Source organism: Labeo rohita, chromosome 3, assembly GCF_022985175.1.
Source record: "Labeo rohita strain BAU-BD-2019 chromosome 3, IGBB_LRoh.1.0, whole genome shotgun sequence".
NCBI classification, from domain to species: Eukaryota; Metazoa; Chordata; class Actinopteri; order Cypriniformes; family Cyprinidae; genus Labeo; species Labeo rohita.
In genome coordinates this window covers 32,819,661-32,941,556 of record NC_066871.1, presented here as the reverse complement: position 1 = coordinate 32,941,556, position 121,896 = coordinate 32,819,661, and the positions used below count along the sequence as shown (strand labels likewise).

At 35.5% G+C, this 121,896-nt stretch overlaps 3 protein-coding genes across 3 annotated transcripts; 1 reads left to right on the top strand and 2 right to left on the bottom strand.

Annotated features, from left to right (window-relative positions):
* The first annotated feature begins 451 nt into the window (after nt 1-451).
* Nucleotides 452-7,817, top strand: bri3 (brain protein I3). The gene is made up of 3 exons (XM_051106185.1): nt 452-927; nt 2,507-2,642; nt 6,689-7,817. The coding sequence occupies exons 1-3, from the start codon at nt 792-794 to the stop codon at nt 6,819-6,821; spliced, it is 405 nt and encodes a 134-aa protein (XP_050962142.1). The 5' UTR covers nt 452-791; the 3' UTR covers nt 6,822-7,817.
* Nucleotides 7,818-13,716: 5,899 nt separating this feature from the next.
* On the bottom strand, nt 13,717-85,783 carry baiap2l1b (BAR/IMD domain containing adaptor protein 2 like 1b). Its single transcript, XM_051106087.1, has 14 exons — nt 85,473-85,783; nt 80,109-80,184; nt 76,205-76,291; nt 57,285-57,346; nt 52,634-52,705; nt 49,863-49,997; nt 40,939-41,091; nt 37,714-37,869; nt 37,515-37,620; nt 35,967-36,180; nt 29,454-29,513; nt 26,836-27,004; nt 17,762-17,802; nt 13,717-14,669 (listed from the first exon to the last, which is right to left on the bottom strand). Exons 1-14 carry the CDS (start codon nt 85,521-85,523, stop codon nt 14,597-14,599), a joined length of 1,455 nt encoding a protein of 484 aa, XP_050962044.1. The 5' UTR covers nt 85,524-85,783; the 3' UTR covers nt 13,717-14,596.
* A 4,334-nt stretch (nt 85,784-90,117) lies between these two features.
* On the bottom strand, nt 90,118-97,514 carry LOC127162726 (serine/threonine-protein kinase pim-3). Its single transcript, XM_051105591.1, has 11 exons — nt 97,433-97,514; nt 92,903-93,481; nt 92,688-92,782; nt 92,379-92,426; nt 91,869-92,247; nt 91,546-91,722; nt 91,289-91,377; nt 90,893-91,064; nt 90,643-90,789; nt 90,437-90,510; nt 90,118-90,319 (listed from the first exon to the last, which is right to left on the bottom strand). Exons 1-8 carry the CDS (start codon nt 97,512-97,514, stop codon nt 91,059-91,061), a joined length of 1,455 nt encoding a protein of 484 aa, XP_050961548.1. The 3' UTR covers nt 90,118-90,319; nt 90,437-90,510; nt 90,643-90,789; nt 90,893-91,058.
* Nucleotides 97,515-121,896: the final 24,382 nt, after the last annotated feature.

Sequence of the window (121,896 nt, the reverse complement as noted above, 5' to 3'; positions counted from 1 at the left end):
TGTACCATTTTTGTTTGTAAACAGCGTTTGACTTACTTGCACTTTCTTTGCGCGTTCGCTTTGTAAACACTGGGTCTGTGGTTCCGCGTGACATTTCGACATGATTCAATAGTTAGTGAACGCGCATCCCAGAGCCTGTGCTACACAATCTTTTATGCCTAAAAAGTATACAAATTTTTATTTTCCGAAAAAAATGGCCGATCGTTTCGCTAGATCCTTCTTACACCAATGAAGTCCATTATATGGAGAAAAATCCTAAGATGTTTTTCTCAAAAAACATAATTTCTTTAAGACTGAAGACAGAAAGACATGAACATCTTGGATGACAAGGGGGTGAATAAATTATTTGTGAATTGTTGTTCTGGAAGTGGACTTCTCCTTTAAAGAAAAAGTGAGTGTGTGTAGCTTTAAGACATCACCCAACCCGCCGCATCCCACTGTATCACGTGATTCGAGTCTTGTGACAGTGCAGCGAACAGGAAAAAACGTCGTTTGAGTTTGACCAGGAGTTTCCTTCGTTAAGTAATCCAGATTTCTCTCATAAACGAGAGAAATCAAGAAAAGTTCGCTATGGCGCATCTTTAGGACGTTTTGCCGTCTTATTAATCATTCCTGTCCCTCACACAGTCGCTTTAAGCGCGGGCTGAAGTCGCATGGGGAGAGTGGAGGAACTTTCATCTGAGCTTTGTTTTGGTTTTTGTTTGTGTTAGTCCGGTGATCATCCACGTTAAATTAGCTCGAGAAGATTTCATGTTAGTTTGCTGAAGTGGACAGGACGCCTCAGACCAGATATGGATACTAAACCTCTTCTCCAGGACAGACCTCCAGCGTACAACACAGTCCCGGCCGCGTACGACTACGGCGCGATCCCCGCGGCCACTGCACCCGCAGCGGGCTTCCACCCTCCAGCACCGCCGCCCTACCAAGGCAAGAGAAACACATACGTTACTGTATTCAACCTCTTCACAATCATTATTAACCAGTAATAACTCAATTACTGCAGGATTTTATCACGTATGTGTCATGTTGTTATTATTATTATTAGTGATGCCATTTAATATAACAATACTGGCTCAGATTCTGCTTCCTTTAATTACTTTTGAGGAAGAAACACTTAGATAAAGCAGTCAATTGACAGTTCATTAGTTTGACATTTTAAAACCTAAACTAACCTTGCCATGTCAAATTAAAAATCACATTTTTACTAAAGTAGGGATATTACAATCACAGTTAAATATATTACAATATACACTACCAGTCAGATTTTTAATGTTTGTTTTTTTTTTTGTTGTTGTTGTTGTTTTTTAATAGTCTCTTCTGCTCACTAAGCCTGCATTTATTTGATCCAAAGTATAGCAAAAGCACTAATAGTGTGAAATGTTTTCAACAAAATAATAAAATGTTTTTGAGCAGCAAATCAGCATATCAAAATGATTTCTGAAGGATCATGTGACACCGACGACTGGAGTAATGATGCTCAAAATGCACCTTTAATCACAGGAATAAATTACTTGTTAAAATATTTAAATTATTATATAAATTATTATATTATATACAATTATATAAAAAACAGTTATTTAAAATAGAACAAATATTTTAAAATGCCACTATTTTTGCTTTTTTTTTATTAAATCAAAAAAAATATCAAATACATGCAGGCTTGGTGAGCAATAGAGACTTCTTTAAAAAAAAAACATTAAAACTTTTGATGAATGGTGAAGTTAATAACTCAATGTTAATAAATTAACGAATTAATAAATCACAGTGCATAAATCAGATTCTTTCAGTTATCAATCTGACTGATTCATAAATCATGATTCATGAATCAGTCTGGTTTGTGATTCCCTAAAAAGAGCTGGTTCTACTCTGGATGATTCATTCCTTTTCATTCTCAAAATCTCAATTACAACTGATTTAGTGATGACCAGTCTTAAAAAAAAATCAGATGACTAACTTGTAAAACTAGTCTAAGCAGCTTGTGCAACAGGCTTCTGGTCACATTCTGTTCATTTAAAGGAACCGACTGATAAGATTGAATGTTTTGCTATACAATGTCAATGCAGTATCATTGTATATGAATACGGTAATCATTTAGTGCCATGGTATTTCTGTATGTTGTTTTATAATAGACCATAAACGCGCTGAAAGCAGTCACGTACTCAGCACAGTTTGGTCAGGCCAGTTAGTTATTAACTAATCACAGTTGACAGTTAACTGATTGTCTCAGTGTTTCATATCCTTGTGGGAAAAAAGAACACTTTAGAATACTTCAGCAGGTTATTTACAATTAAATGAAAATGTATTATAGTATAAATTTACAATAAGTATATTCTAAGTTTTGAAGTACACTATTAAGTGCAGTTCTTTTTCACAAGGGACTATAGTTTCATTTATAATGTTCAGCTGTAATAGCCCATAAAACATCACTTCTGCTCATCATAGTGTGTCACAGCGTCTGAGGTGATAAAGTGGGAAGTGTTAAATGGATGTGAACTCTGTCACGCAGGTTTCCCAGCTGCCACAACAGCTTATCCAGCGGCCCAGGCACCACCTGTCGCCGTAGCCACCCAGCCAGCCTACACCAACACTTACACTATCGTCCAGCCCTCTGTGGTGGTGGTTGGGGGATGTCCGGCCTGCAGGTGAGGGTCGCCGCACACCCAGTCATCCCACTGTGTATAAGCATAACATGGTGTTTTTCATAGAGAGAGAAAACACCATCTAAACATTGTTCCAGTAGTTATTACTATTTAGCAGTTGAACTTCAACGTGAAGGAAATAACAGAAATAAACCAGATGCAGTTCTAAAGAATTAAGTGGTTTCTGTATCCGCCCTGTCATCATCCCCTTCCCTTGTGACTGCATATCTGCTGCTAACTCATGCAACCTACGTCATGTGATGACTAGATGCCCCTCCCCCTCTAAAAATGAAATTGTGAATGTGATTTATAGAATTTGATGACTTTTCATGGTTCTTGTTTTATATTAAAACCACTGAGTAAAAGCACATATGTTTTAAACTCAGATTTGTGGTCTTGCATTGGACTCGACGCGGTTGAGGATGTTTTAATCCAGAAACATTTCCTGTTTGCTCATGTGACTCAGAGAGAGAGTCGTGTGGCATCATGAGAACTCCTGACATGCTGATTTCACACTGAACTTTGGTTCATGGACCAGATCAGTCTAGTTTAGTGTGCATGACCACAAAACAAACACTGGTTGTTGTTCCCTTTTCCGACTTTTATCTTACATAGCATAGCTATAGATTTAGATTTAGATTTTTTTTTTAGTAAATGAAACATTTTATAATTGTGAAGTGTTGGTACTTACTAAAGCTACTTATATCATAAACCACATTTTAACATTCTGGTAGTTTAAAGGCATAGTTCACCTAAAAATGAAAATGCTGTCATCCTGTCGTGTCGTTCCAACCTGTATGACTTTTTCATCTTGGAAACAAAAGTTAGGATATTTTTAATGAAACCTGAGAGATTTCTGTCTCTCTAATATTTATAACTTTTAGAAAGACATCGTTAAAAAGTAATCTATATGAATTGAGTGGTTTAATCAAAGTCTTCTGGAGAGACATGATCGCTTTACATGATGAACAGATTTAATATAGGCTTTTATTCACACATACATTACCAGTCAAAAGTTTTTGAACAGTAAGATTTTTAATGTTTCTTAAAGAAGTCACTTCTGCTCGCCAAGCCTGCATTTATTTGACAGCAAAAACAGTAAAAGTGAAATATTTTTACTATTTAAAATAACTGTTTTTTATGTTAAGATATTTTAAAAATGTATGTTAACAATGTATTTTTGAAAGCTAATTTTTTAGCATTACTCCAGTTGCATGATCCTTCAGAAATCATTCTAATATTCTGAAATAGAAATATTTTGTAACATTATAAATGTCTTAATCATCCATTGAAAACATTCTTGCTAAATAAAAGTATTAATTTCTGTAATTCCAATTTCAGATAAAGTCTGATCTTTCTATTCATCAAAGAATCCTGTAAAAATGTACTTAACTGTTTTAAATATTGATAACAATGATAATAAAAAATGTTTCTTGAACTGCAAATCAGCATATTAGAATGATTTCTGAAGGACTGGAGTAATGATGCTGATAATTTAGCTTTGCACCACAGAAATGAGCTACATTTTATAATATATTCAAAAAGAATTCAGTTATTTTAAATGGTAAAAATATTTCACAATATTACTGCTTTTGCTGTGTTTTGGATCAAATAAAAGCAGGCTTGGTGAGCAGAATAAACTTGTTTTAAAAAACAAACTTTTGACTGGTAGTGTACATACATACAGCACATCAGATATGGTAAACCACTAGACCACCAGAACCAATAAGGTTTGTCCTTGTGTGTTGAGCAAGCATGAGCAAAACTGCACTTTACCTTCTAGTTGCTCCAGGTTTGCCCCACTGCAACACTTGTGCCATGTTGTCAAATCATCTTGCGTAGCTTCGCAACTTGTCATTGTATCTGTTTTTTGGTTCGTGTTGCATTCATATTTCATTCGAACCGCACCAGAGTTAATTTGGAAGTGGACGAGTCTCATCTTTTTCGTCTGCTTGTTTGGTGCACACCAGGGTTCTGATGGCAGTGTTCACACCTGTCATGTTCGGTTCAATTGAACCTCTTGTTGCGGATCTTTTGGGCAGGTGTGAATACAGCAGTCGCACTCGGGTGTGGACCAAACAACGGTACCGAGACCCAGCTGAAGAAGTGGTCCGGTTTCAAATGAACTCTGGTATGGTGGAATGGATAAACCAATCAATGGATGATCTTAGCACACGTTTTTGTTTACAATTTCTGGTTCACTTGCAAGAAGGGCAGTTTGAAAGTGAAGCACACTAAACAAACAAAAAAAAATCAATATTGTATTTGGTCTGGACAAAGGCAAGTGAACTAGTGGACTTTCCTGGTGTGAATACACTCTTACTCAAATGAACCGAACAGAACAATCACACCAGAGTTGGTTTTAATCAAACCAAACATGACAAGTGTGAACACACAGTTTGAAAGTTTTGGTTGCATTTTCAATGGATGAACAGAAACTGAGACAGTATTAAAAATCTTCATTTGTGTTTTGAAGATAAATCAAAAGTCTTATGGGTTTGGAATGACATGAGGGTGAGTAAATGATGACAGACTTTTCATTTTTAAGTGAACTGTCCCTTTCACAGGCCACTGTTGACTTGATAATGATCGGAAAGCAGAAGCACAGGCTGATGCTATTTTCAGATTAATTTGGACGAGAAATGGTTACAGCAGAGAGTGAAAATAACTTTGGTCTTTATGAGAGTTGATTAAGGCATATTTTTAGCTTTTACTGTTTCAACATGCTGACGTGGTTTAACAACCCAAGAGGACTCTCTTACACCAGGGGGGTCAAACACATTTTAAGATGAGGGCTAGATTGGACAAAACATTCCATATGTGGGACTTTTTTTTTCTGTAGCTAAGAAAATTCAGAATCAAACATATGCTGTTTAATAAGCCAAACCAGGTGGAAACAAAAATAATAATTTAATTAAATAACTAGTCATAAGATATTGATGCAGTCACATCTGAAAGTGTTATGTTGAAGCTACACTACCAATCAAAAGTTTTGAATAATTGTGATTTTTTTTTTTTTTTTTTTTTTTTTTTTTTTAATGATTTTAATGTTTTTTTAATAGAATTTTCTTTATGTTCCCCAAGGATGATAAAAAAAAGAGAAAGAATAATAGAGTAAAATATTATTACAATTTCTAACAGTTAATTTCTATTTTAACACACTGCCATTCAAAAGGTTGGGATCAGTAAGAATTTTTTAAATGTTTTTTAAAGAAATTTCTTCTGCTCATCAAGGCAGAAGAAAATACAGAAAAACACAGTAAAATTGTGAAATATTATTGCCATTTAAAGTAACTGTTTTCTATTTTAATATACTTTAAAATATAATTTATTTCTGTGTTGCAGCATCAATTTTCAGCATCATTACTCCAGTCTTCAGTGTCACATGTTCCTTCAGAAATCATGACAATATGCTGAATTATCATCAATGTTGCTGCTTCATATTTTTTTGAAACCTGTGATACTTTAATGAATAAAAAGTTTTAAACAGAACATTTCTTTGAAATAGAAATCTTTTGTAACAATATACACTACCAATCAAACGTTTGGGGTCAGCAGATTTTTTTCTTTCTATTTTTGAAAGAAATTAACACTTTTATTCAGCAAGGATGTGTTAAATTGATAAAATAAGTGACAGTAAAGACTTACATTGTTACATAAAATTTCTATTTTGAATAAATGCTGTTCTTTTGAACTTTTTATTCGACAAAGAATCCTGAAAAAAGTGTCACATGTTCTAAAAATTGATACATGCATTAAATAAATCAGCATATTAGAATGATTTCTGAAGGATCATGTGACACTGAATTTTCAGATGCTGAAAATTGCTGGAATAAATTACATTTTAAAGTATATTAAAATAGAAAGCCATTATTTTAAATTGCAATATTATTTCACAATATTACTGTTCTTTCTGTATTTTTGATCAAATAAATGCAGTCCTGCTGAGCATAAGAGACTTCTGTCAAAAACATTTACAAGAAAACATGCTCTAGCATTATGTTTCAGTAATGACTGATGATCTGACTGTGGTATTGTTCACTGTTTAGGGTCGGCGTGCTGGAGGATGATTTCACCTGTCTGGGAATCATGTGTGCCATATTTTTCTTTCCTCTGGGAATTCTCTTCTGCCTGGCCCTGCGTCAGAGGAGATGTCCAAACTGTGGAGCCACTTTCGGCTAGAGGGACCAAAACCCCTGTCGTCGTCTTTTTAAATTCAGTTTTAAGCATCAGCATAGTTTATCTGTAATCAGCACACATCAATAATGCCAAACGTCGCTTACGTAACTACGATAAATGACAGATCACAATAGTAACCAGCCACAAACTCTATGATTACTTCAAAGATGGTGCATGTGACGGGCTGTCCATGTGTTTAGTTTTTACATGCCTCGCAAGCACTATTTGCTGTTTGTTTTTTTTTGTTCTTTATATAAAATCTTAAAGCCAGTCTCCAGTCATCTAATCACTAGTGCCTTTACGATGGCAGAGAAACCATAAACTGAAGGAGCCGGGACTCACTGAGGGTAAATCCCACACGACTCTGGACAAACGCCGACTCGCTTTGAGTAACATTGTGTTTGTGTTGTGTAAATGAAACATTTGATTTGCCTCCCTGATGTATTTTCAATTCCAGTTTGCTCTCATGTCTAGAAATGGACTATAATATGCTCCCTAATCAGTCACATCTTATTCAAGATCAAAAAACATCTTCTGTATTCATTTTTGTCTGTGTTATTTGTATATCTTGGATTTCTGAATCAGTTTTAGACCATGTTCTTTCTCAGTAGGGTCGTCTGTTATTTTGGGGGCCATGTTTTCGTCATACTGCACTGATGATCCATGTTATACGTGCTGGGTTTTCTGAAAGCGTCTTTTTAGAGGTTAAATATGCAGTAATGTTTCACTCGCTGGACCTCAGCCATCTCCAGGTTGAACTGAAACCCGCAATAAACAAGGGAAGTCGGCATCTACACAATGTAATCTGTCACCCAATGACACGCAGTTGCTCTTTGAGAAAGGAATTGTTTTTTTCTTCCAGTGACCGACAATCAGTCTCGGACGCGTCTGGTGTGATTTCAATTCATGATGTACTCGTATCATACACTAGACATGCTACTATGATCGGTTTAAACTTTTCTACATTAAGAGAGATTGTAAATAAATTCTACAAGTGTTGCTTTTGTGTTTGTTGTTGATTATATCAGATGTTTTCGAAATGCACAGAACAACATTTTGAACTTCCTCATCAGTCAAACTTATCTTGAACTTCCTCATCAAACTTATCTGAGCTTTTTTATGAAGAATTTCTTTTCATTTGATCAAAAGTAAACATTTATAATGTTATGAAAGATTTCTATTTCAAATAAACTGTTATTCATTTCTGTTACTGAACATGTTTGAAGTTATTAAAACAGATTATATATTTATTACACAAATTAGTTCCTTTTAGAAAAATCACAGTTCTACATAATTTCATATGCAGCTTATTTTAGTGACATTTTGTAAGCTTTAAAATCTGCTGTTGCATTAGTGTAGTCTACATGTTTCCAAAAACCACCACAAAACAATACTTCCTTAATTTCAAAGAGAAACATCTAAGTTACAGTCATGTGAAAAAGTTAGGACACCATATTGAATTACATGGTTTTCTTTATCATGGAAATAATAACAAAAATTATCTGGTCCTTGGCAGGTCTTAAAATTTGGAAAATAAATCCTCCGATAAACATCATCACATGACATATCACACAGTGCCATTTAAGAAAAATACAGCCAAGAGGGAAAGGCCATGTGTGACAAAATTAGGACACCCTATGAGTCAATTGCCTGTAGATGCACTTTTAGCAGCACTAACTTGAAGCATTCATTTCCTGTGTGACTTTATCAGTCTCTCACATCGTTCTGGAGGAATTTGGACCACCCTCTTTTTAATGTTGCTCCAGTTTATTGAGGTTTGTGGGCATTTGCTTATGCACAGCTCTCACCAGGATGAGTTCTGTACTTTGACTGGTCTATTGCAACACCTTGATTCTTTTCTCTTTTTTTAGCCATTCTGTTGTAGATTTGCTGGTGTGCTTGGGATCACTGTCCTGTTGCATGACACAATTTTGGCCCAACTTTAGATGTCAGACAGATGCTCTCACATTTGACTCTAGAATACTTCGATATACAGAGGAGTTCATGGCCAACTCAACGACTGTGAGGTGCCCAGGTCCTGTGGCTACAAAACAAGCCCAAAATCACCAGCCCTCCTCCAGCATGCTTGTCTTTTGGTATGAGGTGTTTGTGCTGATATGCTCTTTAGGTTTTCACCAAACTTGGCGCTGTGCATTATGGCCAAACATCTCCACGTCGGTCCCGTCTGTTCAAAGGACATTATTCTAGAAGACTTGTGTTTTGTTCAGATGCACCTTTGCAGACCTAAACTGTGCTGCAATGTTTTTTTTTTTTTTTTTAAATAGAAGAGGCTTTCTTCTGCCAAGCCTTCCAAACATGCCATTTTTGTCCCATATTTTTCTAATGGTATTGTCATGAACTTTATCATTTAACATGTTAACTGAGGCCTGTAGAGTCTGAGGTGTAGTTCTTGGGTTGTCTGCCATTTCTCTGAGCTTTACACGGTCTGATCTTGGGGTGAATTTTCTGGGACGTCCACTCCTGGAAGGAGAGGCCTCTGTTTTAAATGTCAAATGGCCGTATTACTCTTCTCAGATTGATGGCAGCAACAATTGCTTCTCTAAGATGATTGCTGATGTCTTACCTGCGTTAACACACACCTGAAGGCTCCAGACCAGCAAACTGCCAAAGCTTATGCTTTTATAGAGGTGCTCAGACTTGCTGATGATCAGTTAATCAAAGGTATTTGATTAGCAGTGCTTGACTGTTATTTACCCTCTTAATTCCAATGTTAACAGTAAGGGTGTACTAACTTTGTCACGCATGGCTTTTCCATTTTAGCTTTATTTTTGTTCAGTAAATAATGACACTGTGCAAATTGGCATGTGTTGTTGTTCATCTTCGAAATTTTAAGATCAGCCAAAGACCAGTTTTTTTAATGATGTCCTGATACGGAAAACCATGGAATTCAATAGGTTGTCCTAACTTTTTCACATGACTGTATATAGATTTTTTTCACAACACGTCATCAATCACCCATATTGGCGGCACTGCACCCAACAAAATGCATATTCTGATGATTATTATTATTATTGCTGCTGAAAATGGTCAATTATTGTCATGCTTTGGGCTGTACTAATCAGCCAGACATTTAGAGTACCACAGACTGCCAAAAGTTATAACAAATCAAGGAGAAGTGTGCAAAAAAACTTTGAGGAACAAAAGGCATTTGTGGTTGGCCAAACTGAACCAGGATTTCCAGGGCAAGAATCTTGCAGGGTTGCCAGGTTTTCACGACAAAACCTGCCCAATTGCTACTAAACACTAGACCAATCAAGTTTTGAGGGGGGTCCCCCGTTAAAGGCCGCCTTTGGCGGGGTAAACTACACGTTTTTTTGGTAGGGGTCCCCTGGTAAAATTTGCATTCCAGGGGATAATTATCATGTTTTTGGGGTCGTGGGCGTTTTTTCAACCTGCGGTGTTAAAGCATCCCAATTCTGTGGGAAAAACACAGACCTGGCAACACTAGAATCTTGACAACATTCGTATTTGTTCTTATCATTTCCGGTCAGGTAGGTGAAATATTGGGCAAATATCTCAATTAATACTGCTCATACATATTTTTTTACCACCTATTAACTGTAGTTTGTCAAGAGATTGTGCCCTCTCCTGCATACTAAGTCCTTCTCCATATGATTTTGCAGCTTCCACACATTTTTTCCATAGTTTAGACAGCATATATTAGCAGAACAATGTATTCAGTAGTACATTAACTGAACAATCCATGCTGCTGTTTACATGAGTATAGACCAGTTATCTGTTTGTAAACATTCAGGATATGCTCGCAGCATGGTTGCAGAAAACCCAGGAGAAATAGCCTTTACGGCTAGAGAATTACATGGATATGGTACAAAATACTTAGATTTAAAAAGAGTATAATATTGATTAGACGTCATTTTCAAAATGTTATTCACATAATACAAGAGCTTGTCACCCAGCGATAAGCACTGTTACTCAACGAAATTGACATTAGATAGTGAGATAGTCTTACAAATTCAAAACAGGTATGACGTTTTTTGTGGGCGGTTCAAATGACAGTCTGTAGAGCCATGGAATAAAACGGTTCACCAGACCCAGTCCTGGAGGGCCGGTGTCCCTGCAGAGTTTAGCTCCAACCCTAATCAAACACACCTGTACCAGCTAATCAAGGTCTTGCTAGGTATTTTTGAAACTTCCAGGCAGGTGTGTTGAGGAAAGTTGGAGGTAAACTCTGCAGGACACCGGCCCTCCAGGAACATGGTGACCCCTGGAATAAAAGAATATAAAAAGGTCAATTTGATTTTATATTTCAAAATTCTGACTTTATTTTCGCAATTCCGAGATTATATCCCACAACTCTAGAGGAAAAACAACTCGTCATTCTCTCTTTTCCCCTCAGCTCAGAGTTTACATCCCACACTTCTGGCTTTTTTTCCCCTCAGAATTAACAAAGTCACTAGTTTTGTTTTTGAATTGGAATTGGGCTACTTTAACACTGTTGCAGCGGGTTGTTTTTAATGTCCGCGGGTTTAAGCGTGGCAACCCTGCACTCAGTTTACTTTGTATTGCAGGAAGCTGCCTCCTTGTCATTTCTAACTTCTAACAAAAAACAGAACAATGTCTGTTCAATGTGACAAGGCGTACAGTAAACAAGCTAAAAAACCCAAAAAACTACGTTTTTATAAGCTGTCGATCCAAAAAAACGAGCGTTTAAGGAGATAAATAGTTGTAGATGTCAGGGTATTTCACGTTGAGCCATTCAGTTGAATCATTTCTCAAACAAAAATAAGGAAAAGAAGCACTGACATAGACCAATAAAATGTAGTTTCTCAATATATCTCCTCCTCTCAGGTTTACATGGGGTGGTGAAATAATCCTTTGACATGGTTAAATACGAATACGACACGCTGCGCTCTACTTTTGTGTTCTTAAACGCTTTTTGGATCGACAGCTTATAAAAATGTAGTTCATTCAGAAATGACGAGGAGGCAGCTTCCTGCAATACAAAGTCAATAGAGAGAGTTGGATTGTTTTCTATAGTTCTGGATTTTTCAGCTTGTTTACTGTACACCTTGTCACATAGCAGCTTTTAAACATTGTTCTGTTTTTTGTTACAAGTCAGAAATGACAAGGAGGCAGCACCAATGTCCCAAAACTGGACATTGGTGCAACCGGTCTATAATTCAGCATCTTCCACGTGTTTTTCTCCCATGCTTTAGACAGCATAAATTAGCACAAGAACAAATTCAGTAGTACATAATCACTGCAGTTGTTTACATCCCAATATCTCCAATATGGCTAACTGACCAAAATCATGATGCAAGTGCAAACCCTCCACACTTCAGTGTTTATTTTGAGGGTCAACTAGTGTTTGTCAGTTTGTCTTCACTAAGGGCTTTCAAAACTCATTTTCCACATGTTGATATGATTCATTAGGCTCTTAGCGAAATGTCTACAACACACTTGGGTTAAAATTCCTCAGTGGTTGTGTAAAACAACACCCTTCTTACCTTGTCAAAAAACAGCTACTGCTCACTCCACTCCTCTCTTTCCGTTTTTTTTTTTGCGGTGGCGCGTTACTATCAAAACTAATCCACTGCATCCTCAGTGACTCTGCTTTCGGGAGAAAATCAAAACTCATATGTTCACTTTTACATCCAACTACAAAAGACCTGCATTGTTTACGAGATATTGATGACGCCTTCTAACGGTCATCATCATTATAAATTCTTGAAAGTTTTTCATATTTTTGATTTTTTAAAAAATGTATGTACATTTATAACACTATTGTTTGTACTATATCACCTTTTCATCAAGTTAAAAAAAAAAAAAAAAAAGAAGCTTTTCCAGGGTGTTTCTAATGCCGCGTCTATGGGAGGGACAGTAAATTTGACATTGTTCTCTCTTCTGACTGCCTATATCAGTGTATCTAAAAAAAGTTTCCTTTGATTGAAAGTCGTGAAAACACTATCAGAGTTTTTCTTTTGCTATTTGAGCAAATAGGAATGCAAAAAAAATATATATTTGTGGTACTCTCCAATTCACTGTTCTTGGATTTTACCCAGCTATTTCCACTATGAGAAACCCGGAAATGTGAGAAAGGTCCATACCGGACAGTCTGTGAGCGGGTTTGAGCAGTATGGCATCATATTTCTCAGAAAATCAAAACGCATGGTAATTGAGACGGTTTAGGTTTTTTGAGAATTAAAAAGCGGAATGAATGTATATTTATCTTTGTAGGTTGGTTGTGTCCACACACTGCTAAGACATACATGCAAACACCATGTAAAAGTCAATTTTGCATCCAACGTCTCTCCGAAAAAGGAATAATTCACCCAAAAATGAAAATGTACTCTCCCTGAGGCCTTTCAAGGTGTAGATGAGTTTGTTTCTTCATCAGAACAGATTTGGAGAACTTTAGTATTACATCACCTGCTCACCAAAGGATCCTCTGCAGTGAATGGGTGCCGTCAGAATGAGAGGAAGCAATATTATGAATAGAAGACTGCGTTTTAGTCAGAAGCAGTGATTTGGGGCAATTTTGGAGTTTTGTTTCTTACAAAAATGCAGCTTTTCACTTCACAAGATGTTAATTGATGGACTGGAGTTGTGTGGATTACTTGTGGATTACGGTGATGGTCTTATCAGATGTTTGGACTCTCATTCTGACGGCACCCATTCACTACAGAGGATCCATTAGTGAGCAAGTGATACTACATTTCTCCAAATCTGTTTAAAAGATTACAAAGCTCTTGTAAACTTGGAAAACCACAGGTCTACATGTGGAGAAGTACATCTTACAAAGACCTTTTCTAAATGATTCTAGACTAAATTATTCATACTCATTTCACAATGTTTCTACTCGTTCTTTCTCCTGGAGTTGCAAAATGAGTGTCATATTAACAGACTTAGCACACACTTAGAAACAAAATATTTTATTTTCATACAGCAGTGATCTACAAGATCTCAGGCCAACATCAACAGAAAAGTGCATTGATACAATCAAAGCCAAATGAATAGTTTCCCCCAAGCAGAAGATAAATAAAATCACTATCCACTGACCGACAATGGATCATTATTCAGTGTCGACAATACGCCGATAAAAGCAAAGCTCCCTTCTAAAAGCATTGAGGATCTAAAAGACAAAATTAGCTAAAAGCACTTCTGTAGACGATGGTGTTGCCTGCACACTGGACGACTCGACTGTGTTCCTGAAGGCCAGCTGAGCGAGTTAGCCAGCTAACTCTGGTAAACATGCTTACATGGCTCTGCCTTCCAATCTTTGAACTTCACTGACACCATAACGCTTCGATCACTTCACGCTCAGCTCGTTCCACTAGTTACCAGGTCAAGTGTTTTAAGGGCTAGTGACCAGTTCAGACAGCATCTACAGTAAGTATTTTTCATCAGTGTTTCGGTTCACATCACTATCATCAGGACTCCTCTGCTAATGCAGGTTCCCATCTAGTGTACATGTTAGAAAATATCTTGACAATGATTTAAAAAAAACTTAAGATCACACTCATCTTCTCTCATGTATTTACAGAATGATACTCTGAAAATTAAAAATCTGACTGCTGATCCTTACGACTAAATGCACATACATGAATTCCCTCTCTCTCACTATATATATATATATATCTATATACACAAAACATACAGAGAGAGAGAGAGATGGAGGTATAAATGGGATAAAGGGGACTGACATGAATAGTGGTTGTACAGTATGTGGTGTCTGTGTGCATAAGAGTGTTCCTGTGAATAATCCCAGCATCCTTGGTGGTGGGTCTCTGTGGTGTTCAGATGATGGGGGCTGATCTGTCATTGGTGACTGTGGGCCGAAGTTTGACTGTAGCAAATGGATTCCCTCCCCTACAGACAACAACATACTGTTACTCCAACTGCTCATATGTACTGATATTTCAGACCAGTTTAAAAATAAATACATAAATAAGAAATAAACTTAAACATGGCCTTTTTTTTTTTAATAGTGCCCTATATGAAACACGAACGGAATCCAGTCATTACAATGGAATTTAATTTATAACACGGAATGTTGTGGAATTTGCCAAATTTTGGATGAATAAATTACAAGTAGGTCAGTGCACTTAAATCAAGGTGCAATACAGAGTACAGTCTGTGAATATTATGCCACAAAAATACTATTTAAATATGAATCCTGTGTGTTTCTGTGTGAATGAATGGTGCAGACATCTGGTTTTTACAGCAACCCGTTGAAACAAAAGTTCGGTTTAACTTGAACAAACTATGACAAAAATATATTACTTAAATGTAATAGTACTACTACTACTACTACTACTATAATTATTATTAACATTTTTTTAAGGAATACTTACCAGAAAAAAAGGAAATAAAATGTAACCCTGGACCACAAAACCAGTCTTAAGTAGCACGGGTATATTTGTAGAAACAGCCAAAAATACATTGTATGGGTCGGAATTATAGTTTTTTTTTTTTTTTTTAAAGCCAAAAATCATTAGGATAATAAGTAAAGATCATGTTCCATGAAGATATTTTGTAAATTTCCTACCATAAATATATCAGAACTGAATTTTTGGTTAGTAATATGCATTGCTAAGAACTTCATTTGGAAAACTTTAAAGGTGATTTTCTCAATATTGAGAAATACTGAATCCTGAAAAATTAAAATGAAAAAAAAAAAAAAAAAATGGAATTTGAAAAAAAAAAAAAAAAAAAAAAAAAAAAAAAAAAAAAACAATAAAATGGAATTTGGGGAAATAAAACTGAATTTGTAGGGCCCTACAATTATCGATTAAATAAGCATTACTTACATTATTGGAAGAAGAATTATTATTTTTTTTTTTTAATTAACAATGTAATTAATATTCCATTTATTAAAGCCAAGTATGAATCTCATCAAGTTAGCGTTTTTAAGCATTTTACATTTATTCCAAAGTAATAACTCAAGGCAGTAACAATTTAAACCATATATTTAATTTGTGAACTCATGTTCAGCTATTCTTTTTAATAGTAACTTTTAACTACGTTTACATTTTTCGGAACATCAGTCATTAAAGCTCAGACACAAAGATTTACTTTAAAGCTGATTACTCACTAAAAACTCCCATAGATCATGTTTTCAGACCATTTCAAGTCTTATTTTGACATAAAGTGGTTATACACCGACCAAAATTATAAACGCAACACTTTTGTTTTTGCCCCCATTTTTCATGAGCTGAACTCAAAGACCTAAGACTTTTTCTATGTACACAAAAGGCCTATTTCTCTCAAATATTGTTCACAAATCTGTCTAAATCTGTGTTAGTGAGTCACTTCTCCTTTGCAGAGATAATCCATCCACCTCACAGGTGTGGCATATCAAGATGCTGATTATAGACAGCATGATTATTGCACAGGTGTGCCTTAGGCTGGCCACAATAAAAGACCACTCTAAAATGTGCAGTTTTACTGTATTGGGGGGGTCTGAAAACTAGTCATTATCTGGTATGACCACCATTTGCCTCACGCAGTGCAACACATCTCCTTCACATAGAGTTGATCAGGTTGTTGATTGTGGCCCGTGGAATGTTGGTCCACGGTATTTCTGTGCATTCAAAATGCCATCAATAAAATGCACCTGTGTTCGTTGTCCATAACATACGCCTGCACATACCATAACCCCACCGCCACCATGGGCCACTCAATCCACAACGTTGACATCAGCAAACCGCTCACCCACACGACACCATACACGCTGTCTGCCATCTGCCCTGTACAGTGAAAACCGGGATTCATCTGTGAAGAGAACACATCTCCAAAGTGCCAGACGTCATTAAATGTGAGCATTTGCCCACTCAAGTTGGTTACGATGACGAACTGCAGTCAGGTCGAGACCCCGATGAGGACGACGAGCAGGCAGATGAGCTTCCCTGAGACAGTTTCTGACAGAAATTCTTTGGTTATGCAAACCGATTGTTGCAGCAGCTGTCCGGGTGGCTGGTCTCAGACGATCTTGGAGGTGAAGATGCTGGATGTGGAGGTCCTGGGCTGGTGTGGTTACATGTGGTCTGCGGTTGTGAGGCCGGTTGGATGTACTGCCAAATTCTTTGAAACGCCTTTGGAGACGGTTTATGGTAGAGAAATGAACATTCAATTCACGGGCAACAGTTCTGGTGGACATTCCTGCAGTCAACATGCCAATTGCACGCTCCCTCAAAACCTGCGACATCTGTGGCATTGTGCTGTGTGATAAAACTGCACATTTTAGAGTGGCCTTTTATTGTGGCCAGCCTAAGGCACACCTGTGCAATAATCATGCTGTCTAATCAGCTTCTTGATATGCCACACCTGTGAGGAGGACGGATTATCTCGGCAAAGGAGAAGTGCTCACTAACACAGATTTAGACAGATTTGTGAACAATATTTGAGAGAAATAGGCCTTTTGTGTACATAGAAAAAGTCTTAGATCTTGAAAAATGAGGGCAAAAACAAAAGTATTGTGTTATAATTTTGGTCAGTGTATCTAAGTGTGTGAGTTGTTTACTTACTTTTTAAAGTTAGTCTTCCCATTAACGCCATTATATTGTTCATTCAGACAGGTTTGCGAAGGCGGAACATGCACGAACACAAGAGGCGGGATTTATTGCATGAACCAATCACAGGCGATCATAAACAATCATATCGTGATGGAGGCACTGCCTCCTCTCATGTGATTTTTCTCCATTTATTCTCAACTGCCCCTCACTAAACTCACCGCACGCTTTAGGAGGGCTGTTAAAACTCAATGGTCTCAGGGGAGGCGAGAGATGTGGACTCCCGCTGTAACTTTACCTCGCTGTTGGACAGTGTTTCTTCAGAAAAACGAGTGATTTATATGCTTTTCTGTGTCATGTTTTGTAATATTTGTATTTTTTTCATCCAATTTGTTGAGGTGATACTGCCTCCCATGCCAGAGACAACAAACATGATTCATTAATACTCACCCTAGGATAGGATGCTTTGGCAGCCCGTTTGACTGAGGCATCTAGAGAAAAACAAAAAAACAGGATTTTTAATTAAATTTTGTCCACAAATGTCATAACATACACAACTAAAATCAAGCAGGAATCATTGATTCTCATTTCATGTAGGTATTTCATGCACATTCCTACATCCAGCAGTCACACAAGAAAGACAGTTGAGCACACGGAAGTGTCATTTCACTGACGGCCTGGAATCTAGTCCTGCTGGAAACGTGATTTAGAGATAACCTCATGTTAAGGATGCGTGACTGTTGTGATGAGTATAAAAGCAGACGTGATCTGATTAAGGTCATCGGGTATGAGTGTAGATAACTGGAACCGTCTGGTACAAACAGGGAGTCTTTCATATATGCTGTCTAGGATCTTGTGTGCAAATTCATAACTCAGCCACTGTCATATACATATGCAAACCACATGCATAAGAGCTAATAAGCAAAACAATCCTCAAAATATCATGCATGCAAATTTAAAAGGAGATATTAAAAGACACTGCTATGTGTGTCTGGGTGGTTGTTTACTGACTCACGTCAAGAGAGTCCACCCACAAGTCTTTATGATGTTCTGGTCTCTAGATACGACTTCAGTCTACGGGTGCATGATTAGTCATAGTAAAACTGAAATCGTGATATGGCTTTGTGGGATTACAAAATCAGAGGCTGCAATTTAAATATAAAAAATACATGTGCTGCAGGTTCCAGAAAGGAGGACGATGAAGGAGGAGGATGTTTTACATGTGAGCAGCTCATGATCCAGTGTTTTCAGTGTCTCTGCATGTTCTCTGATTTTGGGTCACATTTGGGAAAAGCAACATGTGCCAACCATCTTCCCAGACTTGCAGTAAGAAGTGCTTATAAACTTGCTTGTTGTCAACCAAAATATAAATAAATAAATTAATTAATACAAATAAAAGGATAAAATAAATAAAAAAATGATGAGATAAGTCCCTGAAGTTTTCAGCAATTATAAAAGCTTGATGGTAGAAATTAAGAGAGTCATAAACAATAGGGTTGTAATTTTATTTATACTATAAAATAATGTTTATTTTTAATAAATACTTGATTATTTATCTTACAGTGAAATATTAGGAAATATTATTCTTTATTTTGTTTAATAGTTTATTTAGTAGTAGTAGCAGCATTAATAATAATAATAATAATAATAATAATAATAACAACAACAACAACAAAATTATCAATACTAATAAATGTCTTATTTGTGTTATATATGTATTATAATAATACAAATCACAATTTTTGGCCAAATTGTGCAGCCCTTCAAGCAAGCACAGTACATCTGCTTAAAAATTGCTATTTTAGTCAAGAAAAAAAAAAAAAGTAGTTTTCTGAATGAAAATCGGTATAATATTGTAAACAGTGAAATGTTTTTTATATTTTACAGTTAAATATTACAATATTAATATTCCTTATTTTATATTTTATTTTGTAATAATAATAATAATAATAATAATAATTATTATTATTATTATTTTTATTATTAATATTATTATTATTAGTCATATTGATATAAATCTGAACATTTTGGGCCAGATTGTCCAGCCATATTAAACTAAGTTTTCAAAAATCACTTTAAAATGCAACTTTTTTTAATCAGAAAAACTTAAATTAGATCTTTTTTCCCCTGAAATCACGCAGCTCTACTTCAGTCTCTCCTTTGTTGTAAGTCTGTGAGATGTTTTTCTCTTTTTATTGTTGCCCAGTCTCTAACAAGCCACACATCTGAGATACCATCAATGTCTGTAGCACAAACAGAGCAATATAAAGTTTACAGGCTTGTTAAAATCATAACCTTAAGTATGAGTAACAGTAAAAGGAAGCAATGGTTGCTCAAAAGTGATAATAGTGAGCACAGAGCACTTAGCCGGTCTCTCCACTAGAGGGCACCTGTATACCGCAATCAATGTACACATAAAAGAGACGCCTCTCGATTCAGTTAATGGGCATCTGGCATCACAATGATCCACTGCTTTCATCCAGCTGTGCATATTCACTCCAGACACCAGCAAAATCCTCATCAAGACGCATGTCTAATGTTTTGTGTGGCCTGAAAGTCAATTTTCCCAACCTAAATGTTAATCTTATCCATCATGCATAACATAGAGTATGACCAGTCAGGGTGTTCAGATGTTTTACGAGGCTCTTTCATTCTTAGTGTCACTATTTGCATTCTTTAGAGATTTACATCTATTGTCAGTCTTGTATCAGATTCTGCTGTTTTCTCTTTCTCTCTCAAGCAAACAGAAAACCAGGTAGGGAGCATTTTTCACACAATGACTTCACCTGTGAGCATTCAAGACCCGTCCTCCCCCGCCTGACCGATAAAACATGTTTTTAGTGGAAAAACACAGCCTCTGCTTCTCTCAAACCAGACAATCTTCTAATACAAGGAGCTTTTACAGAAGTGTCCGCATTTACCCAGGCTTTCCAGGGCGGAGAGGCGAGCTTCGCTTGAGTAATTGCATGGCACGAGTCCCTCGTTCGCCACAGCGATGAGCCAACCCTCGGCAGGGAGGACAGGTGCCGAACAACGGGGCTTCACACCTACAGATCTGGCTCCCGTACTTCTATTGTGTGCACAATATCAGGAGGTGAGCGCAGGCACCGGTGTCGTCGGAGTAAATGAATGGGTGGATGCGCGAGCGCTTCGGAGCGGGTTTCAGGTTGAAGTCCGTGTGGAATTCCATCGGAAAGGTCGAGCCGTGGCCCGGATGTGCGTGTGTGACGGGAGGCGGGGGGTTTGGTGAGCGATGAATATTTCACCGCGTCCAGAGAGAGAGGAATATCCAGTTTCACAGGCTGGCCATTGACACCCGCAGCTCGCAAATATCACAAATCAGGGCCTCCCTCCAGACAAATAATGCTACTTATGCAGGTGGCTCTTTCAGAGGCATTAGACCTCATTAACTTAAAAGGAGCACCTGGAATGAGATCGTGTGTCTCATCAGACTAGCCCTACCACTGAAATTAGCATGAGTATAATACAGCAGACGTGGACCATGATGTTACGTCGTACTGGTGTTGCGTTGCCTGACTTGCGTAATGTGCTGCTCGGTGAAATTGGGTAAACAGTGCAGGATCTTTTGGGAATAAGCAAAATCTTGTCATTTACATGCATTGGTATGCATGTGTCACTGCCCGCAGTTCTGCCACATGTTTGCATGCATGCAAATAAAACGGGCTTCGATGTTTTTGGGTATCTTGTCATGTTAGAAATACCATACATTCACATCTGCTTGTCTCATTTCACCCCTAGTGGCTGTTACACAGAACTTTCAAATCGGTGATTACTCTCTGCTTATTCATCATAGAAAATTAATGAATTTATGAATACATGCACAAAAAAGACTGCCAATATATGGGTATACTAGGCTTTCTAAAGCTAATCAATATGAGGTAAAGGGATAGTTCGCCCAAAAATGAAAATCCTGTCATTAATTACTCACCCTCATGTCGTCACCTTCATTAATCATCAGAACACAAATGAAGATATTTTTGATGAAATCTAAGAGCTTTCTGACCCTGCATAGACAGCAATGCAACTGACACGTTCAAGGCCCAGAAAGGTAGTAAGGAGACTGTTAAAATAGTCCATGTGACATCAGTGGTTCGACCGTAATTTTATGAAGCTACAAGAATGCTTTTTGTGTGCAAAGAAAACACAAATAACAACTTGATTCAACAATATCTGTCTTCAACGCGCATTCATTAAAGTAGGGCTATTTAATAGAGAAGTCCACTTCCTGACTTTAATAATTTACTCACCCCCTTGTCATACAGATGTTCATGTCTTTCTTTCTTCAGTCGTAAATTTTTCTTTATATATGGTGCCCCGATTTTGAACTTCCAAAATGCAGTTTAAATGCGGCTTCAAACGATCCCAGCCGAGAAAGAAGGGTCTTATATAGCGTAACGATCGGTTATTTAAATATAAATAATACAATTTATATACTTTTTAATGCCAAACGCTCGTCTTGTCTTACTCTGCTTGGACTGTTTTTGTATCGGTTAGTGACAGTCAGGGTATGTCGTGTCTCATGTTCTCCCTCAACTTTGAAATCGTCCTATATCGCTGTTTTACCTTTTTTATTAAGGGTGGTTGATCTTCTTTGCATGTTCACTTTGCAAAGACTGGGTCGGTACTTCTGCAGCGATGTAGGATGATTTTGAAATGATTTTTTAAGTTAAGGGAGAAAATACGATTGGAGTTTTCCGACATACCCTAACTGTCTTGAGCCAGAATACACAGAGTTCAGGAAGAGATTAAAAGCATTTGAGATTAAAAAAGTATTTAAATCGTATTTTTTTAAAATGAAAATAACCAATCATTTCGCTAGATAAGACCCTTCTTCCTCGACTAGGATCGTTTACAACCGCATTTAAGATCATTTGAAGCCACATTTAAACTGCCTTTTGGAAGTTCAAACTCGGGGCACCATATCAGTCCATTATTTAGACAAAAATGCAGAAATGTTTTCCTCAAAAAACAATTCTTTTACGACTGAAGAAAGAAAGACATGAACATCTTGGATGGATGAGGGGGTGAGTACATTGTATGTGAATTTTTGTTTTGGAAGTGGACTTCTCCTTTAATTGCTGGCCCGCAGGCCCAATCCAGCCTTCCAATCATCTTCATCCAGCCACATATGCCTTGAATTGTTTTTGCACTAATTAGTTTGTCCACAAAGTGGCAACACAGGCCCAGGCCAGCCAGAAAAGGAAACGAAAGAGGCACAACAATCTACCGGAGACCGCAACAATAGTGTTTTCATGTTACATCATCAATCCGGAAGTTGGCCATTGTGGCGGCACTGAACGTAAACCATTGAACCAAATGGAACTCATGCATGGGCTTGGCGAAAAAACAAAGGAACAAAAGTAATTCACTTTGTTGGGATACGAAATAAAAAGTATAATTGTCGGGTTGCCAGTCCACGACAAAGGAGGCAGATCGAACGGATATTTACCACCTATTCCAGGGGCTCGACGATATGGACTGCCCTATGGCCCGGGGCATTCATGTTACTAAATGTCATTTGTGTGGAAATATTACGTTATTATTATATTTAGCCTGTAAAAGGCCATTAAAAACACAATATGCAAGTTTTGGCCGCTAGAGGGCGCATATTCAAAACAAACAAAGAACCAAAGGCGTAGTTTGATGATGCTGTAATTGAGTGTGGAATCATGGGATTTATTGTCTTCATCCTCACAACTGATTCAATCTGACGGACTCAGGCAAGAAATCATGCCCACTGATGAGCTAATGCATTAAAGACTTATTAAGGTCACTGTAGTATGAAGCAGGGTGTGGCCGAAAGTCATAGAAGCGAAATGAGGACGATGGAGTGATTGCTAATGCTTTTATCAAGCTTTTATTATGACAGCACTGTTTTATCATAATAGATACATTTGAATGTGTTGAAAGTTCTGTTGTAATGCTTCTCTGTGTGTTCGTCACCTGTCTAATAAAATGCATATTAAAGCATCTATGTTTTCTACAAAATAAAACTGGAAAACCGAGGGTGTATGATGTAATTGGCGGGGATGCAAGGACACGGTCCATCACACTATTTAAAATAACTTACTTCTCTGGATTTAAACATTCTTGAAAACATTTGGGCTAATGTAAGCACACAAGTCAACTAAATATATAACACTGTTACAGTGTTTTTTAGATATTTTAATAAAAAAAATCATACATATCGTGCCTTTAACAGAGGCCAGAAATGCTTAAGATGGACATAAAGAAGAGAAAATACTGTAGAAGGCAGATCAATCTCACTGTTCACGATGCACGAAATATTGGAAGAAACTCCTAAATAATGTATTGGGGTTGGAGTTTATTTGAATGTAGCTCTGAGGAAAACAGTCTGTTTTCAGAAAAGTGTACATGGTGTGTAATGCACTATAAAGCACTGTTAATAAGCGTAGCACAGCATTGTGTACAGCAGTAACCAAGAAAACACTATCACTGCTTAGCGTTGAGCCCTGTATTAACTTTAGTTTGTCAAAATATAACGCCCTTTCCTGCTTACCAAGTCCTTCTCTATATGATCCAGCAGCTTCCACACATTTTTCCATGGTTTAGACATCAGAAATTAGTAGAACAACATCTTCAATAGGACAATAGTAACTGCACAATCCATGCTGCTGTTTACATACGAGTTACCTCATAGACATAATCTTAAATGAGTATTCAAGTCCTAAAATGACTGTGAAGAGTTTGGCGAAAATCGGATGTGGCAGTGTTAAGTCGTTATTTTTGTTTTCTTTGCCCACAAAAAGTATTCTTGTAACTTCATAACATTACGGTTGAACCACTGATGTCACATGGACGATTTTAAAAATGTCCTTACTACCTTTCTAGGCCTTGAATGTGTCAGTTGTGTTGCTGTCTATGCAGGGTCAGAAAGCTCTCGAATTTCATCAAAAATATCTTCATTTGTGTTCTGAAGATGAATGAAGGTCTTGACACAAGGGTGAGTAATTAATGACAGAATTTTCATTTGGGTGAACTATCCCTTTAATTATTTAACGATCATAAAATAAACTAGAAAATAGAATAACATTAAAGTGGAAAAATTCTTCACTAATCTCAGTTTTGAAAAGAAAACATCACATCCTGTCAGGTGGTCATATGTGGTCTAGCTACAAGTATTTTTGGTGCACCTAAAACTTAAATCAGATCCATAAATTTTCCCATAAGCATATGGAACTCCATACAGTTTCCATAACACTATATATTGAAAATGAATGACTTGCAGTCGTTTGTTGGAGACGGTTGATCTGACAGTACTATATATACCATGCCCTGGTAGAAATGTTACTTCCAGAGCAGAGCTCTTCACTGATTAGAATGGGAGTGATTTAGTTTTGATGCATCATGTCATTATGTCCGGTGTAAGTACAGTGTAATTGTCGGATGTTTACAGCTGCTGAACAATAAAGCAAGATGGTGCATTAAAGGTGCAGTATGTAATTTTGACAGATAATGAGTGAAAGTGGTAATGCAGTCTAAAATCAAAATATTAGAGAGAACAGCTTCTCCCAACCTCTCCTCCTCAGACTCAACACTCACATGGGTTGCCAGATTGAGGACAAACAATTGGATGTGTTGAAATACTCTTGGTTAAACTGGGAGTAAGGCAGAACAAAAACACACACTGTAACACGGAACGCACATTTTAAAGCAGAATAACTGGCTGAAGACGCTTTTTCCGACACATTACTTTAGCTGGATCTTTGCAGCAAGCTTTATGCATGTGCTTGAGTGTGGAGTAGGCTATATATTAAAGCTTCATTATGGTAATAATGGTAACAGTATATGTGACCATGGACCACAAAACCAGTCATAGGGTCAATTTTTCTAAATTGAGATGCATATATCATCTGAAAGCTGAAAATCGGAATAAATATGCTTTCCATTGATGTATGGTTTGTTATGATAGGACAATATTTGGCCGAGATACAACAGTTTGAATATCTGGAATCTGAGAGTGCTAAAAAATCTAAATACTGAGAAAATCACCTTTAAAGTTGTCCAAATGAATTCTTAGCAATGCACAGAACTAATCAAAAATGAAGTTTTGATATATTTACGGTAGGAAATTTACAAAATATCTTCATGGAACATGATCTTTACATAATATCCTAATGATTTTTGACATAAAAGAAAAATCAATCATTTTTACCCATACAATGTATTTTTGGCTACTGCTACAAATATACCGCGCTATTTATGACTGGTAATTATGCTTTAGTACAGTCAAAAATATTACATACAGCACCTTTAATACGGAGTTCAGCTAATGTCTGTTTAGTCACAGATTAAACTTGTGTCCAGTCGTTTTATCATGCTGTTTTGAGCCTTGGGTTCTTAAGCATCAACACTTCAGGTGTTTCATAATGAAGCTGCTTTAGCTTGTATATCAGGACTTATCATTGACTTATTATGAATAACCTTATTTTTAGGTTTGCAGCTATTACATTAGAAAGTTATAAAGTCTTTTTCATTTATTAATTTATTTATTACTTGAATTATTGATGTATGCATACATTACATAACCAAGTAGATGTTACTACATTCTTACGTAATATATACATTTGGGAGTTTAATTTCAAGCAAAAATATGGGAATTACATTACTCATACCATTTTATCTCCCACTCCTATTGCAATTTATACAATGATCTGTAACCAAATCTTTCAAGTGAATAATTTTTAGCTTTTTTTAGGCAAAAAGCAAACACGCTAAAACAAACAGTGAGATGTGATGGGTTTGAAAGGGTAGCTTTTGTTTATTCTTTGCTGTCACTGAGGTGACACTCTTCTGAGAGAGCAGTTTGGATTTAGCATTTCTCCACCGGCAATCCTCTTTAAAGTGATCCTGATCCTCTGATCCACTCAGACACAAGGACTGCAACTGTTTACACGTCATGACACGGCCTAGACACTGACACACATACACATTTATACCCGAGCGGACGTCACATGAGCCTCAATTGTTCTTAAACTGAGCTAAATTCAATAAATACAGCCTAACCTATGCCTAACAGCATTTAGAGCTAAAACAAACTTTTACTTTTTCTGGCAAACATGTGTGTGATGCTTGCCAATGGAAAACTTACCTTTGTGATGTCAAGCTGTTACTTAGAGTTTGCTATTGTTTTTTTTAAAGCCTTTATTTCAATAGGACAGTAAGGAAATTGGGAGAAAGAGAAGGGGATGTGATCGGGAAAGGTCCGTGACATGACTCGAATTCGGGATGCCCGAAGCTGCCCACAAGGCTACTGGCACCGACAAGTGTTTGGTATTGTGCTCTGGAAGGCTATTTATACCACCATGATACAGTTCAATGTAAGTAAATGGGATTTTTTGGCTTATTTTATCACCTGTGAGGTGTCAAACTCAGATCAACCATAATATGACTCTTGGAACCCAGTGTGCAGAGAAGACAATGCAAGCAGCATTCAGGTTTGTTTATAGCGGTGAATGAAGAGGATAATGAAGAAGACTGACCGGGGTTTCATATGTAGAGGAGTACGTCTGTGACAAACTCTTGGTGGAGTTTCTCCTGACGGGCGAATCGTTGTAGTCTGCTGGAGGCAGAACCATCATGTCTTCCTCTGGGTCCTTCTGCATGAGGTTTGCCACGCTCTTACTGCGCATCGGAGGGTTTCCGGCAATACTACAACACATAATCACAACACCTTTCAGCAGAAGAAACCCTTATTTACACTGCATTTTAGCATGTTTACTAACAAACTACTATTCTGACAAATAATGTGTTGCAAACACATAATTCAATGTTGTAAGCTTTGGTTAGTATCAAGGAAAATCTCCTTAACCAGTGATTTCCAGGACATGGTTTAATTCTGCTTAACTAATTAATGCAAACTATACCGTTAAGGTCAAAAGTTTACACCCCCATTTCACATAAAAGATGTTTACATATAGTCCACAGGAGGGAGGAGGCTCTTTTCACTTAGTACTGCCCTTCACAGGCTACATATGATACTTATATGTTTCCCAGAAAAAACAAAAAAGTGAACCCTGATCTTCAAATTCAAAATTTTTTCACCCCCCGCCATTGTGTTAATGCATTGTGTTTCCTTCTGGAGCATCAGTGAGCGTTTGAACCTTCTGTGATAGTTGCATATGAGTCCCACAGTTGTCCCTTGTGTGAAAAGATGGATCTCAAAATCATACAGTCATTGTTGGAAATAGTTCAAATACACAAAAATGCTGGAAAACCAAAGAATCTGTGGGAGCTGAAGAACAGTGGGCAGTTTAACTGTTCAGGACAAACAAAGGACTCATGAACAACTATCACTAAACAAAAACCTCACACACACACAGCTGTGGATCATTCAGGTAACAACACAGTATTAAGAATCATGTAAACTTTTGAACAGGGTTATTTTTTATAAATTCAACTATTATTTTCTCTAGTGGACTATATGTAAACATCTTTTATGTGAAATATCTTGAATAATCAGGTCAGTACTAAATAAACAATAACATGCTTTTATATGATCCCTCTTATTTTGCTAAAATAATCAACATTTTGTAAATTCTGAAGGGGGGGTAAACTTGTGACCTCGACTGTACCAAAAAATTATGATCTAAATTATGATCTAAAGGACCCCTTTCCTCAAATATAAAAGCAGCTACAGATCAAAAGTTTGCCGAACAAAGGTTTGGGTCAATAGGATATAAAATAACTGTTTTCTATTAGAATATGTTAAAACATAATTTCTTCCTGTGATGCATAGCTGAATTTTTAGCATCATTACTCCAGTCTTCAGTGTCACATGATCTTTCAGAAATCATAATAATATGATGATTTGCTGCTCAAGAAACATTTGTTTGTTTGATTGTTTTTTTCAGGATAATTTAATAAATAGAAAGTTAAGTAGAAAGTAGAAATCCTTTAAAACATTACAAAAACTTTTTCACTGCCACTTTTGATCAATTTAATATCATTGCTGAAAAAAAAAAATCTTACTGACTGCAATTTTTTGTGGCAGAATTGTTTTTGCAGCGTCAAATTACACAACTAACGTTATAAACTGTCAAGCGAAACATTTCTCTTTGTTTTTGGTTAAGTAATGGTTAACAATAAGGTTCCCACACTTTCTTTGCTGTTTCCACAATCTTTCTAAGACTTTTCCAAACACTTTAGCTGTAAATGTGTGTTTTTTTTTTTTTTAAGTACAGATTGTATTGTTTTATGACTTTTTATTTTATTTCTATAATTTCTATTGTGTATTTTTTTTTTTTTTTAGTACTTTTCCATTTCATTCATTTTCCATGACTTATCCAGTTCTGGAAACTACATGCAATACAAAGTTAATCAATGAGCTAGCACGCCACGTTAGATAGCTTGCATAATCAGCAAACTGTATTTGGTGCTCTCACTGTTAGTTGCAACACAAAAGGCTTTTGATCAGGCATTACAGGAACCCCTCAGGGTCCAAGCGGATAGAATTTCATTTGACATCACAAAGCATTAAGTCTTGTGCTTTTCAAGTAAACATTACATTAGCAGGTAGGTGCATGATCTGACCTCACGCACTTTGAATGACATCAGTGGGAAAGAGCACAAGGGATTAAAAGTCATGTAGAGCAGGCCTGGGTCAGTCTGGGTAAAGTCTATTTTGAATGTTTTACTTTCTACTGCCTTTGTGTCAATCAGAGAGTGTGCAAAATCTGCAGCTCTCAATATGTTTGTCAAACCACATCTTCAATCAACCATTAAAGCTGAAGTGAGTCATTTATCAATGATGATTTTCCTAAAAAGCCTAACACTGTGCATCAACCAATCATGTGAGTTTGGGGCGGGGCTAACTACTTGTCCAACCAATTGCAGTCTTTGGGTGTGTTCAGGAAACACCTGAAAACAATTCCTTCTGGCAATTCTAAAATGACACACTGTCAAGTTTATTTCCTGCTCTGTTGATCCATGCAATACATAAAATCTAATGTTTTTTTCAGATAAAGGATATAATAGTCTTAAAATAGGGCTTGACTGCTGTGAAGCTTGTGTTTCCTTCTCTTCAGAGGCACAGTGATCAGTATCAGAGCTAATCAGGACAACAAAGAACTGTGTTAGTGTGTGCGTGGTATCTGATTACCTGTTATTTACCGGTAGCTCTGTGTATGCGCGACAGTAAGATGATGGAAACCAGCCCCGCCTGTAAAAACACACACAGACAGACAGCACAAGTCAGTTAGATGGAAGAAACAAAAAGAGAGAGCGGATGCTTTTATCTAGGCCTGTTTAGGTGTTTACTGAACACAGTCTCGAGGTGTGGGACATAAAACACTGCATTTAAAAGCAATCTGAACATGGAGAGTTGCATTGCGTTCTCAGAAAGGAAATCCAAGCAGTCATCTGAACATGCAGCGGTGTGAGGTGACGGATGACATCAAATGCACACAGGACGGCCTGTCATTACTTCAAGCACAATGGCTGTGTTTGTGTTGGTGTGGCCGTTTTTCTCAGTATTTTATATTCTTGTATAATCCAAGGGAATGTGAATATTGATGGGAGCTTCGGTTCCTACAACCACCTCCACCCTTGGAAGGCAGGGGGAAAGTCAAATAACATCTCGTGTGGAGTTTTATGAAGACTCTGAACATGGCGGCACTACTCAATAACCCTGAAGAGCCTGACATATAAAATATTAAGTAGTCTGCGTATGCAAGTTGTAAGTTGAATTGTTCATATAGTATGATACAAGAGAACATGGAGCTCAAACAACTTAAATTTAGAGGCTCAAACTGAGACAAAAAAAAATGCATTCTGGTGCAGTTGCTGATATTAATATGCCAAAAAGGCAAAATATCAGTATAAATAATATCTGATAAAAATAGCTTCCAATAATATGTCTTGGTAAGATGATATTTAAAAGCAAAACAAATATCTTTATTGGATAAGCATCAAAACAAATCCCTACCATACTGCAACGCACCAAAGCAGTCAATAGAGTGCAATCAAGAATAACTTAACTTTACCAAACTGTAGACAAGCTTTAAAGGGGTCATCTGATGCCCATTTTCCACAAGCTGATATGATTCTTTAGGGTCTTAATGAAAAGTCTATAATATACTTTGGTTAAAAATTCTCAGTGGTTGTGTACAATGGTTTTTACCTTGCCAAAATCAGCTCTGCAAAAATCATCCTATTCTGGTCGAGGTTGCTTTAAATGTTAATGAGCTCTGCTCACCCCGCCCCTCTCTTCTCTCTGTGAAGTGACGAGCCTGTTTACTTCAGCTGCGTTTAGCCGCGTAACTTGCTAACTAACACATTATTAGGAAAGGCGATCGCAAAGATTCATATAAAAAACCTTATACTCACTTCTGCTGTAAGTGAAGCTGGATCACGAATGATTCGCGCGAACATAGACGGATATATGTAGATCGGGAGGCGCATTCCCTTCACAAACAAACGTAATCCACTGCATCTTCAGCAGCTCAGATGTCGGGAGTAAATGATGACCACTATGTTCATTATTACATCCAGCAACACAACACCGCAATCCCTCAGTTCTTGTCTAACTTACATCCCTGCTCCGGCATCAAAACATGGAGGTTGGAATGTCAATCAACTACCGTGGGAGTGGCCTCTGTGGGTGTGACGCCACAACGACAGGCATCTGAGAATGGCTCGATTTGAAAAAGGGGATATTAAATAAAGTTTACACACGCTTTTGGTCCATGAACTACATCTTGCCCAGGACGCGCGTAAGTTTGGCAAGGACTGGTTCCGGAATTAAATCACAGGCTGCTCTCATATATATTTTTTGTCCCGTTCAGCTTTGGTTATCACTGTGTCAGTCACTGCTATTTCGAGAATTAATCTAGCATAAATATGCGGATGTCATTCCTGAAACATTGCAGCATGTATGTGTACGAAAAATGAAAGTTTCATACAAATTCTGAATGGATTATAACCTACATAGTGCGCAAAGCACACTTCCTTTATCACTACTACAAAGCGTCACTCATCTTTGTTCATCGCAATCTCACAAAGTTCCCTTATAATCAATGCAGCTCTCTAAACTACACATCGCATGAGATGATTCACAAGCATGCAAAACTACACGTAAAATCTGATCCAGCGCTTTCAGATGTGAGTGAATTCTGACAAACTAAAACGTTTCTGATTGGCCATTACGTTCAAGAAATCAACATATGTCTGTAATTGGCTACATTGTTCAACGCTGCAAAACACGTTGGATAGTTTGTCAGATCTTCAACCTGGGCTTGGCTAAATGTCGCCCATATAATCTTGTAAACACAATAATTTTGGTCTTAAGTGAAAGCAAACAGCTGAGAAAGAAAACACATGATGTGTAACAGTATGTTGGATCCGGGCAGCTCTTAAAGTGACAGCAGTCTAATATTCCTGCTGTCTGTCATTCATGTTAATCAAACAACAAAAGAGAGAAAATCTCCTACTGCTCTCAACTACTTTGTAACTTTAATAAGAAAAAAAAAAACTATACGAAAGACAAACTCGTTGTGAATGACAAAAACTATGACGAAAATCGACTGACATTTTCGTCAACGAATATAAAAACGAAATGAAAATGATAGGGAGGGACGATTTGGGAAGAGATTCATTCAGAACGAATCTGCTGTGTGGTTAGGCAGTTAGATGTGTACATTTGAACTAGCATTTGCTGCATGTCTCATAAAACATTAAAAAAAATGTTAATATTTGGGAGTAAAAGAAGAACAGACATATGGATAAATTTGACAATGCAAAAGAGAACTCGATTTGGTCCGGTTTTCTGAGCGCAGACAACGAAGTAGCGCCTCGCACACACTGCACGAGTGCATCGCATTAATGAAATACACACAAAATGATGTTGAATTGTCCGTTTTGATGAGTTTTCACGAAAACACACTCACGAAAATCAGACATGCATCAGTACATTGTATCCGTGTATGCGGTTTTAAAGGGACTGCTAAATAAAAAAATTAATCATATTGTGATGTAAGATTTGATCATATCGCTCACCCCGAGCCTGACAGATCATATTTGATACATTTTGATTGTTTATAAATTAGAGGCCTTATAAATGTGCATTTTAAGTATGATGCAGTAGGTTTTGTAGTGTTAATGTTTTAAGGTTTCCCCTTATACAACAACAACAACAACAACAAAAAGGTTTTATAGCATCTCATCAGCTTTTACAGCTTTATAAGTTATAAAAAGAACTTTGTATCCTTGAAGAACTATACAACCAACACTTAAAACCCTATGCAGCAAAAAAAAACAAAAACATTTTTTTCCTTCACTAGTCAGTGGAATGTCTAAAAATCTGTACAACTAGTATATTTAGGCTGTTTTAAGCTCCAACCAATGGATTTCATAGTTGTATAAGAAATTAAATGCCACCCTTTAATAGGACATCTGAAGTAACAGGCTAAATAACCTACAAATTATACAAGATCAGGGAAACATCATTCACAGTCAGTAACTGCTGTAAAGTTTATGGTTGAAAGTGGAATTTACTACAAAAGCAATGCGTCAGTAGCTGTAGTGGTGAGGCTTTTAAGTTCCCATGAAATCAAAACTGGAGTTTTGTGGCCTTTAGTCCACATCTGTTAGCTTTGAGGTTATATATTTACATTCTAGTATCTTCCTAAATGAAGACCATGTTGAAATCCTTCTCTTCCAGGACAGCAGAGCAAACCTTTCATATTGCTTTCAATGTAGACTCTGCAAATCTCATGCCAAATCCCTCCACTTCTGCCCTCATGCTCCATGCGAAGCAATGTTAATATTTGTCTATCCATGCTTGGGTGTGCGTAACAGCACACTTTAAATCAACAGAGCAGAGGAGCAGTGACAGTGATCTTGTGGACATGGGCTGGAAAGTTTTACCAGTGATTTTAAGCCCATTTCCTGCTTGGCATTCAAGAACACGAGAGGACATTTTAATTGACCTCGCAAATGTATTATTAATAACCCCCGTCAATCAGCCTGAAGTTTTCTTTAAATAGAAGCACTCAGTCTGTCTGAACAGGTCAGCGTAGAGTTTTAAAATGCCTCATGTAGCAAATGGCGCTTGCGTGTAATTTGGCACATATTAATGGGTTGCTAGGTGACAAGTCCGACTTCATGTATCGTTCCCTATAGGATTCAAGACAAGTTTGATGTTGTTTTTAAAGCAGAACACCACCAACACACATAAACAACTAAGTGAGTCACACTACGGAGCCAAAAATGCACAGAGTGAGAAAATGGGTTGATTATTCCTTTAAAGATAAACTCAATTACAAGCCGCAATCACCGGGGTTCAAGTGCTTTAAAGCATTTAAGCACACAGAAAAAAAAGACATTATTTAGCACTTATTTTTGACAAATCCAGGTTGTTTACCACAGAAATATTATGTTTTTTTTAACATTTTATGACTGTTATAGCACCAGCTATGGGCCCATCTCCTTTAAACTTTGCATTCCAGTTTATAATCACCTGTTGCACGTGTTCACCAGGTTTCATGAAATTTTGAGTTTGCCTTCCTTTTAAGGCCCCTTTTCTAAACGACCTTGTTATAGCTTCCCAAAGAGTAAATTTCAAATTTGATAATTATTGACCAGAGTCCAGAGAATTGTACTGCAGTGTTTTTTTCTAGATTGAATGAAAAACCTAGGACTAGTTCGCAAAAGTAGGGTTTTTTACATTTTCTCATTATTTAAAAAAAACGGTTTGATTGACAGCAGTGGTTCCAGAGGCAAAGTTGTCCGGAATGAGGAGTGCCATCATATGATATGAATATTGCGCATATGTGGGGAAAACTGCGAAGTACAATAGTTTAAGCCCTTGAAAAATGCATTTTTTTTCTTTCAGATTTCTTACAGACCTTTAGGGCTGTGAGTCAAACAGGCCCAACTTCCTGCACTGGCTCCAATCGGGCAAAAAACATAGGACTAGTTTGCAAAAGTAGGGTTTGTTACATCTCAATCATTTAACAAATGATCTGATTGACAGCAGTGGTTCTAGAGGTAAAGTTGTCTGAAGTTGTCCGAAGTTCTGTCATATGATACAAATATCACACGTATGTGTGGAAAACCATGCAATGTACAATCATTTACGACCGTGAAAAATGCGATATTGCCCCCCAGTGGCTGATTTATTTAAAATTTTCTCTTAGACCCTTGGGGCCGTGAGTCAAACAGGCCTATTGAATTACGTTCCCATTGGCCTCCGTTAACCTTGTCTAATAGGTGCTCAAACTTCATCAGCCAGTGGCGGCCATGTTTCTTTTAGATACGCAAATGTCCTTATAGACACTTGACACTTAGACACTTTGAACCATGAACAGGTATAGCCAATTTTACCTTTTTTTTCCCTCTTAAAGCACCACTAAGTGGCCAAGCTCTGCAATATTTCTCCTGTGACTTTAGATTGGGCTTTTGCATATGTGCTGAGAGTTTGGCGAAGATATCTCATTCTGTTCAGGAGTTACAGGCATTCTACTAAAAGTGACCCCACCCATTTCGAATGTTTTGCCGTTCTATTGCGATGGTGAGTTGGTTTGGTTCTGATCAGGCAAAAACCTAGTTTTTGGGGACTAGTTCGGAAAAGTACGTTTTTCAAAAAATCTGAAAAACCTGAAAATTTTGCCATTTTTGCATTTTATCCGGCGTGAGCCAAGGATTTCAATGACATAAGACACTTGAGCCTGCAACTGACAGTTTAGGAGTTATGAGCGATTTCGTACTTTTGATCGCTGTACCGCCCCCGTCAGGCCGATTGGGGCGAGCCTTTGTCACATTGTAGGTGGTGTGAGTACTACCATCCCTCCAAGTTTCAAGTCTCTACGACATATGGTTTTGTCTGCACGATCAGTTTTACGTGGAGATCGCTGATCCTTGGCCACTCTAACAATTACAAGACTTTCAGTGCTACGCGCTTGAACCCCTAATGAGCTAGGATTCACAGTTTGAATTGTAATTTTACTACTTGTCTTCATCCTTAAAACTCTATTCCAACTTCAACTTCTGACTTGACTTCTGTGACAAACTTATTGATGGCTCTGAATGCATTCAGAGCACACCCTGTCTGTTTATCCATCTGGTAGCATTCTCTCAAACCAACAACATCAGTTTTTGGCAGGAGCGACGGCATTTTCAGATCGTTTTCTCTGCCATAACTGTGTTATTCTGATTACGTCTCCTCCACCTGCTGAAAGTCCTCAGGTCCTTAGGGGGATTGTGTTTTGCATCTCAGATAAGCTGCGGCCCCGTCTGCTCTCTTGAAACAGGGCTTCATGTGGCTTTGACTGACACCGCAGTGAACTGGGTTTCTTCAGCACAGCTGGTTTGCAGACTGGCACCAGCAGCTGTGCACACATAAATGCTCTCCACATCCTGAGCCACTTCGGGACATCTGAGATGGACTGACTGGCTAATGTTCACTAGCCAAACAACTTCACCTGCACATCGTTCTTTAAGCTGGATGATTAATCATATTGTGTTTTTAATTACGATTTTGGCTTCCAACAATGATCACAGATAATTTGGTTGTAAAGCTAAATTATTATTATTAAACTCACTATCAAAGTCTTCATGAACCAGCTCTAGTGTAAAAAGCTCACATAAGTGAGGCATGCTAACAAGCTCCACTCACTGTCTGTTTTTCTGCAGCTCTCCGTACATCCAGCCGTCCCTCTCGTCAGGAATCAGCAGTGTGATAATGTCTCCTTCTTCAAAGCTCAGCAGCGTGCTGTTGTTTCCAGACTTGTGGGGGAAAATGGTGCGCACTTTGGGTCGTTTGTCTATGTGATTGAGGCCAGTGGCCATCGACACAGACCTAGACAATCCACTGTCTTCATTGCTGTATTCTGGAAGGGAAAAGACAGATAATATGTCTCTCAAGGTCCTCAGAGCTTCATTTTTAATTATATAAATGAGTATAAAAGTTGCAAATTTGACATATCGAACAACAGTTCTCTGAATTTTTTTTTTTTTTTTTTTTTTTTTTTTTTTTTGTTTAACACTTATGTGACATTTCAAAGTCAAACAGGATATTCAACAAGAACAAAATATTTTATTCACCAAGAACTGACTGGACTGTAAAACATTCAGCATATCAACACATCAAAAACAATGCTGTAATTTTTAACAAAAATTAAGCGATTATTAAAAATAAAGCTGAAATAAAAAATTAAATATTTAAAAATTGAAAATCAGAAATGATTTTTAAAATAAAACTATTAATAATAAAAACAAATACAATAAAATAATGCTAACAAAATGAAACAAAACTAAATTACAAATATTTTCAAACAATAACAAAATGACAAAAATCACATAAAATGACTTGAAAATAAAATAGAGTTAAAAATATTAATAAATACTATAATAGTGTATAAATAACAGTAAAAAAAATACCAATCCCAAAAGGTCTACTATTCTATATTTTATATTATTAGTCTATTATTCTATATATCTACATTACCAGTCAAAAGTTTTTGAACAGTAAGATTTTTAATGTTTTTTTAAAGTCTCTTTAAAAAAAAAAAAGTACAGTAACAACAGTACATTTTTAACCATTTTTACTACTTAAATTAACTGTTTTCTATCTGAACACATTTTAAAATATATATATTTTCAAAGCTGAATTTTCAGCATCATTACTCAGTGTCACATGATCCTTCAGAAATCATTCTAATATGCTGATTTGCTGATCAAGAAACATATACATTTTTTCAGAAATAAATTTTAGAAATTAATACTTTTATTTAGCAAGGATGCTTCAAATTGATCAAAAGTAATGATACAGACATGTATGTAATGTAATTTTTTAAAAGATTTCTATTTCAGATAAATGCTGTTCTTCTGAACTTTCTATTCATAAAAAAAAACTGAAAAAAAAAAAAAAAAATTCTACTCAGCTGTTTTCAACTTAATAATAATAAATGTTTCTTGAGCAGCAAATCAGAATATCAGAACGATTTCTGAAGGATCATGTGACTGATGCAAAAAATTTGGCTTTGAGATCAAAGGAATAAATTACATAAATAGTTATTTTAAATAATACAAATATTTCAAAATGTTACTGTTTTGTTGTATTTTGGATCAAATAAATGCAGGCTTTGTGAGCAGAAGAGACTTATTTAAAATCTTACTGTTCAAAAAAATAAATAAATAAAATACGTATATATAAAGGTAATACCAGGCTCTCTCTCCTCTCTCCTGGAGGGCTCTTGATTGAACATGTTGGCCAGGGGACTGGTCTGAGGTGGTGCTGGAGGTGCTGGAATCACTGCGTCTGAGTTGAACTGTACAAGTATAGAAAAAAGCCGGTAAGAAATCATAAACATGACAGGCTTTCTGTACACATCGTGTAGTGTAGGAGCTGGTGTCCTCCTCACCTTGTTGTGGCGCTGGAAGGCTGGAGATGCCTGTGGAGTGTTGGACACTGGAGTGCGTAGACCTTCAATCATGGACAACACACTATCGGGGACATTGGTAGCATCACCGCATTTGTCCTGCCAGGTGGTCAGGCTCTCCGTCACAAGCTCTCGAGCCTTCAAAAACATAAAAAGGTATTAGATGCAAGAGTTTAATTGCTGACAGAGCACAAGAACATGTGTAATCACGAAGGTCTCCCTCTCTCGTGATGAGGTTTGAAGCAGTGTGCATTTTTCCTCACCCATTTTTTCAGGGACACTGGTTCTGGAAGTATTTTTTCCATATTTTTTTTTTCATAGGGGTTTAAGAAAAGCCTTCATTAAAGTGTTATAGGCCATGAATCAAGCCAACCAGTTATGATGTGAACTGTGGCATTGCAAACTTTGAAGCAAAAATTTACTTGAAATTTGGACAAAAAGCCAAAGGTACAAAACTCTGTATTTACAGCTTTAATGAGGGAACCAACTACATCCCATGAAGCATTCACATTATTGACTAATTAAAATTGTGGAAAAAAATAAAACCATCACTTGTTGATTATACAGTGTTTATAGAAACAATACATTTAGTTTATTGCAAAGTAAGTTCATTTGCAAAATATACTACATCAATAGTTGCATTTGCGACTGAAAACTACTCGGTGCGACTGAAAAAATATTTAGGAGCAGCAGTGCGACTGACCCGATCAGCATATTTGTGTTTGCGCTGAGGGGAGCTTCAAAGGTTTCTACATGTTTTTGCAACGTTGAGTAATATATCACAGACATATCTCACCAATCCTTTCATAAACAAAGTGTAGAGAGAGTGTAAAGAGATTCATTGTGCAGTGTAGAGAGATTTGTTATTATAATGTAAAAACATTTTATTGACAGATCATGATCGAAGATGAGTGGCAGCTTTTAATGATTTTTAAGGGAGTTTGTAAATGAGATACTGATTTAATACAACAGTTAAACAAGATGTTAATATTAAGTGACTTACATTATCTGACTGTAACACTATTGCCTGATTTGATGATTTCGTCATCAAAAATGGTTAGAAACAAGTCACAACTGAGCCGCTGTCCATCTCTATTCAAACACAGTGGTGTTTCGTTTATGAATGAACATGTGTTTTCAAACAAATCTAGTGAGTCAATGATTTAATTTCCCATTCATAAAGCCAGTCACTTACTTTATTGCTGAATAAATCAGCCATTCAAACGAATCAAATGAATGAATGATTCAGTAATTAAATCAGCAATCTTGCCACCACTTACTGGCAGTTTTAGTTTCATTTTTAAAGTATCTTCTCAGTTATTTAAATCATTGAATATTTCTATATTCAAAATGTTATATTTAAAACATTAATCTCAACATGAATTTATGAATTTGACTGCACTCATGCCACCTCTGAGCCTCATTAAACAAATGAAAATACACCTACAAGCCACTTTTGTCTTCTTCTGTGCCACTTCTGTAGTACAAATTCATTTTGTTAATTAGTGATGGGTCGTTCTTGAACGATTCGTTTATTTTGAACAAATCTTTAATGTGACTCGGGACGAACGAGTCGTCTCAGGGAGTGATTCGTTCAGTCTTGCATGCGCAACATCCTATTGGGGTCTGTACCGGTATTAGTTCACCTGTTTCGAGTCCTCGGGTTTTTGGAGTCATTCGTTCACCTTATGGGGCTGTCACGTGATGAACGAACGACTCGAGAGATGAACTAATCAATTCTCAGACTGCACAGGTTAAGCTTATTAGGCTGTCACGTGATTAACGAACTACTCAAACCTGAAAACTTGTCAGATAAGAGGTGAGGTGAGCTAATCATAGACTAAAGACCCAGGTAAACAATGAATGAATCTTTTCTGTTTCTTATAGCATTATAGTTTTGTCTTGTTTGTAGTGTGATCAACGTTTGTGTAAGCAGTAGATGTGTTAGGGAGGTAACACGTAACATTTTAATTATATTTTTGACTCGAAAAAAAGATTTGTTCATTCTGCTGAACGAGACTCAAAGGTCTGAGTCAGTCACTATTGTTAATACTGATTTCATTTGATTAGTAACTTATTCTTATTCTACTTGTTCTTATTCTGTTGTTTTAATTAGAAATTGTAAAAATTTTACATTTTAAGTCACTTAGGAGTCAAATATCACCTTGTAATGGGAAGGCTAATTTTTTTATCTGATTTTTTGATTATTGATTGGAAGGTGCTCCTAAAATTTTGACAGTGCTCCTAATTTTTTTCAGAAAACTATTGAAGTCAAAGGCTACCAGCAACTGTTTTTCTTTGTGTTCAAAAGAAGAAAAAAAAAAATCATACAGGTTTGCAACAACTTGAGGGTAAGTAAAAGACACAATTTTAATTTTTGGGTGAGTGATGAGTGATTTCTTTTCTTTGACCATGTGCCATTAAAAATCCATCCAACTTTCAAGTGTGTACTGAAAATAACTGACAGACAGACTTAAACTTGCATGGACAGTATATTTTTGGTTGTTCTTGATAAGAATGGGCTTTAAAGGGCTCTACATGATCCCAGCCAAGGGACAAGGGTCTTATCTAGCGAAACTTAAATTTGTTTTCTTAAATTAATACAAATTTATATATTTTTTAACCACAAATGCTTGTCTTGCACTAGCTCTACGATGCGCAACTTCACGCATTACGTAATCACGTTGGAAATTAGTTCTTCGTCTCTGTACTCCAGTTAAAAAAGGTAGGGTAGGGCAAAAAACTCCATCTCATTTTCTACTCCAACTTCCAAATTGTCCCACATTGCGGTTTTACCTTTTTTGTAATGGGAGTTTGACTTTCTTTCCACGTTCGCTTTGTAAACACTGGGTTGGTACTTCCGCCTACATCACACATGACCTTTCCAATGTGATTACATAATGTGTGAAGTCGAGCTAGTGCAAGACTGATCTTTAAGCAAGGTAAGACCCTTATTCCTCAGCTGGGATCATATAGAGCCCTTTTGAGACCTTCAATCCATTGATCCCCATTGAAGTCCACTATATGGAGAAAAATCCTGGAATGTTTTCCTCAAAAAACGTTAATTTCTTTTTAACTGAAGAAAAGACTATTTACTCCTTTAATAGTAATTACACCATCTTTGTTTAAAGAAAACAAACATGAAAACGTATCAAACATGGCTGTAACACTCCGTGGGCGTAACATGCGTTAACTAAGGTAACAAACCTTTTCATGGAAAGCAGAGATCTGGAAGGAGAAGGTGCAGTGCTTGTCCACCAGGAAGCAGAAGCGCCTCTTTTCCTCCAGAAGAGCCTCCCGGCAGCCGTCAGCGATGAACTTCTGCATGTCCATCTGACGGTGAGTGAGAGTCTCAAGACACTGCAGTGAGCATAAGAAGAAGAATGTCACAGACTCTTATCAGCTGTCTGATAAGTAGCGCATTCGTGGTTTTGTGAAAATGACATCACTTTTTTGGTGTGAACTTATATAAAGGAACAAAGTAACCCATGAGATTAAATGTCAGACGGTGTGATAGAAGCAAACGTCAATGGAGCTGCATGTATATCTCCAGATAGTCAGACCTTTGTCTATCAGTTGGCAAGCTGTTCATCATGTACAATGAATGATAATGCTTCAAGATCACAGTACAGTCTCATCTGTCAGCTTTTATAATTATGACGTCAACGTGGAATTACAGAGGGAAAGGCCTGACAGCTACAGACTGAAATTTGAGTTGTTAACTCGACAAGTTTGAATGTTAAACTTGAGGCTACTGCTGATTTACACTGAATAAGGACTGGACTTTTGGTCCGTTCCTCACTTTGTGGTTTCGTTGCGCCTCGCATGTTAAGTATGTGGCTTGTGGAAGCGGTTGCATGCAGGTGTATTCAAATGGACACACCCTCACGTTGGCATAATGCAGGTGACGTAAGAGAGCATTCATCTCAGATCTCCGCTCCTCACAGATGACACTGTGATCTCACTGATGAATGAAAGCCAAAGAACGCACCACATCCCTACCTCCCTTCCCTCCTTCTCTCAGTGGTTGTGATGGAAAAGTGTACATTTTGCTTTTGCTGTTAGTTTGAGCTTTTGCTTTTGTTTTGTCTGTGCATCTCTTTTTAATCACTCTATCTACATACAGTAGACTGGTGAAACAGGATACTGAAGTGTGTTTCAGTGTTGCTATTGAGTGAAAATAATGTTTGGGTATCATACATAAAGCCTCTCCCAACGTAATAAAGATATCTGGAGCAAAGGTCAAAATTACAAAGGAATTTATAGTTGAATTTACAGATGACTTTCCACTGACTCATTCCACTGTAATGACAGCTATATAACACATAATAAATATTTTCTTGGTGACTGCATCCATTTAATAATTAATTTTACCTGCAAATTAAGGTTCTAAAAATATATACACATTTGTGTATAGAAAATGTCTTTTATATGTGGTCAGCAAATTACTGTTTGGTACAAGGCTGCCTTTATTTGATCAAAAACACACTAAAAACAATTATGTTGTGAAATATTTTAATTTATAACAACTGTTTTCTAAAATGTAATTTATTCCTGTGATGCAAAGCTGAATTTTCAGCATCATTACTCCAGTCTTCAGTGTCACATGATCCTTCAGAAATCAGTCTAATATGCTGATTTCCTGCTCAAAAAATATTATTATTATTAATGTTGTAAACAGTTGTGCTGCTTAATATTTTTGTGGAAACATTTATTTAATTTTTTGTAATATTGTAAATGTATTTACTGTCATTTTGATGCATTTAATATGTTTATGAACAACAACAAAAAATCTTCACATTAATTAAAAAAAAAAAAAAAAATCAAAAACTGTGCTGACCCCAAACATCTGAACGGTAGTGTATGTAAATATGTTTTTAAACTCACTTAACCTTTAAATGGCTTGACATTTGAGAGGCTGGGTAAATAAGCTGGCATAGATTCTGCGAAAAAAGGTATAACAAGTCACTGACCTCAATGTTAACAACCTATAGACTCTTTCCCGCTAGCATTTTTGAAAGAAAGTTGCCAGCTACAGTACCACCAGCATTTTTGAATGCTTTAAGAACAGAGCCTCTACTTTTAAACAAACAAAAAAATCTGTTATTTTAGTGTCAAGCATTCTTTGTTTAATCAACACTTGAATGTAGGCAAGTTTCATAAAGTAACATTCAGAGCAAAAAGCTAAGAAAACCAAGTTCTACTTCTGGATCATATTCAGTAAAATGATCAAAGCAAGATGCCGCAGATCGCTTCCATCAACACTCCCAAAGCTCCCAAGCCTTTACCACTACCTGGATTGACATTTCACTCCGTAACATTAGGCAGTTTTCATTTATAAGCCGGTTACAATTACCGCTTGTTTCTGCATCTTCCTCTTATGCGTTTTTGATCAGGAGATTCAGTAAAAGCATAATAGCACCCCCGAGTGTATAACAACACGGAAACCCGGGAAATTTGGTGTTTGGCGAGGAAACATCCCATAAATATCTGAAAATTCTGTGTTTGGTTGGGAGGTATTGTCTTATACATAATGGAAAATTCTGTGTTTGGTGGGAAAAGGTCTCATAAATAATGGAAAATTCAGTGTTTGGCAGGGAAGTGTTGTCTCATAAATTCGGGAAAATTCCAAGTTTGGCGGGGAAGCATGGTCTCAGAAATAATGGAAAATTCCGTGTTCGGTGTGGAAGCGTTGTATCATAAATAACAGAAAATTCAGTGTTTGGCAGGGAAGCGTTGTCTCATAAATAACGGAAAATTCCTTATTTGGTGGAAAAGCACTGTCTTATGAATAACAGAAAATTCAGTGTTTGGCAGGAAAGCGTTGTATAATAAATAACAGAAAATTCAGCGTTTGGCGGGGAAATGTCCCATAAATATAGGAAAATACTGTGTTTGGCAGGGAAGCGTTGTCTTACAAATAATGGAAAATTCCTTATTTGGTGGGAAAACATTGTCTTATGAATAACAGAAAATTCAGTGTTTGGCAGGGAAGTGTTGTCTCATAAATTCCAGAAAATTCCATGTTTGGCGGGGAAGCATGGTCTCAGAAATAATGGAAAATTCTGTGTTTGGCAGGAAAGTGCTGTATCATAAATCACAGAAAATTCCATGTTGGGTGGGGAAATGTCCCATAAATATCAGAAAATTCTGTGTTTGGCAGGGAAGCGTTGTCTCATAAATAACGGAAAATTCCTTATTTGGTGGGAAAGCATCGTCTCATAAATAACAGAAAATTCTGTCAAGCGTTATCTTGAAAACAATGAAAAATTCTGTGTTTGGCAGGAAAACATCTCATAAATAATGGAACATTCTGTGTTTGACAGGGAAGCGCTGTTTCATAAATAACAGAAAATTCTGTGTTTGGTGAGAAAACGTCTCACAAATAATGGAAAATTCCGTGTTCGGCAGGGAAAGAGTTAAGAAACAAAACATAACATGTAGTATATGGGCAAAATGTCACTTTTAGGACTTTCAAAGACATCAGACCAGCACTAAAGAAGTAGGATGTGGAAATATTACACAAATCTAATGTTTATACAATCCATATGTTGATGTTTTTTGAAAGTTTAGCAGGTAAGGCCCAAAGTATAGAAGAAAAATGATGTTTGATGATCATTTATGTATATGGCTCCCCTTCATTCTTTCATCAGGCGACTCAAGGTCAAAACGATCAAATATTCTACACAAAACAGTAAACATCACAGTCCCAGGCCACAGCTGGGGTCTGTAATCTACACGCTACACCTGGCATGACATTTCCTGTCTGCAGTAAACCTCTGGATCAATTGTTAATGAAGAGGAAGGGCCAGCCTGTTATTCTGTTGTTTTTCAAGCACAGGTACTGCTATAAACGGCAAATGAAAACAAAGGCTGGTGATGCAGGAAGGGGCAGGGTTGCGCTCACCCAGGGGCAACCCCTCGTCAATAGGACGAGGGAAATACCCAAGGTCCTTATGACAGATTTTAATCCACTTCCTCCTTTGTGTGCCAGCATATTCCAGTCAGTCTGAATCAATGTTTAAACAGACCAACACAATCCACAAATAAACCAACTACAGTCAGAATGGTGGACAACTTGTCTGACAATCAACTAATCTTGAGTTTTATAGCTTTTGAGGGTTTAATTAACAGAAGTGCTTTGAATCGAATTAGAAAAGCTCTTCTTTTAGTGGATGCGAGCGGCTGAATAAAGTGTTTTCTATAAAGACAGACTAGTCGGCTAGTTGATTTTGAAAAGATGTAGTTTTGCGTGTGAAGTGGGCAGATTAAAAACGAAACACGCACACAATGAGGACACATGAGGGGCTTTCTCTTACATACACTGTCTGTCTGGCTGGCACACAGACACACAGTCTGGCCAGCAGAGATAACAGCTGCATTTTCTGTAACATTACAGATGAACACACACAGAGTTAAAAGCACCAGCGTATCTGTCCAGGCGAACGCATCCCAGAGAGCTGTGATGGAACCGCGGGAGATGGACAGGGGCGTAAGAGTGCTATTTGTCCTGTTTATCATCACAGACCCGCGATAAAGTCTGTTGCTATGGACACCTTCATTCTCCCCCTGTGGAGAAAGGTAAAAGAAACAGAGGACATGCCGCACACGGTGGAGAAGACATGAAAAACACTCCATTCCTGCCTAAATGGGCAAATATCAAAAAGACAGATGCACATGGGATTCACTGTAGATCTGTTCTAAACCCTTCTGAGCGGCCATGCTGTCTTCATAACCATCACAACCTCATTCAAATGATTTTAGCAATAACACACCTCACAACTCATTCCAATACAGTCTGACACGAGCATGTTGCCAAATGAACAACATGATACTGTAATGTGCAATAAATACATAGTCAACATAAAAATACTGGGCAAACTAGTCTGTTCAAATGTTTGGGTCTATATGTTTTTTTAAATAAATGATGTTCTTTAGAACTACTGAACAGTGCATCATCATATTATTATGATTTCTGAAGGATCATGTGACACTGAAAACTGGAGTAATGATGCTGAAAATTCAGCTTTGCATCACAGGAATAAATTACATTTTAAAATATATTCAAATAGAGTTATTAAGCTGGCTTGAGAAAGCCAACAGCTGCTGCTTCTTCTGAGCCAAAACGTAGTATCTCCTCCTAAAGCTTTAAAGCTACAACCACAAACTCGGGTCAGACCTTCAGACTGGTCTCAAGTTAGTTGCTATATCTTATCTAACTGATCCGGCTTATGGTTTTCAAAAACCAGACTATCAAAACCACCTAAAATCCCATAGACTTTCATTGAGGGGGTGAAAACTTTTATACAAAGAGACCTGTGGTGCATTTAAGCTGTTTATTGCTAGAACAAAGCTTAACAACTCCCTACTTAAAAAACTGTGAAAACCAGCCTACAACTGCTCCCAGGCTGGTTTAAAAGTGGTTTTGGCTGGCCAAGCTGGGAGACCTGCTAAAAGACCATCCAAGGTTAAATAAGCTATTTTCAGCTTAAACCAGCTAAGACAAAACAACCAGCCTACACTGGTTTTAGGCTATATTTGCACTTGGCGTCTTTTTGACAAGAAAAATGTGACAAGGACGCTTTTTTAAAAAAAAAAACATCTGGCAGCGCTGCAGCCAAGGGCATCTTTTGTTGCTATAACAACAGCTGCAAGAGTATGAATGTTGAAAAAGGAAGCAGCTCGCTCTTGCGCTGGTGTTGTATTTTTTATTATTTTCCCTTTACTTGCTAAACATACTAGCAACATGCTAGAATCATCCCAATCGTGCTAGAAACATGCAACATAATAACTTGTTTATCATGCTAGCAACATGCTAGTAACTGGCTAATCATGCTGGCAACATGCTAATAACTTGTTAATCACGCTAACAACATGTTAATAACATGCGAATCATGCTAATTATGCTAGAAATATTCTAATTATGCTAGAAACAGGCTAGCAACATGCTAGTAACTTGCTAATTATGTCATTAACTTGCTAATTATGCTGACAACATGGTAACAACGTGCTAATATGGTAGGAACATGTTAATCATTCTAGAAACAGGCTAGCAACATGCTAATCATTCTATAAACATGCTAGCAACTTGCTAATCATGCTAACAACATGCTAGTAACTTGATAATTATGTTATTAACTTGCTAATTATGCTAACAACATGGTAGTAACGTGCTAACAACATGCTAGGAACATGTTAATCATTCTAGAAACAGGTTAGCAACATGCTAATCATGCTATAAACATGTTAGTAACTTGCTAATCATGTTAGAATCATGTTATTAACTTGATAATCATGCTAAGAACATTGTAATCAGCCTATAAAAATGCAAACAAGCTAATCATGCTAAATCTAGGTAACAACATGTTAAATCATGTAAGCAACATCAAACTTCTTCAAGCATTCAGGCTAGGCTTTCTCAAGCCAACTCAAGATTTGTTCTCAAACTTTACTCAAATTGCAATAATATTTCACAATTTTACTGTTTTTACAGTATTTTTAATCAAACAAATTGAGCCTTGCTGAGCATTTAATTCAAAACCTTACACTAAAAAAACTTTGAACAATTCAAATTTCAGTATTGTATAAAATAACATCTCTAATCGACAGTAAATGCTGTTCAACCTTTCTTAGATTAAACGAAGACTTTATCTAGTGGGAACTGACACCAAAAGCTTGTCGAGATCAGCGGAGACTGATTACGAAGAACACAGGAGCGTTAAAATGTCAGGATGTCAATGATGTGCTGTCTGGAACAAAGAGAAGAGGTACGTCTTTTATCGAGACACCGCCGTGACTGACACAACCATCCATCATCGGCGGGTGAGAGAGAGTAATCTGTCAGTAAATTCCATGGCGAGGTGAGACATTAACCATCAGGGTGCAAACACACAGAGAAAAGCAATTAATCTCCGCAGGCTACCCTGATGAACAGACTGTATGCAGAGAGTCATAACCACGAAATGGTTGTGATGAATATACACGCCTGTAGTTTTCAGATCAGAAGATTAGGGTCAGATTTCATGTACAGTTGTTTGCTAGCAGACTTTATTTATACAGAGATAGATCCACCACTACAGAACAAAGGTTATGGAGGTGCTTGTGTTTGTGTGGGGCACCCTCATACAGTACTACAATGACTCCTTATGAACATGTTGCATATGAACACAAGCCTGTTAATAAGGTCCAGTGACAGATATTTAACTATGTGGCAAAGTGGATTTGCAGACTTTCATTTATAAAACGAACAGCTCCTGCATCCTGATATTTAATATACATAGAAATATCAACTAATATTTTTTGTGATTTTAAACAATATGGCCATAAAATTATATACAGTCAAACCAAAAATTATTCAGACAGCAGATATAATTTTTGAGATTATTCAGCATCATTACATTTTTATTACCAATCTTGGAAACAGCTGTGCTGCTTAAATTTTTTTTGGAACCTGTGATACATTTTTAAAGATTTTTTGATGAATAAAAAGTTAAAAAGAACAGCATATATACATATACATATATATATATACATATACATATATATACACACATATACATATATATATATATATATATATATACACACACACACATATATATATATATATACATATACATATATATACATATATATATATATATATATATATATATATATATATATATATATATATATATATACATATATATATATATATATATATATATATATATATATATATATATATATATATATATATATATACACACACACACACATACACACAGACAATATAACAATATAAACAGTAAAACGTTTATTCTTTTACAGCCAGGATGTGTTAAATTAATAAAAAGTAATGGTAAAGGCTTGAATTGTTAAAAAAAATTAAAAAAAAATACTATTTTGAATAAACGCTGTTCTTTTTAACTTTTTGAAAAAAGAATAACAGGTTCCAAAAAATTATTAAGCAGCACAACTGTTTCAACAATTGATGATGATGATGATGATGATGATGATAATGATAATAATAATAAATCAGCATATTAAAATGACTCTGAAGGATCATGTGACAAAGACTAAAATATGACAAAGACTGAAAATTCAGCTTTGCATCACAGGAATAAATTCTATTTTAAACTATATTAAAATAGAAACCACTATTTTAAATTGTAAAAAAATTTCACAATATTGCTGTTTTTTCTGGATTTTTGACCATATAAACGCAGCCTTGATGAGCCTAAAAGACTTGTTTAAAAAAACATTAAAAACCCTACAGATCCCAAACCTTTGAATGGCAGTGTATAATACATAATAATAATAATAATAATAATATTATTATTATTATTATTAAATAAAATATAAAAATTACTTAATCAAAAGAAATATAACTACAGTAATTTCACTGTCATTTCTGTAATACACTGTAAAATAAAAATAAGTATGTAAGAAGAGAAAATATAATTATTTTGCTTTATATTAGAACTGGAAAATTACAACACTAATATTAATGGCTGTCTTAATTTCTTTATTTCAGAGGTTAAACCATTGAACTTTAGTTTGAAAAGAAAACAGCAGGCAGCCCTTAAAGCTTATCTTTTGTTGGTAAGTGCTTCTCATTATAAATATGGTAAGACGGTTGGCGAATATTGCACATTAAAGCAAGCCAAACTCAGAGCAGATGCAGAGATGAAGTTTGTGGAGCTGCTTTTACTGCAAATCAAGCCAGTCTGACACTGAAAACACAGATTAATCGTGCAGCCCTAATTGCACAGATTCCATTATTTTGACAAACCTTTTTGTTGCATCCGTTTACGCATAGTTTGACAAAGAAGTGTGTTTGATCACTCATGCACAACCACATTTTTGCAGGGTGTGAATGCTCTTCATGATGTGTGTGGATACAAGCCTACATGCGGGTGCCAAATTGAAACAGCAGAAATACTGCTATTGTTAAATAATTTTAGGCACATATGGCATCCTTGTTCCAGGCATAAAACAAATGCATATGTTTAAATTAAATTTAATTTAATTAAAAATACATTTAAAGGCATGCATTATTTCTGAACTGTAAATAAAAATGTGTAAAAAAAATAGAAAACAGGCATGTGTGTAGGTATATGCAGTATGTGTGGCACAACCCCACGTACCTCGTTCTCTTTACTCTCATACTTCGAAGCGTTCTTTCCTTGGCTTTTCCTTCTGAGTTTTTTCAGGTCTGACTGCGATCTCTCCAGTGAGTCCTGCTTCATCTTGTGTTCAGTCTGATACCTCTTAAACGTGGCCTGTGGATAGACAGCGTTCGATTAGCGTCACTTGAGGACATGGAGTCGTGTCCATACACGCATGGTGTGTCAGTTAGACTGACAGGAAACAAATAGTGTGACATGAGTCTGATTTTCACTCCCCATCTCTGAAGATGATGCAGTTTTCAGGCACATTTCCCACAGGCATATAAGATCAAAGAATCATACATGGACACCAGCACTGGGAACAAAGTAATGACATCACTAAATGTTTTAGTGGTGTGACAGCAGTCGTTTTTAAAATAATCAAGCTTTTCCTGTTAGTGGCTATGTTTTCCAACTAGCAGCACTGTAGCGTGACATGATCACGCTATATGTCACAGTTTTTTTTTTTAGGTCACACTGTAAGGCACACACAGCTTTATAACTGAGAACGCACTGGAAACAATCAAATGCAAATATCCTCTCTCCGTCTGTCTAGCACAGGGATTCATGATTCATTTTTGCAAATGAGGCCAGAACAAAAGAAACAATTCACATATTCGTTACCCACAAGTGTTCCTCAAAGACCCTGCAGGGCATTTCACATAATATTTGTAATAAAACAAATAAACAAACAAACAAACAAAGACAGTGAATACAGATACTGTAAAATAAAATTCCAGGAGTTTCAAGGACTTCAATCAGAGATCTCACTTCTTAAACAATGTCTTTTCGTAAGGCATTTATATGTACTGCCTTAATGGTTTGATGTTTTTTACTGTTCGAAAAAAAAAAAAAAAAAAAAAATGTGCAAAACCACTGCGAAATTCTGATTTGAAACGAATGATTCACGATACGAGCTCTGAAGTCCTAACCTGAATCAAATGATTTTCAAACTTGCACTAAAGTCTCGATCTGAATCAAATGATTCATGAATCTGCTCCAAAGTTCCAATATGATCTAAATGATTCATGAACGTGCTCTGAAGTTCTGATCTAAATCAAATGATTTGCGAACCTGCTCTAAAGTTCCGATCTGAATCAAATGATTCATGTATGTGCTCAAAAATTCAGATCTAAACCAAATGATTTGCAAACCTGCTCCGAAGCTCCATTCTGAATCGAATGATTCATGAACCTGCTCTGAAGTTCCGATTTGAATCAAATGATTCATGAACGTGCTAAAAAATTCAGATCTAAACCAAATGATTTGCAAACCTGCTCCGAAGTTCCGTTCTGAATCGAATGATTCATGAACCTGCTCTGAAGTTCCGATCTGAATCAAATGATTCGCATACCCACTCCGAAGTTCTGATCTGAACCAAATGATTTGTGAACCTGCTTCGAAGTTCCGATCTGAACCAAATGATTTGTGAACCTGCTTCGAAGTTCCGATCTGAATCAAATGATTTGCGAACCTACACCGAAGTTCCGATCTAAATCAAATGATTCGCATACCCACTCCGAAGTTCCGATCTGAACCAAATGATTTGTGAACCTGCTTCGAAGTTCCGATCTGAACTAAATGATTTGTGAACCTCCTTCGAAGTTCCGATCTGAACCAAATGATTTGTGAACCTGCTTCGAAGTTCCGATCTGAATCAAATGATTTGTGAACCTGCACCAAAGTTCCGACCTAAATCAAATGATTCGCATACCCACTCCGAAGTTCCGATCTGAACCGAATGATTTGTGAACCTGCTTCGAAGTTCCGATCTGAATCAAATGATTTGTGAACCCGCTCTGGAGTTCTGATCTGAATTAAATGATTTGCGAACCCGCTCCAAATTTCCAATCTGAGTCAAATGATTCGCAAACCTGCACCGAAGTCTTGATCTGAATCAAATGATTCATGAACCTGCACCAAAGTCTAAATCTGAATCAAATCATTCGCAAACTTGCACCAAGGTTTTATCTGAAGCAAATAATTCACGATACAAGCTCTGAAGTCCCGAACAGAATCAAATAATTTGCAAACCTGCACCGAAGTCTCAATCTGAATCAAATGATTCACGAACCTGCACCAAAGTCTCGATCGGAATCAAAAAATTTGCACTCCAAAGTTCCAATACGAAGCAAATGATTTGCGATATGCGAAGTTCAGATCTAAATCAAATGATTTGTGAACCCGCTCTGAAGTCCTAATCTAAATCAACTGATTCGTGATACGTGATCTGAAGTCCCAATTTGAATCAAATCATTTGTGATACGCGATCCAAATGTTTCAATGCTTTGAAACATTTAATCACTTTGTGACACAATGGTTTAACTGATTCAGTTTTGAAAAACTCTGTTGCACCCACCACCTTGTGCTTGTTAAAACAGTTACAAGCAAGGTGAAATTTAAAAATAATTGGCTCTTTTAATTTAATCTGTTTTTTAACTAGTGAATCGCTTGAAATTAATGATCGAAGTCACAAGTTTGAACCAATCAGAGCGGTTCCAGCCTAAATAACTCCAATTGATTTGGTTCATCTGTTAATCTTTTAGCATCTTCAGCCATGTTTACACGACATTCTCTGTACTACCATGGGCTTAGCTCGCTAGTTTTTTGTTTTATTATATATATATATATTTTTTTTAACTCGTTTTATTAACTTAAATAAGCAAAGCAGAAGTATTTTGTTTTTTGAATTGTGTGAAAAGATATTAAAGATTTATAAAATATTAAACACTTATTTTATTGCAGCTCACCGTCATGTATTTCACATCCATGTCTGTCTTCCTCTCCAACTCTGCAATAATGTCCCGGTGAAACCGTTTGAACTGTAGAGACAGAGAGAGAAAAAAATATAAGTTCCACAATTTAATAATAACGGTTGGGTGCGAAAATGTGCTGGTGAGAGGCCTATGTTGACTAAACGCACATTCGAAAACAGAAACAAGGCAACCGGGTGAGTCGGCAGGCTGTTTACAGTTGTTGTATAAGCTAAAGTGCTTATAGAGATGAGTCACAGACAAACAGAGGGATACCCACACACACACTAACTAACCCATCAACCTAATGAACGAGGGCGAGAGCGCTTACATCAACACCTCATCATCACAGCTACAAGTGCGCCCACCCCTCGCTCTCCCTCACTAATCTGTTTTGCCCCTTTTTAGATGAAATCCCACACTCCCAGTGTTTGCCTACACTTCCTGATGTGTCTTCATTAATGCATGTCTGCATTCAGAAAAACACTTCATTTGTCACAGGCATTTAATGAGGAACTACTGTTGTGTTTTAGATGTGTCTGCCCTATATTCAAGAAGACATTCTCGTTTCATCATTTCATAGATCTACAGGAGTATTTTTAGGCTCTGGGAACAATGTAGGCTAACACAGGAACCACACATCAGAAGCAGAAACGAACCTGTAAATGTCATAAGGTGTAGGATTTGATTAATCAAATAATCCATCGACGTGGCATTCCAGGCCTTATGGAGACTTTCAGGAAATCTGCACAACCATAAGTATTGGTTGGTAAAAGTAACTATATGTGCTGCTGGACACTAGTAAAGAAACAGCCAATGAGCAGAGCCGATTTGGGCCCACCAGTTAAAAATGGATTAAAAAAGGGTGTTTTAAAGTCTCAAGTAGGTAAGAAAATGTCTCTATCTTGGCTGAAAATGACAGCAGATGTGCTATTTGAAGCATGAAAAACAAAACATATTCAAATATTGAATAAACTATGCACAAAGCAGCAGTGCAACTATCAGAACACACCCATTCCATTATAATCACTGAAGCTGTCATTAAAAATGTTACTGTTAAAGGGTTCATGAACTTCCTTTGGACTGTATTTTGTACCATTCAGAGGTCCACTTATGTTATCAAGACTTTTACATAAAAAAAACATAATTTAGAAGTAATTATGTTTGAATAGGCGCACGGATTGTGGACTGTAAACGGCCACTGCTATAATTGGCTAACACTTATGTATGTTTGAGCCTACATACTTCACAGATGGATGCTGCTGTGAATAGGTTAAAAATGCAGAAACACTCGGTACGTATCAAACAATCTGTAATAAAAACAGTTACTCACATTTCTGTCAGATTCAATATAGCCAGCACAGCATCGTCTTTCAGTTTCAATCTTTCTAAAAACAAAAATCCAGGTCGAATTGTGCCTTATTTGTAAACAAATCCGCAGTTAAATGAAGTGAACAAAGGACCAAGTTCTTACTGATGTGGTCAGGCTCTTCATTAAAAATAAAATTCATCCACTCTTTCCTAACGTTGGGATCAGAAAGAATGCAATGCAAAGACTGTTTTTCCACAGCTTGGCACTGCACAACATCTTACTGTCTTTAGAGCCATCTTTATTGTTTGATTTCTGCATAGACCTGCGTTTGCCTCTCTCGTTATTACACTACATACACTGACTGGTGGGCGGGGCTAAAAAACAATGAAGAAAACAATGCAGAATCACTGAGACAGTGTTTAGCCACACTATTACATCATAGAGTGGCACATTACACAACCTGTCATTTTGACAGACTGGCTTCAATATAAAGTGCCTTGTGAAAGTATTCATACCCCTTCATTTTTGATTTGTTGTTGCTGCCTTATAATAAAACACTGAAATAAGTACATTGCATAAGTATTCATACCCTTAACTCAGTATTAGAAGCACCTTTACAGCCGCAAGTCTTTTAGGTATGATGTGACAAATGTTGCACATCTGCATTTGACAATTATCTGCCATTCTTTTCATCTCCTCACCTCTTCAAGCTCTGTCAGGTTGGATGGGGGCAGACGCACATTTTCAGGTTTCTCTAGAAATGTCTGATTGGGTTCAGGCTTTGGCTGGGCCACTCAAGGACATTCACAGAGTTGTCTATAAAGCCACTCTTGCTGTGTGCTTAGGGTCACTGTCCTGTTGGAAGGTGAACCTTCTGCCCAGTCTGAGGTTCTGAATGCTCTGGCTCTAGATTCTCATTAAGGCTGCCTCAATATTTTGGCGCATTGAGCTTTCCTTCTACTCTGACGAGTCCTTCAGTCCCTGCTGCTGAAAAACAGCCCCATGCTACCAGCACACTTTGCTGTTGGGATGCTGCTCTGCAGGTGATGAGCAGTCCCTAGTTTTCTCTAAACATGATGCTTGAAAGGTTTATCAGACCAGAGAATCTTGTTTCTCACAGTCTGAGGGTCCTTTAAATGTTTTTTTGCAAATTCCAAGTGTGTTTTCATGTGTCTTCACTGAGGAGAGAATAGAGTTTGGCCACACTGCCATAAAGCCCAGATTGGCTGAGTGTTGCAGTGATGTTTGTCCCTCTGTAAGTTTCTCTCATCTGCATATATGATCACGGAGCTCAGCTAGAGTGAACATCAGCTTCTTAGTCACCAGTCTAACCAAGCTCCTTCTCCATCAATTTCTCAGTTTGGCCAGGAGGTCAGCTCTAGGAAGAGTCCTATTTGTTCCCAGCATCTTCCATTATGGATAATGAAGGCTGCATGCTTATGTGAACCTTCAATGCAACAGAACTGTTTTTCTGATCTCTTCCCCAGGGCCTGTATTTATCAAGCTTCTCAAAGTGCCATTTTAGTCTTAAGTGCTGAGAATTCATCAAATTTACTCCTACTTTCAAACTTAAGTATAAAAGCAAGTTATCAAACTCTCACAGTTATTTAAGACAGCTCGAGAGGTCTCTCAAGTGGTTAGGAGTTGCCAGTAGGGTCTTGTGACGGTTCCGAGAAGACAGAGACATGCACAAATCTTTCAGGAGAGGAGGAATGTTTTTGAAATGTTTTACGACGAGCAGTTAATCAATCGGTTACATTTCCTCAGTAATTCAAAACGAGCATCATAACGAACTTCAGTCTAGTGCAAGTATTATGCTCTATAAAAACACTCCCGTTATAATCAGTGAAGCTATCTGCACTGTATGATGATTAAATGTCTTACCGTTTATTTACACTGCACATGTCTGCTCCGTGTCCGTTAGCTCCGACACAGCAACCGGAGCAGGTTGCGGCCACAGCAAAGTTTCCAAAGCGACTCTCTGTGCTGCATTAGTAAAGATAGGTGCCTAGGCTATATTTTTGATGGATAATAATAATAATAATAATAATAATAATAATAATAATAATAATAATAATAATAATAGTAATAGTAATAATGGTCTTGCTGTCAAAGGCATCAGCAAAAGGCAATTTCTCTGAATATCATTAATACACAATACTATCGGCACACAGTTGCTATTTACTATTTGCCACAGTTTAACTTCACTCGAAGTCCCAGAAAAGGGTATGAATACTTATGCAATGGAATCATTTCAGGTTTTTATTTCTAATAAATTTGCAAAGTTGTTACAATCCTGTTTTTTGCCTTGTCATTGTGGTATATTAGGTGTAGATTGATGTGGATGTCATATGGACTATTTCATTGATGTCCTTCCTACCTTTTTGAGCCTTGAATGTGTCAGTTGCATTGCTGTCTATGCAGAGTCAGAAAGCTCTCGGATTTCATTAATATATCTTAATTTTTGTTCTGAAGATGAACGAACGTCTTATGATCTTGGAACGACATGAGGGTGAGTAATTAATGACAGAATTTTCATTTTTGGGTGAACTATTCCTTTAAATGAAATCTGATTATAAAGTGATTGTATCTCTTCAGAAGGCTTGGATTAAACTTTTTAAAGCTTGTAAATTTTGTTGCATGGACAAAAATTATGAGAGAATATTAAAAATGTCTTAAATTGTGTTTTGAATTTGCACAAAAGTCCTATGGGTCGGAACAACATGTAGGTAAGTAAACGATGACAATTTTTGGAAAAAAGTCATACTATGTAGCTTAACTTCAAATTATGCTAGTGTAGTAAAACTGATGTATGTTAGTACGTTTTGACAACATTTGAACACTGTTGTCAAGCTAGTATAGACTCACAATACAACAAATGTTAGGAATGGAATCAGTCTCACAACCGTAACTCTTTGTCAGGTATTTTAGGAATGATCACAGGTTATCAGGTTTGTGAAAGTGATATCAGCTTTGACTGAAGGCCTGTTTTTCCATTCACAGGCTGCAGTCAGCAGCTGCACCAGCAGGAACGGCCGTGTCATCAAACGGCGCAGGGCTCAGGTGCATCAACAGGCATGTTCAAACCTGCTCTGAGAGAAAAACACTACAATCTAGGTGTGTCCGCTGTATTCCTCTACCCTTTCCTGTTGTTTACACTAATAAGACTGCCTGTACGTCATCGGGAGAGAGTCCATAAAGTTTATGGGAAATGGGAAGATTGATATGCGGTTAAATTGCAGATGGCGATCTCTTGTTTGGGTGTGTTTGATCATGCTTTCGGCCAGTCTAAGAATATGTTTACAGCAAGGAAACTGATAAAAAAGACACACTCACGTTCTCCTCCAGCTCTATGTTGACTTTCCGATGGACGTCTGAGATCTCCATCAAGACGACCCCTAAGGACAGAGAGAAACACTTCTTAGCCTCTCACACCAATACAAAGGCTAAGAATATTCGTCCATTGTTTTTAATATAATAATCCACAGAATTCCCCAGTCTAATAAACCCCCACGGCCCTGTTTTCCAAGAACAGTCCTCCCTCAGAGCGGCTACTGTAATTAAAGCACGCTGTGCCGGCACGGATATTTCTCCCAGCGTGCTCCTACCCGCCGTAATCAAATGGGGATTAAAATGCAAAACCAACGGCATAAATCAGAGCACTTTATATTGAGGATCCACCCACCACACACTTAGTCAACACTTATTTGAGAGGCATTTCTCAAACATCCTTAAGAACGGCATTTGACGCTTGGACAGAGAGAGACAGAGGGACAGACAGAGAGCTTTTGCTCGGCTCTAACACAAGCTAATTCTCTCAGACATCTGCGGAGAGATTTTATCCCTGCCCTAGGGACTGATGCGTGTAGATCAGGAAGAAGAAAATAATGTGTTTTCCATAGAAACAATAATATAATCTCTCTGACTTGCTCTGACTCTCTCTTCATGACTTCTTGGGTCAGTCTTCCTCTGTATTGAACACAACACGTTAACTATTGTCAGCAAATGGAGAGGCAAAAACAAAGTAACGTATCAGAGAATAAATTGAATCGGACATGACAAATTCACAACAAAATAGTCTGTCATGATAAATGGAGAACTATGGATTATACTGTACAGAACATAAGGGTTGGGATGCACCAATGTTAACATTTTGTCTGGTAAGCTGATAAATACATTCATATTATTCATACAACCAATATTAAAGGAACAGTTCCATCAAAAATGAAAATGGTCACTATTACTTAAATGTGTTCATCATATCAAGCAACCATGTCTGCTCGGAGGACTAGGATTAAACCGATTTGAATATTTATACAATTTTTTTCCGATTTTTGGACATTTTAATAAAGGGATAGAAAACACAAAAAATATCCTTATTTGTGTTTTGAAAATAAACAAACATGAGTTTGGATCAACATGAGGGTGAGTAAATGATTACCAAAATATATAAATAAATACAGTTCTGATTTTTGGTGTGATGGACTTTCAATAGAGGCACAGAAAACACAAAAAAATACTCGTTTGTGTTAGTACAGTATATTTTTATTTAATGCCATGTCAGCCCTTGTTTGTGTTTCGACAACATCTTATGAGTTTGTAACAACATGAGGGTAAATAAATGATTAAATAAAAAAAATAAAAAAATAGATAGATACATACATACATACATGCATACATGTTTAAATAAATAAATAAAAATAAAAAAGTCAAGTAACCAATATTTTACACTATTCTGATTACATAATGCATATATACTGTACATACACACATGCATACATGCATACGTACATACATACATAAATAATTTTTGATTGAATGGACTTTAGAGGCATAGAAAACAAAAAAAATCCTTATTTGTGTAATCTTATGAGTTTGTAACAATATGAGGGTGAGTAAATGATTATATAAATAAAAATAAAAATAAGTAAATGGAAGTGGAATGGACTTTCAATAGAGGCTTATAAAACAAACAAAAAAAATCCTTATTTGTGTTTCGAATATTAACAAACATCTTATAAATTTGGAATGACATGAAGGTAAGTACATACATAAATAAATAAACAAATAAATAAATGAATAAATATCAGATTTTTGGTGGAATGGACATTCAATAGAAGCTTAGAGAAAAACAACAAACAAAAAAAAAATCCTTATTTGGGTTTCAAAAATTAACAAACATCTTATGAGTTGGTAACAACATGACGGTGAGTAAATGATTACCAAAATAAATAAATAAATAAATATCAGATTTTGATATAGGCATAGAAACAAATACAAAAAAAATATTGAAAAAAACTTTTGGGTGATGTAACTAATATTGTACATTATTTTGATTACCAAAATAAATAAATAAATAAATAAATAAATAAATAGGTAGGTAGGTAGGTAAATAAATAAATAAATAAATGCATAAATATATATCTGATTTTTAGTGGAAGGGACTTTCAATAGAGGCATTGAAAACAAAACAAAAAAAAACATATCCTTAGTTGTGTTTTTAAAACAAACATTAACAAACATTTTAATGAGTTTGTAACAACATGAGGGTGAGTAAATGATCACAAACATAAATAATCAGATAAATAAATAAATGTGTAAATAAAAAAAAAATAACTTTTAGGTGATGTAACTAATATTGTACACGGTTTTTAAGACAAAATAAATAAATCTGATTTTTGATGGAATATACTTTCAAGAGAGGGACAGAAAACAAAAAAAAAAAAAATATTGTAATTTATGTTTCAAAAACGACATGAGGGGAAGTAAATGATTACCAAATTTAAATAAACAAATACATGATAAATAAATAAATATCTGATTTTTAGTGGAATGGACTTTCAGGAGAAATAGAAGACAAAAAAAATATGCTTATTTGTGTTTCGAAAGTGAACAAACATCTTATGAGTTTGTAACGACATGAGGGTGAGTAAATGATTACCAAAACAACAACAAAAAAAACCTCTTTATTATTTATATATATGTTTATTCATTTATTTATTTGTTTGTTTATTTATTTATTTTTAGGTGAACTAACTAATTTTCGACACCATCTTGTCTAAATAAATAACTTAAAATGCAATCATTTTAAATGCTGGAATAGTTTTTTTTTTTTTTTTTTTTTTAAGAAATCTAAATTCATAAACATCTTATGAGTTTGTAACAACATAAAGGAGAGTAAATGATCACGTAAACAAACTAAATAAACAGATAAATAAATGTGTAAATTAAAAAAAAATATTCTACTCTAAAATATTCTAAATAAATACTAAATTCTAAAAAAATAAATTTTTAAAGATTTATACATAGAATACAGATTTGCTAAAGATAACACTTAAATGCGAAAAAAGGGAAATGAGCATGTATAATTAAATATCTAATATCCACTAAAATAAAAAGTCTCTAATATGGGCCAATAACTTATGGTAATAATGGTATGGCAAGATATATTATGCAACCTTATTGCTCACTGTGGCCAGTTTTAACAGTTGAAATTTTATGGAGAGCTTTTTTTTTTTATTAATTTCTTTTTTTATTAATTTTTATTAATTTGCTGAGGGCAGCCAGCTGTGGTGCTTTTGGTGTTTTGTTGAAAGAAAGGGTATTGGAAAGGGTTTTAGCACATGAAGAGTCTAATCGTTACTAGACTGCAACATTAAATCACAGCATGTCATATTGCTAGAATTACTGATTTCAATGTGCGTTTCTAAACTCATCTCCTTTGATGTTTCTTTAAATGTATCTGCTAAAATATATCAAAACCTTTAAAAAACCTACTAGATTACCCAGTAGTCGACCTTACTGACTGATTAATCGACCATACTGACGTTAGGGGTCGCCACTGAAAGCTGTAGCTCCAGCCATTTGTAGGAACATGCGGTGCTAAACAGACTGTGTTGTGAAACTCAGCCTCTGAGAAAAATCAAAAGTCAAGGTGAGGCCATGTGAATGAGACGAGGGGCGGGGGCAGAGATCCTGAACATGAAGCCGGCCTCGGCCCCGAGTCACATGAGTCACAACGCCACCTGAGAGCAGCAGGTGTGGGTTCCCTCCTCTGCCTCAGCTGACCCACTTTAACTTTATCTGCTCTCTGACCCTGATTCAGCCCGGATGTCTTATCAGCTCCACTCGAGGCATGTGAGTTTGTTTATGTGTTCCTCAGGCAATGCCATAAAAGAAAGATTAGGCCAAAGCAAAGTGTAAACCATCCTATCCGGAGCCACGTCTCTGGACGTTTACTGGCCCAGTGTTCAGGAAGTACATGCAGCGGACCGCTGTAAACACTTCTCTGTGATTTTATTGCGCTCTCATAAATTCTGTTAGTATTGTCCTTTAATAAAGAACAAATGCAGTTTGAGCTTTGAGCCAAGGCCTGGCCTGGGCACACAAAAGGAAAGATAGGTTTGAATCTGGCCTACGTTTTCCCATGATGTAATCCTTTCTTCTTTATAAAGTGAACTGTAGAAAACTGTTTGAGTTAATACAGGTACATACATAAAACATACTGACAAAAGGATCCAATGCAGAGATGCCCAAACTGGGCCAAAGTTGACCTGTGATTATGTTTGATTTGGCCCGCTGTGTCATCATGATTAATATGCAATAAATCACCATGAATCACATCCAGAATAAACGTCTTTGTTTACATAATATATGCGTGTACTGTGTATATTATGTATACATAAATACACACACATACAGTATATATTTTAAAAACATTTACCTATATATTTTTATTGATATAGTTAAATTATATATAAATATATTTAATATATAAAAAAATTTTTTTTAAACTATGCATGCATGTGTGTCTATTTATATATACACATAATAAATATTCACAGTACAAATACATAATGTAAATCACACTACATAGTTATTATTAAAACAATTATTTAGGAAATATTTACCAGAAAAATTATTTACCAGCATTTTACCCAGAAAAATGTAAATACACAGTATTTCTGAAAAAAAGAAAATAAATAAAATAATAATGAATTATATTTTTTAACAATATCACTTAATTAGAGATGCTTTTTATTATTAAAAATTAATGAAATGAAATTAACAACAGAAAACACAGAATATAATGAAAATAGAACTGAATTTGAGAAAAAAAAAAAAAAAAAAAAAAAGAGTCTAAAAAAAAAACAAACTAAAAACATACAAAAAAAATTAAAATGGAATTAAAAAAAAAAAAAAAAAAAAAAAAAAAAAAAAAAGGTATTCACAGGGCCCTATAATTACGTCTTTTCCCCCCCTCGCAATTCTGATATTAACTTATAATATCAAAAAAATATATATAAAAAAAAAAAAAAAAAAAAAAAAAAAAATTGAGCACTTATATCTCAATTGTGAGATATAAACTTGCGTGCTACACGTTTTTTGATTAACATTTTTAATTAAACTTTTAATTAACCATTAAAACAGAGTCTAGAAAAATGAAATAAATAAATAAAAATAAAATAAAATAAAATAAAATAAAATTTGCAAAATAAATCAATAAATGAAATTTGGTAAAAAATAAATAAATAAATAAATAAAAAGTGTTCATAGGACCCTATAAAATCCGACATTTTTTCTGATATTTCTGACATTAACTCATAATTCTGGGGGGGGGAAAAGAATTGAGAGGTTATATCTCAATTGCGAGTCCAATCCTGAGGGGGAAAAAGACTTATATATATCTTATATATATCTTATATCTCACAATTCTGAGTTAAAATCTCTGCAACTACATATTAGAAAGTCAGAACTGCAAGATATAATCTCGCAATTGTGAAAACAAAAGGTCATGATTATGAGACAGCTTGAAACTGAGAAAAAAAAAATGTTGTTATATCTGACAATTCTGAGGGAAAAAAAAAACAAAAACAAAAAAAAAGTATAAACTGTGAGATGTAAATTTGCAATTGCAAGAAAAAAAGTCAGAATTGTGAGATAAAAAGTCGCAATTACCTTTTTTTTTTTGTAAGAAACTGTCTTCCATAACTTTTAGCCCCGATCAAGTTTAATTTTTGTCCCTTCAAAGTAAAAAGTTTGAGCACCTCTGATCTAAAGTATTAATGCAATCTTATGAAAAAATGAATCACTATTTACACCAAAGTATAACTGTCCTAAAAATGAAAAAATACTGTTTCCAGGTCCAAGCCTCTACTTTGTTTTATTTGATAATACTCCAGCCGTTTATGAGCGCTATTTATTCATATCTCACATTTAAGCTACGCTTTTAAAAATTCACAGTTGTACACAAGAGTCTCTGGGCTCACAGCATTCCAGACACCGATATTTTAACCATTAATAAAAGATGAAACAGCAATCTGAGATTTTGGTATTGGGTTTAGTCATGATTTTTCTGCAGTACTGCAGCGTGAGTGTATATTAGCACCATTTGTTGTTGTTTGTTTTGGCATCTGACAGAGCGCTTGGATCTGTAAACAGTGCCGCATGACGTTAGACTTAACAGGTGGATTCTATGACATGTCTCCGTTTACCATGATCGTGGGAATTCTCGAAAAGGTATACAAAATTAAATGGCACATCCTAAAACCTCTGATCAGTATTATATTATCTCATAAGAGCTAGTGCTTGTTGGTCAAGCCACTCGAATTTGAATGCGGTCGTAATTGAATATGGACGGCAGGTTGAGCGTTCCCACCCACAGACTTTCATCACAGCAGCTGTAGGTGCCGCCCAGTCAAACACAGAAACTTCCACCGCTATGAACAAAAGCTCCATGCAGACAATGACTGCAGAGACATAACAGCGACATGACCAGAGCTTTACAGTGGACAGTTACTCTGTGATACAATAGATCATAGATCATCCAACGCTTCGGTATTATCAAAGACAACAACAGCAAACATTCCAGCTACAACGAGCATGAAACAGAGAACCAGTGCGACAGCAGCGAATCAAAACTCACAGCTTTCAAGCACGCCGCTTCTGGATGGATTTACATGAATGAGAACTGCTCTTAGTAAACAGTGAACTCTGGGATAGCAGATCCCATTAGAGGAGAACTTGAGATTGATTTAACAAAGCTATAAGTCACAAGAGGCTGCGCCTTGCAGTGATTTTTCCATGGTTACAGGAAGCTTCTAGACTTGGTGTAAAAATAGCATCAGCAGCAATACTAAAAAACAATTTATTAATAGTAATGATCACAATAAACAATTCTTCTACCAACAGGGCTCCCACACCTTTTAAACAATGATTTTCAATGACTTTACTTTGACTTAACCAGTTATTTCTGATTACTGGATAAGATTTTGATAAGACATACGTATTATTTAGCAAAGCCTTTAACCACACAAATTAATGTTTTAAAAAAGGATTTTGGCAAATACAGATAATTTGCCATAAAAATATGATGTTTTTAATGTTTGTAATTACCTGTTGCATGTGCTCAGCGGGTTTTGTGAAGTTTTGAGTTTTCCTTTAGGCTTTATAGGATTTTGGGTAAATTTGGACAGGCCCCTTTTTTTATTTTTTTTTTTAAATCCCCATTAGAGCTTCCCAAAGGGTAAATTTTATAGATTTTTTTATTTATCGTTATCGTTAAAATTCATCGGCCAATAGCAACCATGTTTTTTTGAGATATGCGAATGTCCTTATAGACGCTTGTGGCACTTTGGACCAAGACCATTCACAGCGATTTTCATGTTGACAGGACAAATCCTTGCGTAATTACAGCCATTTTTACAGCCATGTTTTTTCCCCTCTTATAGCGCCACCAAGTGGCCAAGTGCCACAATTTTTTTACATGTGTATCTGAGTTTGGCGAAGATATCTCATTCCATCAGTTATATGCATTTTACTAAAAGTGGTCCCGCCCCTTTGGTGTCCCTTTGCGATGGTGAGTCGAAAGGTCCAATTTTTTTTTTTTTTTTTTTTTTTTTTTTTTTTATAATTATTGATATTCACTCTAAGGAGAATCTTTCTGCACTTGTTTGGTTCAGATTGGCTGAAAATCCTAGGACAAGTTTGCAAAAGTAGGTTTTTCAATAAATTTGAAATACCTGAAAATTTCAACAGGCTCACGATCAAATCTGAGAAATCCATTTTGTCGGGCGTGAGCCAAGGATTCCAACGACATAAGACACCCGAGCCTGTGACTGACGGTTTAGAAGTTTGTACTTTTGCGATTTTGTACTTTTGATGGCTGTAGCGCCCCTGTCAGGCCGACTGGGGCAAGCATTGGTTATGTTGTTGGTGGTGCAACTAGTACCATCCCTCCAAGTTTCAAGTCTCTACAACTTATGCTTAGGTCTGCACGATCAGTTTTACGTGGAGATCGCTGATTCTTGACCACTCTAACAATAGGGCTTTAGAGTTAAGACCTTGAACCCCTAAAAAAAAATAATTGGCCAACCAACAACCAAAAAACAACCAACTGCTTCTGTTTAAAAGTTTTCTAGCACCAAATATCAGCAATCAAATATCAGCAATCTGTGTCTGGGCCTTAAAGGTGTCATGCTCTGAGAAACCAAAATTCACTTGATCTTTTGACATATAAGAGGTCACTGCACTATCCACCTTTTTCTACAATGTGGAAGTAAGCTTGGGTGAGAATGGGTGAGACTTCTGTTTCATTATCTGCTATAGTAAAATAATGGGAAGAATAGCAACATGCAGTAAACTGTAAAACTGCACTAGAAGCCATTGAGCTCCTAATTAAGATAATACATTAATATAATATGGTAAGACACACCAATTTGCAATATCAAGCAGCAAATGAGCTGTTTTGTACAGCTAAAAATAGCTGGACGCAGATGAGACCAGAAGCCAAACCCATAAAATTTACAAATGGTAAATCCCGCTGTAACGAGAAAAAAAAAAGGTGGATAAAAACATCCTGTAAGTTTCTAAAAATTACAAACATTTCTCGTCTGCCTATTCTGTCTATGAACACACATATGCAATAATTCCCACACTCTTCAGCCTGAGGCTGATGTGACTGCTAATGCGGTGTATGTGTGCTGACTGCTGTCCTGTGGCCAGCCTTCCTAAGCACAGTTCAAACAACACATAAGACTAAAGGTCACCAGAATGTCCTGGTAAAAAGCTTTCTTTGTGGCACCAATGAGGGAGGGAGTGTGTGCATGTGTGTGTGTGTGTCAGGTACTGGCAGCCACTGCTGCTTTCACTGTTACACAAATCAAGCAAGAGGGGTGTGGACACCAGAGCAGGTGACATTGTGTACAAGATAAATCAACAATGAGTATAAAAATGTACATCTGTTCTATTATGAACACTATACGTTAATTAAAAAAGGAAATGGCTCAGTTCAGGTCTGTATTTATTCAGTTTAAAGACCCAAAAGGAATAGCCAAAAATTTAAATCTAGTCAATATTTGCTCCAAACCCAAATGCTAGGACTGAGTAATGAAATGAGATTTCAAGTCCCAAGAATTAACAGAACATCGTAGCGCACCTCCTATCCAAAAAAATAAATAAATAAAATAAAATAATAATAATAATTATTCGCAATAAGCTTTGTGCTTTTTTTACTTTTGATATGAAACAAAGTCTCAGATTTCAAATTTTGTCCATTGTATTAAAATATCCAAACAATAAATGGCATTTTGATTTCGAGTGATAGATTGCTGTAGAGCCTTAGTTCAAGAGAAGCGGCACGTGAATGGATCATCTCTGCTTTAATACCAGTTATAGCTCGAAATAAACATGAATAAACATCCAAAGGCATGTTAAAAGAAAAAGCACATCCTACCGAAATCCGTATCCTGTCAAGTGTTTTAACCGTGCAAAGACGTTAATATAACAATACCTCATATAACATCACATTTACCTCAGAAAAAACATATTCGGTGACCATAAACCCATTAGTCAGCTAGAAAAATGTTCTTCAGTGTTTAATTTATGTTTCAATAATACAAGTTTATTAACTTTATTATTATAAAAACTTCCTTGAATGTACAGTACCAGTCAAAAGTTTTTGAACAGTAAGATTTTTTTTATGTTTTTTTTAGCCTCTTCTTTTTGGGGGGTAAAAAAATGATTGAAATTAATAGTTTTATTTAACAAGGATGCTTTAAATTGATTAAAAGCGACAAAGGCATCTATAATGTTACAAAAGATTTCCATTTCAGACAAATGCTGTTCTTCTGAACTTTCTATTCATCAAAGAATCCTAAAAAAAAAACAAAAAAAAAAAACAAAAAAAAACATAATAATAGTTTTTTTTGAGCAGCAAATCAGAATATTAGAATGATTTCTGAAGGATCATGTGACTGGAGTAAAAAAATCTACTTTGAAATCACAGAAATAAATTCATTTAAAAATAATCAAATAGAAAGCAGTCATTTTAAATAGTAAAAATGTTTCAAAATGTTACTGTTTTTACTGTACTTTGGATCAAATAAATGCAGGCTTGGTGAGCAGAAGAGACTACTTTAAAAAAAAAAAAATCTTACTGTGCAGAAACTTTTGACTGGTAGTGAAATTTGAATTTTAACTTTTAATATTATAGTAATGTAGTACCAACTGACTCTCATGTAAATTTTACAGCATTAGTTGAGAGATTTTGCATGTACAGTACCTGATATACATCCAAAATAATATTGAATCAAAAGCTTGTGAATCAGAATTGAATCGTGAAATTTGTTTCAAAACCCAGTCCTACCAAAAGCAGTTATTTTCATGGCTTTAAAAATTTCTGAATAATCTTTCATGCAGCTCTTTAAAATACGCTCTTTAAAAGGAGCATAATGAAGTCTTGTTCTAAAGCCACACAAAAGACTTTTATGAGAAACAGACCAAAATTATAAGGGGGAGAGAAAAAATAAAAAAAAATAAAAACGCTCCTTCTGCTGCACCTCATCAATGTTATTGTCCATTACACATTTTGAAGGTGTTCCACATTAAGCCAAGACACATGAGAATTGGCATCAATGACGTCAAAGATCTCTGGTGGTGGCAAAGACAACATTAGAACTGCATATCCGTGCTTCTAGGTGCTTGAGAGCTGCATGAGGATTCTCCAGAAATTTTCCCATTGTGCTCCACTGAGAGGCAACACCATATGAGCTTAATAATGTGAAGGTATGAGCATGCATTGTGGCTGAACTAATCCTTTACCATAGAAGCTACATGTGTATTACACAAAAGGTGGAAATATCAGTGTACTCAATCAGAGAGAAAGCAAACACAAGTGGAGTGGATTAATAATGAAAGCAGGGAGTCTCAGAGCCAATTCATAACTTCCTGTCATTGTGCAGTCTGCTTAAAGCAAAAGCAGCCCAAATAAAATGTGTTAAGAGTGGCCTGATCTCCTGGTTTAGAGACTCATGCTCTGATGCACAATGATGATAAGCAGAGGATCGTGTCACTAGAAACACAGAGGCTGATTTGCATCTTCCCTGGCTGTGGTTCACTCCTGCTTTGTTTGTGTGTTCTCCCCCCCCCACCCAAAAAAAAGAAACAGCTCTAGGCAACAGGTGGGGTCAGCTGAACCTAAATACTCCTGACAAAGTGAAGAACTATTTGACCCACTATAAGCATTGCATAACAAAACAAACAGAGAAAACCACATCAAGCAGATACGTTACCCTTATTTTGTCTAGAGGCATTAACAAGCTATCTAATAATGAAAGTTAGGAATGAGATGAGTAATGTTTATTCTGTTTGATCTCTTAAAACATACTGCATTAAAAAAAAAAAAAAGCCAAAAGACTGAGTTTGACAAAATAAAAACAGCCTTAATGGTGCATTAAATCCTTTGTGTCTTTATATGTTTGTTTTTCCGACTGCACGAGCACTTAAATGGGTCTTAACAGTACGATATAAAAAAGGAGAAAGACTGTTTTGAATGAATGCACAGGGTAATATCACAATGCTCCAGGCAGTTATTATTTCTTTTTTTTTTTTTTTTTTTCCTTGAGTACAGAAGCAGCCATGGGGAATTCAGAGACCATAGCAAAAAAAAAAAAAAGAAGCATACAAATACACGTCTGTCAGTCAAGGAAGTGCAATCTTCCCACAAACATGGTTGGATCTTGTCAAAAGCCCAGATACAGGAAGAGATAGCGGCTGTAACTAACAATTACTTTGTTAATCAAATAATGTGGCAAAAAAAAAAAAGAGAGAGAAAGAGAAAAAAAAGAAATAGTAAATGCATTGATGCACCAAATTTTTTCTGCAGAAAAAAAAAAAAAAAAAATTACAATTAAAATAAATAAATAAAAATAATTATTAAAAATAATATATATATATATATATATATATATATATATATATTTTTTTTTTTGATAATAGTGCTGTCAAACGATTACTTGCGATTAATCGCATCCAAAAAAAGTTTGTTTACATAATGTGTGTACTGTATATATTTATTATGTATATATGAATACACACACATGCATGTACATATTTAAGAAAAATATGTTGTTTAAATATTAAAACTATTTATAACTGATATATAATATCAATTATATGAACATAAATATATACATGTAAATATTTTTAAAATTTATGCATGCATGTGTTTGTATTTATATATACATAAATACAGTACACAGACACATATATTATGTAAACAAAAACCTTTTTTGGATGCGATTAATCACGATTAATCACTTGCATGGCATTAACTGATAAATTATATTAATATATACTTTTTTTACAATTTTATCGTTAATTTTAATTCAAGTGTGGTTATTTTATTGGCTTGTATTTTTTAAATTCAGTATCATTAAAATTATTGAGTTTAATTAAAGAGTCTTGCAAAATTTTTAATTACTTAATAAAATAATAAATAATTATTAAAAAGCATTTTCGGTTTTGGTTTCAACGCAGAATTTTCATTTTAGTGCATCCCTAGTAAATGCATAATGCTATGCTGTATATTATGCAAAAAAGGTTTAAAAATGAAATGTTATAATAATAATAATAATAATAAAGAAAAATAACGAACTACTATTGTAAAGTTTTTTTTCTTTTTTAAGTAGTAAGTACCTTTATTGAGCAAGGAAGCATTAAACTGGTCAAAAATGCTTTAAATTAATTAAACTGTTACTTAAAACATTAAGTGCATAAAATCAGCATATATATTTATATTACCAGATATATTAATATTTCAAATAAATTTTGCTCTTTTGAGCTTTCTGTTTATTAAAGAACCCTGAAAAGTATCACGGTTTTCACAAAAATATTAAACAGCACATCTCATTGTAATATTGATAATAGTAAGAATGTTTCTTAAGCAAGAAATCATCATATCAGAATGATTTCTGAAGGATCACGTGGCACTGAAGAATGGAGTAATGATGCTGAAAATTCAGCTTTGCATCACAAAAATAAATTACATTTTAAAATATATTCAAATAGAAATTTGTTACTTTAAATTGTAATAATATTTCACAATTACTGTATTTTTTTTATCAAACAAATATAGCTAGGGTTGAGCATTAGGGACTTCTCTGTAAAAAAAAAAAAAAAAAGTAGTGTGAAGTTAAACTTGCAAGAGTCAGCTGCTTTAACTCCAAGAAACACGTGTCGGAGTAACTATTAATTTAAGAGTGCAGAGTCCACCTTTAACGCTGTTGTTCTGTAACCAGGTCAACACGGGCACAATGGCACTCACATATCCACTTAATCTGGATGACCCTGATCTGATCTCATGACCTGTGTAAAAGCAGGACTAAGGCGTGCAGCAGACGAGCAGGAATTTTAGCATGCTGCACATGTGCATTCATGCATTGCTCAGCATTTCCACAGTACCAGCACACCTCCATGAGAACACAAGCAGGTATTTGAATGATATTCCAGTGAACTCTACAAGCGTAATCTGATGCTCTGCTGTCAGCGAGGCGCTCTGCAGTCAAATGGCACGACAAAGCAAGGTGCCTCCTACAAACAGCCACAGTGGCGTCATTATTTGTGTCGAGCGGGACGTCACACCTGCTGGGCTACGGGAGACGCGAGAGTCTAACATCTAAACACAGAGGACGTGCTGTCTTCGTTGGAACTAGTTAAGAATGAAAGCATCTCCGTCTCTCTGATACCTGACCTCGTGGAGGGAAGGATGGAGGGAGGGTGTCAATCTGTCCGTGACTCTCAAGACTATCCGATGTCAGCTCATCTGCCTAAAGGCGGCTTCGGTTTCAGCTCAGCCGAGCACTCGGAGCTCAAGAGGCTCCTCTCGCTGAGGAGCACCGCTGACGTGGAACGCGAGGCCTGCGTTTGGATGTTATCTGGCCAAACAGAAGCAAGTTTCACCTCTTATCGTCTACGGATAGGGAGGGCATTGTGTTAACAACCACTAAGGAGATGTCCAAATGTTACAGCCCTTTAAAGAAAAGGTCAGTAAAAGGTCGTCCAGACTAAAACACAAAGGAAAGAAAATCCATCATTTTGAAGCACGAATGCCGATAAGTGCTCACACCCAGTTTACATGTTTTCCACCTGGTATTAACATGCATTTCAAATGTCTCCTGTGACTATTTGTAACCCTGGACCACAAGACCATAAGAGTCAATTTTTTTAAATTGAGATTTATGCATCATTTGAAAGCTGAATAAATAAGATTTCCATTGATGTATGGTTTGTTAGGACAAGACTTGCCTGAGAAAATCTGGAATCTGAGGGTTCAAAAAAAAAAAATCTAAATATGAAGAAGATCATCTTTAAAGTTGTCCACATGAAGTTCTTAGCAATGCAAGGCAAGGTAGTTTTATTTCTAAAGCACATTTAAAACAGCGACTGCTGACCAAAGTGCTGTACAATAAAAGCATAACTTCACAAAAACATATACAGACAGCATAAAATCGTCAAAGAATTAAACTAAATTAAAGAATAAAAAAAATTCCCAACAATTCAATAAAATAAAATAAAACAAACAGAAATAAAAAGGACTCAAGATAAGTCTTAAGATGAGATTTGAAACTTCCAATATCCGGAGACAGCCTAATATATGCTGGTAAGTCATTCCACAACCTAGGGGTGGCAATCGAAAAGGCACAATCTCCTTTTAATTTCAGACGAGATCGAGGCACAGAGAGCATCATGCTATTCAAAAACCATTACATTGGTGCTATCAGATGTTGTCATGACACCCCTCTTTTATTTCATCACACTCTACTTCAAAATTTGTATCCATGTTTTGAATGCACAATGACAATAAATAAATAAATACATAAATAAATGAATAAATAAACAAACAAATATTTTATTAATTTGAAAAGATTAATTAAATGTCAATTTAATTTAGGCCCCTATGAAATTAGCTTTTCACCATAATTTTTTTCTTTCATAATTTAAATTGTTCTACAATCCTTTTTTTCTAGATTTAATGGTTAAAATGACAAAATATTAAATCAAAAAGCATGCCTAATTAATTGAAATCATGAAACTTACACAATGTAACACCAATTTATAAAACTTTTAACAAAAATTACAGTTTTAAGGCCCTATGAAATGTTTTAATTTATTCTCAGATTCAGTTTTATTCTTACCAAATTGCGTTTTCCATTCATTTTCTGGATTCCATTTTTATTACATTTTAATAATCAAAAGCATTTGTAATTAATTAATTTATTTAAAAAAAAAATAATATTATTATTATTATTTTTTTTTTTTTTTTCAGAAATACTGTGTTGTGTATTTAGATTTTCCTGTTAAATAAATACTGGCAGATATTTCTTAAAAATATGTTTTAATAACTTTATTATTAGTAGTAGTAGTACCTTAAGTAATATATTCCAGTTTCCAGTTAAACCGAATTTTTATTTTGACGGGTTGCTGCAAAGACATTTATTTTCTGTTTGTGTCTGGTATGATGATATTTTTTTCTTAAAAGAAATGGTAAAATGTACTCATATACTGAGGCGGCAGAGGCTAAAAACATTTAGAGCATCATGTGTGCTTCGTGTGTAGTAAAAGAAACCGCGCAATTGCGCCATTCATTCACACAGACACACTTAGACTTTGCAGGATTCAAATTTAAATAGCACTTTTGCATCTTAATATTCACTAACTGTGTTTTGATTTAAGTGTACTGATACAATTGATTTATTCATCCATAAATTGGTCAATTCTATGAAATTACACGTTATACAGCAAATTACATTTTCATGACTGAAATCTGCGATTCCGTCCGTTTTCCACGTCAGGAATCAAAGGGCCTACACAGATTTTAAATAACAAATCATGTTATATACTCCTAAGAGTAAAAACGCCACTATAAACCTATATAAAGGCCCAGTCAGGCAAAGAAGAAAAAAAATAAAAAATAAAAGTCATTCTATTACATTTTTTGTAAAGCATTAAACACAATTTTACGTGTAAACGTATGTGCTAGCTTTATGAAGTCTATAAAAAAAACAGCATTGTGTATTACAACATATAATTTGAATGATACTATTTTTGTATATTAATTTTCCAGTGTAGTAGTATTAGCATTAGTAACGATAATAGTAATATCAAAACATATACACAGAACATAAATACAGATTACGGAAGATGATGTGACGTCAGTCAGGGACAAATGTGCTTTATGAGGGAGGTCACAGTCTCTGCTCAATCCAGCTGAGATTATGATTATTAACATTGCTCAAAAACTAACTGCTGTTATTTACAACAGTTTGATGCAATAGAAATGCACAGACCAACGCTGTCCGCCATATGCAAATCATCTGTATGCACGGAAAACAAACACTCGGTTGACTTCCTAGATTTGCCAAACTGTGCAGTAAAAAAGGGAGCTTAGTGTGTGCAAAACTGTATCCCACAATGCAATGCACTTGACCTAACCTTCCATTTCCAGCTTGACTAATGAACTGGAAATAATATCAGCTGTGATTTTTTTCATTCTCCGCATGAACTTATCAGACTGCCAAGAGAAAAATATAGTTGAATTAAAAAAAAAAAAAAAAAAAAAAAAAAAAAACACACATTAAAAGAGCAGTCTCAGCTGAAATGGTAATAGTCTATATTGGCACAGCAGATTTCACTTCCTTTATCCCTGGCAACATCCACTCAAAATCCCTGCTCTAGTAATCGTGCATGACCTTGCAAAATCAGTCTCTCATAATTTGCAGTTCCGAAATAGGAGCATTCGGCCACCACTCTTCAAAAACATGCATGGAGAATCTGGTGGAATGATTTCACTCAGTCCATTGCTTGCCGTTTACATTACATTTACATTCCTGCTCTGGAATAAAGCTGCCCATACTGGTGTAGGATCAGTTTCCCACAGCCTTAAACCTTTACTATTAGTAAAAAGCTGATTTTACACTGGCAGCAGCATTTGATTAATTATTTTGATCTTATTGTTTAAAGGAGAAGTCCACTTCTAGGACAAAATTTACAAATAATGTACTCACCCCCTTGTCATCCAAGATGTTCATGTCTTTCTTCATTCGTGAAGAAATTATGTTTTTTGAGGAAAACATTTTAGGATTTTCCTCCATATAATGGACTGATATGATGCCCCGAGTTTGAACCAAAATGCAGTTTAAATGCAGTTTCAAATTATCCCAAATGCGGCTGTAAACGAACCCAGCCGAGGAAGAAGGGTCTTATCTAGCGAAAGGATTGGTTATTTACATTAAAAAAATACAATTTAAATACTTTTTTATCTCAAACGCTCGTTGTGTCTTGCTCTGCCTAAACTCTGTGTATTCTGGCTCAAGATAGTTAGGTATGTCGAAAAACTCCAATCGTATTTTCTCCCTTAACTTCAAAAATTATTTCAAAATAATCCTACATCACTGCAGAAGTTCAGACCCAGTCTTTGCAAAGTGAACATGCAAAGATCAAACACCCTCAACAAAAAAGGTAATACAGCGATATAGGATGATTTTGAAGTTGAGGGAGAACATGAGATGGGAGTTTTTCGACATATCCTAACTGTCATGAACCAGAAAAAAACCAGTTCAGGCAGAGTGAGACAAAACGGGCGTCTGACATTAAAAAGTATATAAATTGTATTATTTTATTAAAATAACCAATCGTTTCGCTAGATAAGACCCTTCTTCCTCAGCTGGGATCATTTACAACCGCATTTGGGATTGTTTGAAGCCGCATTTAAACTGCATTTTGGAATTTCAAACTCGGGGCACCATATTAGTCCATTATATGGAGAAAAATGCTGAAATGTTTTTCTCAAAAAACAATTTCTTTACAACTGAAGAAAGAAAGACATGAACATCTTGGATGACAAGGGGGTGAGTACATTATCTGTAAATCTTTGTTCTGGAAGTGAAGTTCTACTTTATATTCAGGTATTATTTTTTATCTTACTGTTTAAATCAGTGATCTGATATTAATATTTTAGCACTGTAATGCATTTACCTAAAAAACCTGTGGTCAATCAATCATCCTAAATGGCTGGAACTAACGATTATTTTGATAATAGATTAATTAATGTTGAATCTGTTGATTAGTAACATATCCATGTAGGCGATGCTATAAATTACTTGCAAATGTGTTACATAAAGAATTTTAGGTCTACTGTACATCAAAACATTACAAACTCAACCTCCTACACTTGTTTGTGTCACAATTGTTCTTTTTAAATATTCTTGTACTGTAAGTGGCATTAATTACCTACACATTACATCTGCACTTGAACTACCAGTCCACCCCTACTCATTTTAGAAACTGTTTTGTTCTGGAAGCAGGCCAGCATTGTACTGAGGTCATGTGACAATAATGTAGCATACTGTATAATGTTGTCAAAAATGTTGGATACAGTAGTCCATTTCTAAAACCTAAAAACACACAAAGGCTCTCAATGTGATTTGAACCCTGAGTTCTCAAACATGACGCGATTCAATAAATGCAAATATGTCCACAATTATTTCGGTCTGGCAGACACAACTCTGTGTCAACAAACAGCTTAAAGTCGATTGTTTTGAAACATGTTGAACGGAACATGAAACCGAAATGTGATTTCAGGGCACAAAACATGCTTTATGACACATTCCTGCAAGTTATCATAAAGGCAGCTTATGGCTCATGTTATCTTTAATGCAATAGAGGAAACTGTGATAAAGAAAGATTACAAGTCTATTTGTTTCTCAGTACCCAGTACTAATGGCAACCAAATGAACTAAAATGACAGCTACATTGTTTTTTTCTACATACGTATATCCTTCGTGAACTCTGTAACAAAGAAATCATATAGGCCTATTCTGTCTTATCATCTTCATATCTTTAGACAAATGGCACTATAGGAAGGGTAAATGGAAAAGTGCTCACACAGATCTCAATAAAAAGAATTAGACGTGACTCACCCAGTTCCCTGGACACTGGAGATACGGCTGCGTTCTCCCCGATCTTAGACACAGCATCAAAGTACTGCTTCCCAGCCAGAACCATGGCTGCAAAACAAGGATAAAAATTTAAGGATTAAAAATATTTAACACGTATGTCAGTAAAAACTAATTTACCTCTTATATATACTGTTCAACAGTGTTTTAGTGCCATGTTAAAAAATAAGAAAAACTAAGATTACAAGATTAAAGTCATAATACTTTGAGAATAAAGTCAAAATATTTTGAGAATAAAGTCAAAATATTTTGAGAATAAAGTTGAAATTTCCAGAATAAAGTAAAAATGTTTCAAGAATGAAGTTGAAACTACAAGAATAAAGTAAAAATGTTTTAATCTGTAGAAATTAAAGTTATAATATTTTGAGAATATAGCCAATATTTTGCCTGCAAATGGCCCGAATTGAAAGCACTGGGAGAAGTTGCCAGGCCAACAGAATTTATTTGAATATTGTGCATCCGAGCTGCCGTATCATCTTACTGGGATGAGGAAGAGACGATTTTAGGGATTTGCGGAAACATCTTAATATCAAGAATATGATGTTTATTAACAGACTAAACAGGAACAACTTTATCTTAACATCAGTTCACACACCCAATCAACATTCCTTTGGGGGGCACCGTAGCGCTCTTATTTAACCCTTTTTAATACTACAAATATATGTGGGATTATTAGCAGAAACCATACCATGTGTCATACTCACAGGGACAATATGCTTGGAAATGATGTCTTTGATTGCATTTGTTATTTGTAGTGCGCCAGCCCCCCAACAGCAATAAGCTTTGTGCTTATGGTGCTTTTAATATAAAACAAAGTCTTAGCTTTCAAAATCAAAGTCTCAAAAGTCTGAAAGTTTTTTGACTCACATGCCGCTTACACTGAAGCGACGGCAGAGATCTGTCACGCCACATTAAAGAGTGTGAAAAATCACATTACTGTAAGACAAATTATTTGTATTTTGTTATAAAACTGCCAGAATTTAAAAGCGGAGACTTTGGAATTTCTCCCAGTGCTCCCAATCCAGGTCATTTGCATGTGCAATACGCTAGAATATACTCTCAAAATATTATAAATTTAATCTTGTAATTGATTAAAATAATTATCGAAACATTTCGACTTCATTCTCATTGTATTTCAGACTTTGGTCTCGTAGCATTTCATCTTTATTCTCAAAATATTATGACTTTAATCTCATAATCTTACTTTTTTTTTTTTTTTCCCATGCCACTAAAATGCTGTTGTAAAATTGTGCTTGTAGCCTTTTATCTTCAATTGCATTCACAAATATGGCGATGCGTGCTGCAGCCTGTATCATTTTATATTTAAGTGCGAATCAAACTACGTTCAGCAGCGGCAGCTCTTAAAGTAATAGCAGCTGAATAACCTAATAACCCAGCTGCTGTGATGTCTATTAAAGGCGAAGTTCACTTCTAGAACAAAAATTTACAGATAATGTACTCACCCCCTTATCATCCAAGATGTTCATGTCGATAGGAAATTGTTTCTTGAGGAAAACATTTTAGGATTTCTCTCCATATAGTGGGCTTCAAAGGTGTCCCCAAGTTTGAACTTCCAAAATGCAGTTTAAATGCAGCTTCAAATGGCTCAACAATCACAGCCAAGGAAGAAGGGTCTTATCTAGTGAAACAATCGGTTATTTTCAAAACAAATTTACAATTTATATACTTTTTAACCTCAAGCGCTTGTCTTGTCTTGTCTCTGCGATGTGTATGTGTAGTCTGTGTAATCCGGGTCAATACAGTTAGGGTACGTCAAAAAATTCCCAGTCCTACATCACTGTTTTACTGTTTTTTTGTAAAAGGTGTTTTATCTTCTTTGGATGTTCACTTTGTAAACACTGGGTCGATTCTTCTGCAGCGAAGTAGGGCGATTTCGAAGTTGGGGAAGAAAACAAGTTGGGAGTTTCTCAACATACCCTAACTGTACTGACAGTATTGAACTGGAAAAAAAACGGTTCACGCAGACTTAGACAAGACAAGCGCAAAGTTAAAAAGTGTATATATTCTCAATTTGTTTCAAAAATAACATATCGTTTTGCTAGATAAAACCCTACTTCCTTGGCTGGGATTGTTTAGTGCCATTTGAAGCAGCATTTAAACTGCAAACTTGGGGGCACCATTGAAGTTCACTATATGCTGATAATTTCTGAATTTTTTTCCTCAAAAACATAATATCTTATTGACTGAAGAAAGAAAGACACAAACATCTTGGATGACAAGGGGGTGAGTAAATTATCTGTACATTTTTGTTCTGGAAGTGAACTTGTCCTTTAATCAAAGAGCAAAAGAATTAGAGGAAATCCCTAACTTTATTAGCTTTAAGGTTTCATATATATTTAATTTAGAGTTTATCAACTATATCAATTTCTTTATTTTTCCTACTTGCTGAAGGGCACAGGTAAATAAAAGGTTTATGTGAAGATTGTTTTAAGTTTTAGGTCTAGTAAATATTAAAACTGATAGCTGTCAATTCTGCTGTAATGCTGAATGGCTATAGTCAATGGTTCAATATCAGGGAAAAAAATATTTTCTAGAGACATCAGAAATATTGGTATCAGTGATGTTCACCTTCTGTCATAAAAAAAAAATAACAACAATTATTAAAAACATACTGTCTTTGTGTTGTTTTTACATTAATTTGAAGATTGAATGTGAAATTACTGCAAAATAAATGTATATTTAAAAACTTTAAATGTTAGGTGGGATTAATGGCAAATCATTCCAGATAAAAATGTGTGATTAATTAGATAATTTTTTTACTCAACTGACAGCACTACTAATAATATGATGACTATCCCAGCATGGCTTAACATTTGTGTTGATTCAAAAATCAAAATACTTCTGAGTGTAATATTATGATTATTTCATTTCATCAGTCTGCATGTCTCATTTGTTGTCACCAAATTACAAAAAAGTCTTGAGACATGTTTTTAAAATCTGATTTTTTTTTATGACAGAAGATGATCTGAAGCCAAAACATATTGCCAAAATGAGAAAGGTTTTATGAGCATGCTTAATCAGGACAACTACTGTCTATAAGACCTGGTAGCTACTCAGAGGGCAAATTCGACAAACCTCTTCAGTCAGTCCAGGATCAACAAGCTGTCTAAGAGGTGCTGTGTTTAGTCTGGGAGTATGGTTATTACGTCTAACCCTCTACTAAAGCAGAAATCCATTTTTTCAAGATGTGATAAAACCTAGCCTTTGTTCAGAAGACCTACTTTTTCAGATTGACATGTAACTATATATAAGTTAGCAATCTGAGCAAAGGGTTACGTGGGAGTGAGGGATGTTATACAAAACAAGAAAAGTGAAGTCAGCGCTTCATCCTTTCCTCCATAATTCATCTAGATGCATGTGTACACCCTTTGTTTAGATTTTAATTTGATTGCCATTACAAAGTTATGTTGGAGTGATGTTTATCCAGCCAGAAAAACAGGAGATGGGGATATTGGATGTGTCATTGTTTCCTGGCTGTAATTGATATTAAATATCTGAAATTGATTTGACAAATTAATCTTAGGCTTATCACATCTCATTAACCAAAGCTGATCAGATTTTTCCTCTATGTTGTGCATATATAGCTGCCATAAACAATCGGCTGTCTAGATAGGAGCATGGGCTGTTAAATATCCAGTATTTATTATCAACCACTAATAAAAACAGAGTATAGGGACTCGCAAATAACCTAATGCTTCATATGGCAAAGCAGCCTTACAATTTCCAACGACAGCTAAAAATAATATTGTGATATCGAAGTTATGAAAGCGTTTTTTTTTTAAATGACATTTAAACGTATTTTATTGTAGATGTTTTTATAGTAAAGATATGAAAAGGTGAGGCTTACCTGAAACTGCTTTCTCGTAGCTCTTTCCCAGGTTTATGAGGTTGCGCAACCCCGGGTTGAATTGTTCCATAACATTCTGAGAAGAGGGATTTCAAACAGAGGAAATGGTTAAAATGTTGGCATGAGCAATCATGATGTAATCAGTCGCAATCATCACATTGTGTGGACTGAGACAGTTCTGTTCATGAAACAACCTCTTGAGTGCCATTTTAAATTGTCTCTAGTTTAATGCACTGTGCAAAAGGGTTGCATCAAAAGTGGCCTGCCTTACCTGATTTTAAAGTGTAAAAAGCTTCTTCTTTGGGCCGTAACAACATATTGACGTATGCTATTGTAATGACAGGTAATGAATATGGAGATTTGCTATCTACCCATCCATAAAGAGACTTGACAAACTGTAAAATGTTGGGTTCCAACCTGGTTCAGGTTTGAATTTCATGGTTGGTTTGTATTTACTGGTTAATTAAATTGTTTTTAATATTAATGCAACTACACTTCAGAACAAACCACTACAGAGTCAGAACAAATCAGTTTTAGGTTTGGTGTTAAATATTAAAGGGGTCATGACATGAGAAATCAAATTTACCTCGATCTTTTGGCATATAAGAGGTCTTTGTACTATTGAAACATTCTGCAGTATTCATACTTTAAAATACCTTAAAAGCATTTATTTAATCAAGCTCAGAAAATGGCTCGTTTGGTCTGAGGTACAAGGTGACAATGCACAAACATTTGCATGAACACTGCCTCCAGAGCAAGGCATCGACAAATAGTCATCTTCTCACCACAGGCCCCACCCACTGGCATTCAGTCAATTAATTGAATAATGAATTGAATAAATTAACGGCTGACACTTGATCACGCTGAATGTAAGTGTCGCATTATGTTGCGTCAAACGCAAATAGAAATTACAATCACTGCCGCTATCTTGTCTACACTGGATACAGTATACAGATGCCCGTTCGCTTTCTGACACAGTCCACGTGCCTGAGTCTGTCATCAATAGGACAAATGAAGTGAAAGAACGTTCGCTTTGATGCGTTTGGTTATTTTAATATCAAGAGGATAAGTGCACCTACATCACAAACTGTAAGTAAATGATTTCATAATGTTTTGTCTGGAAATGACCAGTCAAAACACTCACATGCAATAGCGAGGGGGCGTTGGTAATGTTTCCTATGCAATGACAAAAGCCAATCATAACGGCGGCCAATTACAGTGGCCCACCCCTTAAAAAAAAGGTAGTTTCAGACAGAGGATCAGAATGAAGGTTCAAAATAATATTTTTTCCACATATTCAGGTTTTTTTTTGTTGTTTGCTTGTTTTTTTTTGAGCAAAAAACTTTATTAAAGGAGAAGTCCACTTCCAAAACAAAGATTCACATATAAGATGGGAGTTTTTCGACATACCCTAACTGTCATGAACCGGAACAAAAACAGTCCAGGCAGAGTAAGACAAGACAAGCGTAAGAATAAATTGTATTATTTTTATGAAAATAACTGATCGTTACACTAGACAAGATCCTTCTTTCTCAGCTGGGATCATTTATAACCGCATTTGGGATCGTTTGAAACTGCATTTAAACTGCATTTTGGAAGTTCAAAATCGGGGCATCATATCAGTCCATTACATGGAGAAAAATGCTGAAATGTTTTCCTCAAAAAACAATTTCTTGACTACTGAAGAAAGAAAGACATGAACATCTTGGATGACAAGGGGGTGAGTACTTTATATGTGAATCTATGTCTTGGAAGTGGACTTCTCTTTTAACATAAGTAAACCTCAAGGAACATATTAAAATAATAATAATGTCATTAGAGACAGTACAAGAACAAAAGATGCTCCACTCCTTAAAGAAAGAAAGGCAGAAAGACTTTACAATTAGTTTCATTAGTTAAAATTAATTCACTACTTTAGTTACAATGAAGTAAGAGTGAACAATACTTCTACAGCATTTATTAATCTTAGTTAATATCAAATTCAGCATTTACTAAACCATTATTAAAATCAATTGTTTAACAAAGATTACATTTTGTTACACAATAAGTGAGACGAATAAATACTAATAAATGTATTGTTCATTTATTACAGCAAGTTTCATTGTAATATATTAACGAACATTAACTAATCAAACCCTTTTGTAAAGTTACATAAAAAAACATTAATGAGAGAAATGCAAACATTCAATACAGCGGTTGTTGAAAAGGAAATCATACCACACCATATATTATATATTTCATTATATTGTATTATATGATATATTGTATTATATTATATTATTTTATGTAACCAAACACTAACATAAATTAAAGTTCATTTAGCTGAAAACAAAACTGAAAGTACAATATTGGCAAATAAACTGGTTAATTGAACTCTGATGCTCAGAGATATATTAAACCAGTAATAAGGTTCTGTGAGCTGCCTTTGATATTGGACCATTTTTCATCATAAATACTAATAACTAATTAAACACCACAATCCCAAATTTGGTCAGAGATTTTGGCCCTCTGAAACTATTTTGGTCCAAACTTTTTATTTTTCTTTTTACATTTTTGCTGTTTCACCTTAATGTTTTTTGGTTAATTCTATTTCTAAATCACCAGTTTATTAATAAATCAGTTTTTTTTTTTTTGGAGTGTAATAAGACCTAATGAAGTAATCTGTAGGCAGAATGTTTTGGTGATTTGACATGTAATTGGAATATAATCCTTTTATAGATGGGTGTTGTACACTGAAAATAGCTGCCTGGGGCCATTACCAGGATGGCCATAAACTGACTTGAGTTAAAGGTTAAGTCTTGCTAATTTATTATACACCAAATATGGTATTAATAGTTATTTCACATGACAATTTGTGAATATATTCAGATATCTTGACTTTTGGGCTGCACTCTTTCCATTCAGGTATTTTTTAATTTGTGACAATCATCTGCATGTCCTGTGAGAAACCATGCACTCTTTCAAGATACTTTCCATAGATGTTCTCAGTTTGCACATCTCAGGGGTAGAGTTGCTGTGCCCGTTCCTCCTCTCTGACAGGGCAGAGAGTGTGTGGAATAAGACCTTGAATTGAAATTCATACGCTCACCTCTCAGTGTTAGCATTGCGAAGTCGATGAGACAGTCTGGGGGTGACATCATGTGAATGACAAAGTTTGGGAGAATGAACTCAAGTCGAGAACTGCGGGAAACCCTATTGCTTTTCACAACAAGATCAGTTACTGAGCAACAACAACATGTGCTCTAATATCTGCCAGAACTGCATCAGTTCATGCTTTCTTCGAAGGAGGCAGAGATTTGAATGAGTCACTAGTGAACACTTGGGCTTGGTTATATTTACCGAACATCAAGCGGCATACGTGTGCTTACTTAATGCTTACTAATCCTCAATTCATGAAGACAGCCCACTCCTCTCCACTCCCTGACATGTATTGAACCGCCTGAGACTTTATAACAGGAGGCACAGCTGATAATATACTGGAATGCAACTATATTGGAATGACACACTCATGGACAGATATGACGTGTGGGAGACGGTCTCTGGTAATAAACCTCCTCCCAATGAAAGCGCTTATTCAGTGGCACAGTTATACCATAAATTGAGTGGACTACAAACTTACTGTAAACTTGTGACTTTTTCTTAAAAGATTCAGAAGTATTTGAATATGCATTAACAATTCATGTTAGACCAACACACTTCCTTCTAATGTTGCCCCAAGTAGTCAAAACAGTTGTGTGAACCAAGAATTTCACATTGAACATTTCCGTAATGTTGAGTAATGTGAGTTCCCAGAATGCACTGAATACATTTGCATTTATAGTTACAAGACTGTTTTACTGTTTACTGACTTTTGATGTTTTGTCATTATTGTTAAAATTTATGTCAAGAGCTCATCTTTTTTTTTGTTGATTGACACTATCCTTAAGGATTGTGTTTCAAGTGTTGTGGTCCATTTACAATCTTTTAAAACCATTTTTTGCACTGTACGATAGTTCACTTCACATATTAAATGTTGTATAGAACAGTGCAGCTAACAAAATGATCAACTGATTAGTATTAAATGAAAATACGCTAAACGAGAAAAATGTGGCAGCGTCGTTTTGGCAATTTATTGGCTGAATTTAGTGAATGAACAAACTCAAATTGACAAAACATAGAAATGTTACAAATATTAAGACAACAGCTGAGAGAACTTTTAACTTTTAAAAATATTTTTTTTTTAATTTGACTAATACTTTTATTTTTACAATGTGGGATTGTGTCTCTATCAGTGAAAGTTACTCAATATCAGTAAACCACCTGAGTGAATGTCTCAAAAAAAATGTCAAGAACAAGAATATTCCACTTCGAAACAAAAGGAAGATTATTATACGCATAAAAAATTAAGAGGTACATTTTACGATTAGGACATATGTGACCCTGGACAAAACCAGTCATAAGTAGCACGGCCATTTGTATTTGTAATAATAGCCAAAAATACATAGCATGGATCAAAATGATTGATTTTATGCCAAAACTCATTAGGATATTAAGTAAAGATCATGTTCCATGAAGATATTTTGTAAACTTCCTATCATAAATATCAAAACTTAATTTTTGATTAGTACTACGCATTGCTAAGATGTTCATTTGGACAACTTTCATGATGATTTTCTCAATATTTTGATTTTTCTGCACCCTCAGATTCCAGATTTTTAAATAGCTGTATTTCAGCCAAATATTATCCTATCCTAACAAACCATACATCAATGAAAATCTTATTTATTCAGCTTTGATATGACACATAAATCTCAATTTCGTAAAAAATGACCCTTATGGCTAGTTTTGTGGTCACATATGAATCACAGAAAACACAAACTAATGTATCATAAGGTCTTATTGTTGTGTGTGTAATGTGAGCATGTTAAAAATATCTAGTTGTGCTAATATTAAGCCTGTTTTTGCGGAAATAAAGCATATGATTCACAGCGGTGTTGAGTGATAATAAATTCCCATAAGGAAAAAAACATATATCGGTATATTTGTGTATCTAAATTCCCGAATCTGAATGTAGGACTTATATGAGACTCATTTGGGTGTGTCAATAAATCAAATGTGGTAAAGACCCACCTGTGGCTCAATGACAACCCGAAATTTGAATAACCTGATGAGAATCGTGTCTGTCTGCTTCAACCTTACCAGCTAAAACATCTACATACAAGTTTCTTGACTAGGTTAAAAGTTTCCTAACCAACAAACTAACCGGCTCATTCCAGAAATATCCTAACTGTCAACCTGTGCTCGATGACATTCGACTTCCAACGGTCGTCTCAACAGGTGAATAACATTCGCGTTTTCTCGTCAGGTAAGTGTCATTTCTCTCACCTTGTAAGTGCTCTCGGTCAGTTTGTTCACCTCCTCCGGGTCCCGCGACATTCTTCTGCCCCTCTCAGATGTCGGTATTTCGCCTCGCCAAAAACTCTGCGCTCAGTCGATTACTCCCAAATAACCCGGACAGGACAGCGCGCTTATCGCCTCCTTCAAGTCCTCATAGCAAGACGACCGTCTGGAAGAGCTGTGTTATAGATTTCCGAAAGAAAGTGACCGCTGTGTTGCTCAATAACGGGCTGCTGGAGTTGAGCTCTGAGAGGCTTTGCTTTCAAACTTGTGAGTGCGTGAATGTGTGTCTGCGTCAGGGGCGGGAAAGATAAGGTGAGGTGTGCGACGTCACTCAATGTCCGCTGACAGGTGGACTCGGACAGAAACGAGATAACTGCTGCCATCTGCCGATTATTGTGCTTACTGCAGTCATCTGAATATCTTGCGTCACAACATTACAAGCGAAGTGTGTAAACTAGCCTAAAATGTACAGTTGCAACGTAAATTATTCAACCCCCTCGACCCGCAAGACATTTTTCCTGGATAACAAAATTTTGTGAAAATTCAACAAAGGCATCAGTACACTTTTGGAGAAAGTTTAATACACATTTGAGTAATGCTGAGAATGCAAGTTAGTGAATATTGAAAAAAAAAATCAAATTGGCTCGTTCATGTTCAAAATTATTCAACTCCCAAAAGTCAGATTTGGAATCCCATTTCCGCAAGGTAAGAAAAAAAATCATGTCTTAAAAAGTCGAAATTACTTCAAGTCATAATTACGAGATAAAAAAATCGAAATTGTTTTACTAAATCGAAATTATGAGATAAAAAGTCAAAATTATGACTTACTTAAGCCATAAGGTGACCTAAAAGGTAGAAATTATGAGATAAAAGTAGAAATTATGACTTAGTTAAGTCATAGTACGACATAAAAAGTCGAAATTATGACTTCCCTGGTGAAAAAAACAGCATATGCTGGTAGCTATGTTTTGATGCTGGTTTAAGCTGGTCCTTTGCTGGTTTATGCTGGTCATGTTGCTGGTCAAGGACCAGCATGAACCAGCAAAGGACCATCTTAAATCAGAATCAAAACATACCTACCAGCATATGCTGTTTTTTTCACCAGGGGAGATAAAAAAAATCGAAATTATGTTTTACTAAATCGAAATTATGAGATAAAAAGTCAAAATTATGACTTACTTAAGCCATAAGGTGACTTAAAAGGTCGAAATTATGACTTAAACAGTAGAAATTATGAGATAAAAGTAGAAATTATGACTTAGTTAAGTCATAGTATGACATAAAAAGTTGAAATTATGACTTCCCTGGTGAAAAAACCAGCATATGTTGGTAGCTGTTTTGATGCTGGGATGCTGGTTAGGTATGTTTTGATGGTGGTTTAAGCTAGTCTTTAGCTGGTTTATGCTGGTCATGTTGCTGGTCAAGGACCAGCATAAACCAGCTAAGGACCAGCATAGACCAGCAAAGGACCAGCTTAAACAAGCACCAAAACATACCTAACCAGCATCCCAGCATCAAAACATAGCTACGCACGTCCTGATTTTGCTGAGTTAGATGTGTTCCTGGGTCAACATATTTTGTTGACTCTGGAACACATTTTAATCCAAAAATTTAATCTTGACCACATCCCTACATCTAAACCTAACCTTACCCATGAGTAATCCCTAAAATCAGAGGAAATGATAGATGAATGACACTGATGTACAAGGACAAACCCTGATTGTAAGCCTAAACTTGACAAAAACTATAAACTGTTTTTTCAAATCTGATTGGTTAATCACAATGTTGTTCCAGAGTCAACAAAGATGTTGATCCAGGAACATGTCGTACTTGGTAAAATCAGGTTATGCACATAGCTACCAGCATATGCTGGTTTTTTCACCAGGGTTTACAAGTCAAAATTGACTTAATGACTTTATAAACACATTGATCACATAATTTCGACTTTTTATCTCATAACTTCGACTTTTTAAGTCATAATTATGACTTAAGTAAGTCATAATTTTGACCTAGTCATAATTTCGACGTTTTATTTTGTAATTCTGACTTCTAAAGTCATAATTTCGACTCAATAAGTCATAATTTCGACTTTTTAAAATATTATTCTTTTTTACCTGGCCGAAATGGGTTTCCATACATCAGTACACTATTAGAGAAAGTTCATTAATACACATTTGAGTAATTTTGAGAATGCAAGTTGATGAATAATGAACAAAAAAAAAAATCTAATTGGCTCTAAATATTCATTGTCAAAATTATTCAACCCCTCAAAAGTCAACTTTGGTGGCACAGAATCTTTTATTCTTTAAAACCACCAATAAACACTGCTTAGAAGTGCTTCTGTCCCCTCTCTACTGCAATCTTGGCCCATTCTCTGCCTGAAAAAGCTTCTAATCACTAAAAATCTTTGGTTTTCACTCAGCCACTGCTTTCTTCAAATTCAGCCAGGTGTTTACAAGATGAATTAATTCTGAAGACTGAACAGGACACTCAAGAACATTTGGTTGTATACTTTGGGATGGCTGTCTTGCAGCAATGTCCATTGATCATCCGCTTCAGTTTTTGTACCAAAGGCATCACAATTCTTGGCAAAACAGCCTGATACTTCAAAGAATCCTTGATGTCCTTCATACAGTCATGATTTCCACTTCCAGCAACAGTAAGACACCCCCGTAACGGGACTGGTCCACCTCAATGTATGACGATGCAGATGGTGTTCTTCTGCTCATAATATTGCCTGTTTTGCACCAGACATACCGCTGATTCATAGGCCCAAAAAGTTCCAGTTTGGTCACATCACTCCATAAAACATTCTTCCAGATGTTCAAGTCAGCGTTTTATGTTCTTCTTGGTTAAGAGTGGCATTCTGTAAAATGCCCTTACATGAATGCCACGCTTGTCTTGTGTTCATCTTATACTCTGCTTTAAAGTGTTTTTTTCATCGGGTCATCTTGAAAGTCTATGGCTGTGCATTACAGGTTTTTATGATTTTATGATGTTGTGCTTTTTGCTATGTTCAATACCCTTAAAAGTTTTAAGGGTTTAAGCTAAGGAATAAGGCTGCCAGGAACTTTCAATGTCTTGGAAATTTCATAGCCTTAGAATTTCTAAAGTAATACAACTGTTCCTTCTCTATAGCTTCTGTGAGAGCTCTGTTGATTTTGTCATATTAGCTACTCAAACTTTAGCACATGAATGGGCTAACTATGCATGTATAACAACTCAAGCTAATTTTGTTTTCTAATAGAGTTTCTAAAGGTTTAATTATGTTTTAAGACAATTTTGCATCCCACCATACAAATAAGTAACTAAAAACTGCAATGTTGAATGGGGTTGAATAATTATGACATAGTTGTGTTATTAAAAAAGCCTAGAATTTGAAAATATTACATTATATATTGACATTGTGACTTTTAATATGCCAGTAAACTGTTATAGATGCAAGTCCTGGATCTTCAGAAAAGCTACTATAAAAGTACTGCTATTAAATGACAACTAAAGTATTCATTATTCTAAGTAGCAAGTTATTTTCTCACAATGTTGATTGTCTTAAAAACCCTCCATTGTATAATGTTTTCTATAACTTGTTAGTTTAATAAAGTCTGTTAAGGTTGTGAAAAATGCATCACATCTATAACATCTAAAGTATTATGAGTCTGTATTTGGTGTTTTGTAAATGTTTTTTAATCCTAACTTTGAAGCTTCTGAATTTGATGCCTATAAGTTCTATAATAAAAAAAATATATGTCCAAAAAACGTCTTTTTTAAATACATTCACTATGTAACAGCTTTTAAAGTATCCTCAACCACAGATTAGCACAGACAGACAAGTTCGACATCTGCACAGTAGCAAAAATGCAACTTTTTATGCATTTTGGCTATTCATTTACACAACAGTGTTTTATGGGCCTGGCAATGCAAACTTACCTGTTTCAAAGTGCAAGTTTTTGAAAATGACACCTTTATCATCTCTGTGTAAACTACAAAAATGCAAATTTGTGAAAGTGGTGACATCACATGCATGCGTATTACATTTTTGAGTATATTACCAAAATTACCAAGGAGCTAAAAACACAACTAAAAACAGAAAATAAACTTAGTTGAAGCACATCGTTGTTGTGTAAATGTACCTTCAGTGGACTTCTGTTTCTACATTCACCTTGTGCATGCGCTGTTGTGCAGATTGTCCATACGAACACAAAAATCTCAGTCATGCCTACTGTGTTTGTGAATGTGTCATTGAATCATTGACTCACCCGATATTCAAAAAATGTTGAATCTTGCTGAGACGCAACTATTCTGTTTTATTTAAACTATTTTATTGGTGAAATAGAGCAAAAACACTCAAACCATACAATCAAGTCTCTTAAAATATCAGATACTACAAGGTTCTGTTTTAAAATGACAAAAATGTAACAATATTTATGAATGAATGATAACAAACTGTTTTTTTTTTTCTTAAAAAATAAATATATTTTTCAAATTTTGTTGCACAGACGTTTCTTGAGAATCTATTTATGTCAGCTTATATGTATATAGATATAGACATAATTTTATTTTGTTTTATTTTTACATTAAATTTAAATTTTTTTAATAAATTATTTATTTATTTGTTTAATTACTGATTTACTTTTATTTTACTTCCTTTAAATAGTCTAGGGACTGGGTATATATACATATATATACACACACATATATACACATACTTACCCAGTCCCCAATCAGACAGAAAGAAAGAGAGAGAAAGAGAGAAAGAGAAAGAGAGAGAGAAAGAATGGAGAATGAGTTTTTTCAGCTCAATCCACTGCTTTAGGTCGATCTGCTGACAACAGCTAATAATTGTGGCAGAAAGAAGGAAAAGACATCCGATTATTACCTTAAACCTCACACATGCTTTTTTGTTCTATTTTGTAAGATCTCAATTGTCTTTGCTAAAATGAAGATCTCACCTAGTGACAAGCCATCTTTGGTTTGCAACAATGTGCAGAGCGACCTCCAGTGGAAAGCATTTGGTATAACCATCCTAAAGATAGACATTTGTTATGATGGAGATAAAGTCTTGGACAAACTGTTGACAATGGCAGTTTATCTACTGACAAATCATTTAATTAATTATAGTCTATGATTAATGCTAATAAAAGCATAGTCTACTTACAATACTGATGAATTTTTCATCCGAATTGCAGACATATTTCACTGCTGATATATATACCCAGTCCCAGAGCTATTATATTTATATATTTTAACGGCTCTGAGACTGGGGAGGCTATGAACATGTCCATCAGCATACATTTATCCACTTCTGAGAACACAAACAAAAACAGAAATGAGGTTCATATCTAAATACATTTCACTTTTCGTGATTTTCATAAAAATCTGAATCAAAGTCTTAAAAAATGTATTACCATTATCCACTTATGGAGAATGATCTTGTCCAGCTGGTGGCTTGGCTGGTCCTTGGATGTAATTTATTTATTTTTTAAATTAAAATGTGGGGGGTTGAAGCAGCATTGGGTTCCTGTCACAGAGCTTCCTGTTGTTAACAATAGTTTATTTTCTCCCCTCATTTCTTCATGCCTGCAGTTAAAAAAAAGAAACAACAGGTTTACTGTTTAAATATATTACACAAAAAGACATGAAAATGAAGAAAGACAACATTTAAAAGTAAAAAAAATTTTTATTTAAGAACATAGGTACAAGAAATATAAGAAGATATAAACAAACAGTGCTGGAATTTTTCATCTGACTATATGACATATCATAACAAGCTAATGTCAAAATCTTCCAAATGTAATTAATACCTTAAACCAGTTGTGGAGACTGAGTTTCTCCAATTCAATCCTCTGCTTTGGGTCAATCTGGAGACAACAGCTGATAAAATCATGGCATTCTGTGGAGAAAGAAGGGAGAGACGTCCGATTATTACCATAAAGTTCAGACATGCTCTTTTTGATCAGTCAAATTATCTCCAGTGCTGCTTTTCAGCTTTGGTTCTGTGTTCCATCTAGTTAGAATGAGAAGATTTTTGAATTGTTTTTTAGTGAAATTAACATCTCACCTTGTGACAAGCCATGTTTGGTCCAGATTTTATCATTGATCAAGCGCAGGTCTCGTCTCTTTGGAAATTTCCAGGTGAGCATTGCAAACAAGATTATCCCGAGTGACCAAACCGTCGCCGGTTTCCCGTGGTACTTGCCGATGAACAGATACTCGGGAGGGTAGTAATCATCTGTGCCTGGAGGAAAGAGATTTTGTCTGATTTGTAAATTTGCTTTAACACGGCATTTTAACTCAGTATCCATCATCATGCATGAAATGATTTGATGCTATCTGATTCAAAAGTTTAAGACCCACATTATAGCTTTGACAGATCATACATACCAGCAAAGGACGTGTAACCCTCGCTGGTAAGGATTGCACCGCATCCGAAGTCGATCAATTTGACTTCCAGGGTGTCCGGGTTAATCAGCAAGTTTTCCAGCTTTATATCTCTGTGAAACACCCCACGCTGGCAGCACGTCTGAGCTGCATGTGTTGCCTGGCGCATGATAGCCCGTGCCATGTCCTCTTTAATGGAGCCCTTGTAGCTCTCCATAAATTCGTACAAGGACTGACAGGGCATGGGTCGCTCTAGGACAATAACGTAGTGATCACGCTCCATCTGCCAGTCCAAAAGCTGGATGATTTCAGGAACCCTGGGGCCTTGATTCGCAAGAATTTGCAGAGCGACCTCCAGTGGAAGAGGTTTGGAATAACCGTCCTAAAGAAAGACAGTTGTTATGATGGGAAGATGGTGATAGGATTTAAACAAGTCCAGGACAAACTGATGACAACGCCGGTTTGTATACAGAATAAGAGACGTTTGAAATTGAAAGAGTGCAAAATACTTACAATGCTGATGAATTTCGTGTTCCTCTTGGAAGCGATTTTTACTGCCACCTGAGCAACAAAACAAAAAAGGGATTTGGGTAAGATGTACAGCTTATTATGTGCAGAAATGTTTACATAATTTCAATCATTAACCCTGAACATGTACATTTTCATGAATTCAAATGCAGTAGAGCATGTCTAAATAGGTACACAGGTCAAGTGCTCTAAATAGTTTATATATGATACAATAGTGCTTGGAAAAGAAAGTGAGACAAGTATAATAGGACAAAAATCAGCTACAGTAGATCCGTGAGTAATGGAATTTGATACCTGAAAGCCATCGTCCAAACGAGTTGCTGCATAAACGGTTCCAAAACCTCCTTCACCCAGCTGACTGCTGATTTCATAACTGCATCCACTGATGTCTGTTAAAAGATAAATAAGATATGTCAATCAGTCATTTATTTCATCTTCAACTATTTGAACTACTATGAACTACCCTTAAAAAGTCAGTTTAAAGAAAAAAATGATGGTAGCAAACTCACCAATAATAAGTGTATCATTGTCCTCCAGATCGCTCAACAGAGATGACACAGTGTCCTGTGTCTGACAGACTGAGGCTTGCGGGACGTCAGCACTACAGTCGGCCGTAGGACGGATTAAAGCTTGGGGGACGTAAACAGTACTGTCGGGAACAGCACAGACTGTAGCTCTGGGCACTTTGACTCTACAGACTGCTGCTGCCCGGACTGGAGCTTGACGGACTCTATAGTCTGACATGGATGAGAAAAAACCTGCAGTGGCGTCATCACTACAGTTGGACGTGGCTGAGAAAAAAGCTGTAGGGACGCCATCGGATGTGGCACAGACTGTAGCTTCCGGGATGTCAGCATTAAGGACGTCAGTTGCACAGACTGTGGCTTGCGGGACGTCGTCACTAGGGACATCAGCTGCACAGACTGTGGTTTGTGGGACGTCAGCTCCAGGGACGTCAGTGGAACAGACTATAGCCAGTGAGACATCAGCACTCAAGTCAGGTATAACATGGACTGGAGTTTTAAGATAACCACTGTTAGGTACATCTAGTGAAGGGTCTTCAGTCAAGTCACTATTGACTTCTCGACCTTAAGGGAGAAATGAGCCAAAAGCCAATATAAGCCAATGAGCCAATATGAGCCAAGAGGTAGTTTTATTTAAATTATATTCATGTATCTAGATCTTGATTTTCAGATCTTCCTTTCAGCCCATTAAATTAGGTGTCATGTCATTATACTAAATTAAAAGTCATATAATGTAATTAATATTCAGTAATATTATGTATACTCATTGAATTCAAATTAACCTTGTGAGGTAATGAATTTCAGTTTTTGTGTAAATGCACTCTGTCAAGTTTTTTTTTTATTCTTTAGCATAATTGAATTTTATAATACATGCTTATTCATATGTATGTTGTATTGAGTTGTACGTAGTTACAGACATTATAAAACTGAACTTAAGCTGTGCTCCTCAAATGCTTGACTATGGCCTCCAAATAAAACCTTTAAACATTAAAGGTAGGCTCTGTGCAGACAGTAAATAAAAGGAGTTTCTCACAAAACATGAAAACATAACATTTACCATGAGTACTCCTGACGGGCGGTACATCACTCTCGTCCACTTGTTCATCTTGACCTGAGTGGATGTTGTTGACTTTTTTTCTTTTTCTCTGAATTAGAGCAATTACTCCAAGTAAGGTAAAAAGCACCATTTTGAACAAGTATCGTAGGCTGCAAAATGTGCAAAGCGAAAAAAGGCTGAAATGAACAACTAACTGCAACCCATGATTTAGCAAAGTGAGCGTTTTCAGATTCAGACGCGCGTATTACCGTGACGTCACAATCTTACTGACATTCCCAAATTGGAATGAAATTTTCAGTGGTCAGCTGATGGTCCATTTTGCGCTGTGGGTGGGGCTTCTGGGTAGGGTGTGCTTTTTTAGCCTTTTATTACGTTTTTTCTTTTCTTTTCTCTTTCTTAATATATATATAAAAAAAATCGGTATACAGTAAAGACCAGAGCGCTCATAAGCTCAAATAAATCATGTGTGATTGGTTATAATATGCAACACTGTAAAACCGCGTAAAAAGAAATAAGAATCAGTATGAGCAGATCTAAATTTAATGCTGCAATCGATACCATTTTACTTCTTTTCCATTTTAATTGTTCGTGACAGCTGTAATAGATTTAGTTTTATTGTGCAGAGGCATTATTGTAATTATTGTGTAATGTAATGCCCTCCAAAAGTTTGGAAACCCTGGTGGAAAAAACAGCATATGCTGGTAGGTATGTTTTGATGCTGGTTTATGCTGGTCCTTTGCTGGTTCATGCTGGTCCTTGACCAGCAACATGACCAGTAAAAACCAGCAAAGGACCAGCTTAAACCAGCTAAGGACCAGCATAAACCAGCAAAGGACCATCTTAAACCAGCATCAAAACCTACCTACCAGCATATGCTGTTTTTTTCACCAGGGAACGCCCTAGGAAAGTGGGGTTTTGGACAATATTGGCATGTTGCACTGACACCACACACTACGAAAACATATTTTATTACATAAACAGTTTATACATTGAAAAAAATTAAATTTTCGATTCATTACAATATCCACCATTAGCAGCTATTGCATAATCTGGGCCTAAATTCATTGTATTCTAAACTTAATTGGCAATCAATTGTTGAAGCTATTAAGGTGTGCTGACCCAAAAATCTTTGAAAAACCTGGGCCAAGTTTAAACCAATAACCAGGCATCACAGCTGGCAAAGGGGCATGTCTGACTCTGACATGTATATATTGCCATTATTATGTAATCAAAATGAAAATTATCATTGCTGGTCTTCAATGATAATGTCAAGTTACTTAAATGTATTTGCACCAAAAAATGATAAGGATTTATGCTGATATCGTCCAAAACCACACTTTGCCAGGGGTGTTTCCAAACTTTTGGAGGGCAGTGTGGTGTAAATGTAAGTTGTTGTAAGTCGAGCATGAATTAAAACGCTCAGTTTGGTGATCGCCAGCAGTTGTATTCTCATTAAATACACCAGATATGACTATTTATTTTATTAATTAATACATGTAGCTATACTATAGCTAATTTAAGCTTCATTTAAACTCTTTGTTCGGGCTGTGCACAGACATTTTGGTTTGCAGCTGTTTAAGTGAAAAAGACCACCTCTTTTATTGTTAATAATAAGTAAATAAATAAATAAATAAAATTCTGTACTGTTAATCACATTTTAATTAAAATACTACACTGCTGTTGCCAATCATGATTGCAAATGAAATCAGTATCAACAAAATCCATCTTACCATTTATCAAAATCAATTTACATTGCAATTACAATTGCATAAACAATGTTATTAGTTAATGCTTTAAAATGACCTTTTTGAATATGGAAATATGAAATGTTTTCAAAAACACAACTATTCTGAAACCACCAGGGTCCTACCTTTTGCCTGATCATAACCTTTCTTTTTAATGTTTTGTTCTCTTCTATATTTTCCTATATATATATATATATATATTTTTTTTTTCAATTCACTCTTATCTATAGTTGATCTGCTAATATTCATACTGTGCACTCAGATTTCTAGTCATGGCCTTGCTAATTAGCTAAAAGTGTGTTTTGGGACCTGGTCCGACACTGTGGTCAAAAGCGTTTTTCAAAAATTGCTTTGTGCACCTTTAACCGATTCAAAAAGACTGATTCATTCAGGAATGAAGCATGTAACCTCCTTATGAATGGGTCATTTAATCTAATATCGATTCATTAAAAAAAGGTGACTCGTTCAAAACGGAACAACACTGTGCAGCCCTGTTAACTGTGGTGATTTTTAAGAGGAGAAGGAGCAGAAACAGGTTAGGCACCATACTGAATATAACACAGATGAACACAAGGCTGTAAGAAATAGAAATAGCAGTCTTCACAATGGCACACAATGTTTAAAGGTCCCAAACTTTTAAAATTGTTTTATGGAGTTTGTCTATGAAACTTTTTTCCGCAAAAGTCTGATGAGCAACAGGACAATCCATTGAACACACTGTACTTCTGTCTCTCACAGCCTCATTTTCATTCCTGTCAAAAACTAAATATGGCTGTACCCTGACTAAGGTCTGTTAGAACATTAATGCTGTTTTTGGACACACAGTTAATTCAGAATTGATGCCATGGGCCGAATTTTGATAAAAACTTAAATATAAAATAAAAAATATCTAGTCTAAAGTCAAAAGGGCAGCACTTGGGTTCTACTGTGCACACGCCTGGAGTCTGCTAAAGGCTGTGTTCAACTGTACGCTAACATACACATTAAAAACTGAAGAATATATTTGGGCTTAAGCACTAAGCGAAGAAGAGTATTTTAGTAAATGAATAATAAATAGATTATATATAAAATTAATAAGCGTGAGCGAGAGAGAGAGAGAGAGAAAGGGAGAAAGATCGATTTATATGAAATATGAAAGGGAAGAAGAACAGAACAAAGTACAAAGCTGATGCATGTTAGCTCTCTTGAAGTCACACATGCTGTATATGGTTGCTGGTAATAACTCTTTTTAAGATCCTTCAAATATCTACACATTTTGTGAGAGAATAAGGAGAATGTTCCACTATAACATCATAACTCTTAAATTATTTAACAAATAATCCAAAACTGCACATAAATTAAATCGGACCATAGATGATTAGTGACTTTAAAGTGACAGATGAACTTAATGATAAGTGATTTGATGCAGAATGTAAATTTTACAACATTGTATTGTTATATAAGCTTTCTTTCCCTTTTTCTAATTAAATTTTTATGTCTTTAATGCTTAATTAGGACACCTGCATAACACCAACTCAGGGACTTCATTAGCATTGCATTTTAAATACACAGACATTAACAGGGAGTTGGTCCTCCTTTGCAGCCATTACAGATTCTACTCTTCTGTGGCTTTTCACAGGATTTTGGGGTGTTTCTGTTGAAATTTTTGCCCATTCATCCAAGAGAGCATTTGTGTGGTCAGGCACTGATGTTGGACGAGGAGGCCTGGCTCACAATCTCCGTTACAGTTCATCCCAAAGGTGTTCAGTGGCGTTGAAGTCAGGATCATGTGCTGACCAGTCAAGGTTTGTCCCATTCTGGCATAAATTTGCACATGATGATATTTCCTCTAGAAGCACATGGATGAAACAAGACATTATGGTCTCTCTCTTCCCCCTAATATTGTTTAAACTAGCAAACCTGTGTCAAGAGTGGATTAATTGTCTGTCAACAGTGTTACACAAGTATTATTGCTGCAAATTTTAACAAGACAATTTAACTAAAACTTATATTTTGTTTATGAAAATATATTTCTAAACATACCATATGCTCAGTAGTTCTAGGCTTCCATGTGGAGTATAGGCCCAAAACACTAAAGATGTCAACTAAGTTACTGATCAACTGTGTTACCCAAGGTAACATGGTGGACAGTTCAAACATAGATGGTATTTTATGCACATATTCCTACTAAATCACATTTATTCATGTAGCACTCAATACAATATATAGATTGTTTCAAAGCAGCTAGAGTATGTTTGGGTTTTTTGGAAAAATAAAAACTGTTTTCTTCATATTGTCAAATTCTAAATGTACCCCTAATTATAGAACAACCTGTATCAACAGAGGGAGAGATGAGAGATGGTGGGCAGCATCATCCTCTTCTAGAGTGCTGAAGGAACCTGGTGACATCTACAAATAGGCTCACAAATGTCAATAGGGAGGACATGGCAATTGATTTAAACTAATCATTAGAGAAAATTAGGGTTTTTAAGGCCATCTATCACATAAATTATATATATTTTTTTATTTAAAATGGCGACAAAAAAGTCATGTAATTTGTGTAACTGGATTACTTTTGGTCATTTAACACACACACACACACACACATGTTGTGTTTACATGTTTTATGGGGACATTCCATAGGCGTAATGGTTTTTATACTGTACAAACCCTATTTTCTATCGGCCTACACCTACCCTACACCTAAACCTAGCCCTCACAGGAGACTGTGCACACTTTTACTTTCTCAAAAAAACTCATTCTGTATGATTTATAAGCCTGTTTCCTCATGGGGACCTCACAAATGTCCCCACAAGGTCAAAATTTACTTGTATTACTATCCTTGTGGGGACATTTGGTCCCCATAACGTGATAAATACCAGGTGCACACACACACGTAGGCTGGTTTACCTCAGGGGATTCCAGTGTCATGCTTCAGTTTAACAGCAAAGAAGATCAAGGTAAGATTTCATAACAAACTTTTCATATTTAACAACTGTCCTATTTTAAAGAAATAAAGAAATAGCAAATATCAAAGTGGCTAACTGTGTCCCATTGCACAAAGCAAGGTCCACAGAGACGTGGTTGGATGAGTTTGGTGTGGGAGAAGGCTCCTTTTTGAGGGGTGGGGGATTTTCTAGTGGGTAACTTAGTTGACGATGGTTTTTCGGACACAAATAAAACAAGTTATATCACACTTATTATTTTTGAAGCGCACACCCAAATGTCTTGATAACTTAATCTAACTGAAGGTGAAACTATGAAATTAATTTATACTTGAGGTAATTGTCATGCTTAAATGCAGAGTAGAATGAGCAACAAAATTAGACAGCAGGGTTGTATGTGATATAAACATCATTTCTGAACAAAAGATATGGCTATAGTAGTGTGACTGGGGATAAAATATAATTGTGTATAAAAAAAAATAAGCATCAGGGCTTTATATTGACTAAAATATATTAAAAAATATACTTCACGGACATGATGTACCCACTATTATAAAATGAATGACCCATAGTACACTATGGACTTGATACATGTGCCAAGCGTTAGCCACTTATTGAAACAAATCCTCTTCATTTTTTTCAGCTCTTACTATGTGTAAATCCTGACATTAAATTCAATGCCATTGTAAATTCACTGTTCAGCCTCTTAAGGGACGAAATAGTTGCTCAGCGGTGCTTGTGAACTTCGTTTCCATGACGACCAAGTCACTCAAACCCAGCTGCATCTCAGCCATCGGCAAAAACCTCTCATTAAATTTTTAAATTACATCTCGCCTTCATCAAGCAACGTAAGTTTTCATATGGTATCTAAATTATTCTTTTACATTCGATTAATAATTTGCCGCGTTTATCATTTTGAGGCTTATCCGTGGCGTTTCATAGTTTAACAATTATGTTGGTGAAGTTATATCAGTTTAATAACAGTGTTAAATGTTGATACAATTAATAGGATAAAGTTTACCATAAAAAAAAAATGTCATCATTTACTCACCCTCGTTCCAAACATGTGTGAATTTCTTCTGTGGAAGGTATTTTGAAGATAAATGTATCTAATTACAGCTGAATGACTATTTCACTCAATTATCCAGTATGAATGTGACTGTATGCGTTTCTATCTCCTACCACAAGATGTCAACACAATCACGAATAAAGCAATACATTAAACACTGACGTGAGATTATAACAGATTGTATTACACTCCTATGTTTTTGTTTAATTTTACGATGTTCCTCAGATGGTTAAGACGAGATATATGTAAATATACAGTGTACAGTAATTGTAGACTCAGAGCTAGATGCAGCAATGCTTTTACATTACAGTTGTTACAAAATATGTTTACACTGCAACATAATCAACATGATTTTCCACAGCCTTATCCTGATGGCACCATGATGTGTGGTGCTGCTGCAATTATCTACACCATTTCTCCATCAGCAGAACCTATTAATACAGTGAAATTATTTTTTGCAATCACATAAAAACAGCTGACCCCTTTTGACAGCACTTCTATTAAGATCAAGGCTGCAATCTGATTTTTTTAATAACGAAAATTAATAACGAAAATGCACTGTAATAAGCTATCCACCTCATTCTTCAACGCGGAAGTAAGCCTATAAGCGAGAAATAACTAGAGCAATAATGTGCAGTAAACGGTAAAACTGTTTGCACTACAAACCAGTGTGTTCATAATTAAGATAAAACATTAAAATAACATGGTAAGACAGACCAAGCAGCAAAACAAGCTGTTTTGTACAGATAAAAATAGCTGGACACGGATGAGACCGGAAGCCATAAAATGTACAAATGGCTGGGCCCATTATAACGGGAAAAATAAGGTGGATAAAGCTACATAACTTCATAGAACTTTCCAGAAAACTGGAAATTCTAATATTTGATGAAAAATCATTCTGTCTGTGTAATCATCCATCCATCCATCCATACAGAATGTCACTGAATTTAAAGCAGAGAGAATAAATGGCAATTAAAGGTCACACAAAGGTCACTTTGTGGTATTTCTACAGCACCCGTCACTGGTTTTGGCATGTACCACCTCAATACTCTTTCAAGAGTCTTTGAGGCCGCCTCACACACTCTGTAAAGAACTGAAATGTTTAAACAAACTGGGAAATGGTAGACAGTTAATGAAATAAATGTTTAATGCCCATAATAAGTGATCTGTCCCTTTGTCATTGGCAATATTTAGAGCTGAAACAAAGCAGCCAATCAAAGCTCCACCCTCATTCACCAGACAACAGAAAGAGGCACATGGTTCATTCCTTTGAAGTAAAACAGACTGTGCCTTCTGCTCTCCTCCATCACAAGATTAGGATCTATAAAATCTGACAAGCTATGAATTGTGGAGCGCATTTGCTTCTGATATTATGTATTAGACTATATCTCCATACAGCATAATGACACACAGGCCAAAGATTTGTTTGATCAGCTCTGAAAAGAACAAAAGTAGCTCTCTTCAGATCATGTCAGATCAGTTCTAAATCCTCTACGAATCTTCTGTATAATCTGTACTTTGGGTGAATCTTACAGAGACTGTCCAGAACAAAACAAAAGGACCAATCAAAAATATGATTAATAAATTAATATTTAAAAAATTATAAAATATGATTCATATTATTTAATAATAATAATTAATAACAACATTAATTAATTAATTATGTATGATAGTCACATTTACTGTCATTCTGCACAATACTGCAGGCAATGTCCAGAATTTCCAATAGGAATCAGTGTTACTGAGAGTTTTACCACACTGATTTTGCTCATGTTCAAGTTGGTCATGTAAATTTGGCTGCATTGACCAACAGAAAGCTGCTTGGTTGGAAAATGACTTATGTGTGAATTGTACTTTATATATTTCTACATTACTAACAACAGTCTTTTTCTAATATGGTCACCCCCTAATACCCACAAAAATAATGACATTAAAACAAACAAAAAAAAAGTTATTAAATTTTGCATAGCCTTGAGCTTTCAGAGTCAGTGGTCCTTCCACACTTGAAACATTTGCTCATGTGCAGCTAAAGGGAATAAAACCCACTGATTGCTGTCGGTATTCTACAGCTTTTATGTCTATTGCCAGTTAATCATCTGAATGTTGCAGTCGTATCTTTGATACGCTGTTAAAGTGGGCTTCAGAGAAGAGTTCATACCAGTGTTAAGTCGTAAGTGAAGAGGAGACGGGTGGGAGGACATCTGCTGAGTTCTGCTCCACCAGATGCAGAGCCTCTCAGCAATCTGATTTTTACAGCCAAACACAGAATGGCTTTTCTATTGCTGAATATTTTGCTATGAGGCTGTGCGGCTCCAACACGTGAGAGATCGTTCACATTCTAGAGCTTCTGGGCTGAAACCTAAAACACGGGCTGGGGAAACTGAGAGTGTGCACTGAATGAATGATCACTTTACATGAAAGAACTTGCAAAGAGAGGCTCAGTACACAAAAAATGCTCATGTACAACCTAAAAAACAAAACAAAAACATTTCATTGGAGCTCCATATAAGCTATATTAAGGTGAAAAGTTTACATACACTTTGCAGAATATGTTAATTATTTGACCAAAATAAGAGGGATCATACAAAATGCATGTTATTTTTTATTTAGTACTGACCTGAATAAGATATTTTATATAAAAAGATGATTACATACAGTCCACAAGAGAAAATAATAGTTGAATTTATAAAAATGTCCCTTGTTTGTCCTGAACAGTTAAACTGCCTGCTGTTCTTCAGAAAAATCCTTCAGGTCCCACAAATTCTTTGGTTTTTCAGCATTTTTGTGTATTTGAACCCTTTCCGACAATGACTGTATGATTTTGAGATCCATCTTTTCACACTGAGGACAACTGAGGGACTCATATGCAATTATTACAGAAGGTTCAAACACTCACTGATGCTCCTGAAGGAAACACAATGCATTAAGAACCAGGGGTGAAAACTTTTGAACAGTATGAAGATGTGTACATTTTTTATATTTTGCCTAAATATAATATTTTTTTCATGTAGTACTGCCCTTCAAAAGCTGCAGAACATACTTACATGTTTCTTAGAGGTCAAAATAAATTAAATTTACCCTGATCTTCAAATTCCAAAAGTTTTCACCCCCTGACTTTTAATGCATTATGTTTCCTTCTGAAATCAATGAGCATTTGAATCTTCTGTAATAGTTGCATATGAGTCCCCTCAGTTGTCCTCAGTGTGAAAAGATGGATCTCAAAATCACACAGTTGTTGTTGGAAAGGGCTCAAATACACAAAAATGCTGACAAACCAAAGAATTTGTGGGACCTGAAGGATTTTTAAGAAGAACAGTAGGCAGTTTAACTGTTCAGGACAAACAAGGGACTCATAAACAACTATCACTAAACAAAAAATACAGCTGTGGATCATTCAGGTAACAACAGAGTATTAAGAATCAAGCGTATGTAAACTTTTGAACGGGGTCATTTTTATACATTCAGCTGTTATTTTCTCTTGTGAACTATATATTTTTATGTGAAATCTTATTCAGGTCTGTACTAAATCAAAATAACATACATTTTGTAAAATCTCTCTTTATTTTGGTAAAATTAACATTTTGCAGATTCCGCAAGGTGAATGTAAACTTTTGACCTCATCTGTAAGCCTGATTTATCACATGACACTACAACAACAACAAAATTATAAAACTATAAAAAACTATTTAAAAAACTACTGAACTATTCAAATCTATTTAAAAGAAATAGACACACTGAATTAAACACAAAATGAATGCTCTACACAATGGGGTTTGTTTATTGCTTCAAGCCCCCTCAGTTGAGATCACGCTCAAGAGGTCCCTCGTGGGATCTTTGTGGGCCCCCCGTGGCTCAGAGCTCCAGGACATGTCCCAGCCTCCCCCGTTTAACTAGTGTGCTTGGGAATGGGCACTTTGCGTTCTCATTTATTTATATTTTGTTAAGCATGCTGATGGCAAGTAAATTTTATGTGTAAGCGTGACAGACTAGTAACAATGTGAAAAGTCATTTGAAAACAACTGTTATGAAAGCCAATCACTCAACTCTCTTTCATCTTTTATTGTGTGTTATTAAACCTCTTTTTCAACTGAAGATGCCCTGGGCACCCTCATCTTCCAGACCTGGGCAAACCAATAAAAGATCATGCGCTCTCAGCGTGATAGTACCGCGACCAGTAACATCTCCATCAAAGGTATGGCCGAAAGCACTGACAGCGTTGCTATTTATAACACAACCTCCTTCTTCGGTGATGTTCTGTCCTGCAAGATAATGACTACAGCTGAGCTACATTTATCTGTAAATTTACAGTCAATGTGTATATTTGAATTTCAGGTGTGAAAATGCTGTTCTTTTAAACTTTCTAGTCAAAGAGAATGTATCATGATTTCCACAAAAATATACCATATATTAGAATGATTTCTAAAGGATCATGTGACACTGAAGACTGTAGTAATGATGCTGAAAATTCAGCTGTGCCATCACAGGAATAAATTACAATTAAAACATATTCAAATAGAAAACAGTTGCTTTAAATTGTAACAATATTTCACAATATAACCATTTCATCTGTATTTTTAATCAAATAAATGCAGCCTTGGTGAAAAAAAAAAAACTTACCAACCCCAAACTTTTGAACAGTAGTGTAAAAAACTCATAAAACTTCTTCATGTTTCTCATTGTCCTCACGCTCATTTCCTGCAGCGTCGCAGTCTTTGAGTGTCAGCTCCCACGAGAGCAGCTCCTGCAGGTACGAAACCACTCAAGATCCTCTGTAAAATTATAAAATGAGATCATTTATGACTGTACAGCAAAGTGAGAAAAGAGTAAAATAGACTGTGTACATCTTTCTCTGCTGTCACAGGTGGATGAGCAGCCATCATGATGTGGAGATTCTGCTTCTGAGGAATCCTGTCAAATCAGGAAGTGTGAGATGCCCTACGAGCCGGACGCTTGTGAATTTCTGCACTATGAGGTCAGTGCCTGCGCAATGCCAATGTATTAGAGCTCCTGCAGGAATCTGGTTTCGAAATCTTAACCACAGATCAACTGGTCTTGGTGTAGTGTTAATGCGCTACGCTGAATTGTTTTAGTACAGAGGTGTCCAATTCTGTACTGGAGAGTTCAGCGTCAGTTTCTCATCATCTTAGGCCTGGTTTCAAAGACAGGGCTTAGACTGAACCAGGATTGGCCATAGTTCAATTAGGACATTTAAGTAATTTTTATAAACGTGCTTAGAAAAACAAAACAAAAAGCTAAAATCCAGGCTTTTTAGGCACATCAAACTTGTGATCTAAACGAAAGCCTATTTCTCCAGGGATGATGCAGCCCTGAGAAATAAACTCTACATAGACCTACTGGATGATACAAAAAATGTTTAGGTTTGTTTTCTTCTTCAAAGTATGTACTCAAAGGTTTGTTTTTGACTCCCGCTTGAGTAAGCGTTTGAGATCAGAATCACTTTGGGTTTTGATCGCACAAACACAGACCTGCGAGCTCAGTATGAATGCAGATATAGTGTAGTAAGAGAAAAAAAAGATGAAAATATTGACTAGAGCTATAGTTGCTATTGAGATGAATGGAAATGCATTTGGAGGGGAGGTCATCATATCTGTTTGAACCAGCCAGCCACATGGCCATCGATTGAATCTGGCAGTGTATATTGCTAAGTCATCTTCTGAGTCAAGTCATCACTGATCACTGTTCAATCAGTTCAGTCACAATCATTGCACTCGGACTGTTTTTCTGCAATATAGAACACAATTCAAAGCTGAGTTCTCACTGTCACTAACTCATAGAAAATGTAGGGAACAAATGTGGAATTATCAGCGCATCCATTATATCTCTATTTTATGGAAGCTTGTTGCCATTGAATAAAAAATAAAAAAGATAATTGACTTTTGACGTTTTCTCTGAATTGCATGATACAAACTAGCAATTCTGACTTTTTTCTCAGAATATAAACAGATATAAATTTGCTATTCTGACTTTTATAACTCGAAATTATGACTTTTTTTCTCAGAAGAACTGAGTTTATATCTTGAAATTTACCTTTTTGAGAATTGTAAGTTTATATGTTAAAAATTTTGACTTTTTTCGGAATTGTGATTTTATATCTAGAAATTGTGACTTTTTTTCTCAGAATTGCGAGGTTGAAATTGACTTTTTTTCATAATTGTGAGTTTATATCTTGAAATTTTGACTTTTTCCTAAGAATTACAAGATTATATCTCGAAATTGTGACTTTTTTCTCCAAATTGCGAGTTTATATCTCGAAACTGTGACTTTTTTTCTCAGAATTGCAAGATTATATCTCGAGATTGTGACTTTTTTTCTCAGAATTGTGAGTTTAGATCTCAAAATTTACTTTTTTTCATAACTCTGAGTTTATACAATCATAGCTAAAAATATCGGCACCCTTACAATTCTGTCAGAAAATGCAACCCTTCTCTCAGAAAATTATTGCAGTTGCAAATGTTTTGGTACTCACATGTTTATTATTATGATTATTTTTTTTTTTTGCATTGGAACAACACAAAAAACAGAGAAGAAAAGTCAAATCTGATACAATTCCACACAGAACCCAAAAAAATGCACTGGACAAAATTATTGGCACCCTTAACTTAATATTTGATAGCACTCCCTTTGGAAAAAATAACTGAAATCAATCGCTTCCTGTAATCATGAATGAGTTTCTTACACCTCTCTACTGGAATTTTGGACCACTCTTCTTTTGCAAACTGCTCCAGGTCATTTAGATTTGAAGGATGCCTTCACCCAAGTGCTCTTTTGAGATCTCTCCACAGGTGTTCTATGGGATTCAGATCTGGACTCATTGCTGGCCATTTCAGAACTCTCCAGAACTGTCCACAGTTCATTCTCCCAGAAGGATTGTGGTTTTGTCACATAAGTGTTGGTAAACTCCAGTCTTGCTTTTTTATGCCTTTGTGTCAGCAGTGGTGTCCTCCTGGGTCTCCTACCATAGCGTCCCTTTTCATTCAGATGGCTGACACTGTTGTACCCCTGGTTTTTTATCCACCATTCAAACAATCCTTCAATCCGACTTTTTTTCTCGTAATTGCAGGTTTACTATATATCTTGCAGTTCTGACTTTATAACATGCAACTGCGAGTTAAGTAATAATTTTGAGATATAAACTCGCAATTCTGAAAAAATATTCTTTTTCCCCCTGAAAATCGGACTTTAGAACTCCCATTCGTGAGTTTATGTCTCACAATTCTAAAAGAGTCGAACATTTTATTTCACAATTCTGACTTTATTTTTTGCAATTGTACGTTTATATCTAGTATATATATATATATATATATATATATATGTATGTATATCAGAGATATATGTATAATATGTATATGTCAGAATTGCATGTCAGAAACGGGCTTCAATACTGTTTCTATCTTAAAAATTAAAGAATTTTTGTCACTTCTGGATAATGATTTTATGTAACTTGTGCGCCTAACCCCATCTAAACTCCATCTGCGTAATTGGAAAGCAGTGTTTAGTTCATCTCTTGGGGAAAGAGTGTATTGTGGCGCTGCACGCATACTAAAAGTCTTTTTTGTTTTGTTTTGTTTTTAAAATAACTCCTGATATGAGCATTTCTGGTTGCCACAAATGTATTTTGTGTTATGTGTATGAATTCAATTATGAAGAACAACAGATTGGAGATTTAAGGGCACAAGGGGTCAGATATTATATTCACATATATTGGAACCTGTGATACATTTTCAGGATTCTTTGATTCTGTTTTAAATAAATGCTGTTCTTTTAAACTAATAAAGTAAAAAAAAAAAAAAAAAACATTCATAAATAGCATACATGTAATATGACACATATAGCGCAATATATGTTATATATTACAGGTATGTCTTCGACAAATTGGATAAAACTTGAAACATAAACAGTGTGGAGATTATTTTTCCATTTATGTGCTTTGAGGCTTTTATTTAAAAAAAAAATAGCAAAAGCATATTATGGCTGCAGAGTGAGTGCATTTGGCCACTGCTTCTAGTACAGCTATTTTTCACTTTCTTTCCCTATTTTATTGCAGATAATGAGAATTTAGATATATGGCACAGAGCTAACATTAACTTTGGTCACGTCAACACTGTGGGTGTGACAATCACATTTAAATGCAAGGATTAAATTGCTTCATTTTTTGTTCTTGTGTACGAATAAATCCTGTAGTGACTGACATAATTTAGGGTCTCGACTCTCGATATTGTAAACAACAAACACAGATGCCGGCACTTTGGTGTTAGCTTTCTGACCAAAACACTATTAGCGACTGCAGGCATATAACGTCTGGCAATTATTAGTAAACTGCGGTCGACAGAAGCGGCATGTTTTGTTTATCTCATTACCGCAGGGCTGGTGGGAGCAACTACGGTGGAAAGAGACAGACTGGTGTCAGAATATGCGAATGAGTCAAGACACCTACCAACGACTCTGTGATTTGCAAGTACCTCCTCCTGGAGAAGAGAGACACACATCTTGACTCCTAATTAGGCCAGTGTTATAAAAGATTCTGTCATTTACTTTCCCTCATGTCGTTCCAACCTTACTGATTTTATTTCTTTCTGTGGAATGCAAAAAGAATTGCTTTGAGGAATGTTCTGGTCGTTTTTACAAAATGAGGTCAAAAATAACAACTTTATTCAACAATTTCTTCTTCTGTGTCAGTCGATGTTCTTACTACCTTTCTGGGCCTTGAACGTGTCAGTTGCATTGCTGTTGCTCTTGGATTTCATCAAAAATATCTTAATTTGTGTTCTGAAGATGAACAAAAGTCTTACAGGTTAGGAACAACATGAGAGTGAGTAATTAATAACAGAATTTTCATTTTTGGGTGAACTATGATTTTAATGTTCACTCTTGTCTTTGACACGTTCATGAGGACTTTGTTTTTTTTCAGTGAATAATTGATCTGTTTGAATAGAACAGAAATGTAAACGCTCAGTAGAACAATAAAAAAATCGATTTAATTGATGTGTGTGTGTGCCATAGCCCATATGAATAAAACTTGCAACTTTCTCCCTCATTCTAAATTACTGTGAATAAGAGTTTTATCACAGAACCACGAAGTGCATGAAGCTATAGAGCAATTTCTCAAATGATCAAATGACATGTTAAATGCCAAGTGTACTTTTTAAAAAAATATCTAGTTTATTATATTTACATAATTTGTTTTGTTATCTGTTTGAGATGCTTCAAGCATCAAGGTCTCTAGAGTTTCTCTGTCTTTGAACTTTGACCTGTGTATTTCTGTATCACAGTATAAAAGGAGGCCTTGGTGCTTTTGTGCCTGGAGGCTTCTGTAAATTTCCCAGCATGTGATGAAGCAGCATGAATGGCTCTGTTTGACCCTGACCCTGATTATATAAGGTGAGCATCATCTATGATAATGTGTTATCTGCTGGAACAGGTTTTTTTTTACACACACGTACGCACATCACCCTTGTGCAGTACTGTTTCAATGCAGTATTTCATTGCACTGTTTATTAAAGATATAAACATAAACAAAAATAACATTTTAGTGCATTCATGGTAAAAAGGGGCACTAATGGATTAAGAGAACGTAATGAATATGTCAACGATGAATATACAATAAATACTATGAAGTATAATCTAATAATCCTATCTATCTACCTAGTGATTCATTTTCTGCATATCTGGACATAAAATCAGATGCCTGAATCAGATACTTTGAAGCAGTTTTTTTGAGACATCTGCAAAGCTCATAACCATCTGAGCAGATCTATCAGAAAATACAATCATCTGTAATAAAAAATACATGGGCTTCTTCTTAATACTACAATATATCAGGTCCATTTTATCTGGAATATTTCTTATAATTTTTATACCATATAGAGACCAAAACATTGTATACGTTGTAAAAAAATCCGTAAAATTTATGGTAAAAAAACAGCAGCTTAGGTTGCCAGATTTTTACTGTAAAAAATATGGTAGCAACGTTTTAGGTTTTACGGTTTTAACGTAAATTTACATTTAAATACTGTAAGTACATTAACTGCACTGTAAAAAAAAAATCATAAAATTTACGGTAAAATAACGGCAGCTGTGGTTGCCAGAATATTAATGTAAAAAATATGGTAGCAACGTTTTACTTAAATTTACAGGTAAATACCGTTATTTCATTAACTGATATAATGTTAATGTACCAACCTATTAAAGTACTGAAATGTGTTTTGTACCTTTGTAATACACTGATAATCACCAAAAGCAGGTGGTGATGAGAAAGTCGCATAATGAACCAAAGCTCATCACAAACAGTTTTTAAATATTAACATATATAGAAGGTGCACAGTGTTTTCACACAAACACTAAACACCATCATTGTAACACACATGAAACTGAAATAATGCAATAAACATTAATTTAATAAACATAAATGTAACAGGGAATTCTGGGAATGTCAATTTACAGTTATTTACTGTAAATTTTATAGTCTTTTACCATAAACCATTTAACAGGTTTTTAGCATTTTTTACTGTTAAATTTTTACAGTATGATATATTGTTAATGTACCAACCTATAGACCAATTTGGAGTAGATGTCACACTTCTGTCATTTGCAGCTGTGCGTGCATAGTGGTTGCAGAAAAACACTGGTAACAAGTGGAGGTTAACAGGTAAAATCCATGAAATAAGAGATAAAAAACTTTGACTTGATGTCAAAATCGGAATGCAAATAATTTTTATAAAATACTGTCGTCAAAGACGCCATTTAAAGCTAAACGCATACCCACATACTAAAGCTAAAGCTAAAAGCACATACTATGGCAACACATTCTCACTCCCAACTCGTCACACATATTGACGATTGGTCAGGACCCCTTACTTAACTTTTTGACACTCAAGGTACCCCTTTAGCATAATATTAATGAAACTGTTGTGACTATTTGCATTGAAAAAAAATCACACCCCAACATATATGCAATAATAGCAATATTATTACCCAATATATAATTTTATCTTTACAATAAAATTCCCAGTGCCTTTCGCATCAGCACATTGACCTCAAAGTTTTCTTATGTAAAGTACTGGAGGACCCTGCACGTCGAAGAATGACGCTAAAGGGATACCCTGAGCGTCAAGAAGTGACACCAAAGGGGTTCTGACCAATCATCAATATGTGACGAGTTAGGAGTGAGAACGTGTTCACTATGGATAAAAACTGCTATGATTATTGTACTTTTAAAGCATAAATTTGATTTACACAATAGGTCTACATAATATTCACATATGCTGTTCATAGGGGACGTATTGTATTAGCCCTACAGTTACAGCATGAAATATTATTTAAACCTATTACTATTAACATTTTAACATAACATTTATTTATTTTATCTCACAATTCTGACTTTATAACTCAATTTAACTCAAAAATAGTAAGTTTCTGGGGGGGAAAAAAGCCAGAAGTATGGGATATACTCCTATATATAACTCCTTTTCTGAGCTGAAGGGAAATGAGAGAAAATGACGAATTGTGAGATATAATCTTGAAACTGCAAGAATAAAGTCAGAATTTTGAAATATAAAATCAAAATTACCTTTTCTTTTATTCCTTTTTATTTCATGGCTCTATAGACTGCCACTTGAAAACTGTCATTTTCTGTCACCAGATAGGCTCCGCCCACAAAAAATGTCATCCCTGTTTCGGATCTGTAAGATTATCCCACTATCTAACGTCAATTTTGCTGAATAACAGTGTTTATCGCTGGGTGACAAGCTCTTGTAATATGCAGAGAACATTTTGAAAATGACATCTAATCAATATAATCTATAATCTTTTTAAATGTAACTATTTTGTACCGTATCCATGTAATTCTCAAGCCATAAAAGCTATCTCTCCGGGGTTTTCTGCAACCATGATTCGCACAGCTTTTAAATATTAACACATATAGAAGGTGCACAGTGTCATTCACACAAACACGAAACACTGTCATGGTAACACACGTAAAACTGAAATAATGCAATAAACATTAATTTAACAACATTAGATGTAACATACAACCCTTAACAGGTTTTCACTGTAACATTTTTACAGTCTTTTACCATTTAATTTACTCATTTTTTACAGTGTAGGCTTATAAATACATATAAACTTAAAAATATGTGCTTAAAATTACTATTTATTTGTTAAAAAAGTAAAACGCCGTGCAGAGTTGCCAAGTCCAATTGGCAACTCTTGGAATTGGGCTACTTTTAAATCGTTGCCCCTGGTTGATTTCACCCCTGCAACTTAATGGTTTGACATACTGCACAAATTATATTTGGCTTAAATGCTTGTATTGAAATATGTCCATCACCAATAAAATTGTGGTAGATGTTATTTTTTTTTTAAGGATGGCCATTGGTAGGGAGCCTTTGAGCTTGAGTTTATGATCACTATGATATATGATATAGTGGTTTTCTTTTGTATTTTATGTATAGGAATTGCATATTTTGATATTTGGGATATGATCATTGGGGTAGTTTTGTTACACAGACCTGGCAACCCTGATGCCATGTGCGGTTCAATATCTGAGTGTACATAAACTTTGTGTTATATATAACTGCGTCATCATAAATATTCATATAAATCTTATCCTAAGGTGAATGTGCGGCTCATGAATATGAATGAGATCATGTGACTTGCACCCCTCTGATTTGCTGAAATCAAATCCGTTTTAATTAGGTTATGTGACCGGATGGACTTTCCTGATGTTACCTAGTCACATTAGGATGACCTAATTAATATTCAGTATTATTGCCCAAGCATAATAGCCAGTCTGTGCACTTCCAATCTCAAAAACTGTTTTACTGACTTTGCCTTCAAGTGTCTTGTTTGTTTTCAAGACGTAAGAAACGGAAAGGAAGAATAATCAGCAAACGAATGATTATCTGTAAACCAAACACAAATCACTGCTTTCAAAGCTGGAGTTGTGTGTTCAATTTTCTATGTGTACGTCTACAATTTGATTAGCCATGTCACATCTTCATTTGATTGAATTTAGCCTAAGTGCACAAATGTGAGCTGTGGAGATTGACTGATTGTGACTATGCAAAATAGAGTTGTTTAAAATGGAGAGCACAAAAAGAGAAGAGAGAGAAATGAAAAATGCAAGACTGTCACACTAATGTACACTAACAAGTATTATTCCAAATAATTACCGCTAAAGTTTCATAATCTCATAGCGTCCTTTGGGGTCTAAACACAAAGCATGAATTCATCAAATATGACAAATAATCCATAGAGATGCCGCAGGCGGAACTCTGCAGTCATATGAATAATGACACAAGTGCAGCATTAAATAATGCCTGAAAATGGCTTATATTAAAATCTAGGCATTAAATTGCATATCCACTTGAGCAGTTGGTCTTCAGGACGTTCACAAACTATGCTCAGTAGACCCCCGGGATATAATATTTTCTTTATTTGTCACATGGTAATATATGTAGACATTATTGTAAATAGTAACCTGATACTTAGGTTAGTATAGTATTTATAATTACCAATACATTTTAAAAGACAAAAAGCATTCTGTAGTCTGCATATAGTCAGTTAAACACAATGGGCTGTTTTACAGACTGTGATGGTGCGTTACACTGGTCATCCACATCATAAATCCTGAAAAGTTTTTTATATTTTCATAAAAAAATGCACATTTCTAAAGCTATGCTTTATATTACCATTGCATCAAATTACAAAAACTAGTTAAAGGGATAGTTCATCCAAAATGAAAATTACTCTATGATTTATTCATCCTCAAGCCATCTTATAGGTGTATATGACTTTATTCTTTCAGACGAAAACAATCAGAGTTATATTAATAAATGTCCTGCCTCTTCCGAACTTTATAACGGCAGTAAATAGCTGTTGAGATTTTGAAGTTCAAAGAGAGAGAGAGAGAGACAGAGCACTTCTGTTGCGTGATCCTTATTAATGTTCGCTCACTTATTGCACGCGCATTATTTGGATTAAAACTAATTCTCAAAATAAAACTAAATGTATAGGGGGCATTCACTATAAACATCATTTATTTTCAACCTTAAGCATACATGATTTTATGGCGAAAGTGAAACCATTAGCCTGCTGCAATGGAGCAGTTTAATGCTATTAAATTGATGATGTACCATAGAGCAAAAAATGAACAGTGAAAGTAACAAAAACTTATAAAAATACATTTTAATGGGCATAATTACATGTAGAAATAACTGAAGGATATACAGTCAAACCAAAAATTATTCAGACACCAGATACAATTTTTGATATTTTTGTGGGTGCAGGACACTATAGTTCATTTATGTAAGTGAGGATAGCAAAATAAAGTCAACTGTGACATATTATACCCCAAAATTCAGTAAAATTGATAATTTGGGACCAAAAATGATAAGTTCAGGTGAACCTGGCTGACAGCATGTCCAGGACACTACAGGCTGTCATTAAGGCTAAGGGGGGCCCAACAAAGTATTGGTAGTTGTGTAAATATTGTCATACTAACAGTTTTCTGAATAATTTTTGGTTGATTGTAATTCATTACATACCTCTCTATCAAAGTTATCTGACATTATCAAGCTGAATTTGTTTTGACAGTTTAACTCTGAGTTCTTGTCATATTTTATTACTATTTTCTAGCAAATAAACTGTGATAATGTGAGAAATGTTGTCTGATAATGTAAAAAAAAGTGTCTGAATAAATTTTTGTTTGACTATCTATTTGATAAATGAAGTTAACCAACTAACATTATACATATTTTAGTTTCTGTACCCATGTTTTACAAATTTACCAGTAAATTTAAAAATATCGGTATCTGTATTTGGGATCGACAAGTACCAAAAATAAAAGTATCAGTGAGTACTGTAAAAAGTGGTATCGGTGAATCTCTAGCCCTTACTCTTTCAAACTTATCAACAAGGATGTGTGTATGTGAATGCATTAACAGGTGGTTGTGAATCAAAAGTATTTCATATTGTGCATTTTGCATATTTTTGACAAATTAAATGTTATATTCGGCTGTCACAAATTTGTTAACTTTTAAAAAAAGTTCATTTTTATTCTCTTGTTTTTTCTTCTTGTTTTTAAACCCATGAAAATGCAGATCCTGTTGTAAATAATAGTGAAAAATCACTTTCGGTTCACTATTTTGTTAACAGATTTGGGGCCAGTTTTACTAAACAGGGCAAATTAGTGCGAGAGAGCAATTCCAAAACAGTGCAGATTGATGGAAATTTCTACGGGTGATTTACTAACAACGTGTAAATGAATGAACACAATTTCGAGTTTACATCTCTTAAGTCTGACTTTAGTCTGAGATATAAACTCACAATTGCGAGTTATAAAGTCGGAATTGTTAGATATAAAGTCTGAATTGCGGGATATAGGCTCGCAATTCTGACTTTTTTCTCGTAATTGCGACTTTGCATCTTGCAATTGTGACATTTTTTCTCAGAATTATGAGATACAAGCTCACATTTGCAAGTTATAAACTCCAGTTCTGAGGAGAAAAAAAAAGACTGATATATTCACAGAATTGCGAGAGATTGTTTATGACTCACAATTCTGACTTAAAGGGGTCATCGGATGCAAAGTTCACTTTTTCATGTTGTTTGAACATTAATGTGTGTTGGCAGTGTATGTACACATCTACCCTATAATGATAAAAAGTTTTCTTTTAATGAATCTGTAAAAACAATATCCCCTTTTTCACAACGTCAGAGGACCGCTCCAACGATATTTGATTGACATGAGCGTCTTACCTCAGATCAGCTGTAACAGTCCAACCTCCATTGTTTTGATGTGGAGCAGGAACGTAAGTTAGATAAGAATATCTCAGATTGAGCGATTGAGGTGTTGTGTTATTTACTTCCGACATCTGAGCCACTGAAAATGCAGTGGATTACGTTTGTTTGTGAAGGGAATGCACCTCCCGATCTACATAAATGTTTGCGCAAATCATTTGTGATCCAGTTTCATTCACAGCAGAAGTGAGTATAAGGTTTTTTTATGAATCTCTGCAATCACCTTTCCTAATAACGTGCTAGTTAGCAAGTTTCGCAGCTAAACGAGCTAAATGCGCTAAATGCGGCTAAAGTAAACAATCTCTCAGAGCAGCAGAGAGAAGAGAGGGGCGGAGCGAGCAGATCACGTTTGCATTTAAAGGAACAATCCCTCAGAATGGGGATTCAGAGCTCATTTTGACAAGGTAAAAAGGGTGTTGTTTTACACAACCATTGAGAATTTTTAACCAAAGTATATTATAGACTTTTCATTAAGACCCCAGAGAATCAACTTATGGAAAATGGGCATCCGATGACCCCTTTAACTCACAATTGTGAGTTTATATTATGCAATTGTGACTTTATTTCCCAGAATTGCAAGTTTATATCTCGCAATTCTGAGAAAAAAAGTCAGAATTGTGAGATAATTCGCAATAATCTTTTTTTTAAAACTTTTTATTCAGTGGTGGAAACGGGCATCCATACATTTATATGTCAATTAGCGCCATGCAAATTAGCATAGTCACAAATAAATAAAAAAATAACTGTCCACGCATTTTCTGTGCTAATTTGTGACTGCACATCTTTAGTAGTCCTGACAGTACTATTTTAACGCCAAAAGATGGTTTGCACTCGCGCAAGCTGTTAGTAAAACTAGCCCTTGGACTCATTCGTTAAGGACATGGCTGAGACCCTTTTTGAAGGATAGTGGTTTTCTTATGCACTTTTTGGAGTAACTGAGACTTCAATGTCTGTAGACTTTTAAGTGTTGTGTCGACCTTGATTTATTGTAATATTAAGGTGTTTAGTTTTATTTTGATTGTAGGAAATTGATTGCTCTCCTCACAATTCACCTTGTTTTTCACTGCTTTTCTTTTAGGTGTTGAGGATCTTTGAGCCTACATTCAGTACGAGCAAAATACTAAACTTTTTCTCAAGTCCTATTAAAACTGGTGATTTGTAACTTGGACACATTTTTCACTGTAGATAGAAAAGTAAATCTGTACTTTTACTCAGTTATGGTGTTCAGGTACTCTTTTCACCTCTAAAATGATTAAAAATGAGTGCTTTAACTAAGTTTATCATCCCCAAATCATGCTTTGAGTCTGAAAAGACATCAAAAGATAAAATGCACATGGCTTTGTCATAGAAGTGATGTGAGGATGTCAGAATTGTAAAAGGATTCTTGCCTTTAATGTTTGATTTTGATGTGTTATGAAATATTCTCCTTGTAGCACAGGAGGTGTCATTCAGTCGGAGGTGAAAGCACTGAAGTGCAGGTGTGTCGAGCAGAAGGGAGCGGACGACACTGCAGGTGTTTCTGCTTGCAAAGCCCGTCCATAAACACAAATCACAGTTTGACTAAATTAACCAACAGACTGCTTTTGCATGCGCAGCCTCGCTCCGTACGCTCGCATGTTTTCGCGTTTGATCTCTCTGTCCGCCTCCGTGTGTGTGTGTCTGTGCGTGTGTATGTGAATTGTATTTGAGTGTGTTTCCTGGGACTCGAACTCTCCGGAGGGAATGCTGCAACTAGAGCAGAAATACAAGACGAAATGAGATCATTGGTCTGCGTGCTGATTGGCTGCCGAGACGACGGCCGGTTCCAAAGCCAGTTCTTGCCTGATTCTCAATCTACAAACACGCCGCCACAAGGGAGTGCAGAGGGGTACAACAGAATGCCAAAGCGAGGAAGGCAAAGGATTTGGATTGATGTTTCATGTCTTGATATATAGTCACAAGGCTACAGAAGCATGAAGCCGGAGGAGTAACTTCACCTGTGCTGAAAAGTTGTGTTTAAAAATATATTTTCCTGAATAGAAGGGCCCAGATCGTGTCTCAAACTAACTGATGTCTTCTCCTGGTGCCGGGTGATTGATCCGTGAGCCAGGCTCACAGGATACACCGTGGGCTTTTGAGGTTAGATCTGCTCTTCACAGGCATCGATTTGCAATTTCTGCCTTAAACCCTAGACTAACAAACCTCAATTAATGATGTTGTTGACAAAAAAAAGTTATAAAAGAAAACAAACAGGATTTCTCCAATATTTCGGAACCTGTTGTCACAGGATTAAACAAGAATTCTTCTTTCGAATCAAGTATACATGGCTGGATAACTGGGGAAAAAATATTATATATATTTAATTAGGTTCTGTTTTAGTCAGTACAGTTGGATGCAATTTTTAAGAAGCAACATGCCTGTGAAACAAATATAATACAAAAAGAAAAGAAAAAATGAATTTATGAAAACTTAAATGCATTAATTTTGCGACTTTGCAATGTAAAAAAAAATCGCAATGTATTCTGTTAATTTTCAATTAAGTTAATTTTTTTCTGCCAATTGAGTTTATATCACACAAGTTTTTATTTCACAATTGCAAGATATAAGCATGCAAATTGTATCTTTTCCCAAAATAGCAAGTTTACGTCTTGCAATTCTGACTTTTTTTCCCCTCAGAATTCTGAGTTTATATTGTGGAATTCAGACATTTTTATTCAGCATTCTGAGTTTACATCTCACACTTCTGATATTTTATTCAGAATTCTGAGTTGATATTTCACAGTTCAGAATTTCTTATTCAGAATTCTGAATTTACATATTGCAATTCTGACTTTTTTTATTCAGAATTCTAAATTTACACTTCGCAGTTCTGAGTTTACATTTTGCAATTCTGCCTTTTTTTCAGACTTCTGATTTTACATTTTGCAATTATGAATTTTTTTTCAGAATTCTGAGTTTATACACAGTTCTATTTTATTCTGAATTCTGAGTTTACATTTCACAATTCTGATTTTTTCCCCCTCAGATTTCTGTTTACATTTTTGAATTCTGCCTTTTTTTCCAGACTTCTGATTTTACATTTTGCAATTATGAATTTTTTTTCAGAATTCTGAGTTTACATTTTACAATTCTTAGTTTTTTATTGAGACTACTGAGTTTACATATCGCAATTCTGCCTTTTTATAGGAATTCTGATTTTACATTTTGCAATTATGATTTTTTTGTTCAGAATTCTGAGTTTACACCTCGCAGTTCTATTTTAGTCACAATTCTGACTTTTTTAAAACAAGAATTTAAGAGTTTACATCTCGCAATTCTGACTTTTCAGAATTCTGAGTTTACATCTTGCATTTCTGACTTTTTTTATTCAGAATTCTGAGTTTACATTTCGCAGTTCTGACTTTTTTATTCAGAATTCTGAGCTTACATTTGGCAATTCTGACATTTCAGAATTCTGATTTTGCATTTCAGAATTCAGAATTTTTATTCAAAATTCTCTCTATCTATTAGTAAATGTGTATTTTAAGATACATATGATAAATATGAAACACACTCACATGTTTGTTTTTGTGAATTGTGGGGACTTTCCGTAGACTTCTATAGATTTTATACTGACCAAACAATATTGTCTATCCCCTAACCCAACCCTAAACCTACCCCTCACAGAAAACATGTTTGCATCGTTACACTTTCAGATAAACATCATTTACTATTTTTAATCATTTTTTAACATTTTTTAACTGCAGTCCCCACAATGTCAAAAATTTCAGGTTTTACAATGTAGCAAAAACAAGTACAAGTACACACACACACTCATATATATATGTATATATATATATATATATATATATATATATATATACATTTGAATTGGATCAAAACCATCAAATTGTCCTAAAACCAAAACAATACCCGTTCTTGTCTTAGGACAACTTTGATTATCTTTTTTTGATTCACTTCAAATGTTGATTACTGTATACATATATATAATGCATGTTTTTACCTGCGGTAACAGTAAGTTTCAGCAGTAAGTAAATTCAAATTGCTTTATTTTCTGAACAGCTGGATGCTTATTTCTCATTTGAGCCCTTCCAAAAATGTGATCAGCATTTCCTCAGTATTCCTTTAGGATTTTTTGGCAAGGGAATTTGTGTCAAGGTTTATTTTGGTTTGTTAACACGGTTCATGTTTACAACAACTGCTTCAGTGGAGTCTCTCAGTGGATTCTCAACAAGCAAAGTTGAGAAACAGCGAGTGAGAAAAAAGTGAGAAACGTTTCCCAAGGTGACCTTGAAACTTCATGTAGTCTCGGGTTTCTGACATGTTGATCAGTCATCAGACACCAAGAGGTACAGATCAATGAGTGTCAGAAGAAAACAGCACCCGTCACTGACCTCCCCCCTGAGCCCCCGTATGAAAAACACATGGCACCATTAATCCTGCTGACCTGGAGCTGTCTTACTTACTGTCATACTGGCTGGCTGTTGGTTCTATAGAGGACTGTATATGGACAAATGCATTCACTTAGCTAGTGAAATGACTTCGCTTTTGATCAGAGGCTCAGCTTCAGAAGCCAAGGGAGCCTCATTCACAGCACAACTGATGCAAAGAGCTGCAATATATTTATATATACAGTGAACTCTGAAAGTCTGAGTCCACACTGAAAAAAAAACAGAGATTTAAAACACAGATCTCAAAAAATAAATATTTTAGGATTTTGAGCACCCCCTGTGTGTACATACAAGCCTGGGAGCCCTGAAAAGAAGTGCACTTGTATGAACTTATATATACGAGTATATATATATTTTTTAAAAACTGTACTTGCAGATAATATTACTGAAATAAAAGGCTACTTTAGTGAACTTAAAGAGAGAGACTTTTATGACTATTTTTTCTTACACTCAATATGCTTCTGAAAAGTGCATAATGTTGAATTAAAAGTTTTAGTTTTGGTTGGAGTTATGAAGTAATGTTGCATTAGACCAGGGTTGTCAAACATACAGCCCAAGGGATGATTTAAACAACAGCATGAAATAATAAATTAAACATTATTTTGAAATTTCACTACAATATTTTATAGAACACGTGGAACAAATTGCTCATTTATTTGAGTTAATGTTATGCCTCAGGACATCTAACACATTTACGTTATAAAGCGGCACCAGAATCTCGAGCAGTTCGTAACTGATTGTGTGGCAAATAACTTTGCAAAAAGCAAACAAAAACACATCTTTCACTGTAGGATAAAGGCTATTAGAATGCAGATATAATGTAATGGAGGCAAAAAATGTAAGATTGTTGTAAGAGTTTTTATATTTGTCACAATATAGTGACAGGGAAAATTCACCCAAAAATGGAAATTACACCATGATTTACTCACCCTTAAGCCATCCTAGGCGTATATGACTTATTTCTTTCAGACAGATATAATTGGAATTTTATTAAAAAAAAAATGTCCTGGCTTTTCCAAGCATTGTAATAGCAGTGAATGGCTGCTGAGATTCCAAAAGAGAAGTCCAAAAGAGTGCATCCATCCATCATAAAAAGTGCTCCACATGGCGCCAGAGGGTTAATAAAGCCCTTCTAAAGCGAACTGATAAGAGATAACGCATTGATTCACTTCAGAAGGCCATTATTAACCCTCTGGAGCAGTGTGGAGTACTTTTAATGATGGATGGATGCATTTCATTGGGCTTCAAAATCTTAACAGCCGTTTGCTGCTATTATAAAGCTGGGAAAAGCCAGAACATTTTTTTAATCTAACTCTGATTGTTTTTGTCTGAAAGAAGAAAGTCATGTAGACCTAGGAGGGCTTGAGGATAAGTAAACCATGAAGAAATTTTCATTTTTGGATGAGCTATTCCTTTAAATAATATCATTCGAGCAAGACTGTTGTTTTCCCAAATATGAGCGTGATCGCAATTTAATTTTATACAACAGTACAAGATGTTAGTATTAAGTGATTTACATTTTAGTCACAATGTTGTCCGTTTTTCCTCAGTTTCACCAACAAAAATTGTTTTTAACAAAGCTGGAGTAGACAATTTGTGTGTCTCTGATTAACACAGTGTGTTTTGTTACTGAATCAATCTGTGTTTTTTGAATAAATCATTTGAGTCAATGATTCAACAGCCCATTTATGAACAGTAGCTAGCTACGTTTCTAAACGAATCAGCCATTTTGAACAAATCTTTTGAATGAATGAGTCAATGAATCACTTATTAAAATGGAGACTTGCTGCCACCTACTGGTGGTTTTAGTTTAGTTCATTTTTTTTTCAATATCGCACACCCCGTAACCTAGCACCAACACTTTTCGTAGTTTTCTTGTAAATTATATTGTAGTATATATGGTTAATAATAATGTAACTGTGATCAAACTAAGGT

Bases quoted from the DNA above. Each gene is read 5' to 3' on its own strand.
- bri3 (XM_051106185.1), top strand. From the start codon at position 792: ATGGATACTAAACCTCTTCTCCAGGACAGACCTCCAGCGTACAACACA. The intron at 928-2,506 runs GCAAGAGAAACA...TCTGTCACGCAG, and splicing joins AGCACCGCCGCCCTACCAAG to GTTTCCCAGCTGCCACAACA. The intron at 2,643-6,688 runs GTGAGGGTCGCC...TTCACTGTTTAG, and splicing joins GGGGGATGTCCGGCCTGCAG to GGTCGGCGTGCTGGAGGATG.
- baiap2l1b (XM_051106087.1), bottom strand. From the start codon at position 85,523: ATGTCGCGGGACCCGGAGGAGGTGAACAAACTGACCGAGAGCACTTAC. The intron at 17,803-26,835 runs GTCAGTCTTCTT...GTTTTTCTCTAG, and splicing joins CCTCTACATATGAAACCCCG to ATGCCTCAGTCAAACGGGCT. The intron at 14,670-17,761 runs GTGAGTATTAAT...TGTTGTCTGTAG, and splicing joins CCAAAGCATCCTATCCTAGG to GGGAGGGAATCCATTTGCTA.
- LOC127162726 (XM_051105591.1), bottom strand. From the start codon at position 97,514: ATGGGACAAACCTTGACTGGTCAGCACATGATCCTGACTTCAACGCCA. The intron at 92,427-92,687 runs GTATCAAATTCC...TTTGTTGCTCAG, and splicing joins GTTTGGACGATGGCTTTCAG to GTGGCAGTAAAAATCGCTTC. The intron at 92,248-92,378 runs GTAAGTATTTTG...GTCTTTCTTTAG, and splicing joins ACACGAAATTCATCAGCATT to GACGGTTATTCCAAACCTCT.